Source organism: Bombyx mandarina, chromosome 02 (assembly GCF_030267445.1).
Source record: "Bombyx mandarina strain Sakado chromosome 02, ASM3026744v2".
Classification (NCBI taxonomy): domain Eukaryota; kingdom Metazoa; phylum Arthropoda; class Insecta; order Lepidoptera; family Bombycidae; genus Bombyx; species Bombyx mandarina.
This window is the reverse complement of record NC_143209.1, coordinates 6,797,929-6,900,683: the sequence shown is the minus strand read 5'-3', so window position 1 is coordinate 6,900,683 and position 102,755 is coordinate 6,797,929. Positions and strand designations below refer to the sequence as shown.

Sequence of the window (102,755 nt, the reverse complement as noted above, 5' to 3'; positions counted from 1 at the left end):
AGTTAAATCGTTTAAGCTTATGAGAGCAACATTTTAACTTATATTTAAAATTATATCTTTCTGAATTACTATTAATAGGAATTAAGTTTTAAGGAAGTCAAATTGAGCGGATTTCATTGGAACGTAGATCGACTTCATTTACAAAAGTAATCACCAAAATGCAATAATAGTTCAGTACTAATCGGCTAGAGCTAATTGCATTCCGTGTCATGATTATCGTCTTATCGTTCGCCGCTGACTACTCCTCGAATCCTGATCACGCAGGAGCCAGTCACCGTCGACGCCCTAGACACATCCTTACGGATCCATCAGATCCAATAACCTTTGCATTAGACGCCTTCAGCTCTAACACTAGGAGCAGCCTTAGGGACCCCGGTAACCGTATTCGTAGAACGTTGCAGTCCGATTTATACACTACGTTTTTTTTTTTGAATGAACGGAAGGTACGACTGAAAATATACGTTAATACTATACATTAAATCTGTTTTAAAAAAAATTGTAGTTGGAAAATTATAGAGTAAGCATTATGAAAAGCAAAAAAAAAAAAATTCCCAATGACATTCTCAAATTTAGGAATTTAGCTACAGTAACGCCATCTTTAATTCACTAGTTAACATTTTCGGACAGATTTGAGTTCATATTACTGTTTTCGCCTACCTTTAGGTTGAAAATATATACGGAATAAAAATATCCACTTCCTTTCTTTGTTATGATGTTGAAATTGAATTCCCTTATTTTTATTTATGAGAAAGTATTTACTATAAAAAAAAAACACTTCAATTAAACAATAATTTATTCAGAAAAAAAAGAGTAAATGGACAAGTTAAAAATACGATTTACATAGTTAATGCTTTGAGTATCATAATTCATTAAATTTGTAATAATCATTAAAAAAACCATACATTTTTACAAACATCCGTCAATACAAACATTACAATATATCACTGGACATTCACACAAGAAATGGATAAACATGAAATTTTGACATTCATTTAAATATTATTCATTCTTCATATTCTCACAAAGTTCTTTACAACCAAACAATACATATCAAATTGTTTCTCATTTACTTTCAGTTAATAATGAAATATTGCAGTCTGTGCTAATGTTACCAGAATTTTTCTTTTCTTAATTTTAATTATTACACAATTTAAGAAAATCTGATCCGCGATTTTATTTAATAGAGCATATCTTACACTAAGTTAATTTAAAATAAATATACAATGCTTTTAATAGGAAAATTCGGATTCGATCTGTCATTTTTATTTTTTCCATTCTTAACGCAATGGCGTCTCTATTTAATTAATTATTTTTAAATAATCTTATACATTTCAAAGCGATTTTTATATATATGTATATTTATTTAATGCATAATAATCCTGTACCTTATGATATATGGATACTATGTTACAATGTGAGCTTTGTTTTAGCATATAATTGTAGGTATACAACTTTCAGATTCATCAAATTCATAGTGATTGAATTAATTTTGTCAGACAATAATTTTTTTCGAACACGTAATTGATAAGGTTGATTCGGAAATATCGAAATAAGCCCTTTCTGTACTAAAATCCTGAATAGTATTTTAAAGGGAACAATATCTTGAGAAGTAATTTAAAACAATAAGAAATTGCACAAATTTGCACGTAGTCTTTGCAAAATTTGTTTGTAATGTAACCGAGAACTTCATAATAATTTCTTTTTTCTATGTAGATACGAACGTCTTAGGGAATATATTGGAAAGTAAATTTCTTAGTAACTAATCAAGCCATGTTCTCTTTAAAAATATTTTAAATTTTATTTGATTATTATTGTGTTCTATATAGTTAGTGCAATCAGCTTTGCTCAGTAGCACTAGTGCAGTCCCCCGTCGGCGCCTGTGTCTTGGGTGTTTTTCCGACAAAGATTTCCACTTCCTGTAACAATCGATTGTAAATTAGTATATCTTATGTGATTACTGTTATCACCGCAGCACTTAGTAACAGTGAGCCATCTCTTGACAAACAGAAGCACTTAATAGTGCAGACGGACAACAATTGACGCCATTTATTAAGGAGCAGATGACATAGAGCCACGGAGTTCCAGTGTGGGGTCTGGCGTATATATTCCAATGTGTACGAGAACTTTTTTTTTATTGCTTAGATGAGTGGACGAGCTCACAGCCCACCTGGTAAATACGCCACGCACCTTGAGATATAAGTTCTAAGTATAGTTACAACGGCTGCCCCGCCCTTCAAACCGAAACGCATTACGGCTTCACGGCAGAAATAGACAGGGTGGTGGTACCTACCCGTGCGGACTCACAAGAGGTCCTACCATCAGTAAAGAAAAACCAAATTCATTATTTTATTCAGCTTGTATCACTATTTATTTATTAAACTTAATGGCTAAGGTATTCTCTGCCAGTCCCTCCAAAGCGAGGGCACATAGAATAGTAGTAGTTCTATTTTTCCAAATGAAAAGACAAAGGTATCATACCATACAGCCTAATCTCTTGTAATTTTTTTATATGAAAAATGATAATATGAAGTGATTTTTTATTTTATTGCATAGATAATTGGAAGAGCTCACAGCCCACCTGGTGTTAAGTGGTCGCCGGAGCCCATACACATCTACAACGTAAATGCCGCCCCCTACCTTGAGATGAGTTCTAAGGTCTCAGTATGAAATGAAATAAAGTTGATTATGTTACAACATTAATCAATAGGCATAAAATTAAATGAGATGAGATGATATGGGATGAAATAATAATATAATCTCAATAAAATTGTGGTTATTCACTGAGACTTTTTCAATGGACTTTTGTCACGACACCTTTAAGCTAAGTCATAAGACTTTTTTTCTTACTTTCTGTTATAATATAAAAAATGATATGAAGTTGTGACGTGATATGAGAACATTTATTACTGTGCTGTAGGTATACTAGTGTAGATAGTCGCGCATATTAAGTTATTAATTAAACGAGCAATTCTTGTATATTAATATATATATATATATAATCTGAATCTCGGAAACGGCTCCAACGATTTTCATAAAATTTAGTATACAGGGAATTTCAGGGGCGATAAATCGATCTAGCTACGATTTATTTTCAGAAAATGCTGTTTTATTCGTGTTTTCAATAATCAACCCTTCCCGACTTCTATTGGCGAATAATAATACTATTTGAGAGCAACTAACCGCTATAGAGACACAACAAGAGGGCGTTATCAAAAAATAAAAGCCGAGTAAAGCTCGGTCATCTTCCAGTTAAGTTATTAAGAAGGCGGTCGAAATTGTTCAAGAGGCTTGCGCATTCAGGTCGCGATAGCACACATCCCCGTGGTCAATTATAGGAGGGATTAAAATTTGCACAGGTATCGTCTTTTCTTCAATGGAAGAGAGTCCTTAAAGCGATTGGGTAACCTTAATACTAATGTTCAATACTTGGAGCTTCCAATCGACACCGTGATGGCAGCATGAAAGAAATTTATTTTCGCGGACAGATAAGCGGTCAGTCCATCGAATGGTAAATAGTCGCCCATGGACGTCAGCAGTGCCAGGGGCAGCATACTGAGGACTCTCCCCAACTCGTTTAGAAGAAGCTAATTAGTCGAGTAACTAATTATATTCCGATATTTTTTTGATCAAATCTGTACTATATAGATATTAAATTAGCCAATCTCGAAGGAACTAAATAGGCGATGGTTTTTTTTTTTTTTTTTTTATTGCTTAGATGGATGGACGAGCTCACAGCCCACCTGGTGTTAAGTGGTTACTGGAGCCCATAGACATCTACAACGTAAATGCGCCACCCACCTCGAGATATAAGTTCTAAGGTCTCAGTATAGTTATAACGGCTGCTCCACCCTTCAAACCGAAGCTCATTACTGTTTCACGGCAGAAATAGGCAGAGTGGTGGTACCTACCCGCGCGGACTCACAAGAGGTCCTACCGCCAGTAATTACGCAAATTATAATTTTGCGGGTTTGGTTTTTATTACACGATGTTATTCCTTCACCGTGGAAGTCAATCGTGAACAGACGTTCATGGACGACCTCATATGAAGTTCTTACCGGAGCCCATGGACACTTTGCGACATGAGGTCTAGTCTCAAATCGCCTTTTCGCATTAAAAGTGTACAATTTCCTAAAATATATGAAATTGAGTTTTTATGCTTAAACATTTGGCATCACCAGTATTTTTCTCATAAATACTGTCAAAAATAGTTTAGTAGTTTAGTTTTAGTTTTGTTTTTTTAGTTTACTTTTGTTTTGACTACTTTTAACAAAATTAATACATAATTTTATCTTACTTTAAAAGACAGATAATGTAACTGGTAAAAAAATTAAAAAACAAAAATGTTGCAAATATGTTCATTAACCCTTCGACTGCCATGTAGGTCACCGGTACCCTACGTGGCGCACTCAAGTAATTATGTCGATTCCTGTATGTATGTTTTAATATTTTAGGTATCTTTGAAATAGATTCGTACTCAGTATGTTTGGATTCGTCTTTCTTAATATCTACTAGATATTTCGGCGTCTTGATAATCGAAATCGATTAATTACTTGAGTGCGCCGCGTAGGGTACCGGTGACCTACATGGCATTTAATGTGTTAATAAAAATATCACATGTTAAATATTTAAAACACTCTCCTGTAAAATTAGTAAGTTTTGAGATTATACAGTTTTAATGCGAGAAGACGAAATATGTATTGTGTACTTCGCTACTAATATAGACTGCTGTAGTGAAAATTACGTAGCGATGTGTGGTGCAGTTACCTGGCTGCCTTCGACGGGCACGTCGCTTCGACTCTGGCTCGCGGCGGTGGAGGCGCGGGCCGCCAGTTGACGCTCGCGGGCGACGCGCCTGCAACAGAGAAAAAGAGTTTGAAACATTATATTGTTATACTTTTTTTTTAATTGCTTAGATGTGTGGACGAACTCACAGCCCACCTGGTTGTTAAGTGTAAATGCGCCATCCTTGAGATATAAGTTCTAAGGTCTCAGTATAATTACAACGGCTGTCCCGCCCTTCAAACCGAAATTACTGCTTCACGGCAGAAATAGGCAGAGTGGTGGTACCTACCCGCGCGGACTCACAAGAGATCTTACCACCAATAAGAGTAAGTAAGGTTTTAAGGTCTTGTATTCAAATTTCAAAAGATTTACGTGTCCAGTTCTGTGTCCAGGAGTGGAAGTCTGTGCATCAATAGTGTCTCTTTATCCACTGAGTTTCTCGCCGGATCTTCTCAGTGAGTCGCGATTTCGATCCAGTAGTAAATTCAGCGAAACACTACTAGGGTTAATGTTAGCAAATTCTTTGAGCACGTGAGCTCACCTACCAGCCATAGCGTAGTTGAAATAGCGCCTTAAGACTACCAGCAAATAGGTAAAGAAAAAAAAAAGGTGTCATATGTACACCTTGGCGGCAGTTTAACATTATTTTAATTTTTTTTTATTGCCTTTTTAGGCAGATGAGCATACGGCCCACCTTATGGTGAATGGTTACTGTCGCCCATGGACTTCAGCAATGCCAGGGGCAGAGCCAAGCCGCTGCCTACCGCTTAATACTCTCCACAAGCCTCGTTTGAAGAAGGACATGTCATAGCGCTCGGGAAACACCGTGGAGGGGAGCTCATTCCATAGCCGGATGGTACGTGGCAAAAAAGACCTCTGGAAACGCACTGTGGATGACCGCAGTAGCTCCAGGTAGTATGGATGAACGATGGTAAAAACGAGATACCGATATCAGAAATTATATAAGAAGATATATAAAAATGAGGTGCCGGTATAAGAAGTTATACCTTCTGTGTTCAAGCATGGCCTTCCTGTCGGCCTCTCGTTTCTCGGCCGCTAGTCTCGCCTTCTCGTTGAGGGCGGCGGGCGGGGCGCGGGGGCGGGGGCGCGCCGCCGGGACGCTCGCCGGCCGGGAGGGGGGCGGGGACACCTGGAATATATGCAATGAAACATTAAATAGTGTCACGAAATGTGACGAAATGACGTCATATTTAAATGGCTTATATCTGGGATCCTGATGACACGTCAACGGAAAACGACTTCGCAGCGAATAGATCATCTCTGTACGTGTTCGAAATGTACTAGTCTTTGTGTGACTTGTGACGTCATCATAGCACAGTCACAGGATTGAGTGACTGTCGATTTTTTTTTGTTAATATTTCAACCTGGTTTCATAAAAGTTATACGTAACAAAAAAGATTATAAATTGATCCGATCTGAGGATTCTAATATCAAAGACTTTATTGGGTCGAAGACATGATCAAATAAAATATTATTTTGCGAGAACAACTCGAATTCCAATAGCAACGTCTTAAACAAATTGAAAAGTTATTTTTCTGATTTAACTTTAGTGGAAATAAATTAAATAAAAAATTACTGTTTTAACTGTGTTACTGTGTTGTTTTTTGTGTCCATCATTGTGTTCTCCCTGTGAGTATTTAGCAAATTGAACAATTATTTGTTTCAATTTATATTTCACAACGCCTTCGTCTTATGAGGCAAACAGCTGTTTCATTTTTCGTTAGCTGACCGACGATAACCTCAAAAAGCAGACCTCAATCTCAAGCCTCACCTCGACCCAGTTGTTCTGTTTCAGCTCGTCCAAATGCCTGTACAGGGCGTCCACGTTCCTGACCTGCAGACACACCATGTCCCAGAAGCCCTGGAGGTCTTCGACTGTGGTCGGGAAGGGCTCGTCTTGTCTCTCGTTGATATTGTTATAGCACAGTCCTGCGAAAACGTTTAATCTGTTTTAGAGGTCAACGGGTCCCATAGGCATTTCAGTGTTGGACTGGACGTACAAGATCAGACCTACTGTTACGTTACTAGTGGTAGGCCTCTTGTCAGTCCGCGCGGGTAGGTACCACCGCCCCGCCTAGTTCTGCCTTGAAGCAGTAATGCGTTTCGGTTTGAATGGTTGAGGAGCCGTTGTAACTATACTGAGACCTTAGAACTCATATCTCAAGGTGGGTGGCGGCATTTACATTGTAGATGTCTATGGGCTCCGGTAACCGCTTAACACCAGGCGGGCTGTGGGTTCGTCCACCCATCTAAGCAATAAATAAATAATAGACGGGATATTAACTAACCACACTAAAATTTCATTGAAAAATTAGATGATGTCATCTACCCATGTGGCATCAACCAGTAAACTTACAGAAGGCTGGTCTAGAAAGAATTCGACCATGCAGTGTGCTTATTGCGAGTTTTTAACGTTTTCGATAGCGTAAAAGTTAACTTAAATATGTATGCAGTTGGGACAGCGCCCCTAGCGGCAAACGTAGGCAAACGTTCCAATTCCATACAAATTGGTCCATAGACATCAACGTAAATGCCGTCACCCACCTCGAGACATGAGTTCAAAGTCCCAGTTTTACAGTACAACAGCAGCCACACCCTACAATTCAAACGCATTACTGCTTCACGACAGAAATAGGCAGGCATGGGCATTTGTAGAATTTAGTACAGAAACAATGAGTGAGATTAAAAAATATATATAACGCCAATGTTAATAGCAGGTTAATTAGTGTAATTGTTTAATGTATATTATGAGTAAAATTATTTCTTTACATTAGAAGTTAGATTATGTTTACGTTATCGTGTTGTTTTGTCGTATTGTTGTAAGGAGCATAGTGTACAAATTCGCCACTTTTTTTTCTTTTTTTTTTTTTTTTCTTTTTTTTTTTATTGCTTAGATGTGTGGACGAGCTCACAGCCCACTTGGTGTTAAGTGGTTACTGGAACCCATAGACATCTACAACGTAAATGCGCCACCCACCTTGAGATATAAGTTCTAAGGTCTCATGCCCGTATCTTTAGACGTTTCGTAAAATAGTCCTCCACTCTTAACTCATCCGATGATGCTCGAGCAGTCCTCCCAAACTTACTCGAGTTTGGTATTTTTAGTCGACCATTACAATATTCCTCAACTGTCCTCGAGTGAGGTAGAGTCGTGTCATTGCGTCACCACGACAACATCAGTTTGAGGCAAATTTGATCAAGCTAGCATCAAACCCATAGAGTTCTGTAGTCTATGGTCATTGTTTAATGTCAAAGTCAAGCTGTCGCTGTCTGTTTGACACTAGAAGCATTGAACTTGTTTTGAAAGTGTAATATTTATTTTCTAACCCATTATTATTTTAGATTTCAAACCGAAACGCATTACTACTTCACGGCAGAAATAGGCGGGGCGGTGGTAACTACCCGTGCGGAGTCACAAAAGGTCCTACCACCAGTAAAAAAGTGTCTTGCTTAGTCGTGCATACATGGCTTATGTTGCAAGCCAGATTTTGTTTTATTTACTTGTTGTTATCTTTTTAGCTTGTGATGTGTATTGTTTGTGTCCCTAATACATAAATAAATGAATGAATGAATGAATGAATGAATAAATAAATAAATAAATAAAATAACATTAAAAAAGTACCTTCGAACTGTTGCATCTTCTGCGTGGCCAGGAGTCTGGCCTTTCCGGAGGCGGCCCGTAGCAGGCCAAGCACTTCTTCGCTTACGTCTTTATCCTGAAGCACATTCGTTCATCACATATTAATTAAGTTCCAACATAACAATAGGACAGTCGACTTATAACTATACTGAGATCTTAGAACTTATATCTCAAGGTGGGTGGCGCATTTACATTGTAAATGTCTATGGGCTCCAGTAACCACTAAACACCAGGTGGGCTGTGAGCTCGTCCACCCATATAAGCAATAAAAAATAAATAAACAAATCTGCTAAAATTGTTTCATGAACTTGACTGCAGATGCCTTTTCCAACATCCAACATTTACCACCACCCAGGCTATTTCTGCTACGAAGCAGTAACGCATCCCGGTTTCAAGGTCGAGGGAGCCATTATCGACCCACATTGACATTAGCCGTTGGCTTATCCACCCATCTATGCAATCTATATCTATATATCTATCTATCTATATAAAAATGAATTCTTTAATCTCGCTAAAACTCGAGAACGGCTGGACCGATTTGGCTAATTTTGGTCTTGAATTATTTGTGGCAGTCCAGAGAAGGTTCAAAAGGTATATATATATGAAAATGCTCGGAATTAAATAAAAATAACAATTTTGTTTTTCCTTTGATGTATGCCCCCCCCCCCCCCCCCGTCGGACGGATTCCTTTTGTTTGTTTTAAGTTTATTTGATACAAAAGTTTAGTCTTTTATTTATCGATTGAGGCACTACGAAGTCTGCCGGGTCATATAGTAAAGAATAAAAACAGGCAAACGAAAACACTTCATTTATTTTCTCGCAAAACTAATATCGGTACAGAGGGCGTCACAAATCCTCCGTCAAGGCTACCACAAATCGTTTATAGGACAATAGAATCTTCTAGGCTCATTAGTTACGCCATTTAAAATAAGTTTTCAAGGTTAAGTCTTCGGTTCACCGTCATGGGAACACTAAATTTATTATTCCTAAAATCCGTGCAAGATTGAAAAGAAAAACTATGGCATTTGTAAATTTGTTTTACGAATTTGACAATAGTGTTTTTTTGTTATGTTTTCTGCATTTCCTTTGTGACATGAATTTAGAATCGGACACAAGTGATTTCAACTATTCAAAAAAAAAGAAAAAAAATAATTTGTTTTTGTGTAATATGCACGTGACGATTATAGCAATTCTTTTAAAATTTAATCCTTTAAAAGCTGAGTACAGTTGTGAAAAAAAATTATTTTTTTTCATCACATCAGTTAATGTTGGCTTGCACCAATATCTGACACGGTCCAGCCTATCTCTGATGTGAAGCAAGAATTTACTGGCGGGATAGGGCGTGTTATGAGTCCGTACGGGTAGGTACCACCACCCTGCCTAGTACTGCCGTGAAGCAGTAATGCGTTTCGGTTTGGAGGGTGGGGCAGCCATTGTTCTTTAAAACTGAGGCTTAGAATTTACATATCAAGGTGGCTGTCAGAATTTAAGCAGTTGATTGCTATGGTCTTTGTTAACCATTTAGCACCAGGTGCTCTGTGAGCTCGTCCACCCTTATAACTCTCTCTTCCTCTCTTATTTCTCCCACACGGTGGTGGGGTCAGCTTTCCTTATTCTACTCCTCCACTTCCCTCTGTCTTCTTCCACCAATAAAATAAAAACCAATAAAAAAGGGTTCCATTTTGACGGGTGCAACAGCTGCTGTGCTACAAAACGGTGGAGACTTAAATCTCTCGTTTCAATGTGGGTGGAAGCACTCTTGAGATCTATGGATTTTAATAGTACCTTGACACAGGCTTAAATATAGATAGAACTTGTCTGCAAGAAGAACAGAAAAAGTAGTTTGCCATAATAAGCCTTTTGGCAATAAATTTAAAATGTAAAAGTTGTAATTACCTGTAAATTCTCCAATTCCTTTTCAGCACTGGCAGACAATGCCAATAACCTCTCAGTCTCCTTCTTCTCGAGATCCAAAAAGTAATAGGCATCTTTGACTGCCTCCCCGTTGATTTCCTTGCCGTTGACAGCATCGTTATTCAAGGAATCATCAATTTTTATCACAGATACACCGTTCGTCACCACTTCGCTGAGTTCAGTCTTCGTGTCCAGTCGTGGAATGTCTTCTTCTAATTTCTGCGGCGATAGTTCAGCTTTAACACTCTTTTTTGGTGAATGTATTGGTAATTGGGCCCGAAATTCGGGTCTCAGGTGCCTGAGCACAGGTAGAGAGACGCTAGAATCTAAATTCCCATTTGGACTAGTGTAGGCGTCATCAAAACTCTTGTTTAGTTTCCTTACCGAGTATTCCGGGCAATTTAGAGATTTCTCTGTCAATACCTTCGAATCATCGTCTTCACTTTGACTTTTCAATCTTTTCTGGTTAAAAAACCCCTGGGCTAAAGCTCCGGGGCCGTACAACCTCTCGACCCGTTGTTGAATGAAGCTTTTCATGGGACTCGTCAACTTTTCTCCGTTTTCTTTCGTTATTTCGACCCTCTTTGACATCCCGTTCGACGATATCGTGTAAGATTCCGATGTAAACCTAGAGTCCTTGCCGTTACTGGTCACAGTCTTCCGGAAATTTGTCTCGGAATAGCTCGATTTGAAGGTGATCTCCTTAGCATTATCCAATTCGTCTTTCTGATGGAGCATCGAGGTAGCAAAGTTCTTGCTCTCTGTCGAAATATAAGGGCGGCTTGTGGTCGTCATGTCGGGGCCTAGAAAATCGTCTTTCAACTGTTTGTTTTCAGCGGCCATATACACATGGAGGGTCGATGTAGCTAGCGACGGATCAGTGTGCGCCTTGGAAGGCGCTTTCGCCGTCAAATCGGTTCTTGTATCATGAGGCCCGAAGGTGGGGACGAGCAGTTTGTTCGCGCTGACCGGCACGGGTACCAAGAGTGAATTATTTTCGCTTCTATACTGATATGTGTATGTTATCGGTCTGATTGGTGACGCTTCCCGGCTCTTGTTTATGTCTTGCCTTAGTTTCGAGTCGTAGGTCGTTAAGTTGGTATAGCCATTTACGGAGCAGGCTAGGTTCAAGTAGCTTGGTTTCTTTTGGGGCAGATCGTCTCTACGTTTGTGTTGTCCTCGAGATCGATGACTTGATGAGTCGACGTGAACTTTTGGGGGTGGTTTCAGGAGATGCTCAGATTTTCTAGGAGTCGGTGTGGTCTCCTCTGGGGTCCTGATTGGGGTGACCACCGGGGTTGGGGTCAAGTAGTTTTGTTGTATATTCGAGCCGGCCCGCTCTTGTATGCGGGATGTGAAGTCTCTCACTCGACTTGTGGTAGACGATGGAGTTAGGAGATTCAGACTACCCGATGTTGTATCTGAAAAGAGAAAATTTTATTATGTTACATTTTCAAAGAAAACAATCATGAGGATGTATTTCAAATTGTCATAAACTACCAGAAATCAGCATAAAATGTTTCCAGTAATCTACCAATAACATACAGCATGAAAGTTTAACGAGGAAAACAGGAGGGCGGGTTTTAAGCACTAGCATGTAGTGCTAGGGCGCCTTGCAGGCCAGCACAGGTACCACCACACCACAAAAAAAAAACACAACCCAACCTAAATCTAAAGCAGTAATGTGTTTCGGTTTGAAGAGTGGGGCAGCTGCCATTGTGCTTTAAAAAGTAAGACTCAGTGAGACACAAGATGGGGTACGTCGATGAGGATGTCTATTAGCTATATCAGCCAGGCGTGAGTTCGCTCACCCATTTCAGCACCCTTTTCACAGAACACAAAACTTTCACATAATCTAGGTTACCAAAATTCAAATATTTCATAGACAACTCAAATATACAATTATACATCTGGTATGTATGACATGATTTTTTTTAATACGTATAGTTACTTTCGAAATCCTTTTATTAATTTTTTTATTGCTTCAATGGATGGACGAGCTCACAGCCCTCCTAATGTTAAGTGATTACCAGACCCATAGACATCTACAACGTAAATACCGCCACCCACCTTGAGACATGAGTTCTAAGTTTAGTCTCAGTTTTTACAGAACAACGGCTGATTCACCCGTAAAACCGATACGCATTACTGCTTCACGGCAGAAATAGGCAGGGTGGTGGTACCTACCCGTGCGGACTCCCAAGAGGTCCTACCGCCAGTAATTACGCAAATTATAATTTTGCGGGTTTGATTTTTATTACACGGTTTTATTCCTTCACCACATACAAAAGCACCGGGTACCTTATTCTTTAGATCACGACAACTTCCAAATTTTTTTCAATAATTAATTAATTAGTCAACTATTGTGATTTTATACATTCAACTCACACACAGAATAACATACAGGTACTATAATATTGCAAAGGTTCGACAGCAGGTTTTAATGTTTAAGATGTATTAAAAAAACTTTTAAGATATACAATGGTCTAGCTATAATCTGTGATATATATTACTATATTACTGTTCACTACTTTATTATTGTTGGTATCCATGGTTGGCTGTAACCATCTACGATCAAATGAAGCCTCAAATATTCGATGGCAATGAAAATATCACTAAAAATTCATATAATCATTTGCAACAATGTCAGATAAAAATCTCATCAAAGACTAATCCAAATTTTAATTAACCTTAAAATTCTAATGTTTATCCAACATGAGCAGTTGTCAATATACACAAACATATCAACAAAATAAATTCAGAAACCTGCATTAAAATAGAAAAAATCCATACCAAACTCACAACAAATAAAAAGTAGGTAATAATCACACATCATTACACAATACAAATCAGTGAATTTCAATAATTAAAAAATATTTATAGAAATATAACTAGTTTTACCTTTCATTTCGGTAAAATATCTTATCTGTTATGTTATGATAAAAATATATTGCATGAGTTCCATAATCTATATTGATAAAATATGTTATGTTTATAAATGAAAATGTGGAAACAAAATTTATCATTAGAATATACCTCAGGGCAGAAATAGATGGCAGAATAGCTAACTAAGTAATATGTGAATCATTATTATAATTAATGCAACTTTTTTGGTCTGTATTCCTAAAATTTACCTAACTTTTATAAAGCTCACAGCTTTGTACAATTACTCTAGTTTGTACGTAATAAATGCTTTGGTTATAGCACTTTCAGTAGAATGAGTGCATTTTGTTATGGCTAAACTATGGTACCATATGGTATATATGGTAAGACCTTGGTATTCAGACCATTTACAAAGTTTCGGTATGGTTGTTTCTGTAATCTTCAATAAATAGATAAAGGAATAACTGTACACTCAAAATTGCATTATGAACCAGAAAAATGTTCAAGCAGAGTCAGAAAATATTACTAGCTTTGTATTATAGATAAAAATGTTCAAGTAATACTTTCAGTGCGGGAGCTGTGGAATCAATATTTATCAATGCTTTGACTGTGACATTGTCGAATTTGTTGAATTTATTATTGTTCAAGGGGCTTTGATTGACATATTCATGGTTTTTAATTTAAACTAGACATCATCAATTGATGCCCAAAATATACCACAGAATATTTTTAATGAAATTTTCCAAAATGAAATCACAATAGGTAGTGACATCATAGAGGTGATTCTAAAAAAGGTGACCACTGAGTTTCTTGCCGGATCTTCTCAGTGGGTCACATTTCCAATCCGGTGGTAGATTCTGCGAAGCACGGCTCTTGCTAGGGTTTGTATTAGCAACGTCGTCAGGTTTGAGCCCTGCCAGCTCACCTACTAGTTCGGTGAATCTAGAATAACCCCTCATGGTTACTAGAACAGGTAGGAAAAAAACAAGGAAATACTTATTATTATCTTCACACCACCCATCAGTAATAATACCTTGCTATCTCAGCTAGATACCTTTATATCTTGAGAAATGGTTTACAACTCTAATCTAGTACTCTCTAAACCGTAACTGGAGTCTATAGGACCATTACCAATATAAATGCTGCCTGCTATCTTTTTTAATATATTTTTATTTTTATTGTGTAGATGTATGGATGAGCTCACAGCCCACCTGGTGTTAAGTGGTTACTGGAGTCCAATGATTTCTAGATTTACCTGAAAACCTTAGGCAGTAATTTATTTAGCTATTAATTGGGAGATATTGTGGAGCTATTGATTGAGAGCTATAATTGATATGCAGTTTGGACCCAAGGTATAGCTGTAGCTATCTCCTCTGTTGTCCTTATTTAACGGCCATGTATATCCACTTACTTCTCAAGAGTATTAGTGGTATAACATGTTGAGATCTCGCAATGTTTGGTATCATTTTTCTGCTTACTTCTTATAAGCAATTATGCATCATAGTTTGAAGAGTAAGATAGCCACCGTAATTGAGACATTCGTTTCAGAGTACCGTTGAACACTGATATTGCCTTTAATCTCGACAAACCACTTTATAGACGGTATTCTTGTGTGGCCATCAGCACAAACAAAATCCCTTTTATATTAAATTTTAACGTAATTTTGAAGCTACGAAAAATTTTAGTTCTAATATTCTACTACTTCGAGTATGTACTAATTTCGAAATTCAAATAAATAAATCGAAAAACGAAAACAGAGAATCGGTTTTATTTATACTTTAAAGATTTAGTCGAATGCTATGCTGTACAGAATTAAACAGGTTTTCCGGTGACTATACTATAATTAGATTACTCATTTTTCGTTTACAATGAACAGATTAAAACGCTGAATCATCGATAACTCACTTAGAGCTTTATAGAAATCTTCGAGTTGTTGACTAGCGACCTTTCAAAGAAACTACAATCTTTCGGATAAACTTTTCAAAGGGTTCAAAACAGAAGAAAGACGTTCACCTACCAAAACGAATTACTGAAAAAAATAATACTTGTAACTTTAAATAAATAAAATTTCATGTGACTTACATAAAACATTTAAACACTTTACAAGATTTTTAGGATAACAAAATACGAAACACAATCACATTAATTCACAAAACCCAGAAACGTCAAACTTTTTATTTATGACAATTGACAGTTCCGAATTTCCGAAGACGAGCCGAGGTATACAGCCAGTACGTGCGTTCCGTTTCACAGTCCACTCGCGAAGGAACTTTTAAAGATTATTTACATTAAAGGATTTAAATAAAATCATCTAATATCTAGATCTAAGTTGTTTGATCTACGAACGTTTTGACGACAATGAACACGCAATGCAATGAACGCGTAGGTGGAAACAAGGTTGAAGCATATATTATCTGTACATGCATGCAAATTTTCTTGTTTTTGTTTGATTTTGTATTGCAAAACGCATTGTTAGCAGTTTCTATGCGCGACCTACATTATTTATGTAAGATCTGCAATTCACAGTATGTTGAATCTGTGTCAGATAGAAAATTTTGCGTAACACCGCACAGTGGGTCGATACTATGATTTTAGTGACTTAGGGACCAACTTTGTTTTTTAAGATTTTTCTTCACGTAGATAGATAGAGCTCGTTAATCTCAATAATAATTGTTTTGGGCAAACATTAAAAAAACTTTATAGTTTGGTCAGAAAAATGTGTTTTATGATTTTTTTGTATGGAGCGGGTCACATTAAATTAAATTCCTGCTAAGTACCGTGAGGTCCCGCTTTGAAACTTTATTTTTCTTACACCTTGTCTAGTCTACTATCATTTGGTGCTATGAACATGTGCATAAAGTTGCAACTCTGCCAAATAAATGGATCGAAAAAAATGAATAAATACATAGAATAAAAACCTTTATTTTTATTTTCGTAAGTGCTTTTAAGTTAAATTTGATATGGATTAGTAAGTACAAGCACGCAACAATACCCATAATTACATAATACCTAACAAAAATACATTTAGTAGGTCTCTAATTAATCAATCTCTGTAATTATTAGGATAGTTAACATTAGTTACTGAGGATAATTAGTTAAGCAGCCATTACTGGGTAGTAGAAAATATAGTACACATTTGTGTCTCTCTGGAAGTATAAAGTGACCATATTTATTATATACTAACTAGTGTTCGTTTATTCGTACTACTACTAACATCTTGTGATTGTCGTCGTGATCTTCCTTTTTCCGTTATAATGGATAATTTTATTAACAATTTAGGATTATTTATGATTTTAAGAGAGCAACTACAGTCGCTGTCTGATAATAAAAAACTTTCAATTCCTACAAAATCAAATGAACGTGACCGAAGAGAAAAGTGTTGAGCCCCAAAAATTCTGTACGCACTTTTGTTCAAATATAAGTGCAATATGGAAACGAAGTAGTCGCATGTTAGCACAGTTTATAAGAAAAAAATGTGATTAGTTCGAATGTGCAATAAACTGGCCCGAAGGCATGATACCTGAAGATATCAACACTGTACACGAAAGGCTCGAGATTTCTAATACTGAAGATGTTGAAAATGTACCACGCTCTAATGTACTACAGAAGCCTCGACATCTACTTTTACACCTCGAAAACCTTTTGAAGAATTGGGATCCAGGCACATTGAACAAATTTACCAATCGCTTTCGTTAACCCCGGATTAAATGAAAGCTACTACAGTTGCTAGTTTGAGAAACACTGGAAATGAAGATGTAGGAGAAATAATGAACCATTTGTCAAATCACCCCGAAGATCTAGAAAAAGTTAAGGAGTGTTTAAGTACAAGTAAAGTGAAAAGTAGTACATATTCTCCCGATAAGGCACTATTAGTTTCACTTAAATTAAGTAAGTGGCAGTATATAAATCTAAGAGAAGCAGCAAATGAAAATGGGTCCGATTTATACCCTTCTTAATATAAAATTAAGCAAGAAAAGACCAAATGTTATCCAGGGAAAGACGAGGTAGTTATTAATGAAGAAAGAGCTGCTATTAAAATGCAAGCATTACTAAGCTTGGCGGTATATAGGCTTTTAGATGTGATTACTTCGGATTTCGACTCGGCAAGAGAGCTACTGCTTATAAGCAAATAGGCTTTGATAGAGCCCCAGGTCAAAGTAATTATAAACAAAAGACTGAAACAGAGTTTGATGATTCATCTATTTTCTTGACCAGTCTAGTTCCTATAAGGCTTCAGAAATTTGATGGAACAATTGTTTGGGAAAACGACCTACCCTCATCAACTTTTTGTTGCCGTCCAATAATGTTTAAATTTATAAAAGAAACGCAGTCAACAGTGGCAATTATAAAAGCTAGCATAACAGAAGAAATAGAAAGACTTCAGCCATCAAAAATCAAACAAGTTGAAGTTAAGCATCAATTGCACATGACGATGATAGACGGCAAAATAACCTCATATTTGTCAGAAACATTTTCTGCTGTCTGTGATATTTGCAAAGCAAAACCGTCAGACTTTTTTGGAGTCACTTGCTTATCAAAGAGAAAATAATGAAGGAATATTCCAGTATGGAATGCCATCTTTACATGCCTGGATAAGACGCATGGAGTGCTTACTTCAAATCGGTAAATATAATTTTATTACTTCACAATTTTTTCATCCTATGTAGTTTCCTGTGAGATTATTTTTTAAATGACATTTTTTTGTTTGCATCTTTTCGTTTGGACTTCAAGAAATGGAGTTGCAAGGGGAGATGACTAAGAAAAAATATCAATCAGAAAGAGCGCTATACCTTAAGCGTTTAAAAAGGAATACGGTTTACTTATAGATGTTGTCAAGCAAGAAGCAGGAACAACCAATGATGGCAATACTGCCAGAAGATTTTTCAGGAATACAGATGGAACAGCCCGCATAACAGGAATACGTAAAGATTTAATAGAGAGGTTTCACGTGATTCTTCAGACTGTTGCATCTGGAGAGCGCGTGGACCTTTCCAATTTTTCCGAGTTTTGTAGATATACTGCAGAATTATATATTAATTTATATCCCTAGTATTATATGCCTTCCAGTATCCATAAATTGTTGGCACATGGTAGTGATATACAATAATAAAAAGCTTTGCCTTTCGTGCCATTCCTATAGGTAAACTGTCGGAAGAGGCAGCGGAAGCTCGCAATAAAGATTTTCGGAAATATACAGAGAGTTGTTATTTTAGAAAGATAAGTAGACTGCCGACTAATGAGGATATTTTACACAATCTTCTTTTGTCTTCTGATCTAAAGATCGAATGGTGAAACAAAATATATAATACTTAGAGAGATTGATTAATTAAGACCTACTAAATGTATTTTTGTTAGATATTATGTAATTATGGGTATTGTTGCGTGCTTGTACTTACTAATCCATATCAAATTTAACTTAAAAGGACTTACGAAAATAAAAATAAAGGTTTTTACTCTATGTATTTTTTCATTTTTTTCGATCCATTTATTTGGCAGAGTTGCAACTTTATGCACATGTTCATAGCATCAAATGATAGTAGACTAGACAAGGTGTAAGAAAAATAAAGTTTCAAAGCGGGACCTCACGGTACTTAGCAGGAATTTAATTTAATGTGACCCGCTCCATACAAAAAAAACACAAAACACATTTTTCTGACCAAACTATAAAGTTTTTGTAATTTTTGCCCAAAACAATTATTATTGAGATTAACGAGCTCTATCTATCTACGTAAATTTTTTTGTTAAAAAACAAAGTTGGTCCCTAAGTCACTCAAATCATAGTATCGACCCACTGTGCACCGGTCGGCTGCCAATTGTTTGAGACAACAAACATTTCGTTAACGTGTTAATTTTTTATTTACATTCACTTTACTATACACTATACCATGCTATCTTTGTGTCACTTCAAATTCAAATTTACGCGTAACTATGATGTGTTTTTAACACCATTGTATGTTTTCTTCTTTTCCAATTGATTTTAAAATTTATTTTACACGCCAAACGATTTTATTTAGCTTACGTTTAAAATTACGTTCCATTTACCGTGCCACATCAACATGTTTTAGTTCGATACCGAATATCCGAGAGCCGTAAGTACATCTTTGGACTTTGAAGGCTAAAAATAAGTCGACATCGTCCAAAGATTAACAGGCAAAAGGCGTGGAAACGTATAATTTAGTTAAAGCAATTAACTTGACATCGAACAGAAGAGTATTCTTGTACAAATGATCAGTATTTTCGATATTGGATACTAAAAATACGTTTAAATAAAAAACCTGTTTTGCATTAAACTATAATTCAACTAGTGATCACGTATCGTCTGGAACAACATATTTTCACTTCCTTATTGTTGGCTTCCCAAATACTCTGGGTTGTTGCGTTATTATTTTCATTTGCAACATTAATTATTGGTAGCACCGTTGACGTCCGTAAGCGATGGCGACTATAAAGCGGTCTGGTCTAGCTGCCTTTAAAAGTACATAATTCAAATAAACATAGCACGTGTTTTCCATACACTTTATGTGTACATTGATGTACACCATACACCTATTAGACATACGCACGATATTGTCACATGTAGTTTACACCAGTTCTCGTATTAAACTGTGTTATTGCGCCAGATCTCGGGCGTGGGTAGGTGGAATAACGCCTTAGACTACCGACTAATAGGTGGAGAGAAAAAAGCACCCGATGTAGCTCCTTAGAACTTCATTTGATTCTTTCGATGGATTTACCGTATTTCGAATTCTCTTAAGTTATTTATGATTAGTATTGGATAATAATTTTCTTTAGTGGTAATGTGTGCGTTACTATGTTATAGTCCTTACATGCGCGAGCTTGCAGGCTGCACATTCATTTCGTGTCAATACTGCAAACCGGCGGACCTTGAGGAATCCTGTATCAGCACTCAATTTAGAGAGGAGATAGAAAAACTTGTGATATCGTACAATATGCGCCCATATACATCGATCGATATATGAAATACAATCGATTCTGTACCCATAGAGACAGACCACTGAGTTTCTGCACGGATCTTCAGAGTATATCGCGATTCTGATCCGGTGGTAGATTCAACGTAGCACTGCTCTTGCTAGGACTAGTGGTAGCAAACTCTCTCAGGTTGAGCACGTGAGCTCACCTACCCGTCCGCGAGAAGCTGGAGTATTCTCTTATACTACCAGAGAACAGGTAGAAAAAAAAAATTCGGTAAGCTCGTCTACCCATATATGCAATAATATAATAGTAATTAAAAAAAAAAGCACGCCCAGATAGCATAGTCAATACTAGTTGGGAGATTAGAGCGAAGTTATAAAATTATTAAAATTATCATCGGTCTTTGATACGTAGGCAAATTGTCAAGTTAATAGGTTATATTTTGAAGTCGTTGCAAATGATGTTAAACTTTTTTGTTACATACAAACACAAATATAGATATGTATTTACTAAGCTAATAGATAAATGCTAAGCTAATAAATGTTAAAAATACTTAAAGGCTGTAAATTTCATCGACATTGTAACTGCTGTGGTTTATTTCAACGCCATTCAAGACTTAAGCCCTAAGTCGGTCTGTATATCAACGCATTAAAATAGTGGCCATACTGCGCACAAAGCTCAACGTATGAGTGCCTCGCAGTTATAATAACAGAAAGGATTCTGGAATCTGCTCCTTCCATCACAAAACTTGCCAGTATCATATTTCAACGATTACTATAATAACCAGACGACGTAAATACGTTAATTAATAATGTACAATTTTCATCGATAATTTTCCCGAAAAGATAATGGTATTTGTTAACTATTAAACGACAAAATATTATAATATTTTTAATAAAGGCAAACCATGCATTCTTTGTCACAATTCACAGCGACCATAGACAAACATAACTTTTACCTGAGAAATCCGTGCTGGCATCCACGTCCAACGAACAACTACCTATAGAATCCACCGACTTATCCATTACTTTAACAATTAAATCCGCGACCCGATTCTTTATTAAATCTGATTCCTTAACTTCGATTTCGTAATGTCCTATACTGTCAATGTCATTTCTGTCATTATGTGATACGGTTATATGATTTTCGGCATCGGATATATTTGCGGGGTCTGGTATAGGAATGTTTTTGTCCAGAATCAAAGTGCTTTGGCTTGTGAAGTTACTGCGTATCGGCTCAATGTATTCCACGTCCTCGTCGTCTATGTAGACGTGATTGGCGTGTCCGCTCGGCCCTTGGACATCGGTTGCGTCCTTCGGGACCGCATCAACGACCGCTTGGGTTTTATTTAAGTTTTTTACGTAATAGTTCTCTAGCTTCTCCAGCTGTCTTCGTGTTTCGGAATGCTTCTTCTTAACTGAATCAATGATGACCGGTAGGTTTAGCAAATCGGGCGTCTTCACCCGTTTGTGATCGTCGCGTCTGAATACAGGCGAGTCATCGCTCTCGAGTTCGAATCTTTTATATTTGGACGAGCAAAAATCGTCAACGGATGACGTGTCAGACTTTTTCGTATCGAAAAACGTGTCTAGCGAAAAAAACGACTTCCGCTTTTTCTTAGGTTGGCTGCCCTTGTTAAAATTCGTCGGGATGAAGGGGTCGCCCGATTTGAATTGTTGCACGCAAATGTTGCTTGTGTTTATGAATGATTTAGGTCGGTTTTCCTGGGGCAGACTTAGCACCCTCGTGTCCTTGCGGGAGTCCAAGCTCAGAGTCTTTCTGAATCTCTCGTTAAGGTTCGCGAGTAGGAAGTGTCGTCTTTCCGTCGATTTAGGGGTGACGTTATAGCTCTGCTTACTACTCGACGGCTGGTTTAGTGGAATGTGTTCTGTGTATTTGTATTCTATCTCGTTCTCAGAGTAGTCCCTACATTGTGGTTGGTAATTGGGAAGGAGTTGGTCGGGTCTGTGGAACGAGAAAGAGCCGCGATTGGAGCTCTTCTTCCGATCGCAGATGCAATTGCCGACGCAGCTCAGCTTTGAGCACTTCTCCTCCTGCTCAACGAAGATCTCGTGCTCGACCTTCGGAATGTAGCTGTCCGGTTTATTCTTGTGAACGAGGAGGTCCTTCCTGATCTGTTCCAGTCTCTCATCACCGTGCTGGCCCCTTGTGTATTTGGACTTGGGCGGTCTGAAGAATCTTATAGAGCCCGACGAATGAGGTTCTATCGATCTCCTCCTGACGTACGGCGAGTCGGAGATCTTGTTCACCCCTAAAAGGAGCACCGGAGACTTCTTATCTTCCTCATCAGCGAGGTCACTGGAAATAATAGAAACATGATATGGATTTTGTTGATATTTGAGTAGAACCAATAGCCAGCCAAGAGTACTTCCACTACCCTATGATTTCAGTGTTGTGTATATATTTTTTTATAATATTAATCATATAATAAAAAAATTTGGTGGGTGAAATATTACAACTATGTATATATAAAGAAAAAAAACAAAGAATTGTAGGAGTCAAAATTCTTATTTTAAATTTGGTATTGTACAAAATAACCAATGATTTTGTTATAAAAAAAATATCAATTGAACATCTAAAATAAGTGGAAGTTCTCCTAGATAAGCTTTCATAATGACCGTTGCTTTTGACTGCGAAGCTATCTCTTAATTTTGCACAGCTTTAAATTTTTCTCTCCAACATTTATTATTTAATTACATTTCTATTATTTTAGTATTGAGGAGCACAAGAAAACGTAACGTGCAACAAAAGACATGCAGAAGCAAAATAAATAACAAAAAAAAAACAAAACATACACAAAATACTCACTTTTACTATCGAACGAAGGCAACAAACTCAAGCAATTCTTTCGTAATAAAACTGAAAAATAAAATACAAAATACGTTTTTTTCCCTACCTAAGCTGATAAATAGCCTTGAGAGGCTATTTCAGCGTAACCTTAACTAGTAGGTGAGCTCACGGGGCTCAAACCTGACGACGCAGAATCTACCACCGGATCGGAAACGCGATCCACTGAGAAGATCCGGCGAGAAACTCAGTGGGCCAAATACGACGCCGTCGCACAATCGACCTTATTGTGGAATGTTTTAAGACCTTAACATACAGCGGAAAACAAAAATTACACCAACAAAAATACGTTTTAACATTTTATCCACTAATTTCGACTCTGGAATAATCGCCACTGCACACGATTTTTCTAGGGCGCTATGACATGTCCTTCTTCAAACGAGTCTTGGAAAGACTTCGGGAGGTGAAAGGTTATTTGGCTTAAGCGAAATTTCACTGAAAACGCGACAATTATCTTTGTAATTATAGTTGCGTTTTATTTGGTACTAGCGACCCGCCCTCGCTTCGCTTCGGAAACATTAAAACACACATGAAACAAAAAAATAAAAATAAAAAAAAGTAGCCTATGTTCATCAGGGACAATGTTGGCTTCTAATGGAAAAAGAATATTTCAAATCGGTCCAGTAGTTTCGGAGCCTATTCGAAACAAACAAACAAACAAATCTTTCCTCTTTATAATATTAGTTATTTGGTACTAGCCGAGTACCGCGATATTACCCGCGGTTATTGTCGTACCACGAGAGATGCCTGAGGGCGAAGTTATTCAAAAAAAAGTAGCCTAAGTTACTCTTTATATCATCAGCTACCTATCAGTGAAAGTCCCGTCAAAATCGGTCCAGCCGTTCCAGATATTAGCCGGAACAAACAGACAGACAGACAAAAATTGTAAAAAACGTTATTTTGGGGTATGTACCGTATATATATATTCATATGCATGTAGTAAAAAGCGGTTGTTTTAATATTAAAAACCGACACTCCAATTTTATTTATATGTATAGATAAAAAAGAACAGTTCGATGTTTTAATCGAACTTCAATTATGTTTACTCCATTAAGTCCACTCCAGTTGAAGATGGTTTTTTGTTATGATATTTTTTCCAGCCTTAGAAGGCTCTCCTGTAAAGTTACAAAAGCGTAAACCAAATTAAACAGATAAGCTTTCACCCCTCGACTTGGATAGGGCTGGCAGCGGTTTATCCGTGACCCTGGTATAGCTAATAACCGGCGGCATTTATCAGCCGCGTCATATACGCTTTCAAAGGCAAATGATTAGTTCAAATCTGAACCATATTTGCGGGGTAAATGGTAAACACATAATAATGCCTAAATCCTACGTGCTTCTGGAAACCGTAGACAAATTGGTTTAGGCTTTGACGATTTTATTTTATATGACGTCTGATTGACGTTCAAGAACATCAAATCGTTTTAAACAAATCACAATGGATTTCATTGGCACCGCGAGGCCAGCTAAATTCACTCGACCGCCTTACTGACATTTGAAAATGAACGACATGTATTACATAGTGGAAGAACGTCACATGCTTTTTTATTTTATTGCTTAGATGGGTGGACGAGCTCACCTGCTGTTAAGTGGTTACTAGAGCCCATAGACATCTACGACGTAAATGCGCCACCCACCTTGAGATAAAAGTTCTAAGGTCTCAAGTATAGTTACAACGGCTGCCCCGCCCTACAAACCGAAACGCGTTACTGCTACACGGCAGAAATAGGTAGAGTGGTGGTACGTACCCGCGCGGACCTACAAGATGTCCTACCAATACATGTGGTCGCGATCCTCAGTAGTGAGGGAACGATATAGAATAGAATTACGTATCTGTTACTCAGGGAACAGAACAGCTAAGTATGTTTTAGTAATAAATTCGTTTTTGCTGCAGACTCTTAAGGCGAGGAGGACTCAAGGCGTCGTGTGGGCGGCTCTTTACGTGCCTTGCGAAAGAAGAACTGGTTGATGGAAACCCTCACTCCCTGGTGCCGATCTAGACCAGTCTCCGTCCAGACGATTGCCAGTTTGGTAATCAGTGATGGGATGGGGTTTCGGGTAAAATGGGCACCACGCTAGGCGATTCATCGACTGTACGTCTACCTGGGTTGAGTTCTCTTATCAGAGGTCGGAATTGAATTCTTGAGCAAAGAAAATATTGAATCCTTAGCAAAATTCTTATTTCAAGGACAGACGAAGTGTATGGTCACGAATGCTCAGTGTTGACCATCATCAAGTCATTACATTGTCAGTAAGCTGTGGTGATAGCTTATATAGCACAACACTCGTACATTTATTACCATGTCAAACATCCAATGTATGGTAAATATAAAAACATTATGTATACGACATAGATAAAGGCGCACCCTGTTCCCTTTTAATACAAATAATTTAACGTTCGTTACATGTGATACGCGAATGTTTCGTAATCCCTTGGGCTATTAATTTCAACAAAATGACAATTTTTTTTTTGCTTGTTAGCTATGTCAAACTATCAGACTTGACGTTATGGGCTTGAACTCCTTTGCCTATTTAAGCAGAAAATATCGGACGGCTTAATTTAAAATACTGATCGTCCTAAAATTTGGATGTAAATCACGCTAATAAAAAAAGTCGCGGCGGGGTGACGACTCAGTTGAGCGCCTTGTGGTGCAGGGCATGATAGAGGGTACAAGACCGCGCGGCAGATCACCGTTACGATGGACCGACCAAATAAAGGCAGCTCTAAACGGTCCCGTTAACAAGAGCACAAGAAGGGCCGCGGTACGCGATTAATGGCGACGTCTGGTGAAGCGCACTACCACTCCAGGCCCGGAGGCCTTTCCAGTTTCACCAGGGCAGGTGGGCGAGCAAAGGCTCAGCCAGAAGTACCACCCCAAGTGATGACCACGACCACTCTGCCAAGAGTGCATACGACTGAGAAGAATAAAAGAAGTAAGATTTTTAGTCTTCAATCTTAAATATGAATTGATATAATAACAGAAACACTAGTTTGCGATTTAATCAATGTTCACTAGCGGGTAACCGTTGTAAAGTCCCGTTATTTGGAAATTATTGCACTTAGTCGTGATGTGTAATTTAATTGTGACAATGACAGCTCCTGTCATCGACGAGATACGATATTTATTATTTAAAAAAAAAGAAGGTAACACTACTTAAATTAAGTTAGAATAAACTTTTAAAAATCAACTTAAAACCCGTCAAAAGTTTCGATAAAGTTAAAAGCGCTCGAATAGAACGCAAACAAAAGAAGATACCTAGGCAGAACAAAATTAAAATCTGATGATTTGTGATTAAGTACACAAACACACACTGACACAAACCTAAACACATTTCCTTGTAAACATCTTCAACTTACAGAGCCTATTACCACTAAAATTAATATACATAATAATATAATCGAGAGAATCAGCGGACTAGCGATACGAAAAACTTTTTTTAGCATTTCTTTTAATTTCCAGAGCCGTAATTTAAAAAAAAAACTTAATGTGTGAACCTTTTTTATTTACTCTCACTGATGATATAATCTTTTTTTTTTGGTAAATTAACAGCTAGAGATACAGCTAGTAATATAAAACAGTTCTTCTACTTGCGTTTAATACACTTTGGCATGCTATAGAGCAATTTAAGCGCTACGGCCAACGAGACTCGTAGTGCTGTGACAAGTACCAATATCGATAAATCTAGATATAGAAAGCGAATATACTACAAGCATTATAGTAACTTTTATTCCTTCTCATGTTGCTCTAAGTCTTGGCAAAAATTTTATGACCGGCCGCCTGCCTGATGTTAACCCTCTTGGGGAATGCTTTTGTTGACCTTGGGCCTATATTGTATTGGCTTTGGTCAGGTTTTGGCTCTTAGTCGCCTTCTACGACACCTATAAGCTAAGTTTGGGTTGAGGGTATTCTTAGGCGCCCACCACACCCACGCAGTGAGCGAAGAAATGGTATATGATAAAGAAGTATGGAAGAAGAGAACGTGTTGCGCTGACCCCAGATGACTGGGAGAATGGCAAGGAAGGAATTGCAAAAATTTCAAACTACATATACTTTTTGGAGTTTACTCCTTTAGAATCGATTTACATATATAGGCCCGGGGTATGAAAATTATGGGGACCAAAATCGTACTAGCATGTCACACGAAATGCGTTATGCGCCTAGCATGTCACACGAAATGCTTTATGCGCCTGATTGGCTCCTGATTGCGTGATGCGTGCGCGCGCCAATCAGGAGCCAACGCGCGGCCGCGTTATCGCAGGTGACGCCGGGCTGCTGCGCCGGCAGTCCGCCACAAAGCCTCGTACTGATCGCGCGTTTCTCTCATTATTGTATTTTCATATATTTGTTAGTCGTTTGTTTTGTGTCTCGTTAATTTGTTAATAATCTGTTGTGTATCGTGTTGTCGTAATATAGAACTATTTCTCGTATTGTTTCGTTTAATTTTTTATATCCAGTAAACTCCAGTCGTGCGTCGGAGCGGACACACACACTTTTTTTTTTAATTATAGCTTAGATGGGATGAGCACCATCTCACAGCACATCTGGCGAAAATTGGTTATCGAAGCCCGTAGGCATGAACGACGTAAGCGCCGCCACCTATTTTGAGACATGAGTTCCAATTTTAAGTTTCAAAATACAACGGCTGTCGCATCCTTCAAATCGAAACGCGTGTCTATTGATTCCTATAACAACACTATGGTAATCTCGTAACAAAAATGTAACTGGTGGCAGGACCTCTTGTGAGTCCACGCGGGTGGGTACCACCACCCTGCCTATTTCTGTCTTGAAGCAGTAATGCGTTTCGGTTTGAAGGGTGGGGCAGCCGTTGTAACTTACTTGAGACCTTAGAACTTATATCTCAAGGTGGGTGGCGCATTTACGTTGTAGATGTCTATGGGCACCAGTAACCACTTAACAACAGGTGGGCTGTGAGCTCGTCCACCCATCTAAGCAATAAAAAAAATAAAAAAATAAGATCACGACATTTATCGATATCGATATTAATTACGGCCATCGTAACAGGAATCGGTCCGTCGCTCGCACAGTTACGTGCCCGCGCCGGTACGGACTCTGAACGTAAAGCAATTATTAATTAATATGAACGTCTGTCATCTGTGTGGGCGTACACAGCTTTTATTAGGAAATTACAATACCGGTTCCTTCAATTTCGAATTCAATGTGATTCGTTAAAAAAAAAAAAATGAAAAAAGGCGAAGAAGTGAAAACACAAATAATCCACACGCTGAATGTCTTTAAAAAAAAGTGTTTACTGAAAACTCAAAACACGATAGGTAATCATTTGTAGGATATTAAAAAAAAAAGTTGGCGGGAAATTTGACATTTATGTTTTTTTTTCATTAAATTAGAAAACTTGATTGAACTTGAAAGATAAACTTCCAAACTTTTCTAGCACACACAAGTTTGGCCGTGGGGCTTAGAGTAGCAGCACCCCATCATCTCCCGTGTTTTGGATAGCGTTCAGAAGCGTTTATACCAGCCATCACTAACCGGCTTTTACTAGGCATATTGTTCGCTCACGCGTCTAGAAACCTCCATGTTATCTATTTTTGCCGCGAAACAGTCGTGCCTTCCTGTCTGAAGGTCGATACAGCCGTTATGTAATGCAATTAATACTTCGACGTTACAGCGAGCGATGTGATTCGCGTTTTGAATCCCATGGAAGGCCATGAGCACGTTGACCCGTGTAGCTGATAAAAAAATTATCACATCTTAATTATATACAGTTTATTTATTTATTTATTTATTTATACTTTATGCACAAAACAAAACTTGTACACAGGCGGACTTAATGCCATGGGCATTCTCTTCCAGTCGACAGTCTCTTACAGTTACGTATGTAACATGATTTTACTTTTACGGTTTAATCTCGGATTTTTTTAAACTCATTATATCAGTTCCTTTGTCCTTGAGACAAGAGCTCTAAGTTCTCAGTTTTTACGGACACCCCACCATTCAAACCTAAACGCATTACTGCTTCACGGCAGATTTAGTCAGGGTGGTGGAACCTACCCGTGTGTACTCACAAGACGTCCTGCCACTAATGCGTGACATATTTTCTTCGATATTCTCGAGACTTCATTCAAGCATAACTAGATTCCAATTATTAAAAAAAATTACTGCAATTACCTAAGCGATTACGTAAGATATACACAAAGATCAATGAACTCTTCATGCTTATTTCGTGATCGTCAGACAGAGGTACAGGTTAATGCTCTGTTTTTTTTTTTATTAATCATAACGGATGTAGTGTAACACAGAAATGTAAGGTTGTATTGTGTTTCGGGAGTATTCTAGAGACTTCGAGAAACGAGTTAGAGAAACAAATATTAATAAGAGATTACATTCTATATCTTTGTATAAGTCGATCAGAGGATTGAGCTTCTGTGATGCCGTGATACGTAAATTTAAGTTCGTTCATTATAATACTGTTACGTAAGAGTAACGCCATCTATCGCCGAGTAGCCGAACGAATATGGAAGTATCTAGTAACATCTAGAACGCTCGAGAAGTACAACGCCATCTATTTGCAGATAGCGGAAACACAAGACTCGACTTTTGTGGAATATTCTCGATAATTCTAAGGATGTGGTATCGGCTATAAAAGCGTTGCAGAGATGGCACGTATTCAGTCAGTACTCGGAACTACTGGAAGCGAAACAGCGAACGAATCACCTGAAGCGAAGCGGAAGAAGCGAATTAAGAATTTTAAAGTGTTTGGGAAGTGTTTTAACTGTGTTCTAAATGATAAATACAGTTTTATGTTGTACTTTGATGGAACTTTCTTTTATCCCGAACCCCAACGCCTAACAATACATAAATTTATAAACTAACGACCCGCCTGCGTTTCGCTTCGGCAACTATAATATGTTATTGATCATATTGAGTTCTTTTACACAAATCTGGTCCTGACAGTGACAAACATAATAAAAACATAACGTGACAAAGAAAAAAATCTAATCTTTCCTCTTTTTATATTCGTGGTTCACTATTTTGGCGATAATGGCTTACAAATAAAAGATAGATATATTATGCTGTATCGGGCTTTTTCGTAGGACTATTTAAGATAAACATTTCTATTTTCCATTCGGAGTTGCCATTTTTTTTCTACTTACTCGACAATTATAGTATTGTTTTGGGTAATTCACACTATATCTTTATAAATTATTGCTAACGTGTTATTCTGATTTGTAAGCTATGTTGCTGTAAAGGTTCACCATAATCCATTCAGTAGTTTTTGCATCAAAGAGTAACAATGATACAGCCATACATTCTTACAAATTGTTGCGTTTATAATATTAACTAGCGACCAGCCCTCGCTTCGCCTCGGAAACTGTAATTTATTGTTGTTTTCTCCACTATTTAATGGATGTTATTATTATACATATAAACCTTCCTCTTCAATCACTCTACCTATTAGAAAAAACCGTATCAAAATTCGTTGCGTAGTTTTAAAGATTTAAGCATACATAGGGAGAGATAAAGGGACAGAGAAAACGACTTTGTTTTATACTATGTAGTGATATAAGTAGGATTTTGTAAGCGCCATGTCTAGTTCCCGCTTACTCTGTAGCTATCATCTAGACCTTTTTTTCGCTATATTACCAGACTAGACTACACAGCAACGATTGCAGACCGCAGAAATAATACAGTTTCGTAAAACCGTGTGCCCGTTTGTCGTAATACACTTCCAGTTTACTTAGTTTAGTTAACTTTTACGCGATCGACAAGTTAACAAACTTGCACAAAGCACATTGAAATCAACGCGTCATGCGAAGAATCTTATTGTAGATAGTTTTTTTTCCTACTTATTCTAGTAACCTTGAGTGGTTATTCTAGATTCACCGAATTAGTAGGTGAGCTTACGGGGCTCAAATCTGACGACGTTGCTAACACACGAACCCTAGCAAGAGCAGTGCTTCGCAGATTCTACCACCGGATCAGAAACGCGACCCACTGAGAAGATCCGGCGAGAAACTCAGTGGGCTGTGTCTGTGATATTCCGGGACACCAGCCGAACCGCCTGGGCGGCCGTATGGAGACGGCCGACATTCCAGAACCTTCGATTCGTCTCGAAGGCTCCGTCGGCCGGGCGTCCTTGGGGTGAGCTGCGCCGTCTGGTTGTAATGTCGACCGCGGTAGCCTTCTTACTTCATCCGGGTTCTGACCTCGGAGGGGAGTGAACGCTTAGACGAAGAGTGCAGGGGTCTTTTAGTGAGTAGGGTCGTAAAATTCATATCCTTGGCCCGCGGTTCGCAATAGCGGCCCAGTCCCACATACCCTGCGCGTCTCATAGTCACGGGGACCTCGTAGGAGGTTAGGCCCACAGTCGTTTTTATCCACATAAATTCTGAATAAGATACAGCAGGTATGTACGTTGGGGTGCACCATCAATAACAATATTTCGATGGTCTATCAAAATAAAACAAACCAGAATTTAAATCTAAACTTCCAAGACAATTGGACCGTTTATTTTGAAAGTGGTGTAAGTCCATTTTCTTTTGTTTCGAGAAAGTTAAAGGTTACTATATTTAGTTAGGTTAGGTATATTTGTTGATTTAAAAATACAGGCAAATCATATGAGGTCTGGCTATACCTCTGTCAATCGGACTTAAATCACTTTCATAATCGATGATTATGCAATTTCATTTACCGACCGATTTTAAGTTGTACAAAACATGGGATTTTTTTGAGAAATTAAACACGGACTAGTTATATGTAAAAAAAATTACATTAAATTAAGCATGAATTACGTGATAGCTCACCTTGTCTCAAAAAATTGACTTACACCACTTTCAAAATAAACGGTCCAATTATTTAATTACGTTAGAAGTAATCAAGAGGCCACGAGGGTGTTGTAACAGTCTCTTAAACCACGCACAGCACATATTCAGGTTTCAATAAATACCTTAATTCGATCAAGACTAATTCACGGTCACGTGTTTCGCTGGCTGCGAAGGCCGAGGCGAGAGGCGAGAAACATGAGAATGTAAAAATATTTTGTAATGCATTTACTATTCAGTATTTTGTGATGCAGTATTATCAGCGGAACCAGTTGGTGTTGCCAATGGGTGGCCCACTTTTCGTAAGTTCGCATGGCAATGTCAATAACATAATTTTTTTTACTGGTGGTAGGACCTCTTGTGAGTCCGCACACAAGAGGTCCTACCACTTATTGCCTTTGTAGGCAGACGAGCATACGGCCCACCTGATGGTAAGTGGTCACCGTCGCTCATGGACATCAACAATGCCAGGGGCAGAGCTAAGCCGTTGTCTACCATAAAAATTATAGTAATGTCACTGATTCTTGATACGTGTGCAAATTTTCAAGTCAATCGAACAATCCTGAAACCGGTGAAAATAGTAATATTATACGAAGGCTAATATAGATCTTAAAAAACAAATGTCACGGACGCATTTTTTTTGTTTTTAAATCAGAATTATATACGCTTTTCATAAAAAAATGAACATCCGATACTTTCCATCGATACACCGATATATTGTAGAAAGCGATTAAAATGTAATTTAATATTTTATTGCGCGCGTCACACGAGCAGTGAAAACACGCGGGAAAGTCGCTTTCATTGTTTATATATTCTGTGCTATAGGGATTAGAGAGTATTATAGATTAGAGGCATTTGCCTACATTTTCCATCAGTGGCGAGGGCCGCATTAAAAAAAAACAAAGACAACATATCGGGCATAATCAATAAGATCTAAATTAAATATTTTACGCCTTAAAAATAATAGAGAAAACAGAAATGACGACGGTTTGTTGGGCGTCTCTCAAAGCTGTTAAAGGTATTTCGAGAAAGTCAGCCATTCAAAGATTTTGTCGTTTGAATAAAACATAATTCTAGGTGTGAAATATTATTTGTTTTAAGCAACATTTTTGTTAATACGCCATATTTATTTTGTAATTGATGGTTCGTTTTATTTGGTATTAGCATCAACAATTTTATGATGATATTTTTAAATGAACTTAAATTATGTTTGCCCCATCCAAATAACTGAAAAAGTTTTTTTTGTCTTTTAAATTTTTTTTTCCAATTTTTAAACCTTACATGGGATTTTCTGTAAAGTTGCAAAAATGTCGCTTAATCCAAATAGCTTTTCATCCTTCGACATTCGTTTTAATTTTAATAACGTTTGATTTCTTCAACAATAGACAAGAACAGTGTACTGAATTATAATAAAACTAGCGACCCGCCCTCGCTTCGCTTCGGAAGCTGTAATTTATTATTGATTTCTCGACTATTTAATGGATGTTATTATACATATAAACCTTCCTCTTCAATCACTCTATCTATTAAAAAAAACCGCACCAAAATCCGTTGCGTAGTTTTAAAGATTTAAGCATACATAGGGACAGACAGATATAGAAAGCAACTTTGTTTTATAGTATGTAGTGACGTGCAAAATAATCTATATATTTTTTTATATCGATGTATCATTATATGCGATTCCCTATATACTACAATCTAATATATAAAATTCTCGTGTCACAATGTTCGTTCCCATACTCCTCCGAAACCGCTTGACCGATTCTCATGAAATTTTTTATGCATATTCAGTAAGCCTGAGAATCGGCTACTATCTATTTTTCATACCCCTAAGTGATTAGGGTTGTCCACCCCTAACCTTTTTTTTTTATTTGGACTTTTTTTTTTGTTATAATGAGGTATTATGTGGTTGAATGAGGTTTTGTTATTTTTATTATATATTCCCTCATCGTTCACAGCACTACATACCTCTTTCACTCATTTACCACATCCTTACACACTTACAATAAGTTAGTTTTTTTTTCTACACTAGAAATTCCCTAGAAGTCTTATATATGGCAAAACAATGTTTGCCGGGTCAGCTAGTACCCTATAAACTTACATGAATTAGAGAAGCTCATAATTGCGGGTCGAAGGGTTCTGCCCACGGCAAGCGCGCCGTGGGCAGAACACCAGCCAGATGGTCAGATCTAGCAAGAGAAGCACTCTGTGGTAGTCTGTACCATGCAGTCCATGCCACCCATGATCGAGCACATTGGAAGTACGTCGCATGTGGTCGCGATCCTCAGTAGTGAGGGAACGATATAGAAGGTAGGAGATAGACTACAAAATCTTTAGATAGGCCTAGCGAGTCTGTTCCGGAAAAGTATGGTAGTGATTGTATCAAATTTAAATCAAAGATCGCTTAGCAAAGCAAGACGGGTTTAACTAGACTAGTAGTCACATATAAAAGACAAGCCCGCTCTAGATGTTCTAAAGGCCAACTGTCCTAGTGAAACTGGAAAGGAACTCCAGACCATAAGTAATCTATGTAATTTACTTTTAAAAAAAAACGGATTGTCGATGTTGGAGTTAACATATTTATCTTCACAACAAGTATGTTATGATTGGATCAAATTAATGAACGAATCAAGAGAAATTTAATTTTTATATACACGATGAAAACTTTTTTTAATTGCTTAGATAGGTGGACGAGCTCACAATCTACCTGGTGTTAAGTGGTTACTGGAGCCTGTAGACATCAACGACGTAAATGCGCCACCCACCTTGAGATATAAGTTCTAAGGTCTCAGTATAGTTACAACGGCTGCCCCACCCTTCATACCGAAACGTATTACTGCTTCACGGCAGAAATGGGCAGATATAACTTTTACACGGTCAGCGTGGTATGGACATGTGATGCGTAGAGACGAGATGCATGTGACTAGGAGATGTATGAAAATGGTAGTGCAAGGTAAAGGGGGAAGAGGTCGACCGAAGAAGACATGCATGGAGTGTGTGAATGAGGATATGAGAAAGAGAGTTTTTTTTCATACCTTTGCTGATAGCCTTGAGGGGCTATTTCAGCTTCACCCTAACGTGTGTAGGTGAGCTCACGGGTCTCAAACCGGAGTGTTGCTAACACTGACCCTAGCAAGAGCAGTGCTTCGCAGAAACTACCACCGGATCGGAAACGCGACACACTGAGAAGATCCGGCGAGAAACTCTATGGGCTGTGTCTATGGGTTAGTTCGCTCGTCGAGCCCTTCGTCGCAAGCGACGGGTTCGACGAGAACGGTGACCGGTGCTTGTGGTGCCTAAAAGCACCGTTAATGGATCAGGAGGATCCGTAACGTGACGTGCTTTGGGCGACGTCGACGGTTTACCATTCGTAGAGAGGAGTGAGTGTTGAGATGACGGTTGATAGAAGAGAAAAATTCGCTGTACTGATGCCGGGTCTACGACAAAAGCCACCAGTAGTTAGGACCCCAGAGTGAGAAACCTCCTCGCAATACACGCAGTATCGAGGATAACTGCCTTCTGTCTCAGGCCCCTAACCCGGCTGGATAACTAAAGTTTCTTAAGGCGTTGACCGAATCACAACTCTACAAAAAAAATATCTCTCTTTGTCCTAACGTTTACACTAGGTTTTTCCGGTTAATTATTCACAAAAACGAAAATAAAATACCTTTTTTTGGTATAAAGTTTGCTTTTGTGATAGTTATAGTAATAATACTCATTTTTCAATTTTTTTATAAATTTTAATTAATTTTAATACTTTCATAAAAACCGCGCTATGAGAGTGGGAGGTTTACGTTTACACAGTGCCACTAGATGGCGCTCGAGTCATAAACAACGATCAGATGTTTTGTACCAGAAAAACTTAAAATGTCACGAAAGTGTAAATACGATGCTGATGCATTTTGTTTCATATGTGGTCAATTTATTAAAGTTCCAAAGGCGAACTGTTTCATGCCATGTATTTTTTTTTCGTCTAATTACGATCTAAAATATCGAAATTTTATGCTATGCAATCAAAGTCAAATTTGGTGGGGATCGAATTATTATTAGTATCTCAAGAATGATATTGTACTGGCAATTGGAATGGCAGCGTTAAATCCGCAATTACCGAGTGAATAGTTAAAGCTCAACGAACGGTAAAAGCTCTGAAACCGTTTCCGCGCAATTATGTAGTTTTATGTACACCAGTAAAAATAATAAAACACAAATGCAAAGCATCAATTGCAATTATGTACGTTAATCACTTTTTTTTCCCCTACCTATGCTGATAGCCTTGAGAGGCTATTTCAGCTTCACCCTAACATGTAGGTGAGCTTACGGTGAAAATCCGGCGAAAAGCTCATTGGGAATAACTAGGCATACTGATGTGATTTTTATGTCGTATATACAATTGTTGTTGACATTAGTCATTACTGGTTGTAGGGCCTCTTGTCCGCACTGGTAGGTACCACCACCCTCTCTATTTCTGCCGTAAGGCAGTAATGCGTTTCGGTTTTAAGGGTGGGGCAGCCGTTGTAACTATACTGAGACCTTAGAACTCATATCTCAAGGTGGGTGGCGGCCTTTACGTTATACATGTCTATAGGTTCCGGTACTCACTTAACACCAGGTGGGCTGTCAGGTCATCCACCAATCTATGCAATAAAATATAAAAAAACTTCTAAGTATAAAACTCATTTTCCTAAAATTTTTACTTAGGCCACTTCAACTCTAAGCGTGCGATATGTGTAATAATTATCTCATGATGGGATCACGGAGGTAGATACCGTTAGCTCCGTGACGCAAGAAACTTCAATACCGGTACGTAGTCATCGATTTCGGTACTAACCGAACCGTAACTTAACCCGTATTTGGGTAAAGATCCAAATTAACAGCGAGGTTTTTTTTATTGCCCTTGTAGACAGACGAGCATACGGCCCACCTAATGGTGAGTGGTTACCGTCGCCCATGAACCTCAGCAATGCCAGGGGCAGAGCCAAGCCGCTGCCTACCGTTAAGTAATCTCCACAAGCCTCGTTTGAAGAAGGATATGTCATAGCCCTCGGGAAACACCGCGGAGGGGAGCTCTTTCCATAGCCGGATGGTACGTGACACTTTACGAGGTGACTTTAAGATTTTTTTATTGATTGAAGAACAATGTATTTGAAAATAATTTGAATTGTTAGAACAATAGAGGAATAGATTCCTTTTGCTGAAAATTTTACTGGTGGTAGGACGTACGTAGCTACCACCATCACCTTGCCTGTTTCTGTCGCGAAGCAGTAGTCATCTTCTCATTAAACTACAATAGATTTTAGTTGTGGGGCGACTTTTGATACGGGCCCCATATAACATTTTACGTCTATAGGTATAAATAGCAAAAAAAAATAGTTTAAAAACTTAAAAAAAAAACGCTTTTATAGAAAATCCAACAAAAAAAATAGAAAATAAATTTGAATTAAAAATAGTGTAAGAAAAAAATTATTTTATTGTAAAAAAAAACCGTGGTCCCTTCCTGGTCTTGACGCAGACACTCCGCAAAAAATCGCTAATCCTGTTTATCCTAGTAAGGATAACGGATCAAGCTGTTTAAAATATTGAATCGTCATCGGTCTTTAATAAGTATGCCAAATTTCGAGTTAATCCGACGTTTTGAAGGGGGTCAAAATCATGTTCAAAGATTCCGTTACATACTAACATACGTATGAAGCTAATAAAAGCGTATTAAAATGATTCGTCAAATTACTCTTCAGCACCAGCGTTTCTTCTTTTAAAATCTTTCTCAGTGAGTCGCGTCTCCGATCCGGTAGTAGATTCTGCGAAGCACTGCTCTTACTAGGGCCAGTTTTCGCAACACTCCGGATTGAGCCCCTACATCTCGCCTACACGCTAGGGTAACTCTGGTATAGCCTCTCAAGGCTATCAGCATAGGTAAGAAGAAAAAAAGGAACAGTGGTCGGCTCGAGAGTCCAATGCGGCTCATTGACTCCTCGGGTGCGGCTCTTCCGCGATATGTTATCGTTTTGAGCTACGTATGAAGCTAATAAAAGCGTATTAAAAAACAAACAAAAAAAGGTCAATAACCTAGACGACGATCCAGCCAAATTGTTTACAAACACACGCGCGTTTATTGAGTGAAACATCTTCGAGGGCTTGCTTACAACACAGTACTAAGCACGCGTTGATGACCATTACGAAAACTCGATGATTCACACGAGAATAATTAATTCAATTAATTTCAATATAGTTTGCAATATGAGTTTACAGCTCAATATAGAACGCGAAGAACTTTCAAAGCATTCAATTTGCGTTTTAACTGAGCAAATAATTGAAAAACAAAAACCAAACATTTTCCGACCGGCTAACGAAAGCCTGTTATAATAACGCTGCTACAATTAATACTTAAATTCACGATATAAGCGTATTATAATCTTATACCTTTAAACGAGCAATTCTTGTCTAAATTTTATAATTTGAATCTCGGAAACGGCTCCAACGATTTTCACAAAATTTAGTACACAGGAGATTTCGGGGGCGATAAATCGATCTAGCTACGATTTATTTTCAGTAAATGTTGTTTTATTCGTGTTTTCAATAATCAACTCTTCCCGACATCTATTGGCGAATAATAATACTATTTTCTTTAATTGAGGGCAACTAACCGCTTTAAAGACACAACAAGATGGCGTCATCAAAAAAAAAAACCTCATCATATAATAACGTTTAAATGTTATTGAAGCATATTAAGCAGATATACTACTTACGCGTTACATTCATTTTGTTGTATTTACGCTCATCACTAGGCCCCACGTATGCCGCGGGGCGAGTTTCTCTAATCAAAAACTGTTTTTTTTTTTTTTTTTTTTTCACACGCGTATCTAAACTTCACTTCATCTTGATTCACTTGAATTCGTTTTGAGTTAGGGCATTGCTACGTTTGCGTGCAGAGGTGTCAGTGCCCCAACGCACGTCTGCCCTGCCGTGGGCGGTCCGTACTAGTGACGTGGTTGTTAACTCGAGTTGCATAGTATGATGCCGTTCAAAAATTGTTTTACCGTTATTAAAACGAACGACGTTATCCAATGCCTGTTCGGTAAGCTAATGTTTTAATTTATTAACGTTAAGAACGGCAAACGAAGTCGCGGTCGAATTTGAATCGCGAACCTCAGAGAAACGCGGCCTACAAAAACAATGAACTAAATTATTCTATACCATAACATATCTGCATATGACAAGTGATTGTTTTAAGCGAGTGATCGGCAATATTGTTATCCAAAAGAGCCAAGTGCTGATAATACACAATAGGAATTTATACAAAACTAGCGATCCGCCCTCGCTTCGCTTCGGAAACTATATTTTATTATTGATTTCTCCACTATTTAATGGATGTTATTATACATATAAACCTTCATTTTCAATCACTCTATCTATTAAAAAAAACCGCATCGAAATCCGTTGCGTAGTTTTAAAGATTTAAGCATACATAGGGACAGACAGATATAGGGACAAAGAAAGAGACTTTGTTTTATACTATGTAGTGATAGTGAAGCCATTTTCTAACATATGCTTTGCTTTAGTATGAGACATTATTACGGAAACACCCCCCAGGTTAGAGCCCCGTGAGCTCACCTACTAGCTAGCTATTTTTAATTCAAATTTATTAAAATTTACTTCCTATTTTTCAGTTGGATTTTCTATAAAAGCGTATTTTTTTTAAACTATTATTTATTTAATAATTCATTCACGTTCTCTCCTCATTCAAAGCACGTGAAGCACGAAAGGGACAACTGCAGTTTTGATTGAAGATAATTACGTTAAAAATCAATACAGCCTTAATAGCAAGTGGAACTGAGAATTCATTATTATTGTACCGTCGTCGGAACATCGTGCGTGTCCAATTTATCAAGCTAATCGGATGTCTTTTTTATTATTATTTATTGCTTAGATGGATGGAGCTCACAGGCCACCTGGTGTTAAGTGGTTACTGGAGCCCATAGACATCTACAACGTAAAATGCGCCACCCACCTTGAGATATAAGTTCTAAGGTCTCAGTATAGTTACAACGGCTGCCCCACCCTTCAAACCGAAACGCATTACTACTTCACGGCAGAAAATAGGTAGGGTGGTACCCACCCGTGCGGACTCACAAGAGGTTATTGAAGTCGTCGTGGCCTAAAGGATAAGACGTCCGGTACATTCGTGTTGAGCGATGCACCGGTGCTCGAATCTCAGGCGGGTGTACCAATTTTTCTAATGAAATACGTACGATTGACTACCACGGCGAAGGAACAATACCGTGTAATAAAAACCAAACCCGCAAAATTATAATTTGGGTAATTACTGGTGGTAGGACCTCTTGTGAGTCCGCGCGGGTAGGTACCACCACCCAGCCTATTTTCTGCCGTGAAGCAGTAATGCGTTTCGGTTTGAAGGGTGGGGCAGCCGTTGTAACTATACTTAAGACCTTAGACCTTATATTAAGGTTGGTGGCGCATTCACGTTGTCGATGTCAATGGGCTCCAGTAACCACTTAACACCAGTTGCTGTGAGTTCGTCCACCCATATAAGCAATAAAAAAAAAAATGCTTCCATTAATACCGATGCAGCAATGGACGCGTCCCTACCGTAATGACTCATGGTCTAACGGAAACGTTATATTAAAGGTCGTCGTGGAGGGGAATGGAACCCGTTGTTCGTGATCGTCCGCATTTGTTTACGAACGACTGGCACGTGCCGAGGGAGCCACCGATGATCACAAGGTAACAGATGTTTACATTGCTTCTTAACTTGTAATCAACTTTTTTTTTAAACCTTTTTTACACCTCAGTTCTAAATTTAGTGTCGTATTATATCGATTGTAAATAGATCGTTGATATTGATTTTTTTCCCTAGTTTTTTTTTTTGCTCATGAAAATCCTGTGGAATTTTCGCTTTTTTACAAGGCAACACTTGATATTACGTTACGGCTTTCTAAGGTCTTAGTGTTGAGACATATGAAAAATCCGGTCATCGTCCTGGTCGAACCCGTCGTTTGCGATGAAGGGCTCGACGAGCGAATTAACCCTCAGACACAGCCCACTGAGTTTCTCGCCGGATCTTCTCAGTGGTCCGCGTTTCCGATCCGGTGTTAGATTCAGCGAAGCACTGCGCTTGCTAGGGTCAGTGTTAACATCCGGTTTAAGCCCCGTGAGCTCACCTACTAGTTAAGGTTACGCTGGAAAATAGCCTTTCAAGGATATCAGCTTAGGAAGGAAAAAAAAAAAATATCTTTGTATCTATATTTAATACGTGAAGCAAAAACTTTGTACCCCTTTTTACAAAAATTGCACGGACGGAGGAGTATCAAATTTCCCACACTCATAGAGAATATAGAGAAGGAGTGAAGAATGCTAATATTTTTATAAAATTATGCATTATTAATACATTAAATTAATAAAAAAAAACACTACACACACTACCATGTATTTGACACACACGCATATACTCTTACATACACACATACTCTTTGTTTACTGTCAAACTTTTTTATTGCTTATAGTCTGTGGTCAAATTGAGAATAGATTACTTAATATTGTTTATCTTTAATTTTATTTGTATAGTGTAGTCTTGGCGAAATCTGGGATTATAGAAATATAATAAGTCTTTGTCTCTTTGACAATAGAACCATAATAATGTTCAATGTAATCAATCATGTTATAATTTCTATAGTCGAATTTCGACTACTGCGGGACCACTAGTTCTGAAATAATAGGCATTTTATAAAGGCGTGCTTGATTCCATTACACGATGTCATTCCTCCGACCTTCAAATCTTCTGTGAGTGCGTGATGCGTAAAACCACCCGCGTCAGTCGATAGTTCAGGATACTTTCGAGTCAATAAGATTAAATTACGTTAGGCAAAACCAAAACATTTCAGTTTCTAAGCTGTTTAAGGAGCGATAGCTTTTTTTAATTCTAATAGTGAATTTTCAATATTGTTATTTTGTTCAAGTTCAATTTTTGTTGGTTCTACAAGAAAAACATCATATCGAGGGGCAAAAAGGCTATTTGGTTTGAGCGACATTTCGCTTAATACCTACGCGATATTAATCTTTATAATTAATAGCGACCCGCCCTCGCTTCGCTTCGAAAACTGTATTTTATTATTGATTTCTCCACTATTTAATGGATGTTATGATACGTATAAACCGTCCTCTTCAATCACTCTATCTATTAAAAAAAACCGCATCAAAATCTGTTGCGTAGTTTTAAAGATTTAAGCATACATAGGGATAGAGAAAGCGACTTTGTTTTATACATTTTATTTGTTATTAGTATCAACAATTCAACGTTTTGAATTAAACTTCAATTAATTTTATCCTATTGAAATAGCTGAAAAAGATTTTTTTATATTTTCTCCAAATTTTAACCTTTTAACGGCTCTCCTGTAAAATTGCAAAAATGTCGCTTAAGCCGCTTAAAGCCACCCCTCGATATGTTGAAAGGGATAATTTAATGGTTTTTAATTCTTATAGCATCAATGATTATGGTCGAATTTCGGTTATTCGGCCGAGGCTATTATTAGGTATATATTATATTGTAATTGAGGAAACACAATGCACGTTTATAATATCGACCGATATCCAAGGTCGCCTGCTAATTACACAAGTTTAGTGTGTGTCGTAAGATATTTAATATGCGTATATAAATCATTCTGTGGCTGAATAAGAAAATCGAGTATAAGTCACGTATAGATTTACAAAATTTTAAATACCTACTTACGCCACTTCATTTCTCACTGGTGGTAGGACCTCTTGGGAGTCCGCACGGGTAGGTACCACCACCCCGCCTATTTCCGCCGTGAAGCAGTAATGCGTTTCGGTTCGAAGGGTGGAGTAGCCGTTGTAACTATACTGAGACCTTAGAACTTATATCTCGAGGTGGGTGGCGCATTTACGTTGTAGATGTCTATGGGCTCCAGTAACCACTTAACACCAAGTGGGCTGTGAGATCGATCATCCAACGAAGCAATAAAAAAAAAATCAATAAAGCGGCACAACACGAGAACCCTCTCATCGTGGCCGCCGGTAACTACATTCCCAATCCTGCGGAAAGAATGGACAGCAGTCGACGTCGCCCCAAACAAGTCATTTCGGATCATCCCGATCCACTAACGGTGCTTTTAGGTACCTCAAACACCGGTCACCGTTCTCGTCGAACCCGTCGCTTGCGACGAAGGGCTCGACGAGTGAATTAACCCTCAGACACAGCCCACTGAGTTTCTCGCCGGATCTTCTCAGTGGGTCGCGTTTCCGATCCGGTGGTAGATTCTGCGAAGCACGGCTCTTGCTAGGGTTCGTGTTAGCAACGTCGTCAGGTCTGACCTACTAGTTAAGGTTCCGCTGAAATAGCCTCTCAAGGCTATCAGCTTAGGTGAGAAAATAAATAAATACCTACTTATCGGAGACGGTCATTAGTTTGGTAGCTAAACGAAACGCAGCACGATTCCCGAGAGATGGCAGCATGATTGCGGTATCGTCGGAACTCGGCTAACTTCGTGTTACGACAGAGCATAGCCGATTGGAAGACGCCATCACACTTACCAACCAGCCTTCTTAAAGAGCGGTTCCTCGGTCCTAAGAACTGTCATTCGTTTGCTAACGTCAGGAGATTTCTAAATTGTTCTAAGACAAAAAACGTGATTGGTGTACTCAATATTTCTCTTAGCTCGATCACCCTATTCGCCCCTACGATGTCTGACGATGGTGCTAATAATTGTGGCTTTTCCGACATACTTATAATATCCTTAAACTGTTGAAAGAATATATTTTAGTTTTTTTTTTTTCATTATCACTATATTATTATTTCTCATGTTTCGAAGTTTTTGTTTTATTTTGTTCGTTCCGAAACTTTACGTAACATCATGAAAACAAAAAATGTATCTATACTTAATATTATAAAGAGGAAAGATTTGTTTGTTTGTTTGTTTCGAATAGGCTCCAAAACTACTGGACCGATTTGAAAAATTCTTTTTCCATTAGAAGCCGACATTGTCCCTGATGAACATAGGCTACTTTTTTAATTTTTTTTTTAATTTTTTTTTTTTGGTTTCATGGGTGTTTTAATGTTTCCGAAGCGAAGCGAGGGCGGGTCGCTAGTTTCTAATATGATTAATACTGACTCGATGGTGCAGTAGTAAACAAATGTAGGTGCTTAACAAATGTTCACGATTGACTTCCACGGTGAATGAATAATATCGTGTATTAGAAATTAAACACGCAAAATTATAATTTGCATAATCACTGGTGGTAGAACCTCTTGTGAGTCCGCACGGGTAGGTACCACCGCCCCGCCTATTTCTGCCGTGAAGCAGTAATGCGTTTCGGTTTGAAGGGTGGGGCAGCCGTTGTAACTATACTGAGGCCTTAGAACTTATATCTCAAGGTAGGTGGCGGCATTTACATTGTAGATGTTTATGGGCTCCGGTAGCCGCTTAACACCAGGTAGAGCGTGAGCTCGTCCACCCACCTAAGCAATAAAAAAATAAAGTTGTATGTAACGGATCCTACCAACTTGCGCACCAGTGTCCACAGAATCCACAGTGCGCTTCCTGATATATTTTTGCCACGTACCATCCGGCTTTGGAATAAGCTTCCCCTCCACGGTGTTTCCCGAGCGCTATAACATGTCCTTCTTCAAACGAGGCTCGCAGAGAGTACTTAACAGTACGCAGCAGCTTGGCTCTCTCCCTGGTATTACTGACGCTCATGGGTGACGATAACCGCTCACCATTAGGTGGGCCGTACGTTCGTCTGTCTACAAGGGCAATAAAAAAAATAAGTAATCTTCACTAAGTTTAAGACTTTAATTTAAAAATTTTAAGACGTCTTTCGATGACAACTCAATCTCATTTGACATCTCAGTTTATAGCTGTACATTGCTGAACATAGGCCTCCCCAATCAACCTTCAGTGCGGCCGGTCTGTTGTCACCTACACCCAAAGTGATTCAGCCATTTTCACTAGGTCGTCGGTACTCTGGTAGGTGGTCGTCCCGCACTGCCTTTGCCAAATATACTACAATAATTGTATTATTGTAGTATATTTATCTTCTATATTATATATTGTCTTCGCCTGGTCATCGTTTTCGTCAAACCCGTCGTTTGCGACGAAGGGCTCGGCGAGTAAATTAACCCACAGACACAGCTTTCTGAGTGTCTCGCCGGATCTTCTCAGTGGGTCGCGTTTTCGATTCGGTGGTAGATTCTGTGAAACACTGCTCTTGCTAGGGTTAGTATTAGCAATTCGTCAGGTTAGAGCCTTACCAGCATAGGTAGGGGAAAAAAAGTAGGCTTAGTCGCGTCGCCCAAGTATACTCTCCATAGTTTAAAGTTTTAATGACAACAGTATCATCATACTAGCAGCTGAATATTGGAATGCTTAGTGTAGACCGGAATTTAATCCACATATTGTAATTGAGTTACATAATGGCCGGATGCTGTACAATACTCCATTATTATTATTACGTCATTCTTATTGTCCTCGGATAGGCAATTAACGTTCTCTTTATCTGTTGGTTGTCTGGACGATGTCATGCAATTCATCGCAGTTAATTACGTGTATAAAATCAGGCCTAAACATAATTTAGGGTTTAATGTCTAACGTCTTGCATTAGGTAGTTTATGATCACCGAAACTAGAATTGGAAATTTTAAAAGCCAAATAAGAAACAAGAGATTTTTTGGTGAAGTTGGTTGTTTAAAATCGAACACTAAAAGTTGATTTTGAAGATAGAATTACGAAGTTTGCCGTGGCCTAAAAGATTAGAGGTCCAGTTTGCTCATATCAAGGGTAGCAACTATGTCAGTGTTCAAATCCTACAGGTAGGTGCGAAATTATGGTATAAACGAAATCATACGGGTCCAAAACGTTCTAACATCGGTCAACCCCATAGACACAACCTCTGAGTTTCTCGTCAGATCTTCACAGTGGGTCGCGATTCTGATCTGGCGGTAGATTCTGTGAAGCATTGCTCTTGCTAGGGCTAGTATTAGCAAATTCTCCTAGGTTGAACCCGTGAGCTCACCCACCCATCCGCGAGAAGTTGGAATAGCCCCAATGATACCAGAAATGAAACGAACCGGTTAACATGTCATTTGCGATCAAACACAGGCCGCGCAAGGCCAAATGACCAAAATAAACATAGTATTTTGCAATTTTAAAATGTGTGGGTAGTCGAAAAAGAATTAACGTTTAGTATGGTAACAGCGTTATACCTGTCTGTCCTCCCACGTCGAGAAACGACTTTATGTCCCTAAGCGGACGGAGCTTTTGTAACCGAACAGCTTTAGGTCGATTCGCGCATATGCTATAGACATCGTTTCGATAATTGTTCCCGTATAAAGCTCTCCTCGATAAATGTAGCATTTTTTTTAATAATTACACTTAAAGGTACCAAACTTGCTTTTTAATTTACACTCGCCATTCTGATTTCGAACCGTACGCACATTTTTTATTTGAGTCATAAGAACATACCTAGTTGAGCAAATGGCCACGCCGTGATTACACTCAAGTACCAAGCTGGAGGTAGGGCGACTTGTGAGCCAGTACAGGTACCACCAAGTACTGCCTACCTCTGCTTATTTTTGCCACGAAAAAGTAATGCCTTCTAATTTGAGAGGCCGGGCAGCTGTTGTAGTATAGAACAGACAATGAACATACTTGGAACTAGTGTCTCAAGACAGGCTTTCATATAGGTATTGATGTCTATAGCCTCCAGTGACCGAAAAGGGCACCGGTAAGTGGATCGTGAGTTTGTTCACCTGGTAAAGCAATAAAAAAGCAAAACCACAAGGTTCTCTACAAGTTTCTCTAAGTCTCTATTGAATCGAATGTTCTTTAGGCGCGAAGAGAGTGTCAAAGTTAATTTAAAAAGGAAACATGCAAATCGCAGAGGCCCACAATTGTGTTTATAAGTGCTATGCCCAGAGGCAGAACTTGTTCAGACACTTATCTTTCCATCACTTGAAACTTCCGCCTTGGTTTGGTATGCTTCATACGAGTATAAAATTAATCTTTTTAATTCCATTTTCTATACGTTAGAACACTGCATATTGGAATTATTTAACCTATGTAGGATCCATTAAGGCTTGCATGTACAAAGCGTACCACTAATGTACGCGATTTGCAACAGAATTTGTTCTTCTACTTCTTCCTTTTAGCATTTTACCATTAATTAAGTAAAAGTTACCATTAATAGCTTAATGTAAGAGCTGCATGAGAGAAGCCAAGGGTCATGCTCAATCGTGTGCAATTAGAGAGGCCTATGTCCAGTAATGAACTGCTGTAGGTTCATGTGTGAAATGTTTTGGTCCAACTGTTAGTTTGTAGGAAGACAGAAATATAAATAAACTAGCTGACCCAGCAGACTTCGTAGTGCCTCAATCGATAAATAAAAGGCCTAAACTTTTGTATAAAATAAACTGAAAACAAACAAAAGGAATCCGTCCGACGTCCGATTTTCATATTTATCTACCTTTTAAACCTTCTCTGGACTTCCACAAATAATTCAAGACCAAAATTAATCAAATCGGTCCAGCCGTTCTCGAGTTTTAGCGAAACTAACGAACAGCAATTCATTTTTATATATATAGATAGAAGATAGATAAACAAGTCGCAACGAAACTTCGCTATGTTTAAGTGTACGCTAGATTAGAAACTAATTAAACATTACGAACGATTTATGTATAACACTCTACGTTTTCCGGGCAATTCAACGGGAATCGAAGCGTTGAATTGGCGCCATTTGTTATCTAATTACTGGGTTCGAGTCAAGCTCTGTATGACGAGAAAATCACCTGTTGATAATATGTACGTTGCGTTTCCATTTCACTGCACGTCAGCGTTTAGTAGCGCTATGCGAGGGCAGAAAAACGAATGGACTTTCTTCCTTGTTTATTTTTTGGCTCCAGCACGGTTTGTGCATTAGCCAGTGTCAATTAATAAGATTTTTATAATTCGCCGTTTTAATTATTTACAGTTTATGAATAACAAAAAGCGAAGGAAACTAATCGCGACATAACATCAATGATTAAGGTATCTAGACTTGGTATTAACTAAATCTTTTATATAACCGAATGAAACACAAAATTGGCGAATCAAATTTATTTACACGGCAACACTCATCACGTTCCGCCAAACAAAACCTCGTGTGGCCGGAATAGGTTTAATCCTTTAAGTATCTCTTTTTTAGCAGATACGACGTTTATTTAGCGGTTACACGTTTCTCAAAACACCAATGAGGAAGTCATAATTGTTGCCGACTATTTGAAATCTCCATTTTATATTCTTGGATTATATTTACGGTACATTCCTAAGGAAACGTCTTATTTCGAAAGTTTAATATGTTATTTAAACAACTGTTTTATTGCTCTCTAAGTACAGTATGTTATTATTTTACATGAAAAGTGGGGCAGTCTCGTTATTTTATGATTAATATACAAAAAAATCAAAGAGAAAAAAAAAAGATTTTATTAAACATGCGTCACATAAACAATAACATCAGTTAGAACGGAAAAATATGATTTAGTTACATCATTTTAATATTTATGTGTCAAAATTTTACCTTCTAATCCAACGAAAGAATCTGTTGCCAGCCTTCTTCGTGTTATTTTTCTTCTTTTTCCCCATTTTCTTTCATCCGTTTTACAATCATTAATCACGCAACACTATTGTCAAAAAAAAAACACTGTATCACTGTCTGTGGTCCACAAGGGGGATGCCGAATTCAAAAAAATTCCAAGTTCAAATTTAGAACTAAACGCGTCGCGGGCACACACTGCATTGGCATGTCCTTATCTTGTATTATTAGTTTGTTCGAACTTGCCCGAATAACTTCGAAATTTGTCACTGGCCGGAACAGAAGAACCCTAATGTTGTTCTCTATTTAAAAATAATTTAAAATTCGATTTTAATATTTAGAACACAGAATTTAAGGTACATACGTTTCTCATGTTTATATTAAGCTGTATTTATTATTATTATTCACATTAACGAACTGAACGTCGCGGTGAACAGTCGCGCACTGGCGCGAGGCCACATTTATATTTAGAAGCACGAGAGAGAGAAACTCAAATATAAAAAAAGAAAAATGCACTTCCAGAGAAATGCAGCTCGTTTATTTTCGGTCTAAGACGATGAAGTTTTGATATGAAACTTAATTATAAAGGTATAGAGTCGTTTTGAGAAAGCATAGGCTAGGCCACAAGACAAGCGGGGACAAGATGGCTGAAAGGTATTTCGTTTTGGAATTCTTAGACTGAGCTCTGTGGCACTAAGGAAGACGCCGTGTCTAGTCCGACAATGGACTAAATTGGGCTGTTGAGGGTCAACAATTATCCAATAAAAATAAATATAAGATGAACGTAATTTAAAAAAAAAAAAAAAATATTGCTAATCATATTTTGAGTTTATCTATTATTTAGAATATCAAACGATTTTTTCGGAAATTTACAAAGAAAATTTATAAAAGAAATTTCAAAAGAAACGTTTCAACTCTCTCCATAATTAGCGGGGGCCCGAAAATTTTACGAATAATTCAAATTGTATTTTCGATAACCGAGTGTCGAATGAACCAGTACAACGTGACCTCCGTTTTCATTCAACGTACTCGCGTCGCGGGTTCAATTGTTTATTGAAATTTAAGCCCGTTAGAACTAATACTACACAAGGAGCGTCAAAATGAAATTATCATGGGCAAATTTAAATGGTAGTGACGTCATCGCAATTATTAATACTCTGATTTATTTCATGGCGCCAAGAAAAACAATTGATTCAAATTGCGTCCGTCACTAGTTGTACTGCAGTGTACATGTAGTCTATCTATTCTATCTTTGTATATATAAAAATGAATTGCTGTTCGTTAGTCTCGCTAAAACTCGAGAACGGCTGGACCGATTTGGCTAATTTTGGTCTTGAATTATTTGTGGAAGTCCAGAGAAGGTTTAAAAGGTAAATAAATATGAAAATGCTCGGAATTAAATAAAAATAACAATTTCCGATTCAAATTCCGAAGACGGACTCCTTTTGTTTGTTTTATGTTTACTTTATACAAAAGTTTAGGTCTTTTATTTATCGACTAGCGGCCCGCTCCGTCCCCGCTCGGGTCTTTAAGATATTTGACGTTGTTTTATTTTTTTTAATAAAAAAAAACTTATAATAGTTAGACACATGCTGTCGTGACACTTTTTGTAAATAATAATGTGTTCTACAAAGTCGTAGTACATTATTTTATTCTATCATCAATAGCTTTCGCTGGGCACGCGATGTAAAGAATATTTTAGGTAATTTTTTTACACCTTGGGCAACATTATTGGGATTAAAATCCCAATACGGAACCCAAATGCTTTTTAAAAAAGATTATAATATATCCTATGTCACTCGGGAATAGAGTAGCTTCCAAACAGTGCAAGAATTTTTCAAATCGGTTCAGTAGTTTCGGAGCCTATTCAATACAAACAAACAAACAAATCTTTCCTCTTTATAATATTAGTATAGATTATCGATTGAGGCACTACGAAGTCTGCCGGGTCAGCTAGTCCTAAATAAAACTTTGAATATCATATATTCTGTACATTCGCAGTCTTGTTTGAGCGTAGAACAAATTTTACTAACGTAATTTATGTACAACTACTTTCACGCTTTAATCTCGCATATTTTAAATTAAAATCATCATTACATTATTTCCGATTTTTCGATTATTCATTTTATTAAATTAAATTAAATCAAATTAGTAATTTTGATTAAGTCTTATGACTGGGGAGAGCCGAAGTCAAAACATGCAATTTAAAAAAAAAAGCAAAAAAAAGTTTTTGCAATTTAATAAATACACTTGGAATATCTTAAAACAATCCAACATTCGAAATAAAAAATAAAAAAAAACTCAGACTCAACCTAATAATAAATATAATCTGTGACATTGCGGAGAAAAAAAAATGTCTGACGGAAGACAGCTCAGACGAAACAGATACACGGACAAGCAAATGAGTCATACAAGTACACTCTTAATTATAAAGTAAATAGAGATCAGTTTAGGATTGTAGTAAACATTGCACTTGCGACTTTTTGGTTAGTAAACGCAACCGGAGTTCAAGGCCAGGCCTGTAGGTTCATTGTTTCCCAAACAAAAGTTAGTTGCTTAATTGCTAAATAAAAATTTATGGATTTAAAATTCTCAATATGACGCCATATTGGAATATAAACGTTTAAAATGATCTTACTGATGAGTAAAATACTTGAAAATTTTATATTTCAATTTTGATACGACTCGGAATGATAATGCAAGAAAATAAAGAAAGAAAAAAAGCATATTTTTTGTTCATTCAAAATACGTGGGAATACTTATAAAATGTTAGAAACTAATTTTTTTGCTAATCCTTAAAATAGTCATCGCACTTGGAAGAGACAAATGAAGAGTATTTTGTTTCGTTTCAAATATTCACCTTGAGCAAGTTGAGACTTAGAAGAATTGAAACGTAATTCTAATTTAAAAACTGCAAATTCCATAGATTATCGTCGTCATTGAAATAAATATGTATACTTAAATGTGTTTATTTACGTTTATTCAGGTACATAGCCTATTTGACTATGATATTACTCATAGTTTATGGAGACCGCTCATATCCGCAAGACTTTAAGGTCACACCTAAGTATTAAAAAAAAAAACTAACCACCAACTTAAATACAATACATAAGTAGTTCCAATAGCAAATACTTGAATTTGGTTTATATATACTTTTTATTTTAATGCGGGCAACCATCTCATACCATTGCATATAATTGTCACGTATAAGAAACATACACATCCGAATACAAATTACGAAAGTTATAAAATATTTCAAAAATGAATACGACCTATTTATCCTCTCTAACAATCCATTAAACACGTAACCTCGTATTAAAATGTCAATTATGAATAACAAGTTGTTTACATTGTTTGCGAAGACTACAACAATGGCGGACATGTTCTCAAGAACGCATTCAGATCCCGTGAAAACACGTCAGTGAGAACACCGCTCTAACTTGACCTGTAGTATGGTTTGAGAGCATTGTACAAACCGCATACATAATTGAGTCGACTATTATCAAAGCCGGCAATGTGACTTTTGGACAATTATTGGTAAATCAGAAAAACGAATTATTGACTTTGTATTCCATTGGCAGTCACAAAACTCTTCTGAACGACATCTTAGATAAATAACAGGTTAAGTATTAACCTTTATTTAATGCAGGTTTTGAACCGTATTCTTTGAAGGAGACGATTATATTCAAATCAATCTGTATTGACATATCAATAATTTTTTTTTGTCCAAATGCACAGATTGTCACCTTTGATAATAGACGACTCAATTACAACAGACAACGGAACGTCAATAGAACAAACGCAGGTCACGTGTCACTGGACTCGTGCACTTTCGCGCGCTGACGAAAGGGAGAATGACACGCGTTCCATTTTCGAATAGGCTTCCTGTTTCGGTTTACGAAATTTCTACGTATTCAACTCTTTTCTCGTGCATTCCATTTTTTTAAATCAAAGTGACTAGAACGTGCAAATTCGAAATTCAAGTAACATGATTTCGCGGTTTTTTTGTGTGTTAAATATTTGAACCGAAGACGTCATAAGAAATACGTTTTCGTCTACACGTCTTTTTAGGCACCGTATTATCCTAGAACACTCGCGTCGGGTCCTGCGGCGGCGTCAGTTGTGAGCAGACACAACGCGGCGACTAACCGACTGGATTCACGAGAAAATGTTAGCATTTCGAGGAAGTCACTGTTTAATTATAGTACGCGATGAAACTTCTGTGTGGAATAGAAGAATACGTAACGAATAAAGATGAGACTGTTACTGATTACTCATCGTTGTCGAAATATATTTAAACCTTTGAGCGCGAACCGTCGATAGATCGACTTTGTATTAGTGCATATAAACTGTGAAGCGTCGGATTACCGACTAGTGCGCTGTTTGATCATATATATTAGGTATCAACTTGTACGGACGTGTTTTAGCATTTAAAGGTTTTTATTAATTTAATAAGATTTATAACTAACCATTTAAAATGTTTCTGTGTCTGGCATTCATTTTTTTAAATTAATGTTTTTTGTGAGGTACCTTTTTTTCTAAAATCTTTTAGCAATTAAGCAATTAAATTTCTGCAAAATATGTGAAAATAACTGTTGGTATTGTAATATACATCGATTTTTTTTTATTAATGATAGTGAAGCAAAAGAATATCAAACGCACCGATAATTCCTCCGATTTATATTAAAGTGAACAGTTATTTGATTAATATCCTTCTGTTTTTGTATAGCATTTATTTATCACGTATGACGTTTCTATGCTGACGGATTATATCTGTTATGCTGTACATAAAGTTATCTGTAATTTTTCAGTGTACTGTGATATTATTTATAATATGTCGCAGTATCCGATTTATTTTGGCAATGATTTCGAATGTTCGTTTACAGAGTACGATAAATCGTATCTTAATCAGATATCGGGGGTAGGTTTTTTTTACAAAGTTATGACGAAAAATGTAATTAACATAGATATTCTCCACATTTTATAAAAAACAAATAGTTACTAATATGTATAATTTCTCAGAACTATCCTCTTCTTTTCTCTGTCTCTGTAATTTTGACTAGACGAAGAACCGACAAATAACTAATTAATTTTTTTAAATATGGACAGATCTTATAGAAAAAATAATTAGCAAATATATTTCAGTAACATATTTCAAAACTCAAAATTTTTTAAGCACAACCACAAGCTGCTTAAAGGAGAAAAATGTTTCGAATAGGTACAGCAGTTAATTCTTTTTATTGATTGACTGTCATGAATAATTGCGTTGACTTTATAAAAATATTCAACTTTTATTATTACACATACATATCGAGGGACCAAAAAGCTATTTGGTTATCTATATATATATATATATATATATATATATATATAAATGAATTGCTGTTCGTTAGTCTCGCTAAAACTCGAGAACGGCTAGGCCGATTTGGCTAATTTTGGTCTTGAATTATTTGTGGAAGTCCAGAGAAGGTTTAAAAGGTAGATAAATATGAAAATGCTCGGAATGAAATAAAAATAACAATTTTGTTTTTCCTTTGATGTGTCCCCCGTCGGACGGATTCCTTTTGTTTGTTTTAAGTTTATTTTATACAAAACTTTAGGTCTTTTATTTATCGATTGAGGCACTAAGAAGTCTGCCGGATCAGCTAGTAAAATATAAAGTAACGTCTCGCTCAATACGCGACATTTATCTTTGTACTATGCATCAAACGTGCGTTTTATTTGGTGCTATAGAATCAACAGTTTGGCGATTGTAATTGAACTTCAAAATGAAGCCTACGAGTATTCCATTGAAATAGCTGCAGAAGTTTTTTTGTTACGATATTTTTTTCACATTATCAACTTTAAATGGCTTTCCTATAAAGTTGGAAAAAATGTCGCTTAGACACCAGTATCGTTTTTTTCGATAAACTTAAAAAAATATATGTAAAAAATATTTAAATCTTAAAATACTTCGAGACGCATGCAGATAGATAGGCGGATATCAACAAAAACATTTTTAATCAACACGACTAGTTGAACTGAACCATTACGACAAATCGTATCGTATCTAATAAGTAATATTGACCTTGATAACTTTTTCAATTCACAATAAGTAATTAACAGCAATAAACGAAACGGAGCCAAGGCTCTCGTACGTATGTGTCCGCCCAAGGTGATAGAAGCACTTGTACCTACGTTCAATCGTGTCGCGTTTAATAAAAGTATTTATATATACAACCCAATACCGATCCTACCTGATGGTAGGACCTCTTGTGAGTCCGCACGGGTAGGTACTACCACCCTGCCTATTTCTGCCGTGTGAAGCAGTAATGCGTTTCGGTTTGAAGGTTGGGGCAGCCGCTGTAACTATACTTGAGACCTTAGAACTTATATCTCAAGGTGGGTGGCGCATTTACGTCATAGATTTCTATTGGCTCCTGTAACCACTTAACACCAGGTGGGCTGTGAGCTCGTCCACCCTCCTAAGCAATTGAAAAAAATCCTTCGTTCATAAATAGGCCGTTTTTAAATCGCGTTACGTCATTTTATTAGATACTTATTTTTATTTATTAGATATTTATTTGACTAGAAAATCTCTAGACTTCCGCCCACGCGCTGGGATCAGCAGATGGGGTTTGTTGGGAGTCGAGCCGCCTATAATCCTTTGTGGCTCAATACGCTAGCCAACGTCAGAACTTAAATTCAAACAGAACTTTACCCAAATCGTTATTCTCCGAATGATTGGTCATAGTGCGGTTCGATAATACATTGAAACTTAACAAAACGTACAAATTTATTTATTAATTTATATATCTAATAAATTAATAAATAAATTTCCCTAAGCAGTAAGAAATGCAGAACTTCTATATTTAATTGGTTGCTTGATTTCAACTATGAGGACACTGAAATTTTGTTAAATAACTTTTAATGTTTTTGACTACACCTTCTTACACTCACTCATGCTCAGACTCATTACACACAGAGGGTTTACCGTTATAACTACTGAGCCGTGCATTCGATTGACTTGAAACTTGGTGTCCATGTAGAAAATACATGTACTTAATGGATAGGCTAATATTTATATGAGCGTTGGTCTCACTACACCAGTAAAGTTGCGGGGGCGTTTTTTTTATTTTTTTTTATTGCCGTGTAGGCAGACGAGCATACGGCCCACCTGATGGTGAGTGGTCACCGTCGCTCATGGACGTCAGCAATGCCAGGGGCAGAGCCAAGCCGCTGCCTACCGTTATGAGAATCTTTGTGGGGGTGAGAAATAATAATGTTAATTTTAAATGCCCAGCGAAGCGGACGGGTACAGCTAGTATTATATATTAATTCAAACGTTGTGTACAAATTCAGCACTTGGTCTTGTTTTGTCGTGCGCACATAGCCTATGTTGCAAGGCAGAGCTTGTTTCTTTTTACTTGTGTTTCTTTTTGTATCTTTTTACCCTGTGATGTGTTTTGTGTGCCTAATAAATAAATAAAATAAAACAATAGTAAACATATCCATATACTTTTTTATACTTAAAATAGCTGTATAATTATAGCAGTTAACGAAACAACTTGTTAATTTTATTACAGCATAAATAACGAGCAGTGATCCCCCGGACAAACCCTAGCGTCTCGGGATCGCGACGAAGCTATTCCAGTAAACAGGGCTTAGCAATCTTTGGGTAAATTATATAACAAAAAATAAATCCTTTTTTTAATAAAACATTCGATATGATAATAACACAGTTTTAATTGCGTTCCTTTTTTTAATTGGACTTCAGAAGGTTAGTGTTTTTAGCCTCAAAATAGACATAAAAGAAAACCGTGTTATCGTAACTGGAGTCTAATATCTAAGGCGACTTATTTGTACAGTGGCCTGAAGCTGGAAAGGTGTTGTAAAGATAACAGCTTTGATAGTTAAATGATGATTGATTTGAAAACAAGCAGAAACTAGCTATGAAGAACAGCTTTGTACAAAATGTGGACTGTTGTGTAAATCAGCCTTTAAGATTTGACTCCGCGGCTTCTGGTACGATGATAGGCTTTCTCCTGTACTTAATTGACATATCCACATCAGGAACTCCGTAATATGAATAGAGAAGGGTTGAATATTGTAAAGAGTTGTAAAGATGAAATAAAAAGCATCGGTGGAGGAAAATATTGGAACATCTACTACGAAAAGGACCAAAAGGAGCCACCAAATTGTATATTGCACGATAAGGTAAAAGGAAGAAGCATCATACGGAGAAAGGCGATGGGTTGTTGTACTGAAGGTTCAAGGTCTAATCGCGACTGGAAAATAGTTTTGCCCCGACTCAATGCCCTTAAAATAAAAAATTGCACGTCACACTCGTTGGTGGTTGCGAGGTAGACATAGGTAAGCCTTTAAGTTATTAGTAAATAAATTTTCAGTGTTTTCACTGATCTAAATCAATTCAATACGAAAACTGTAAAATCATCAAAGCCTGTACGTTTTTTAAGAATAATAATTAAAAAAATGAAAAAAAGTTGACAAAAGTCATGAGGCACAGATAATTTATTCGGGTAAAAACATTGTGTGTACTTTTATTAATTTTATATTAATATTGTTGTGTACTTTATAACCAATGTATATTTTAGGTGGAAATGCTTATTTTAATGAATCAACTCTCTGAAATTTCATTATAGTCCTTCAGTGTGTATTTTGAGTAATTGTGACCATTCTAGTCATAGTCCGTGCGCAATTCATTGCCATAGCAAAAAATAATTATGCGTTTGTAATCTAAAAGTTATTTTTGAAATTTACAGGTACGTTATTCAAATAGCTGTCACGCGTTTTCTTTTCAGAGAAGGTCTGTATTATTTATCCTTGCTTAGCGGGATCAATATTTCTCTTGAATTTCACAAATATAAACTACAAAGGGAACCATCACACAAATTCCTCTAATATCTTTCAAGATAACGTAAATGTCAACTGTCATGCGTGTGTTTATTATTATCTGTGACTAGAGCCGCGTCCAGTACCGCCAACTATTCGGTGCAATCTGGACGAAAGCCAAATCGCAATAGGCATGGGTGCGTTGACCCCTTTATGTGATCTTCTTTTTGTGTCTGCTTGCTTTGATACATTCGTAATGCGAATTAAACGTTAGGAATAGCGCTTGTGTTAACATGTTTGGGTTCCGTAAACACACCGGTTCAAGACTGGATGGAACTATTTATGTATATCAGATTATATTCGACTAGCAACCGGCCCTGGCTTCGGACCGACGATTTTAATTTAAGGGATTTTATGACCTGGTAACTAAGGCCTTTAGGTCAAGTCTTATTTTCATTTTAATGATAACGAATATGCATTGGCCGCTACAGCAGGTGCGCGGAGACTGACGGCAGCCACATACATTCGCCAAAACTCGCTCTGGCTACCGTGCAACAGGCGTGTTATATCGCAGCCAAGAGTACCGGGCTGCTTATGTGCTCGGGCTCCCATACAACGCCATATATTTGCCTGGCTGCCGCAGCCTGGCTACCTCGTGCGCGGGGGTCTAAGTTACTCCTTATATCATCAGCTACCTATCAGTGAAAGTCCCGTCAAAATCGGTCCAGCCAGATAGACAAAAATTGCAAAAATTGTTATTTTGGTGTATGTACCGTATATTTATTGATATGCATGTTGTAAAAAGCGGTTATTTCAATATTAAAACAGACACTCCAATTTTATTTATATGTATAGAAGACCCATACGACTTGTACATACATACCCCTAATTTTACCCGCATACGAGTGAAACAAAATCTTTCCTTAATGGATACTTGCGATATAAAATAAAAAAAAACTGCTGCCAACAATTTTGTAGACGGCAAAAGCTCTGCGTTGATTGAGGCAGTCAATCAGGGCAAGTGTTTTTAAGTATGTACATATAGATTTTGGAAGTTCTCCGCTGTTTCTCTGGACTTAGTACAGTTTGTTTCAACAGCTTTTTTTTCGTGACCTACCTAAGCTGATTGTCTAGAGAGACCGTGTCAGCGCCGCCGGGCTAGTAGGTGAGCTCACGGGGTTCAAACCTGACGATGTTGCTAACACGAGCCCCAGCAAGAGCCGTGCTTCGCAGAATCTACCACCGGATCCGAAACGTCACTGAGAAGATCCGGCGAGAAATTCAGTGGGCTGTGTCTGTAGGTTAATTTACTCGCCGAGCCCTTCACGCCACGGATTCGGCGTGAGCGATGACCGGTGCTTGAGGTACCTAAAAGCACCGTTAATGGATCCCGAGGATCCGAGATGACGTGTTTTGGGGCGACATTTCAAAAGCGCATTCAATCAATAGGCACGTTTCATGTGCGTTTAGCAAATTAATTTCTATATTAAGTAACTAGCTGACCCGGCAGACTTCATAGTGCCTCAATCGATAAATAAAAGACCTAAACTTTTGTATAAAATAAACTTGAAACAAACAAAAAGAATCGGTCCGACGGGGGACACATCAAAGGGAAAACAAAATTGTTATTTTTATTTAATTCCGAGCATTTTCATATATTTTTACCTTTTAAACCTTCTCTGCACTTCCACAAATAATTCAAGACCAAAATTAGCCAAATCGGCCCAGCCGTTCTCGAGTTTTAGCGAGACTAACGAACAGCAACTCATTTTTATTTTATTTATATATTAATTATTATCTAAAAAAAATGTGAAACTACCGTCGAAATTAATTGGAAAACTATGCCGAAATTAACGTTTCAAAGATGGATATGATGCGTGGTGCGTTCCCGGCGGTGACGTCATAAGCCGCAATGTGAATTGTTCTTAAACGACCTCAACAGATCGCTAAACAAAGGTCCAAACCATCAACATTGCTGTCAATCTAATTCTTGATATACTATAGAAAAATTATAGAAAAAAAGAATGGGATGATATCGAGGGGTGAAAGGCTATAAGCGACATTTTTTCAACTTTACAGGAGAGCCATTTAAAATATTAAAATTTGGAATAAATATCACAACAAAAAACCTCTTCAGCTTCTTCTATGTATTTGAATGGAGTAAACTTAATTGAAATTCAATTAAAAAATCATCGAACTGTTGATGCTGATACCAAACAAAACGCACCGTTAATTACAAAGATAAAGATTGCGTATTAAACGAAATGACGATTAAACCAAATAGCGTTTTGAATCTTTTTGAAGTTATACTTCTTTAGGCGCGTTATGAAAAATTGATGAGAGTGAAATTTTACGATGCGCGCGCACCGTGACACAAAATTAACAGAATGAAGTTGCCCACTAAATCGCTCATTACAATAAGACGACGTAACTTGGCGAGTCTGAATATAGCCGCAGGTGAACTTTCCGAACCGTACCGAGAATTACCGAACTTATACGATGTCAAGAAAAGGGATGTCCAATATGCGTGTTTAAGGATGTTGTTTAATCGATTTTTTTTCAAATTGATTAAAATTTAAATTAAAAAAAAGAAATAAATTTAATAAAAATAAAGTAAAACTTCTTACGCCCGTACATAAGTACACGCACCCTTTTTTTATTGCTTAAGGGGCGACGAGCTCATAGACCACTTGGTGTTAAGTGGTTACTGGCGCCTATAGACATCTGCAACATAAATGCCGCCGCCTACGTTGCGATATAAGTTCTAAAGTCTCAGTATAAGTTATATCGTTATATAGTAATCCCCTCGAATTATTATATTATTGTGTGTGCCCACGTAATTTGAAATAAGAACTACAACAACATTAAAACTTTAGCTACAGAAGCTTTAGCTTGAAAACAAAAAAAACCTTATTCGAAGACTATTTTGGCAAAGAACGCGACACAAATGAAACTTTATTTGGTGCACGAGCCAACGAAATCGTTGCAATTGGCCCAACGTTGGAAGATGTTGGCAGTGTATCGCCATTTTTGAACGAGAATATAGCGTAATAAGAATTTTACATAGATGTATACAACGTTCTTTTTCTAAACATAAATGTACATATTTCCTGCCTTAAATCAGAATTGGGTATATTAAAGTAGCCCCGGTAATCTGCAAATTAAAGAGCGGACGGTTAGCGTGGTATGGACATGTGATGCGTAGAGAGAAGATGCATGTGACTAGGAGATGTATGGAAATGGTACTACAAGATAGAGGGGGAAGAGGTCGACCGAAGAAGACATGAATGGAGCGTGTGAATGACGATATGAGAGAGAGGAGTGAGTGTTGAGTTGACGGCTGATAGAAAAGAATGGAAGAGAAAAATTAGCTGTGCCGACCCCACCTAGTGGGATAAGGTGGAGAAAAAGAAGAAGAAATCAGAATTGAGTTTACTATTATTCTTAGCCCATCGCAAAGGTGATTCGAACGAGGCATATTAGACTTTTTTTCGCATCCAAGACATCAAATGCTTTGGTAGTAGTAATAAACCTTTTCAAGAAGAGATATAGAATAACTTGTTTTAGATATAATCGCAAAAGGGTTCTGACACAAATCAATGTTACCTTTAAAACTGGCGCGTGCACATTCTAGTATAAACTTTATCAGCGACAGCAGACAGGAAAAGTCGTGAGGAGATTATGTTCTTACGTATTTAAAGGTCAAGACTTTTAGCAAACACGCAGATCTCAAGTATTTTTTTTATTGCTTAGATGGGTGGACGAGCTCACGGCCCACCTGGTGTTAAGTGGTCACCGGAGCCCATAGACATCTACAACGTAAATGCCGCCATCTACCTTGAGATAAGAGTTTTAAGGTTTCAGTAAAATTACAACAGCTGCCCCTGCCTTCAAACCGAAACGCATTACTGCTTCACGGCAGAAATAGGCAGGGTGGTGGTACCTACCCGTGCGGACTCACAAGAGGTCCTACCACCAGTAATTACGCAAATTATAATTTTGCGGGTTTGATTTTTATTACACGATGTTATTCCTTCACCGTGGAAGTCAATCTTGAACATTTGTTAAGTGCGTATTTCATTAGAAAAATTTATACCCGCCTGCGGGACTCGAACACCGGTGCATCGCTACATACGAATGCACCCGACGTCTTATTCTTTAGGTCACGACGATGACAACGGAAGTTATGCGGAACTGACCGATTTATATCGCATTACGTTAATTTTTTTTTTATATATATTGCTTAAGACTGGTGGCTGAGCTCACGGCCCGTCTGGTGTTCAATGGTTACCGGAGGTCATTGATTATAACAACGTTAATGGCGCCCCTCCTTAGACCTTCAGACATAAGTTTTAGTTTTACAGTACAATAGCCGCCACGACCTTCAAATCGAAACGCATTACAGTTTCATTAATGAAAACAGAGAAGAAAAAATTGGGGGCTGGCAGCCTTCTGAGTTTCTCATCGGATCTTCTCAGCGGGTCGCGTTTCCGATCCTATGGTAAATTCGGCGAAGCGCTGCACTACTCAGTGTTAGCAACGTCACCAGATTAGAGATCCGTGAGCTGACCTAATCTTTACGCTGACATAACACCCTAGATTACAGGATTAGGTAGAGATTTACCCGTGCAGGAAGCAAAAATGTGCGTGCAGTAAAAATGTGTGCACGCACCATTGCTGCACCCTTCAGTGTTCTGCCTCGGCATAGGCTTCTTACGCTCAGTAGAACGAGCAATGAAAGGTATTTGTTTAGTGGACTCAACTCTCTACCCACCACCACACAGTTCATCACGCGGAGAGATGATCCCGAGCAGGGATGGGCAAATATTTTGATAGTCGGGCCACATTGTAGATGAAAATTTGACCTCGGGCCAAACAGTTTTTTTTCTAATTTTAAGTATCGTTTTTGCTAAGGATGTCAATGAATTTTTATTAACTTTTGAGAAAAATAGTTCAGACTCTTCGAATTGAAAAATATGTTAAGCAAATACATCAGTTTCAGTTTCATTATTTAGTGTTTTACGATGCATGCACCCTCAGTAGATCTAGATCTGCTTTTATTTCGTTTAATTTATTGCGGAAACAATTCTCCAAATTAAAATTAATATAAAATAGCTTGCGTTCGACTATATCGCAGGAGAAAATGGCGGCTTTAGATTTAAGTTATTTGTTTATTCATGCAATAATGTGATATAATAAGTATAATAACTAATAAAATTGTGCGACTATTATACATACTGTATGTATGTATTATACATATTGTTCAATTATCTTAATTATATTTTCGAATAGGAGGCGCTGAAAAGAGCGGTTGTCCGGGAGAAAATTTCGGCACCGGCATTTATGTTAGACAAAAACTAATATTTGTGTTTTTAATAATAATAGATATAACGCTTCACGGGCCAGATAAAATTTTACCGCGGGCCGCCATTTGCCCAGGCCTGATCCAGAGAATTTAAGTAAGATCGAAAAAAGCTAGCCTTTTTTGTTATGAAATGATTCAAATGCATCATCTCTACCTATTTATTTTACCGGTGGAGTTAATAATCGGTTCTTCTCGAAGCGAAACATCGAACGGATCACCTGAAGCGAAGCGGAAGAGGCGAATTGCGAATAATTGTAAAGTTCCTTAAGTATTTCCTAAGTGTTAAATAGAGTTTTAATTTGTACTTCGGTGAAAGTTTTATTTATCCAGAGCTCCGGCGCGTAACAAATTGGTAGGTATACACTTTATCATTGAATTACAAAAAAAAAATTATAAGTAGGTATAATAAAAAAATATGTTTAAAATTAGATCCGCTACGCTATTTCTATATCCACAAACACAATGACAAATATAGGTTAAGGAATTCAAAAAAAAAAAAAAAAATACGATATCACAGTTTAAAAAAAAGAAAAAAAAAATTCGAAACGCGGTACGCCCGCGCGATTTCCCGCCACAAACTAATACACGATGGCGGGCAACGTCTACTGAATTGGTAGCCGTGATATATTACGGGTATGATTTTTTAATTAAGATTCTAAATGAGTGTGCGTCCAAATGTGCACGAGCCGAAGAATGCATTAAAACGGGTCAATGGATAAATAATTGAACTGTTATTTTGCGTCGAATGCGCACGCTATAACTCTGAACATAGGTTATTTAAAAAAAAACATTTATTTGTTAGTTGAGTAAACAAACTCTTAGCCAAGTGTTCTTAAGGGCATGAAGCATGAGGTCTAAATCTCAATTCTATAGGGTGACGACCATCCCACTCTTAAAACTGGAACGCATTACTGCAGTGCGGCAGGATGTCGTGAATCTGGGTAGGTTAGTAACTTTAAACTAGTTTACTACTATATGTTTTATACTGTCGAAGATTTTTAATTCTATATACATACTAGCTGTACCGGTCCGCTTCGCCGGGTATTTAAAATCACCCCCACAAATATTCTCATCATTAACGCCCCCGCAACTAGTGTAGGGAGTCCGACACTCATATAAATATTAGCCTATCCATTAAGTACATGTATTTTCTACATGTATACCAAGTTTCAAGTCAATTGGATGCACGGTTCAGTAGATATAACGGAATATCCGTAAAAACCGATGTAAGTAAGAAATATTTTCTGACCGAGCCTGCCTGCAAGTGAACGGTTTGTCGTTATTATATCTTCAATATTTATTGTTTACTTCGTACCTATTAAACGAGGCATCGCTCGTGGCAAATAAAAGAAAAAGAAAAATACCACATATAGCCTCGGGAACAGTTATTTTTCTAGATAAGGTAAGACGTGTAGGCGTAACAAACAAACTTTCGCATTTATTCATAACTTTAAGTATAGTATGGATGTTTGTGATATTTCATTGAAGCTCTCTTTTATTGTTGAGCGCCTACCTACAATATTTCTTTTTATTAAACACTTTGAAATAAGAATAAAAAGCACAAGACTATATGAATTATATTGATGCAAACTTCGTGATTTGTCGTCAGACTGGGTAATAGTGAGTTCTCGCGTGCGACACGCTATCATACGGGGACCCGGACAGGAGCGCGACAAAGTAAAAATAACAATCAAACCAAGACAATATAGAAGGGAACCGTCATTAGATACCAAACAAGACCTTCATACAAGACAGCAGATCTGTCAATTCCCACAGACACAGCCCACTGAGTTTCTCGCCGGATCTTCTCAGTGGGTCGCGTTTCCGATCCGGTAGTAGATTCTGCGAAGCACTGCTCTTGCTTTCCAAGACTCGTTTGAAGAAGGACATGTCATAGCGCCCTAGAAAAACCACGTGCAGTGGCGATTATTCCAGAGTCAAAATTACAAGACCAAATGTTAAAACGTATTTTTGTTGGTGTCATTTTTGTTTTCCGCTGTATGTTAAGGTCTTAAAACATTCCACAATAGGATCGATTGTGCGACGGCGTCGTATTTAGCCCACTGAGTTTCTCGCTGGATCTTCTCAGTGGGTCGCGTTTCCGATCCGGTGGTAGATTCTGCGTCGTCAGGTTTGAGCCCGGTGAGCTCACCTACTAGTTAAGGCGACGCTGATATAGCCTCTCAAGGCTATCAGCTTAGGTAGGAAAAAAAATATCTGTCAATATTTCAAATGTCAAGTAAGTAAGACGGCAGGGTGAAGATTTTGTCTTTCGGTAAGTAATCCATTCATGATGTTTAGAAACATTTCATAAGAATAAAATGTGACGTCATTTGTTTTAAAGGCCACAGTCGATAGTTTTCGTGGTCACCTAGTCGCCAGGATTCACGGAGCCAACTACCGTCTAATTTCTAAAATACTTGTCGAATGTTTTTTACCATGAATATGAATTCAACAGTTTTTTAACAGTGTTCAACAAGCGTCACCACATACAGTTTTGCTATTTGAAGTTTTTTTTTTCTTCTACTTTAACACCTGCGATCAGTCGCCAATATCTATAATCTATAATCAGGTGAGTTGTGAGAGGTTGTGGTTTGGAGAGGCAGAGCCAATGCTCCGTCTCGCCTTAGTAGGGTAGCACGTCGGCTCTCTTGAGTCTTCTAATCGGGTTTGGCTGCAATAGTAAGCTGGACAACGGGTTTGGGTGAGATGTCAAGCGATTCTTATAGTTGGCTGAGTATCGTTTAACTTCATCCAAGATGGTTGGGATTTCCAGATACTCGTGGATTTCCGAATTTTGACTATACCAAGGCGCCGACGAGAGTACTCTCAGGATACTGTTTTGAGCTCTCTGGAGGCACATAATATTGGATTTGCTGGCTGTCGACCACAGTTGGATTCCATACGTCCAGATCGGTTTTATTATTGAACAATACACCCTTATTTGAAGTTAAAGTTAATTTTTTTTATGATTTTTAAAACACGCCACAACCTACCTAGCATACGTTCAACAGAAATAGCTACAGTCTTAATTGCACGCGTCTGGAAGTTCAGTTAATTTAATCAAGTTGCAATTGAAGGAATACATTAAGTAAACCTCTAACGCAATGATCATGATTAAAACCAATGAAACTTACAATTGCCGCTTGCTTTGTTTCTGAATGTATCTTGAATACCACGCCCGGACTGCGGCAGTGGCGTGGTATTTTGTGCCTTAAAGCAATTGTACACAAGTTCAATTTTAGGTTGACCTGTAGTTCGTATTGTAATCCGATATCCCCACCATTTGTCTGTAGTATTATATTATAGTTTAATAGTATTGTTTCGTATTAAAGGGTAAAATTAAACAATAGGGCGAAATAAGAAGTGGCTCAGAAACTTCGGAGAATGAACTGAAGTTGCCAACGCAATAACTTTACCCAACATTTTACGGATAGTAAGAGGTACCACGAGAAGAATACTATTTAGAAGTTATTTGTTTGTATTGCTATTCCTCTTTATGTTGAGCAAACACATATAGGTAGGTTTGTGAACTTTCAAGGAACCGGCAACACCACCTAATTTCCCAATTTAAAATCAACTGACGCACGAGGTCAACGGACTTGTGCGACGCGGAGGAGCCCCGGCAATTACCTTTCTAATACATTGCGTGTTTAAGAAATGCATGACCAGTACTTGAATTGTTTTTTTATTTTTTTTATTACTCAGATAGGTAGACGAGCTCACAGCCCACCTGGTGTTAAGTGGTTACTGGAGCCCATAGACATCCACAACGTAAATGCGCCACCCACCTTGAGATATAAGCTCTAAGGTCTCAAGTATAGTTACAACGGCTGCCCCACCCTTCACACCGAAACGTATTACTGCTTCACGGCAGAAATAGGCAGGGTGGTGGTACCCACCCGCCCGGACTCACAAGAGGTCCTACCATAAAAATTATTTACATAATTATACTTATTATGCTAATTAATATTGTTTAGGATTTGATTTTGCAGATAGCCCTCTTGCATCATTATGTTATGATTCACCCAGATATTTATGTGTTTATTTAATCCCTATTTTATCTTGTGTTCTTAACCTTTTATGTTGATCATTGAGCTAAACATGTTTAGTCTAATCTGTTTCATTAAGATAATAAATATTGTTTAGTAAATATCTGCACTGGAATTTTAATGTTAATTCTCCATGATCTTTATTTTTGTCGTATATTATTGGATTATGAGGTCCAGATTTGCTTCAGCCATTGTCTCTGTCAAAGACATTCAGTATTTTGTGTTGAAAATTTGTAGTTTGAATGCCATGAATTGTTTTGGCACAGAAAGGCAGAACAAAGTATGTCTGACTTCACTTTTTTTTATCCTACCTATGCTGGTAACTTTGAGAGGCTATTTCAGCTTCACTCTAGCATGTAGGTAAGCTCACGGAGCTCAAACCGGAAGTATTGCTAACACTGGCCGTAGTAAGAGCAGTGCTTCGCAGAATCTACCACCGGATCTCAAACACAACCCACTGAGAAGATCTGGTGGGAAACTCAGTGTGGGACTTCAGTAGAACACTTACCATGATATGGGTGCCACTATCCTCGTTATTGTTTATTTGAAGGTCAAGATAGCATTATTAAATTACCATTAAATCGAAACTCTCGTCTCCAATTTTTATTTACAGGCTGTATTTTATCTGTACCTTTATATTGTGCTTGTGTATTTTATGGTCAATAAATAAATTCTATTTAGAATGAAATTATGCAAATATATATGATATCCTTGAACAAACTTTCATATTCACAATTAAGACTACTATAAGGCTAAATCTTTTTGTTATTATTTTGAAGTTTTAAGCATTTTACAGGACTACTTATCTCACTGACTGAAAATTTTATAAATATCGTCGCCTTCTAGTTTCGGTGTTCTTTTAAGTATTATTTTATATTATTACTATATTATCATACTATTAGGCATATTAATTCATAATATATTGAGCATGATACAGCAGCATTCTAGATTACAGTTTATGACATCCTAGTTTTTTTTTAATAACTATAGTTTTCCAAGTAAACAAGTTAGATTAGCAATAATTGTTTATAAAATGTTTTCTGTCAGCTTTAATAAAATTTTCAACAATCCTATAATAATTCTAAAATTTTTAATTTTTTTTAAATCCTATGGCAGTTAGATTTTAAGAGAAATTTATGATTTTCAATGAACTAATGGTTTGTTAGCATATTGGTAAAACAAACCATTTTAAGACACCACACTGGTGACTAATAGTTATTATTTATTTAGTCTCTTAACATTATGCAACAATAAATATACACTTGTATGTGCAGTAATATTTTATATTCATACAAAAGGATAACTATCATAATTTTAATACACTTATGAATACACAAATTCGGAATTTTCGCATGGATAACACAAGATCCATTTTTAAAAGTTTTTGTATGAGATTTTGCAGTCTATTTTTTTTTTTTGCAAGCACAAGTTTCAAGTAATAAGAACGCAAAGAAGATAATAACAAAACGAGATATAAGCTTTACAAAATATGAAAGCACACCGGACAAATTATACGTTATCTACTTGAGAATATACTTAGCAAAATATTTAAATTTTAATCAAAGGATTTTTTTTATTCGGACACTTACCAGACAAGCGTAGGTTTTAGTCTGTCACTGCACCATGAGCAAATCTAAGAACAGCGCACGATATTAAATTCTAAAGTTCAGTAAATTTGCAGTCTTAGCGTAAAATTCAAATCTTATTAAATTGAATTATTAACCGCTCAACAATATAATTGTTTACGCACACCCGATCACAATACATCACATCACACTACACTTGTCAATCGTTGTCATTGCGTACTATTAATCTGTGACTTGTGATCTGTGGTTGTCATCTCACAAGATCTTTACTCATCTTGTCATTGTCCCCTTTGCGGATTTCAAAGACTACACTTTAACTGTAAACGTCGAATCACCAAGTTAATCAAAATGTTGGGAACCGTGAAGAGCGATACTGTGTGAATTCTTTTATTAAGCCTTATTAATTCATTTTTTTGTTTGTTTCTTCACGCTTGAACATATAGCAAGGCAACAATTACCGTCAACTTTTTGACAACCTAAACAAATGTTTAGGAGTAAATAGTAGTAAGAGAACATTTTCTCAGTTGTTCCTAAAATTCTAACTAAATTGTCACCATTATCTTGCGAGGATTTTTGGGAGTAAATGAGACCCTAAAAAGTCGAGTTGCCACTAGCCGTGTTCACATTTAAAGAGGTAGGCTTATCATTTTTGGAGGGAGGTGAAGAATATTGATTTCTTTTCAACATGTATGTACAGAATTTCGATTATTTGATACCAGATGAGCTCTACAAGATCGTTTGCTCATCCAGTTTAAAAAAACATTATTTAACTGTTTAAAACGTAACGCTTAAGGTATGTTTGCTTGTATGTAGTAAAAGTCCAATTTAAATATCATATTAAATATAATTTATTTATAATTGTACATTATATTATTGCTTTATAATAAGAATTAATAATATAAACTGAAATATTGTTTTTAACTAATCTAAAGGGAAGTGCTTAGGAATGACAAGAAATACAGTTATATTAAAATAGTCATCATATTACCATATCATGGCCATTTTATTGAACGTTATTAATTTTTTAACGTTAACGTTATTAGCTTTAACGACTTTCACGTGTGACAACGTCGAAGATGTGTTTCAGTGTGTTAACTTCATCACCAAAATTACCTCCACTTATATTTAAGTCCATACACGCATCTATTGTGGGATGTTATTCATGACCAGTGTGCTTAGTGCGAGCTTTTTAACGTTCTAGATAGCGTAAAAGTTAGCTCATATCTTATATCTTTAAGCGAACAATTCTTGTATATAAATATATGTGTATAATCTGAATCTCGGAAACGGCTCAAACGATTTTCATAAAATTTAGTATACAGAGGATTTCGGGGGCGATAAATCGATCTAGCTACGATTTATTAAAGTGTTGTTTTATTCGTGTTTTCAATAATCAACTTTATCGATTATTTTGTTTTTTTCTTTAATTAACCAGTTAAATTTTTGACGTGGCAACGTCTTATAATTCGATCGAGCTGGCTGCACGCACGAAAAAACATGACTCATGCGGCGTTACCTCGCTCTGAGGCGTTCCATTTAAGGCTTGAAGTGCAAGCGAGAGCGCGCAACGAGCGACAAAGAGGCACAATCGGACTCCGCGTTCGGCAGCGTTTGACATCTGTCTCTCTCCTACTTGAGTGAGCGATGCATCCGCGTGGACAGCTGCTATATAATAATACATTTACATGTTTTCGTCAAGTATGAAGTTCAGTGAAAAGTGAATGTGGTGTCAATTGTCCATACAAAATATCTATCAAACAAATAAAATTAAAATTTTCTTTTGAAAAATGAAACCATTCCATCAATATTTTCTTATGACGATCGTTTGCGTACGTTTGCCGTTAGGGGCGCTGTTCCAACTGCATACAAAATTGAGTTAACTTTTACTCTATCGAGAACGTTAACAAACTCGCACTAAGCACACTGGTACAAAGGCACGAGCGATACCGTCAGACTCATGTCACGGTTACTCAACGAACCGAAATATACCGGGACACGTTCAAAATAACATAAATAACCACTCTGCGCCTCCATTACTAATATTTTAGATTTTAATTGTCAACACTTTATTGTTGTTTATTTCTTAGATGGGTGGACGAGCTCACAGCCCACCTGGTTTTAAGTGGTTAATGGAGCCTATAGACATCTACAACGTAAATGCGCCACTCACCTTGAGATATAAATTTTAACGTCTCAATATAGTTACAACGGCTGCTCCGCCCTTCAAACCGAAACGCATTACTGCTTCACGGTAAAAATAGGCAGGGTGGTGGTACCTACCCGTGCGGACTCACAAGAGTTTTAATGCTAATCAAGTATCATTTTCCTTTGAATATCCACGGGAAAGAATGTGTTTTTCCGATCGTAACCACGAAAAAACGGTAAAACTTCCGAAACTTAGGTTATACTGTAATAATAAAATAAACGCCAAATTATAATCGTAAGTTATAATTACTTTTAAAGACTCCTTAAAACACAAGAAAATCTCATATCATATTAAACAATCTTTTAAAGTTCTTTTATTAACTCAGCGTAGCGTAATTGTTAGCAAGCGAATGGGAATGAACGTTACTGAATGCCTTTTTTAATTGCTCTTTATTAATTTACAATCTGTGTAAATATAATTGTACTAGCTTTTGTCCGCGACTCCGTCCGCGTGGAATAATTACTTTGGCATAACGCTAAATTTTACCCCCCCCCCCACTTCATTTACGTAGAAAGTGAAAAAAAATTGAATTATAGAATGTTAAGGAGCTATTTAAATCACTATTTTGAAACATTCTTTATTGGTGCTTCACTTGTATTTGTTTTACCGTGATGTTATATAGCCTATAGCCTTCCTCAATAAATGGGCTATCTAAGCACTGCAGGAATTTTTCAAATCGGACCAGTAGTTCCTGAGATTAGCGCGTTCAAACAAACAAAGTCTTCAGCTTTATAATATTTATAATTAAATAAATAATAAATAAATATTTACTAACAATCACGCCACGTTAACTGGTCCCGTGATAAGTTCGTAAAGAACTTGTGTTACAGGTACCAGATAACGGAAATAAATGTAAGATTTTTATTATACACATACATATATTTAATTTAATATACATCCATAACCCTGGAAAAGACATTTATATTTATCATACAAATATCTTCCCCTGGCGGGATTCGAACCCGCAACCCCCTTGTGTAGTGACCATGTCACTTACCACTGCACCAGACGGCCGTTTTTACCTTTTGTGAAAAGATGACAGAAGTTAGTTCGAAAATTATCTAACTAAAATCCTGACTACGATTGTGGGTATAGGGAGAGTACAAAGAACGATCTCTCCATCTCCCTCGCACCCCCTGAATTCGAACATCGATTACGTCACAATGCGGTGCTTTATTTTTAAAGGGATTTTATGATCTGGTAACTAAGACCTTTAAGGTCAAGTCTTATTTTAATTTTAATGAACGATTTTTTATATGGAAAATGATATAATGAAATGAAATTGATTAATATGAAACATGACATGAAATTAAATAAAATGAAACGAGACGAGATTAAATATAATTACAGTAAACTGGTAGTCATTTACTGCGACTTTTTCAGTGGACCTTTTGGAGGATTCCGAGAAGTTACGTTTAGCGCTTTGTTTCATTTTCCCACATTTGAGCACTTCCACAGATACTAAACAGTTAATAAACCACCGTTATTACACATTTAAACCTGAAGAAACACTAAATAGACAAAATAAAACAAATCACACAACTTCACTCCTCGCGTTCCCGCCAAAAAGCTCCAATGCGAAGTGCGGGCTTGCTTTTAAAACTACCCCACCGCATTTGTAAATTTTACGCTTACCCTTTACTAAGCGAATTTATTATACCGTCTATATATCGATTCTCGCCATCTCTCTCGCACGTCCGCGTTCGAACATCGATTACGTCATAATGCGGAGCGCGGGCTGGCTTTTTAAACTACCCTACGGAATTTGCAAATTTCCGTTTACCCTTTACTAAGCGAATTTATTACTCCGTCTATATATGGATTCGATAAGAATTTTTTTTATAGCTTAGATGGGTGGACGAGCTCACAGCCTACCTGATGTTAAGTGGTTACTGGAGCCCATGGAAATCTACAATGTAAATGCGCCACCCACCTTGAGATATAAGTTCTAAGATCTCAGTATAGTTACAACGGCTACCCCACCCTTCAAACCGAAACGCATTACGGCTTCACGGCAGAAATAGGCGGGGTGGTGGTACCTACCCGCGCGGACTCACAAGCGGTCCTACCACCAGTAAATTTAGTAAATTATATAGGAATTCCGTCAAGATATACGTATTCTGTATGTGTTCAATGCAAAAATCGCATGAATGTTACCGCTAAGTTATTCATATAAACAAAAAATATGAAGTTTAATGGCGTATCAACGTATTTTTGATAACTTCATTTGTGTTGAGAAACTTCTGTGGTTATGTTATGTTTCTTGGGTTATGACGTGTAATACTGACGTATAAAATCATCTATTTATACATAAATAATGAAAAAATAAAATCACCCATGTTCCACATCGTCCCGCTGGCAATTAATCGAATTCGGCTTTTTATTGTCTTATTACGCAGACGAGTCTAACGTCCAAGTTATGATGAGCGTTAACCGTCGCCCATGGACTACGGCATCGTCAGGGACATAGCCAAACAGCTGCCGTACTTTTCATAAATTAACATTGCCAGCGCCTTTATAAGCGCAAATGATAGACGACGACAATTTATTTACCACAATAGATTGTCAAAAAAATATGCTTATCGACTATCGATAGATGATTAAGACACTAATTTTTAGATGAGTTTTAAAAGGCAATATCTTATTGCAATCGTTTCCGTAGTTATGGCTTGAGGTTCGAGACATTATCGGTGGTCGTGTAGATTTTTTCTTTCTTAAATCATTAATATACCAATATAGATAATTGTTTTTTTTTTTAATAGTTTATATTACATTACTAAGCCATAAAAGTATTTTTGATTCGCTGTTGTGTTTCAGGAAAGACTACTTTCCGGTTGCACCAGTGAAATTAACTTTTCGAATTAGTTCAATCGTTCGTGTATAGATGGCGCTGCACGACGCGTGTTTTGTCAAAGCACTCTGTGGCACGTCCCAGAGCCCGTGACAGCGTGGGGCCCGGATCAGACGAGCAGGTGGCGGAGCGCCCGGGCTCCGCCCTCGCTCGCCCAGTGCACGCCGCCGCAGCCGCTGATCAACCTCCACACGTACGGACTGAAGAACTCTTCCGGTTTGTCCTCTTCCACGTAACGGAATTTCAGGTCCGGAAACTTCTGCAAAAAAATAATTTATCAATATCGCGCCACCTGAGTCCGCACGGGTAGGTACCACCGCCCCGCCTATTTCTGCCGTGAAGCAGTAATGCGTTTCGGTTTGAAGGGCGGAGCAGCCGTTGTAACTATACTGAGACCTTAGAACTCATATCTCAAGGTGGGTGGCGGTAATTACTTTGTAGATGTCTATGGGCTCCGGTATCCACTTAACACAAAAATGTAATGACAGTAAAAACGGGACATTAAGCCCCAAAAGTGGTTTTAACTGTTCACAATTGTGTTAACTCTGCCAATGCCAGTCAGTGCCAAGTCAGGTAGAGAAAAGAGGAGGGTTGAATTGGAGTTCGACTTTTCCACCGTAAAACAGTCAACGCTGAATGTTTGCCGGATTAGCCGGACACAAATAAGGCTTCTGCAGCCTATAAGAACTAAATTTTTTTCAAAAGCTCTGCCGTGGTAGGACGCGGGACCCCACCACGTTTATTTCCCCAAGAAATCCTCACAAGGCCACGACCCTCAGCATTGAGGATAGTCGACGCAAGGTCCATACCCGATCTTGTGGAGCGAATGGTAAACAGTCGACGTCGCCCTAAGCAGATCATTACGGATCCTCCTGATCCATTAACGGTGCTTTTAAGTACATCAAGCACCGGTCACCGTAAATTAACTCTCAGACACGGCCCACTGAGTTTCTCGCCGGATCTCCTCAGTGGGTCGCGTTTCCGATCCGGTGGTAGATTCTGCGAAGCACTGCTCTTGTTAGGGCCACTGTTAGCAACACTCCCGGTTTGAGCTCCGCGAGCTCACCTACACGTCAAGGAGAAGCTGAAGTAGCCTCTCAAGGCTATCAACATAGGTTGAAAAAAAAAAAGACGCAAGGTGTTACCTTCAGGCGGTCACTGGACCACTGCTCGGCGCCCTTCCTGATGCAGGCCAGCACTTCGGTCACGCCCAGGTCGGTGCCGGCGCCCTCCTGCACACGCTGGAGGCGACTCGAGAAGTACCCTATGACCTGCGACACAACGTCACGTCACTCTACTGATACACATCATCTTGAAGTCGTCGTGGCCTAAAGGATAACACGTCCGGTGCATTCGTGTTGAGCGATGCACCGGTGTTCGAATCCCGCAGGCGGGTACCAATTTTTCTAATTAAATACGTACTCAACAAATGTTCACGATTGACTTCCACGGTGAAGGAATAACTAAAAGTCAAACCCGCAAAATTATAATTTGCGTAATTACTGGTGGTAGTACGTAGGTACCACCGCCCTGCCTATCTCTTCCGTGAAGCAGTAATGCGTTTCGGTTTGAAGGGCGGGGCAGCCGTTGTAACTATACTAAGACCTTTGAACTCATATCTCAAAATGGGTGGTGGCATTTACGTTGTAGATGTCTATTGGCTGCAATCACCACTTAACACCAGGTGGGCCTTGAGCTCGTCCACCCATCTAAGGAATAAACCAGTCCAGAGCCCCAGCCACGTACCATCTATACCATGGTCCACCTGATGGTGCGTGGTTACCGTCGCCCATGGACTTCAGCAATGCCAGGAGCAGAGCCAAGCCGCTGCCTACCGCTTAATACTCTCTCCCTCTCTCTCTCTCAATACCATCTCTATGTTCTGGGTGATGTGCAGGTTCTGATGCTGCTGGAAGACGTTCCGCTTGTGCAGCAGCGCGTACACCAGATTCAGGTTGTTGGAGAGCTGGTGCGCCAGGCAAGAGTTTATTATCTCCAAGAGCATCCTCAGGACTTCATCCAAAACGTTGATGTGGTCCATCTGAGAAACGAATTACGATAACGAATCGGGCGCGAGTCCTAGAGGTCCCTGGACTGCGGAAGCCGGAGACCGGTATGCAGTAACGTTCAAATATAAATTTACTAGCTGTACCCGTCCGCTTCGCTGGGCATTTACAATTAACATTATTATTTCTCACCCCCACAAAGATTCTCATCATTAAAACCCCCGCAACTGGTGTAGGGAGTCCAACACTCATATAAATATTATCCTATTCATTAAGTACATGTATTTTCTACATGGATACCAAGTTTCAAGTCAATCGGATGCACGGTTTAGTAGTTATAACGGAACATCCGTAAAAACCAGTGTAGATTTATATATTAGTATAGATATATCGACATGTAAAAAGCTATTTGGTCTAAGCGACATTCATCTTTGTAATTAAAGGTGCCTTTAATTGAGGATCTGTCATGTGCTTATTGTTAATTTGTCAATATTTTATATTTGATGATCACTTTTTGGTGCATCTAAATAAATAAATAAATAAATGAGTCGACTATTATCAAAGCCGGCAATGTGACTTTTGACAATTATTGGTAAATCAGAAAAAACGAATTATTGACTTTGTATTCCATTGGCAGTCACAAAACTCTTCTGAACGACATCTTAGATAAATAACAGGTTAAGTTAATACTTTATTTAATTTATAATAAGGTTTTGAACCGTATTCTTTGAAGGAGACGATTATATTCAAATGCACAGATGGCCACCTTTGATAGTAGACGACTCAAATATATATTTGTAAATATCCAGATAAAAAAAAAACTCTAAAAATTCAAACTATTTCAAACTCACAATTTCCTCTGTCTTTTCTTCTGACTGATGCGGTAGTTCTAAATTATTTAAATCGCCACCTGCGAAAACATAGGCACTGAAATGCGGGTAGGAGATAATCGCTTCATAAGCCGCAATGGTTTGAGAAGGCTGCCTCGACAATCGACATCCACAGAAAGCAGTAGGCAGCGGGTTGGCTCTTCCCCTGGCATTGCTAAAGTTCATGGGCGACAGTAACCATTCACCATCAAATGAGCCGTATGCTTGTCTGCCTACAAGGGCAATAAAAAAAGCAATATTCATTTACCGATCGTATACATTCGTACGGTCTTATTGACAACTAGCCGTACACGCCAACTTCGCTGCAACAAGCCGCTGCCTACCGCTTAATACTCTCCACAAACCTCGTTTGAAGAAGGACATGTCATAGCGCTCGGGAAACACCGTGGAGGGGAGCTCATTCCAAAGCCGGATGGTACGTGGCAAAAAAGACCTCTGGAAACGCACTGTGGATGACCGCAGTAGCTCCAGGTAGTATGGATGAACTCTACTCCGGTGGCGGGCGGTGCGATGGTAAAAACGAGATGACGGTATCATCCCTAACAATTCCATAAAGCACAATTATAAACCTAGGTCGGGTTCCGTTTAATATTCTTGATTTGATGATAAAAAAAACACCAAGTCATACCTTCAATCTCGCTGCACAGTCTCGCTCTTCTCTTGGTCAATGATTCGAATAGAGATATTAGTCTCTGTGCTACGTACGGATGGAGGTTCCTAAATTCACCTAAAAACAAACGCTGGTCTCAATGGGTCATCTTAATGCTATTAGTTATCAGCCTGTCTGCTGTCTACTGCTGAGCTTGGCCTCTGCAACTGATGTCCAGTGCGGTCGGTACCTTGTCATCTGCGTCCAAAGTGACGCAGCGATTTTCAGTACGTGATCTCCACTCGAGTCCTAACTATGCCGTGAAGCAGTAATGCGTTTCGGTTTGAAGGGTGGGGCAGCCGTTGTAACTATAGTGAGACCTTAGAACTCATATCTCAAGGTGGGTGGCGGCATTTACGTTGTAAATGTCCATAGGCTCCGCTAACCACTCAATACCAGGTGGGCCGTGAGCTCGATCACCAACCTGAGCAATAATAAAAAACAAATATTGCGATTTAACTATACATTGCGTAGTTCCAATAGCATCTTTTTTTTACCTAAGCTGATAGCTTTGAGAGGCTATTTCAGCGTAACCTTAACTAATGGGTGAGCTCACGGGGCTCAAACCTGACGACGTTGCTAACACGAACCCTAGCAAGAGCCGTGCTTCGCAGAACCTACCACCGGATCGGAAACGCGACCCACTGAGAAGATCCGGCGAGAAACTCAGTGGGCTGTGTCTGTGGGTTAATTTACTCGCTCGACATCGTCTCGGCAACAGACTCTGCTGCAACCTAGAGCTCTTAGAATGTGGTCCTTGCATCAGACACTCACAGCTCATGTTGGCGACGGCAGCCAAGCAGTTCGTGTGCAAATATTTATCCCGGACCCGTGTCATGTTGTATTGCAACGCTCGTATTATGACCAGCACCATCAGACCGCCCAGCGAGATCTCCGATATCGTCCTCTCCGTGTACCATGTCGGGTTTTTTAGGGTCTGCCAACAAAATAAACTTTGTAGTCGTCGTGGCCTAAAGGATAAGACGTCCGGTGCATTCGTGTGTAGCGATGCACCGGTGTTCGAATCTCATAGGAGGAATAACAGCGTGTAATAAAAATCAAACCAGCATAATTATAATTTGCGTAATCACTGGTGGTGGGACCTCTTGTGAGTCCGCGCGCGGCTAGGTACCACCACCCCGCCTATTTCTGCCGTGAAGCAGTAATGTGTTTCGGTTCAAAGGGTGGGGCAGCCGTTGTAACTACACTGAGACCTTAGAACTTATAAGGTGGGTGGCGCATTTATGTTGTAGATGTCTATGGGTTCCAGTAACCAAATAACACCAGCCGGGCTGTGAGTTCGTCCACCCATTTAAGCAAATAAAAAAAAAACTCAGTGTCAGTCACAGTCTCCTTTTTTTAAAAGAGATCCTGGATCCACCCCGTACACCGGTAACACTGTCGTTTCTGTGTTATCAAGATCGAATCTCGCGTGTCCTTTGGTATGTGTGCTCGAATTGTTTATCTATTGCCATTTTAGGCAGATTCGGTCGCCCGTGGACCTCAGCTATGCCAGAGACACGGCCGCTGTCAGCTGTACCCTAATCTCGTTACAAGAAGGACATGTTCCTATCAGAGGCGGATGGTCCAGAAAACCTCTCTGGAAACGCGCTGCGAGGGAAACTTACTCCTGCTAAAGATCTGATCGTGGTGCTTATCCCGTGACTCCCCGTGTAGTTTGTCTTATCAGGATCGAACCTCGCGTGTCCTTTGGTATGTGTGCTCGAATTATTTATCTATTGCCATTTTGGGCAGATTCGGTCGCCCGTGGACCACAGCTATGCCAGAGACACAACCGCTGTCAGCTGTCTCCTGATCTCACTACAAGAAGGGCATGTTCCTATCAGAGGCGGATGGTGCAGAAAACCTCTTTGGAAACGCGCTGCGAGGGAACCCTACTCCTACTAAAGATCTGATCGTGGTTCTTATCCTGTGACTCGCCGTATCGTTCGTGCCTTATCAGGATCGAGCCTCGCGTGTCCTTTGGTATGTTTGGTCGAATTATTTATCGTTTTAAGCAGATTCGGTCGCCCGTGGACCACAGCTAGGCCCGGGACGGACGGTGCAGAGAAGCACTTTGGAAACGCGCTGCGAATGAATCCTGCTAGGAAGACTTAAAAGCCACTCACAATCATATGCACGTTCTTAATCAGAGCGTCGTCTTCGGTCAGTATCAGCAGTATGATCAGCGACATGTAGATGTGGTGGGAGTTGTTCTCGGGCGCGTTGTAGAGCACCTCAAGCACCGGTACTATCTGCATAACAACAACGGATACGTATGCAACGAACTGTTAGGACTGAAACTGGGAACTTCATTTAAAAAAAAAACACTTTTAATACTCCCTAGACTAAGTTAATATTATTTATAGGGAAAGTTAGGAAAACTCGGTATGCGTCCCACTCCGATGAAAGTCTGACCGGAACTGCTTTAAAAAGCTACCTTTTTTTTTTTTATTGCTTCGATGCGTGGACGAGCTCACAGCCCACCTGGTGTTAAGTGGTTACTGGAGCCCATAGACATTCACAACATAAATGCGCCACCCATCATGAGATATAAGTTCTAAGGTCGCAAGTATACTTACAACGGCTACCCCGCCCTTCAAACCGAAACGCATTACTGCTTCACGGTAGAAATAGGCAGGGTGGTGGTACCTACCCGCGCGGACTCACAAGAGGTCCTAACACCAGTAGCTAGAAATCATCATCGGGAATAAATGCTGATGTTGATGTTTGGTAAGCATTATTACATGCTATGTAGGGATACAACAGAACGCGGCTATTGTTTTGCAAACGGTCACTATAGGCTGTAAGATCACTGAGTGTAACGACAAAGTAAAAATCGTTTTTTTATTGCATAAGTATGTGGACGAGCTGACAGCCCCGCCTATTTCTGCTGTAAAGCAGTAATGCGTTTCGGTTCGAAGGGCGGGGCAGCCGTTGTACTGTTAAAAGTGAGACCTTACAACTCATATCTCAAGGTGAGTGGTGGTATTTACATTGTAGAAGTCTATGGGCTCAAAGCAAGAAGCAAAATTGTGGTTATCGGAGCCTATAGACGAAATCTTCTACAACGTAAATTCCGCCCACCACCTTTTACCGTAGACCCAGTATCCGAATGTTTTTTTTTGAAGTGAAAACTTCTTTAGAATCGTTGTGATTTCAAACCGGATGCAACGGAAAAAACGACAGGTAAGAGACAAAAATACAAAAATGTGTAGGATGAAGCCAGCAAAGAATGAGACAGAAATATACATACTATTTAATACAGCGCCATCTGTGAGATTTTTTAATACTAACGTGTGTATGAAAGCTCTTGTGGTGAATTTTAATTTAGGATTATACGTGAAATTAAAATATCAATTCACAGAGGGCGCACACCTTACAATTATTTACTAATGACAAAATTTTACATATACTTAAGACGTTTAGGATAATTGTATTTTAATTTTGGAAGGTTTCACTTCTACCACCTGTGAATTGCACACATTTTCTTTTTTTTCTTTTTCGGAACTTGTGTATACGCAAGCTTATTTGAAGGCATTGTTAGCGTGATTCAGGCGCCTGTCAATAATCTTTAGTCCTATGCGCGCACACAGTACAGTATGTTTTATTTTTATTTTTTACTAGCTGACCCGGCAGACTTCGTAGTGCCTCAATCGATAAATAAAAGACCTAACACTTTTGTTTAAGATAAACTTAAAACAAACAAAAGGAATCCGTCCGACGGGGGACACATCAAAGGAAAAACAAAATTGTTATTTTTATTTAATTCCGAATATTTTTTTATTTATCTAACCTTTTAAACCTTCTCTGGACTTCAACAAATAATTCAAGACCAAAATTAGCCAAATCGGTCCAGCCGTTTTCATGTTATGTCGTGACAACGGAAAACGGGTTTCATTTTTATATATATAGATTGCTTAGATGTGTGAACGATCTCACGGCCCACCTAGTGTTAAATGGTTACCAGAGCCCATAGACATCTACAACGTAAATGCCGCCACCCACCTCAAAACAAGAGTTCTAAAGCTCAGTATAGTTACAAACGGCTGCCCCACCCTTCGCGTTACCACTTCAATGCAGAAACAGGCAGAGCGGTGGTACCTACCTGCGCGGACTCACAAGACGTCCTACCATCAGTAATCGTGTTGTAAGCTCGTTCTGGTACCCAACTAATGACCCTCTCCGACATATACAAGTTCCGAACAACAACATTCGGGCCGTCGGTGGAAGACCTTCATCTGTCGTCGGCACTCACCAGGTTTTCGATGTGTGGTGTGGCGCTGACGTGGCTCTTGTAATGGCGGCAGGAATGCAGCATGAGGTACAGCAGCAGCGTCACGTGCTCGCAACCAGCCGCGCCGCACAGGGCTCTGTGGAGCTGCGGAACTAACTCCATTAGGTGGCCACGAAATGGTCATTGAGACTTTTTGGCGGGAATGCGAGGAGTGAAGTGTATATATGGTTGAAGGAATTTGGATATGTATATATGATTGGTACACCGCGTGAAATTCTTTGACAAATGATTCTTTTCCATCTGATGGTTGTCTGGAATTGCTCTTAGCGATAAGACCGCCAATTGTACTTTTTTTTCTTCTATTTAATATTTCCCCTTTTTTTGTTGGTGTACAATAAAAATCTCTCTCACTGAAGTTGTGTGATTTGTTTTATTTTGTCTATTTAGAGTTTCTCAGGTTAAAATGTGTAATAATGGTGGTTTATTAACACAGATTCGTGCTAATTTCAAAATTCCGGAACAAATATCACATTAAATATGAAGTTCCGGTATTTTGGAGGCATATCCATATTGTCCTCTACGTTTGACGTCAACGACCTTAAATAATAATAATAATAATGACGATGATGGTGATGATGGGACAGCTTGTATTGCCAATATCCCTCCTATTATGTGGAGTGCTCCCGGAGTGATATAACAGGTCCTATTTTAATCATCCACAATGCAATTCCTGATATATTTTCCGCCACACAACTTCCGGCTCTGGATTGAGCTCCCCTCCACGGTGTTTCTCGGACGCTATGACATGTCCTTCTTCAAACCAGGTTTGCGGAGGGTTCTTAGTTGTAGGCAGCGGCCTAGCCATGCTCGAGCTGTTGCTGACGTCCATGGCCAATGGTAACTACTTACCGTCAGGTAACGTAAGGTAAGAAACTAAGGCCGAATTAAGTGCTAAGCGGTACGCGGCGGCTCAAGCGCGTCCCTGACATTGCTAATGACACGCATCGGTGACTGTTCACCATTAGCAGGGCTGTAACTTCGTCTAGTCAATACACAGTTTAAACGGCCGTCTGGTGTAGTGGTAAGTGACATGGTCACTACACAAGGGGGTCGCGGGTTCGAATTCCGCCAAGGGAAGATATTTGTATGATAAATATAAATGTCTTTCCAGGGTTATGGATGTATATTAAATATATGTATGTGTATAATAAAAATATTATATTTATTTCCGTTATCTGGTACTTGTAACACAAGTTCTTTACGAACTTAGCACGGGACTAGTTAACGTGGCGTGATTGTTAGTAAATATATTTATTTATATTTATTTACAGTATAAAACAAAGTCGCGTTTTCTGTCCCTATATCCCTATGTATGCTTAAATCTTTAAAACTACGCAACGGATTGAAGATGAAGGTTATATATGTGTAATAACATCCATTAAATAGTGGAGAAATCAATCATAAATTATAGTTTCCGAAGCGAAGCGAGGGCGGGTCGCTAGTCTTCGATAAAACAACAAAAATCGAATAGGGTTGTGGAATCTAATAAGGTTATCAAAATGTGGGTAGTTCTCACCGCAGCCATGTCTATACGGGGGGGCGTGATTTGTGACGTCACGGCGTCTTTCTGCGGCGTCGTCGAACTCGTTTCTGGCGAACAGGAACAATTATCTACTTATTAATACGTGAAGCAAAAACTTGCACAGATGGAGGGGTTTGAATTTTCCCACAATTATAGAGAATATAGAGAAGGAGTGCAGAAGCCTATTTCTTTTTAATTATGCTTATCAGTATAGTTAATACGGCTGACCACCATGCTGGTACCACCACCCCGCCTGTTTCTGCTGTGAAGCAGTAATGCGTTTCGGTTTGAAGGGGGCAGCCGTTGTAACTATACTTGAGACCTTAGAACTTATATCTCAAGGTGGGTGGCGTATTTACGTTGTAAATGTCTATGGGCTCCAGTAACCAATTACACCAGGTGGGCTGTGAGCTTGTCCACCCATCTAAGCAAAAAAAAAAAAGCCTTGAGTTGTTGTGGAGTGATCGAGCTTTTCACTGGCCCACCCCGAATTAAAAAACCCACATGTATTTAATTTCAATTCCTTACCGCTACTATCCTCGCAGCAGAGCAACGACCTCCTGTACAGGTTGTCGTCGTTCATGCAGTGGTTGGCCAGCGCCAGCAGTAACAGGCACGACTGGTTCGCCACCGGGTGCTCCTTGTTCAGCCTCCGCAGCAACTCCTGCCGGTCCGCCGGCGGGTGGCTGTATATCGTGGGTCTGGCGGACGTGGTGAACGACAGCATACTCCAGAGGCCGGCTGTGAGCAGGGCAGAACAGGTTCTGAACTCATGTTTTCTTTTCTTTTACCTCGCCTATTTCTGCTGCGAAGTGGTGATGCGTTTCGGTTTGAAGGGCGGAGCAGCCGTTGTAGCCTTACAACTCATATCTCAAGGTGGGTGGCGCCATTTACGTTGTGTTTATGGGCTCCGGTAACCACTTAACACCAGGTGGGCCGTGAGCTCGTCCACCTATCTATGCAATAAAAAAAACGCACATTCGGAATGCAGGAGTGTGAAATTCGTTACTGAAAGAATGACGAACACGGCCATTCCACCAGGAGTGAGGCGACTAAGAACTACCCTAACTCAAGTAATAAGTCAATAATTCCAGATTGGAGCTTGATAAAATCCAATCATCCAATCCATCAGCTTTAAAAAAAATGAGAATTTTCAAAACCTTTTCGCCTAGAAAAGAAAGTTTTAAGGTAACGCATCAATAAAAGCAAATAAATACGAATTGAGAGCGTCCTTCTTTTTTGATGTCAGTTAAAAAACATTAAAACCTTAAGTTCAGTACTAAATACATTATCACCATTCCCGAACCTGCGGACAGAATGGAAAGTAATCGACGTCGCCCCAAAACACGTCATTTCAGATCCTCCCGATCCACTAACGGTGCTTTTAGGTACCACAAGTACCGGTCACCCTCCTTGCCGAACCCGTCGCGACGAGTAAATTAACCCACAGACACAGCCCACTGAGTTTCTCGCCGGATCTTCTCAGTGGGTCGCGTTTCCGAGCCGGTGGTAGATACAGCGAAGCACGACTCTTGCTAGGGTTCGTGTTAGCAACGTCATCAGGTTTGAGCTCCGTGAGGTCACCTACTAGTTAAGGTTACGCTGAAATAGCCTCTCAAGACTATCAGCTAAGGTATATACTCGACTGTATTATTATAAAGGAAACAAATATACTTACACGCCAAATTAATAAGAACGCTACCTCCCTCGTGCGTGCCGAACATGCTCGGCGGGGCGGCCAACATGCTCGACAGATTCAACAGCAGGGTTTTGACCAGCAGCGGGGCGTGCATGCCGTAACGACCTTGAAAGAGGGTTCTGAAAACACATTATTAATAACCATTTTTTTACTCGTCGAGCCCTTCGTCGCAAGCGACGGGTTCGACGAGAACGATGACCGGTGCTTGTTGAGGTACCTAAAAGCAACGTTAGTGGATGTCTAATGTGGCAAATAGAAATCGAAAATTATTATCACATAAATGATTTTCTTAGGGACGACATTCAAAATAAATGTATTTGTTAATTATTTGTTGAATTATGGATGAATGAAAGGTAAATTATATAATATCATAATATCTTGCACTGCACTAAAATTCGCATGTCAAACAATGACAAAGCATACATTCTGCTTTTAACTTGTGTAATAACTCATTTTAGCTATGCTTAGTGAATAAATTTCTTTCTTTCTTTCTTTCTTTCTTTCTTACAATCCGGTCCTTAGTAACGGTAATGTACACCAAACTTCGCAACAACAGCAATGAGATTCACAAACCTGTATATCAACGAAGTCTCGACCAGTCTCTCCTGTCCGTGGACTTCAGCAAACATATATATTGACATCAGCACTAGCAGCGTGTTTATGCATTCCAAGTGCAAGTAGTATGTGTTGTCTCTGGAAACGGAAACGGATATTGTTATGCCGGCACGACTAACGACATCTGTCGTCGGATATCAGAAACAACTGTTCCAGTTAGAAGTACATTCTCGGGATTTCTAGTCGTCAGGTTTAGTTAAGGTTCCGCTGAAATTGCCTCTCAAGGCTATCAGCTTAGGTAGAAAAAAGAAAGAAAGGGATTTCTAGTTCTAGCAGGAATGTTGCTGGAAAATTGTATACAATTTCGATACGACTCTAAAAACGTGGCTAAAGCGACATGACGACAGTTCTATTAGAGGCGAAGCGAGGAATAGATCATCTTGAAAGATAGAGAAAGTGAATTGTGACAATGAAGCCTACATTTGATTATCGTAACAATTTAATTTAATTTGAATTAGTATTTCGGTTAAGATATAAATCGAAATTTATCCCAAACCCTAGCTCATAACGATATGCACTATGGCAAATATATTCGTGTGTTATTTATATATTTATTATTATTCCTTACTAACATATTTTTAAGAAATCACTGTTACTAACATTAACACGGATAAATAAGTTTATCTGAAATAAATGAATTTAATAATAATAATATTTTTTTGTGTTTTTAGTATAATCAAAAAGTTATGTCATGTGAGGTCTGTCAAAACTTTTATGGAAATTTCATTAAATATTTTTTTCTGAGAGCTTGGTTGAATGACATACGAAAATTTGCATTTTGCTTGAGACTAGCTGGCAAAACAGAGAATTGGCTGTATGGGATATAATGTCTTTGCCAGTCGAAGCAGGCAAAGAGATCTATAGTGGTGTAGGATATTTAGATTTCTTGTATTTTCAAACACATTAAGCAAGTCTCGACCTGATCTCTAAAGATTTTACAAAAGTAGTCTTATCTTTTAATCCTACTCGCATTGGCCTGCTTTTTGCAGTATCGTAAAACAGAGCCGAAAAGTGAGGTATTTGGAGCTTAGTACTCATCTTTCCAACTGAGCTTTCCTGATTCCGTGCTGTAGACGCCTGACCAGATCTCTTTCTTTCCACCAATAGCAGAACATGACTCACGTAACAGGCACGTCTATGATGAGACCTATCAGCGCGTCTATGAGGATCTCCACTCGACTCTCGGAGGCCGTCAGCTTTGGAGATTGTTGCACTTCAGGCGTTTGTGAGTGGGCTTCATGGCTCGAGGGTGTCGATGGCTGAGAGGAAAATATACAGAGGAATTAACATTTAGATTAAGACATTTTAATTGAAATACACTTTTGTCCCAATTATAATTATATATACAATCTAATATAACAATTATATGTATGTATGTACGTTTTTTTTATTGCTTAGATGGATGGACAAGCTGGTGCCCACCTGGTGTTAAGTGGTTAGGAGCCCATAGACATCTACGACGTAAATGCGCCACCCACTTTGAGATAGATGTAAGTTCTAAGGTCTCAAGTATAGTTACAACGGCTGCCCCACCCTTCAATCCGAAACGCATTACTGCTTCACGGCAGAAATAGACGGGGTGGTGGTACCTACCCGTGCGGACTCACAAGAGGTCCCACCAGCAGTATTTACGCAAACTATATGATGGGTGACGGCATTTAAGTTGTAGATATCTATGGGCTTCAGTAACCACTTAACACCAGGTGGGCTGTGAGCTCGTCCACCCATCTATGCTATAAAAAAAATTAATGTATTTAAAATATATATAAGTATTATCAGTCTTGTATCCATAAAACAAGTATTCCTGAATTGGGGCCCTATGAGGTTATTAAAATAATAATAAAAAATAAGTCCTCCGTTAGCTCACCGTCTGCGAAGCGTCTTTGTTATCGAGCTGACCGTTGCCTGTTCTTCTGTCGATCTGAGCGTCCAGATGCCGACACAGTTCGTATTCAGGTACCATCTCCACCAAATATTTTATGACCGCTTTTATGACGAACAATGCGTTGAACGTTGTCCAAGAGAGCATTACGCTGGAAGGAAAAACACAATTAACTTTATACATATATACAGAAGGCAGCGGCTTGGCTCTGTCCCTGTATAGTGTATTAGTGAGGATAATTGTTCTCCTTTTGATAAAAAATATTGCAAAGTGCTGGTTGTATATACATGGACACACAGTGAACTGACTTATATTTTTGATTTTATTTATTTATTAGGCACACAATACACATCATAAGCTAAAAAAATACATAAAAAAGACACAAAAAAAGAGAAAAAAATTCTGGCTTGCAACATAAGCTATTTGCGTACGACCAAACAAGACAAAGTGCTGAGTTGGTACGCAATGCTCCTTACAACTATACGACAAAACAACACGATAACGAAAACTAATCTAACTTATAATACAAGGAGATAATTTTATTCACAATATACAATTAAACAATTACACTACTTAACCTATTATTAAATTATTTATATTATTCTTTATAACCCGACGTGTGTACTTAACTTTATAATTCACTAAATAAAATAATTAAACTTAATACCCTGGTATTGCTGAAGTCCATATGGGCAACGGTAACCACTCACCACCTGGTGGGCCTTATGCACGTCTGTATACAAAGGCAATAACAAAAAATTGTTTTCATTATTTATATAAATAACTATTGTGGGGGCCCAGTCTGGTACGAGAGTAGCAATCAACATCTGTCATAGCTGAACGCTAGGGCACAACTAATTTCTAAATACAAATATTTTACAGTAGTTACATACTCTTTACGGTGTTTTGTGACACCCTGTATAAACTTTAAAACCACTCACTTATCACTGACCGGAGACGCCAGTAACAACGTTGCTCTGGTAATGAAGACTTGAACCAGAGACCCAAGGTTTCCGGTCTGCAGATTATTCTGAACAAATGTTTGCAGCAGCGATTCTGTTGCAGAATCAAACATTAGTTGTTCTTCTCTGAAAAACATTCAATTCTCGGCATTATCAAATCCGTCTAGGCAGCATACAATAGAAGTTATTATAAGTAATTTCCAATAGCTATGTAAGTTGCAAATTTCAAACATAGATTTTAGAAAGTAGGCACTAGATAATAGTAATCTTTTGTTTTTTCTTGTATGGAGTATTATCACAAATGTACAGTGTTAATATTGTCAACACAAACCATTTATTGAACACTAGTTTAAACTTTAACAATGGAATTTACTTACATGTTATGTCCTGATAAGATTAAACTAATTGATTTATTCCGATAAATATTGATGTAGAAAATGAGTTCTAAAGTGAAGTGCTCAATTCAATGTTTTGAATTGAATTGAATTCAGTGTTTGCTTTAATTTACAAAAAAAATAAGATTATTATTAAATATGAAATGATAGGTAGCGAATTTCATAATCCCTATGGATTTTGGTAACAAATTGCAATAAACAAACTTCTCAACATTCAACAGTTTCAATTATTAATTACTTACGCACTTCCCGGTGGTTTGATATTAAAAGCTAACATCTGATTCCAGAATGGATCGTTGGGGCATATTATCTCACTTGAGCAGAACTTTATCAAGTGCTCATTGCTTGATAGCACAGAGTATTGACTGACCGTTATTCCCATTTTGTAATCTGTAACAATTTTGTATTTTTCATTTCAAAATACATCTTTAATAGGAAACATTAATCATACTGATATTATTCTGCATTTTGTTCTTGATGCATTAAATGTGGAATCCCTTAATAAATATTTGTCATATAATTTCACACAATACAAGAAGTTATTGTTGATACATTCTTCCTCCCTATTTCTTCTGTGAAGTAGTTATACCTTCAGATTTAAAGCATGAGACAATGTTAGTACAATATATGGAGATTTCAGCCTCTTGCCTCAAAGGAGGCTTTTTTTATTGCACAGATGTGTGGACAAGCTCATGGCCCACCTCATGTTAAGTGGTTACCGAAGCCCATAGCTCATAACATAAATGTCGCCACCCACCTTGATATATGAGTTCTAAGTATAGTCTCAGTATAGTTACAACAGCTGCCCAACCATTCAAACTGAAATGTATTACTGCTTCACAGCAGAAATAGTTGTGGTGGTACATACCCGTGCGGACTCACAAGAGGTACTGCCGCCAGTGATTATGCAAATTATAATTTTGCGGGTTTGATTTTTATTATTGCAGCGAGTCCTGTAATGATGTCTGTGGGCTCCAATATCCTTTAACAGCAAGTAGATTTTCAGCTTGTTTATTCATCTACTTTAAAATATTACCATGTCTAATAAATAGCCACAACATTGATGTTTCTTTGTCAAGTTTTCATTAGAATTTCACATTAACTTTTCTGGCGATTTAATTTAACTTAGCCCATGCTTCAAATTTCTAAATCTAAGTAATATTGATATTATTGCGACTAAAGTCAATTTGATTACAAAATAACAGTTATTGGTATTTTGTGCTCATAGCGCTAATAAACATAACGTTAAAATCGAACCCAATTTCTCAACTAATTACATTACATTAAGTATTAAGCGTGATTACCAGATATAGTAGGGCGATCATGATACTAAAAAACTAAAAACAAAAATAGTGAGCTACAAATTTAATCTTATTTATCAACAAGGCGTATTTCTATTAAAGTCATTTTTGGTAATTGGCTAAGTCATACTTACTTATTTATTTTTTGAGCTCAACTTCTTATAAAAACATGAAAATAGCTTTAAATTTTGCTTTAATTTTATTCGTTTTATCGCCACGAATTCATTGCCGACTCGTCAATTCAAGTTTGATTAATTTGATAGTCTTTGTTGACATTTATTGACAGTTGACATATTCCACACAGACAACATTCCGGCTTCTCCATAGCATAGACCTATATAGTAGGGACACGACATATTGTTCTATACGTACAATTGCTTATATAAATAGCACCCATTTTGAAGGCACATACATAAACATATATCTATCTCGTTCTTACTCAGCACTTTAACTCGCAGGAAAACAATATAACAGTATTTCAGTGCGTACATAAAATGAAACATGAATATACGTAAATGTCTCCGTCTCCGTCTAATGAGGCCGAAAATCCGCCATGTTTAGCGCGCCAAATGTCATTGTCACGTCAGTTCGGTCGTCTGTTTTGGGTTGTACATTATTTATTGACTTTGATATCGATTTAATATGATTGCTTATATAAAATTTCATATTTTGTCATGCTTAAAACATACAAAAATAATAATTAAAACGTATTTTATAGGATTTCAAGAAAGTCGATGCCCCAAAACTATTATCTATATATATTTAAATTCATTATGGAGCCCTCATCCGAAAAATCGGGCACCATTTTTCGGTCGGAATCTATTGATCATGACACTAATCATAAATACCTCTTTAAATTATGTCATCAAAACATATTTAGACATTCTGTTTAGATATTTCGGGAAAAAGGCTATCGACAAAATCTCGTCGGAACTATTTAAATAAAATAGTTTTATTTAAATATTTTTTTTATCAGGCGGTCACTTGATAAGTTTAAAATTTGAATCACTCTCACTTGAGAGTGATTCAAATGGTGCGGCGTACCTTCCTTGAGGTGCGCTGCGGTAGTGTGTTACGGACTTTAGAGTCAGCAAAACAATTAAAATAGATTGTAATAGTCTAAGAAAAACACGTACTCAAAATACAATAACATTCAGCATGCTAGAAATGGGCAGATGGCACTGTACTACGCCATATCTTTATGTTTTGCGGCAAACGACAACTTTATAAAATCAGTGTAGCAAATTTTAAAAGTCGTCATATCGTTTACTTGGCAAATTTGAAACACGAACTCGTCTTAGATTTCACATAATATCTAAATCACATCATCTTTGCACATAACAATATACTTACTTCCAATTAAAGTATAAATTCTACAAATACATTCACTCAACAATATTTAAAATAAAATGAGCCAAGAACGTTTATCGATAAAACCTACTAACATTAAAATCTTCTGGGCAGCACTAAAACCGCCATGTTTTGTGGCCAGATGACGTCACAGTGGCACGAATTTTTTGTTGACGTTTCATTTCCATAGGTTTCCTACTTCAGTGCTCCATAGACCTACCTATACTTCAGTGGCCTTCTCCAAAGCTCAAATTTAAAAAGACAAAATTCAATGTCCATAATTTGTCGTTATGATCACAACGATCATAGATCTACAATTAAGTATTTGTACTAAATTTAGATTTTTATTGCTATGGTGTTTTGTGAACCCGCGTGGCTAAGTATCACTACTCTGCCTATTTAGCCATGAAGTAGTAGTGAATTTGAGTTTTAAGGGTAGATCAGTAGGTAAGGATTGAACAGTGCCCAGTGAGTGTTGGAACAGCGCCTCTACCGGAAAACATAGTAGCGCTCTTCCAATTTCGTAAAAATTTTAGTTAACTTTTGCGAGATAGAGAATATTATATAAGACTCCTATTAAGCATACAAGTGGCATTCACCTTGTAATGACTATTGGCTCCAATTACCACTTAGCACCAGGTAGGTTGTGAGCTTATTCACCTGTCTATGCAATAAAAGAAATCGGATGGGTTATTTTTTATGGCAGTACAGGTGTTTTTATCGCCTTGTCTTTGAAAAAATCTCAACTGTATTTTGTAATAGAACAACATCGAGGGACAAAGTATCTTGTATTTTTGTAAAATCGCATTGAGTTCTTTGTAAATTTATTAAATAAAATTTTACAGAATATTGAAGCAGTTTTTTTTTAATTCAAAAATAAGTTATTTCGTCAACTAGGAATGTGTAATAATTGAAAAATATAACAGCTTAGTAACTGAATGTTTCGAAACGTAAGTTATATAAAATTATGTTTCAGTCCATATTTCGTAAAACGAACAACAATACTTTATTTGCGAAAACAGTTGTGGCGTTTAAGAACGCATATTTATATGATGCGTAAGCCGGAACGCACGAGAGGTGGGAAAAAGAATATAGTCTGTGACACGGGACCTTTTTACCGCCAAATATATAAAACGTAAAAGTAATTTATAATGTGATATATAACTAATATAATATAATATCCTCGAAGAGCTGAGGGTCACCAAGCGCCTGCTGACTATGTGCCAGGAAAGGATCCGGAGTTTCTTTGGGCACATAATGCGATCCTCATTGCACAGCCTGGAGAAACTCATCATTCTCGGACAAATGGAGGGGAAGCGCGCTAGAGGAAGAGCGCCAGCTAGATGGGTGGACCAACTCAAGGAGGTGACTGGAGGCCAGATACAGGGAGCGGTACATATGATGCAGTGCCGGACCGAGTGGAGAAGATTGACATACAGTCACGATCCTCAGCATTGAGGGAACGACCAGAAAGATAATATAATTACTTAGAATTGTTTATGCCGCTACAACAATAAAATTTATATTGTTCCAATTGTGGTGTTAATTACATAAAACACGACTACGGCGAAATAAAGAAGGGACTCTATATGCACTCTCTTACAGACTTATGTGCTATGATCCCTTTGTCTGTCGGATCTGATAAATCAAACAAGAGTAAAACCTAAGGCAAAAACTAAAAATCGTTAATATTCTCAAAGAGAATTCTTGGAACCCGCAGAAATTTGTTGAGATGATTTAAAAGAAGTTATTGACGCCTAATTTGTGATTAAGAATCATGGCATCAGACTATTATCAAGTTGAGATATTACACTACCTCAATCCGAATTTAATATGGGTTGAAGTTCTTAATTCTCCCAATGAAATCGTATTTGAACAGCTGGGTGTTTATGGGATTTTGCCTATCGATGCATCTTTGGACGTTGAAAAACCTGGGTTAAAGCTTCAACGTTCAGAAGATTGGATGCCGGCAGCAGCCATTCTGATGAAAAATATATTTCAGAACCTTGAACAAGTTTGGTTTTCACCAACACACATTGACCGCAGGTGAGTTTTTATCTTTTTGTATTTATTTTGCTATCTCGTTCACTGATCACAAATTTGGCTATACCACCGAATATCAGACGAGCTTTGTGCTCGCCGGCCGGTTCTGATTAAAGGAGTTTAAAATTTCGCGGTTTTTCGTATGATTTAAATAGTTTTGTCTGCGAGAAATTGAATACAGAAATGCGAATTTTTTTAGTTGAGCCTGTTATTTTTAATAAGAAAACTGTTAGTTATATAATTTGATTTTCCGACTGAACATCATACTATAACAAGTGTAAACAATAAATAATAATATATATAGTATCAATGTCATTATATAAATTTGTTAGATAATTAATTAAGACAATTTAATTAATTTGCTTTCTTTACCAAAAGAAATAATTATAAATATTAATGCAATTAAATGATGTATTGATATCTATTTTTTATAAAATATAAGTTAGAGGAACATATTTCAAATCTTAAAAACGCTTGATTTGTGACTACAAATTTTTTTTAATTTACATAGTTAAAGCATTATTCATCCTGACAACATTCAAAAAAATACAACAATTACCATAATGATTATTCTTAGACAGTTATATTATATTATATATTATATAGATATATAGATATAGAGGTGAACGCACAACATTATTTGTAACTTTTTTGTTTATTTGGTACTGATTTGATTTAGCATTAGCAATTTATAAATTCTTAAATGTTACTTTTGGTTCCTACCTCTACTAGAGAATTATAAAAACACAACAAAAGATAATGTCATGGCTGTCCTAGCCATGTGCATGTTATCATTATTCATAATGATATGGAGAGGTTAGTATACGGATACTAACAGAACAGTAAATCATTTATAGTTAAAGTGAATAGTCAAAGCTGATTTATTTCTTTATATACATAAATCTACTGTATGTGTATAAAGTCACTGAAATTCTACTAAATGGCTAGACCGATTTGAATGAATTTTTTATGCGTTTAGGTGGTGCCCAGGATGGCCTAGATTCACAAATCAGCCTGGCAGATAGTGCCGCAGTCGGTATCTATGTTATTTATCTACACTACAACTAAACTAAACAGGACAACGTCTATTGGGTCTGCTAGTATATAATATAGTCTAATGGTTTTGTGTATTCGCAATAGAAAAGGCTATTATAGGCTAGAGGTTAAGTTTTATACAAGTGCCAATTCGTATTGGATGGAACAGCAGCAGTTGCTTGTTCCCCACTGCTGATAATAAAAATACTACAGGGCCTAAGGTAACATAGCAAATTGTAGCTTAACCCTTTTAGTGCTGAGCTTATTTTCACGTATTTTACAGAAATTGCTAAAGCATTTTACTTTACAAACTCTAAACTTAGAAAAAATACAAAAATTCACAGTAAAGTAATTTGTAATGATTTTTATGAAAGTTATTAAGTTATTAAAAATGTTATGCATGTGGACACTAAGACATGACATGCATACAGGTCAATACCTAATAATACCAATAGTCAAACTACACAAAAGTGGGTATTCTGATGCTCCACACTTTTTGTGCATTAATAGAGAGTTGATCTATTGACTGTTCACGCTCGAAGGGTTATTGTGATATCTACGACCTTATGTTTTTTTTTTCGGGCCGGGGGCCGTACCTCCTACGAGGTCCTCGCACCTAAGGGGCGCACAGGGTATTTGGGACTTGAGAATCTGCAGGTGTTGGAAGCAGACTGCGGAATTTTAGGGCCCTACCGCACTAAATGACTCTCCTGCACTCTTACACCCGACGTCCGATCTCCGTCCGGGGTCAGAATCCGGTCAGAGTAGGGGGGTTTCCGCGATCCCTACAACCAGACATGTGGCGCTACCCCGAAGACGCCCGACCGTCGGGTCGTCGAGGCGATAGTCGACGACCAACGACGCCAGTCTCTGCGGTACGGCGGCCCTACCAGGCCGCCCGGGCGATGCCGCTGGTGCAACGAGGACGCGGCGCTGTCCCGCCGTGTCGTCGTTGCAACCACTGCAGTGGTGGTACTTCGGCGTGGGCTTCCTCCAGGCGACGAGGTGTAGGTAGCGACTGAAATAGCCGTGTCCCGTGAGCACCTGCGTCGCTGGGAGGGATTCACCCAGTTGGCGAGGACCGGGCGGTTTGCATCGACGGTCCGTCGCCATAGGGATATCTATGAGCTATGCTAACCACTTTATACAAGTTCGGTTTGAAGCTTGTCTGCCCATTGATGCGTATAAATATACTTATATTTTGCTGGAGCACCATCAACTATCGGCCAATTAATCCTCTGTCATACAAAAAATGTAATAGTATGATTCCCTACTTAATCGATTGTATTCTTCCTCAGGTCATCAATATTTGACAATAACATACATAAATATGGTGAACTAATAATAAAAAAAAACGGCGTCCAATTGTATTTATCAAAAGAACTAGTAAAGGCGGGATTAGCTACCGAGGATCCATGCCAATTTCACCAGTATATGAGTTTAGGTAAAATAAAAACTAAGCTCAGTAATTCCGAAACAAGAGCAGTTATAAAGAACTTGGAGGAATACTACAGGAAATCTAGTAAACCCAAAGAGTTATGGCAGAAATCTGTGCATCAAAACACTAGTATTTTCCATGCAGGTGAGCGACTGCAAGCTTTGACAGTAAAAAATCTGGAAAGACATAATAACAGACAGAATATTATGTTGTTAGAGAATAAGCTCAAAGATCTAGAGCAGTGCAAAGGTAGCGATGAAGTGTCCCTGGGTCGAGGTGTTTGTAGAGTACCATCAAACAAGTCAGAGATGGTCATGTTAACCAACAAGAGATTGAAAAATAGGCTTGAATTATTGTCTAAAATAAATATGAAATCAGATGCTACTGATGCTGTAAAAGCTACTAAGAGAAACTTCAGTGGTGATGGACAAAGGAAAAACTTTGAAAATGATTTTGAATCTGATGATGAAAGTGTTAAAAAAGTTTCAATTGCGAATACCATCAATACTTCTGATGGATCAGCTAATGTCGTAGACAAACTTTTGGACGAAAAACAGATTGATAATGTTTTTAATAATAAAAAACAAATCTGCTATACAGGTATGTGCTCAATTAATCCTTTTTTTTGCCACTAATTTACTGCCTATCTTGGTTTAGATAAATATTCTCAAATGTTCTGGGCGAGTCGCTGACTCACAAGATTTGTGCCTGTATGTTTTCAATTATGTAATGTCAATTCATATGTAAATTATAGTACGCAGGTATGGCTAATACATTGAACATGTATTTAAATTAATGTTAAACCAGAAGTGATATTTGTATGTGGTAGGCTATTATGAAATGCTAACATTAGATTATATAAACTCGATTTCATTACTTCGTTACAGAAAGTACTAGGAGAAACCCCGTGAAGAAAGCAGCTTGCATAGTATACGGGCCACCCAGCATAAATATCGATAAACTGCCGTTGAAAGAAGCTCCCAAAATGACTAAGACTGTAAAATGGACTCCACATGTGGACTGCGATAAAGAAGCTTCAGAAGTGTCGTTCGGTGACGTAGATTCTCATGTTAAATTAGATGTTAAGAATTTAGATAAGTTCCACGAAATAGCAGATAGAATAGAAATAGAAAAGACGATACCGGTAGACGTAAATATTCATAAAGATCTATATGATAGTATGATTAACAACAAGAATGAAAGTGAATCTAAAATAATAGAAACAGCTAATTTAAAAACCGAAATGAATAATCTACGTAAATCAAGTATCCTACAGAGCAAGCTGAAACAGTTTGACAAATTTAATGTTTCCTCAAATTCTGCCGCGTCCGAATCTAGCACGAAATCCAGTATGGATTCTAGTCGTATATCAGACGAGGACGATCTCAGTTCCGATGATGAAATGTCTGAGATTATGGAAACTTTTAAACTAAATTTAGCTACACCTAAGAAATCTGAAGCAAAGCACACTATTGATCATATTGAAGTAAATAACACGAAATTAAACGCCAACCCTTTTAAAAATCTAGACGGAAGTAAATCAGTGTTTGTTGATAAACTAACAAGTCCCGTATTGCTGGTGCACACGAAGCGTAATAATAAAGTACAACCATGCAGCCTCCTTAGGGATGTCCCCTTCGGTACCAGCATCCACGTGGTGCTCAGAAACATGGGCATAAAACACCCGACCAGGCTTCAAACTGTATCATGGGGCACGATTTTGCGCGGCCTCAGTACATTCCTCATCAGCCCACCACGAAGCGGAAAAACTATGGGCTATTTACCAGCGGTCTGTCGTCTAGTCAGGGATTTTCGAAAGGAATCACCGGATTCGTGTGGTCCTAAATGTATTATTGTTTGTGCCACATCAAAATCTGTATCCGAAGTCGAGAGGATCAGTAAAATGCTGTTAGGTCTTGAAGATAAAGTGTTTGCTTGTTACTCCGGGATGGATAATCTCAGTGTAACAACAGCATTGCTGAACGGTTGTGATCTATTGATATGTACGCCAAAGTCGATTGTGCGACTGCTTCAAAACGACCTTAGCGTCGATTTGAGGGATCTCACCACGTTCGTTGTTGATGATTGTGAAAGGATATCAGATGTATACGCGAACGAAGTGAAATATGTTTTGTACGAAATAAAAAATATGCTAAAGAACCGTGTTAACAAAGAGCTTAAAGTCCAAATCGTTGTGGCTTCGAGAATATGGTGCGACTTCTTGGAGCCGATCGTTTTGAAAGCCCCCGATTCTGTAGTTTGCATTGGTGCGTTCCAAGAACTTATATTATATTCGAAAATTAGTACGACTGTTGATTTTCTTAGACCTGAAAATAAAATCGCAAACGTGTTACAGTTCATTGACTCTGTACAGGGTCCCAAAAGAACGGTGGTCGTATGTCGCGCCGATAATGAAGTTAAAGCTGTAGAAAGCTCTTTACGATACAATAACCGTGTCGTTTTCGCTTGCGACAACACCATGAATATCCACGATTTGTACAATTTAAATGTAGTTTGGGGTGATTTCGAAGATCCAACGTTGGGTCCAATACTGGTCTGTTGCGATAGTAATTTGGTTCACTTGAACGTCACAGATGCCAGTTACCTGATTCATTACTCATTGCCGGCTCTCTTTTCGACATTCTGCAAGAGATTCTCCGTTTTAAATAATAATTATCCTTCTATTTTTAAAAACGAGTCCAGAGATTTAAAGGTTAAGGTGTTGATGGACGAATCTAACGTAGAACAATTGCCGAAAATCCTTAATTTCCTTAAACGTTGTACCGAAAACGTTCCTAAAATACTGGACGAAGTTTCGGAGAAGATATTAAATGAAAAGGACTTGGCAAAGGTCAAAGACTTGGTGCCTCTGTGCGATAATTTACTGTCATTGGGAATTTGCCCTGATACCTGGAATTGTACTGAGAGACATCGAATCTTTAAAGAGTGTGACAGTCCAGCTGACTGGATACCGAAGAATGGAGTGGTCACTTTCCAAATTTTATATTTCCATTCAGCCGTCATGTACTCTGCTCGTTTACTGTCAAATACAGTGGACGGTGAAACAACAAAATACCCTCAGACCTACAGTACTCTATCCCTCAAAATGGGCATGTACTTCAGCAAGGAATCTAGCAGACGGCTGCATGGTATTCCAATGGTTGGCGACGTGTGTGCCGTATCAAAGAAGCAAAATTTCTTCATTCGATGTCAAGTAGTGAAGATTATAAGTTTTTATAAAAACGGAAATCCTAATTATGTTGTAATAAAGCTTATAGACGAAGAGAAGTTTGAGCAGAGTCGCGATATTTATTTATATCATTTACCTGATGAATTCAAAGATATGAAAACTTACGTTGTACAAGTCAGACTAGCTAATATACAACCACAGGACAAAGACATTACGTTTTCTTGTTTAGCTAAAAATGAGCTGGAGAAAATCGTTGAGAAGAACGAAGATTTGTTCATGAGAGGCCACGTGGCTATGAGTGTAGGAAGCTGTATTTTTGTGGATACTTTAGAAGCTTGTCTGGCCCTATCATCTCTCAGCGAAACTGTAGTAAGGCATAATTTCAAACAAGAACTATTAAACGCTTATGCTGTTCCTAATCCTAAACATTTAAGCATTTTGGAAGAAATGTGCGAAAAGTCTGGTTTGATTGTTAAAGCGGTGACAAACGAACAGGTAGTGCCAAAACCGATACCAGTACTACCAGCAGCGCAATGGGCGCACCTGGAAGATGATTTGTCGTCCGTATATTTGGCCTCAGTCGAAGATATGGATAAACTCTTTGTTCGTCTTGTGAAATTCGAAAGTTGCATGAAATTGTTGAACATAGAGATTAATAAATATGTTTCCAAAAACACTGTTCCGTTGGACGGGTCAAATGTTGGGGATATAGTACTGGCTAAGTTCCCTGATGATTCGATGTACGAGAGGGCAAGGATAGATCATATTTACTCAGAAGACAAAGTAAAATGCTTCTTCGTTGACCAGGGTGATTGGAGGGATGTCTCCGCAAACGATCTAGCGACAATAACCGAGAATTTCATTACCCAACTACCATTCCAAGCGATTGAATGTAGATTAATAGGCATCAGACCTTTTGGGGAGCAATGGACGGAGTTCAGCACGAACTGGTTTAGCGACCATTGTTTTGAAGACGCTAAAGGCAATTTGAAACACCTTTACGTTAAGCATTTCACCAAGGAAAAAGCCGATTGTACTGGAGGTCACAAATATGGTGTTGCTTTAATAGACACATACACGAACGAAGACATTATAGTTAACCAGCTATTGATAGACTTGAATTTAGCCAAAGAAAACGTAGATGAAATAGCATATCTATCAGAAATCAAATGCAATAAAAAGGTTTTAAATAAAGACGCAACGGTTGATGAAGAAGAAGGTAGCGTATCAGGTGTTAGTGAAACCGAGAGTAACATAAACGTGCCCTTAGATAAGGTATTCTTAAAACCACCGATCCGCTCAGTGCCGCTAGTTGATTCCGATAACGAAACGAGTGGTTCTGATACGTGGCAGATCAATAGGCCTGAAGATTTCAAAGCGCTTTTCATGAGGACCAGACCCGAGTCTTCGAAAATAATACCTATGATAACTGCCAATGAAGTACAAAACAATGCAGATGGAGAAACGTCAAAAGATACTTCGACTATATTGGAAGAAAAGGGTCAATTGCCAGAAAAAGTCAAGGACGATGAATTGAAATTGAGCAAACCGAAGATTTGTTGGAGCCAAAACAAAAATACGGTGAAATTGAAAATTTTGATTGCTGGAATCGAGGATTACAAGCTGAAAATCGAAGATCGAGCTGTCGCGTTCTCGGCCAATCATTGCGACGTCGAATATGGTTTCAAACTGGAACTGTATGGAGTCGTTGATGTTAACAAATCTAGGCATTCGAACAAAGGGCAATACGTTTTGGTGACCATGACGAAATTGATGTGCAGAAATTGGTTGGCGCTGACCAAAGAGGGGGATTCCCAGAAATGGATAGTGTACGATGTTGATACGATTGACGCTTCGTCAGACGAAGAAGTGTATCGCGACGATACGTTAGAAGTGATTAAGAACATTCACAATACAAATAACGGATCTGACAGCGAAGACGATGATTTCTTGGATGATGTCAGTTAAGAGGCAATTATTGAAAAAAATCATTTTTATGGCTGTGTTCTTTGTGTGAGGGTCGTGTCTAAAATACTTTTTTGTTATATTCTGTTTGGTTTGGGTGTAGGGCCGTTCGAAGGACAGAACGTAGCGATGCCAGTGAGTTTCGTTGTCTTTTCCTATCTAATTTTATCGTAAGCGGTACCCAAATATTCGATACACACTATTTAATTGACCATGTGTTCGAAATATTACAATTTTAAATTAAGTAAATTAAAAACGAATTGAAATGCGTTTTCAAATTTGATTTGCCGAAAAATTGGGGCGAGGGGTGGGATCAGAAAATGGGCATTCGCGATTAAGATTCGTTTGACGTTGTTCTCAAGAGAATGATGCTTTATCATAGTAAGAAAGGCTATGTTATTGTATTTTTTTTGGGCCGGGGGCCGAGCCTTCTACGAATTTTCCATGCCTAGGGGGCGCGCGACGTGCGTGAGTCTGGTCCGCAGATATTGAGAGAAGACTGCTTGCCCAAAGGATGGAATTTAGGGTCTTACCTATGAAACGATGTTATTTTAGTCGAAAAGTACTTTGACAGGGTTTGTTTATTTACGAGTCTGCTTGGAGTTTTGGTCGAGAACGCGAGGAGTGTATTGTTTTATTTTGTTTCGTTGTTAATTTAGTGTTTAGGTTTATAAGTGTAATAACTGTGGTTTATTAACTGTTTAGCGTCTGTAAAAGGGCACAAATGTGGGATAATCAAACAAAGCCGCTGGACGTAAATTCTCGGGTTCTTCCAGAAAGTTCACTGAAAAAGTCGCATTAAATAACCGCTATTTTACTTTATTACATACCAATCTCATCTCGTTTCTTTTTTATTATATCCCCATTTGATTAAAGTCTCAAATTAATCAACTTCATCTCATTACACCCTCATCATATGCCTTTGTATTCATCGCTGTGAAGGTTTTGGCAAAGTTTTACGACCGGCCTACCTGACGTCAACCCTCCTTGGGAATGCTTTTGTTGGTAGATTGCCTGCTGCCAGTCGGGTAGGACCCCGGATGCTTGCGCTCAAATCCCCCTGTCGCCTTTGACGACACCCCTGGGAAGATAAGGGGGTGGGACTATTCATACCCGGGTCCGCAATTATAACCGTGTTTCAGTACCGGCTAAGTCCGATACGCTCCAAATTTTGGTAATCTTTAATAACTAGCTGAGTCCCGCGATGCTAGCCGCGGTTATTGTCGTATCGCGGGTGCCGCCGTGGAGCGAAGCTAGTCTAAAAAATAGCCTAAGCTACTCCTTATATCATCAGCTACCTATAGCTTTTAGTGAAAGTCTATTCAAAATCGGTCCGGCCGTTCCAGAGATTAGCCGGAACAAACAGACAGACAAACAGACAGAGACAGACAAAAAAAATTGGTATATGTACTTACGCATTCAGTAAAAAGTGGTTATTTTATTATTACAAACAAACACTCCAAATCCATTTACGTTTTCTCTACTCACTTATTCTAGAGTTACTTAATTATAATTTAATAGTGGTATGGACATGTGATGCGTAGAGAAGAGATGCATGTGACTAGGAGATGTATGGAAACGCTAGTGCAAGGTAAAGGAGGAAGAGGTCGATCGAAGAAGACATGAATGTAGTGTGTGAGAGAAAGAGGAGTGAGTGTTGAGATGACGGCTGATAGAGGATGGAATAGAAAAATTCGCTGTGCCGATCCTATAAGGTGGAGACAAAAAAGATCTCATTTCACTTCGTATGATTTTTCATATAACAAAACTTTTGTGTGTTTATTCACTGAAGTATTTTATAAATTTGACCCTGGCAACATTGGCGTCGCACAAAACCATTTGCCTAGCTAAAAAAAAAAAGAGTATTCGAAAAAGTTCTATACCTATACTACATGGCACTATAGTTCCGCTGTTTGTAAAATAGCTGTAACATGTCATAATTTTATTGTTTTTATTAAATTCTCTAGTTCAGATAATGATCCATATAAATGTTAATAACAGTTATTTCTTAAAAATAAGTTAGTAAGGACACAGTAATAAAAGAAAACAACAACATACATACTACATTTTTACTGGTGGTAGGACCTCTTGTGAGTCCGCACGGGTAGATACCACCGCCCCGCCTATTTCCGCCGTGAAGCAGCAATGCGTTTCGGTTTGAAGGGTGGGGCAGCCGTTGTAACTA

At 38.1% G+C, this 102,755-nt stretch overlaps 3 protein-coding genes and 1 long non-coding RNA gene across 5 annotated transcripts; 2 read left to right on the top strand and 2 right to left on the bottom strand.

The window, feature by feature from the left end:
* Nucleotides 1–775: 775 nt before the first annotated feature.
* vlc (disks large-associated protein 2) lies at nt 776–52,600 on the bottom strand. The gene is made up of 9 exons (XM_028177890.2): nt 52,515–52,600; nt 48,425–48,741; nt 21,132–22,492; nt 10,340–11,778; nt 8,426–8,519; nt 6,575–6,732; nt 5,790–5,932; nt 4,765–4,852; nt 776–1,916 (listed from the first exon to the last, which is right to left on the bottom strand). The coding sequence occupies exons 2-9, from the start codon at nt 48,487–48,489 to the stop codon at nt 1,836–1,838; spliced, it is 3,429 nt and encodes a 1,142-aa protein (XP_028033691.2). The 5' UTR covers nt 48,490–48,741; nt 52,515–52,600; the 3' UTR covers nt 776–1,835.
* LOC149503416 (uncharacterized) lies at nt 15,805–18,434 on the top strand. Its single transcript, XR_016324783.1, has 2 exons — nt 15,805–17,863; nt 17,972–18,434. It is a non-coding gene; the product is annotated as an uncharacterized LOC149503416 (long non-coding RNA).
* Nucleotides 52,601–71,683: 19,083 nt separating the features above from the next.
* Nucleotides 71,684–89,818, bottom strand: LOC114245688 (dymeclin). 2 transcript variants are annotated; one of them, XM_028177952.2, is made up of 17 exons: nt 89,684–89,818; nt 88,491–88,638; nt 87,833–87,979; nt 86,877–87,042; nt 86,132–86,268; nt 84,968–85,087; nt 84,374–84,513; nt 83,224–83,436; nt 82,690–82,763; nt 81,135–81,257; nt 79,006–79,131; nt 77,651–77,813; nt 76,856–76,954; nt 76,189–76,247; nt 75,202–75,372; nt 74,477–74,602; nt 71,684–73,590 (listed from the first exon to the last, which is right to left on the bottom strand). In XM_028177952.2, exons 2-17 carry the CDS (start codon nt 88,628–88,630, stop codon nt 73,441–73,443), a joined length of 2,154 nt encoding a protein of 717 aa, XP_028033753.2. In that variant the 5' UTR covers nt 88,631–88,638; nt 89,684–89,818; the 3' UTR covers nt 71,684–73,440. The 2 variants fall into 2 exon arrangements, with proteins under 2 accessions (XP_028033753.2, XP_089591865.1); XM_089735739.1 differs by having other exon boundaries at nt 89,688–89,801.
* A 2,731-nt stretch (nt 89,819–92,549) lies between these two features.
* On the top strand, nt 92,550–101,945 carry TDRD12 (RNA helicase-like protein). Its single transcript, XM_089735729.1, has 3 exons — nt 92,550–92,945; nt 95,276–96,015; nt 96,303–101,945. Exons 1-3 carry the CDS (start codon nt 92,677–92,679, stop codon nt 100,571–100,573), a joined length of 5,280 nt encoding a protein of 1,759 aa, XP_089591855.1. The 5' UTR covers nt 92,550–92,676; the 3' UTR covers nt 100,574–101,945.
* Nucleotides 101,946–102,755: the final 810 nt, after the last annotated feature.

Excerpts from the sequence above, each read along its gene's own strand:
- vlc (XM_028177890.2), bottom strand. The coding sequence starts at position 48,489 with ATGGGGAAAAAGAAGAAAAATAACACGAAGAAGGCTGGCAACAGATTC. Across the intron at positions 22,493-48,424 it reads TTCTTTCGTTGGATTAGAAG|TGACCTCGCTGATGAGGAAG; the intron begins GTAAAATTTTGA and ends TATTATTTCCAG. Across the intron at positions 4,853-5,789 it reads GCCATGCTTGAACACAGAAG|GCGCGTCGCCCGCGAGCGTC; the intron begins GTATAACTTCTT and ends TCTCTGTTGCAG.
- LOC114245688 (XM_028177952.2), bottom strand. The coding sequence starts at position 88,630 with ATGGGAATAACGGTCAGTCAATACTCTGTGCTATCAAGCAATGAGCAC. Across the intron at positions 76,955-77,650 it reads TGCCGTCGCCAACATGAGCT|GTGAATTTAGGAACCTCCAT; the intron begins GTGAGTGTCTGA and ends GTTTGTTTTTAG. Across the intron at positions 76,248-76,855 it reads ACTGTGCAGCGAGATTGAAG|GTGGCGATTTAAATAATTTA; the intron begins GTATGACTTGGT and ends ATGTTTTCGCAG.
- TDRD12 (XM_089735729.1), top strand. The coding sequence starts at position 92,677 with ATGGCATCAGACTATTATCAAGTTGAGATATTACACTACCTCAATCCG. Across the intron at positions 92,946-95,275 it reads CCAACACACATTGACCGCAG|GTCATCAATATTTGACAATA; the intron begins GTGAGTTTTTAT and ends ATTCTTCCTCAG. Across the intron at positions 96,016-96,302 it reads AAAACAAATCTGCTATACAG|AAAGTACTAGGAGAAACCCC; the intron begins GTATGTGCTCAA and ends ACTTCGTTACAG.